Here is a 144,179-nt window from a genome sequence, read left to right on the forward strand (position 1 = left end):
TTAAAGGTTGGGTAGAACTCACAGTATATTTCTCTTGGTTGCAGGGTATTAAGAATCACTTGCTGACTGCAGCACAACATTACTCAAAGAAAATTTATTGAGTGATTGGCATGACTTACAGTACAGTCAGCAGGGGTGGCAGGTAACATTTAATTACATATTTAAATGCCTATACATTTTGCTATGAACATTCAAACAAGAAAAAAAGTCACGTTTTGTTAATAACAGTAATGTCCTGTCTAGCTACTATTCCTCATTCAGGTAGTACTTCTTGGATCACAAAGCTATAATGAAAACGGTGTTCAGTCCAGACTGATGAGTTTCTAATCTTTCCTCCCTCCCTCCCTCCCTTCCTTCCTTCCTTCTCTCTTTTCCCCTTCCCTCCTTCTTTCTATAAACAGTACACAATAAACTCAAGCTTAGTTAACTGAAATAATTACATGATAAAATTACCAAATTTGTGATTAAGGCACATTGATGATGACATTCATCCAGTGCACCAGCTCAGAGAGCTGATTCAGATTTTTTTTTTTTTTTGGTTAGTTTTCATCAAGAAATTTCCACGGTCCACATCACTGCATGAACACGTAAATGTTAATACCAACACAAGTGAAGCAGAAGAAATTAATCTCTGCTACAGTGATAACAAAGATATTGGAACTTGGCTTTCTGGATGAAGCTCAGACTCTCTTAAGTCAAAGTGACAACATTACCAAACCTCATTACCTTCAAGAAATTAAGTTAAGCATGCACACACAAGTTTTGCTGAATTTCAGTCATAAACAACTCTTTCTGAGATTTAGAGAACAACTCCAGCCTCTAGACAGACTCAGTTCCATTAAACCAAAACCAGATGAACACCTACGTTAATCTGTTTTCAGCTTCTGATGAGTTGCCTTCACAGCTTCCAGGTTTTGGAGGCTTTTACTTCTACAATACTTGTTTATATCTTTAAAATTATACTTTTAATCCAAACACTTTTTAATCTCAACACCTTGATGCTTTATATATTCTGTATATAAACAGCCAATTGCTGCTTCTTACTCACTGCTGAACAGTTCTTGCAAGTGGTCTTTCTGGGTTAAGTTGTTTCCTGTCTCAACAAACTGCAGAGATAATGTTTTTAAGCTCACTTATAGTACTTAATGTGCATAAACAAAAAAAAATATTTTGAAAAATGAAGAACTATAGCACAATCTTTTCTTTATGCTCTGGAAACTATCTCTGTTTACTTGATCAAAACAAAATTAATCCAGAGTTGCTTAAAACATTGAGAGCAGAACTAAATTAAATGCTGTCTTCTCTATCACACTGCCAGTGCTGCTAAAAAATACAACTTTAGAAATAAGATGCCACAGTAACTCTCTTACACTTTAATTCCTGCAGGGCTTTTGTATTTGCTCCTCTGCAGGCTAGGATTTCTTTAGCACAGTAAGAAGTACAGAGAAGATTTTGGAGAAGGGAAAGGATAATTTATAACAGGCTACTTGACCCATTCCTCAACTAATAGGATCGATCCTACCCTCTGTGATACCTAAATGTCATGGGGAGTTAATCATCACAGCTTTTGGTCTTCACACAGTTCTCACCAGGCTTACTTCACAACAGGTTCCCTCAAAATAAAATCTTTTCTCAAATTTATGTCCCCCATCCCCTCCCTGTTTTCCTGCTGAATTAGTTCTTTAGGCTTTGTAGTGATGCATTGGGTAATTTAGCATATCAGCAGTCTACAGAAAATCAGATTTTCAAAAATGATTTTGAATATCAATTTTTCTCCCAAGACCCATTAATGTGATTGAGACTTGTGTAATCAGCTAGACTAGACAGCTTCCAAATAAGTAAATGTCTCACCTTGTTGTTTTAAATTTTCTGAACCCAGAATAGGCAGTTCTGTGTCACTTAAAAAAAAAAAAAAACTCACAAAACTTGTGAATGATATTCATAAGGTATTTAATGGCATTACATCTCTGATATCTGATGCTTTCCCTGAGTGCTCCTCAGTTTAGCTTTTTCCAGCATATTTTATTGGTTCCACATGAGTGAGCACTGGCCAATGCCAATGTTGTTCCACTGAGCAAGGTCACTACAAGGACAGTAGATGTGATCAGGGCTTGCAAATCACCTGCTGTACACAGGTTGGAAATGTAGTTGCTTGAAATTCAACTGTTCTTTCCAGAGGAATGCTTATGAGTGAGATTTGTTCTTCATCCGTTTGGGAAAATATCTACAGAATATAAATATTTGAGGGGAGGCTATCAGGGTATAAGGTTTACTTTATTATTTGTTAAGCTTACCTTTCTTAAATTCAAGATAAAATGTAAAATGATCAGTAGGACTACAGAAAAAAAGAATAGTTATTTCTTTCTTGACCAGAACCAGTTAACTTGTGGATGGAACCAAAACTAAGAAAGGTGTGAAATGAAATCTTGCTTCTGAACATTTCCTGATTTGGGGAAGCCGAAATATGGATTGAAACAATTGTGTTGGATTTTGCTCAGTTAGGAATACCAACCAAGCTGTGAGCTGTGAATCCAAACTAAGCTTGAGAGCTGGGATTTTGCCAGAGAATGATCTTTAGAAAGAGTGCGTTGTAATGATCTGTTCTAGAAACGGCATGATGCATGACGCTTTGTGCCGGAAAAGAATGAGTACTCTGCAGGTGTGATAAATCCATCTGCCATCCGTTCCAGAGGAAAGAGGAATTCTTATAGTGACCTCTATGTTGCTCCATCCTTTTAAGTTGAATTCCAAAGAGCATTCAGGCTTGGTAAGTGTCTCCACCACATTTACATTCTCTTGTAATAATTCTTTTATGGGAATTTAATCTTCCTCTTACTAGTTGGAATATATTTTAGAACCGCCTATTGCTTCGGACTGTCTTAACAGTTTAGCATTAGTAGACAGGAAGTTTATCTTTTCCACAGTTTTCTTCGCTTTTTTGTTATATTGCATCCTGCCATTCAGTAGTCACTGGCAAGTGAACAGAGAATATTGTTTGCCAATAGACATGGGGAGAGGATTTTGTAGTAATCTGTCATTTATTTTTAGCTTCATAAGGCTCTAGCTTTAAGTAACTGATTATGTAATCATCACAATCAGTATAGTTAACAAACACTGTCTTGGAATAGGTGGTGTGATTAAATAGCATTGTATTGGTCACTTTTTCAGTGAGGAAAATGATTTATTTCCAATATAATAGTGTGCTTGTGCTTAAATTTACCTTGTCAGCTACAAAACATGCCAATATCTCTGCCTTCTGGCCTTATAAATGATATGTGTACACCATAGTTAGCATATATAACCATATTTACTGCCATATTTAAGTTCAAATCTATATATAACTATACTGTGTTAAAATACTGTGTCAGACAGAAGGAGGAGGTGGGGAATCTTTACATAATTAAGTAGAACAGTAAGTCTAGATGACCTTTTTCCTAAGCGAAGGGAATGGTGTGTTTAGTTACCTGTGATTCTTCAGCCCAGATATTCAGCTTTCCATTTACAAATGAGTCTACTGGGGCCAGTCTTCAACCTGCAACCAAAGCAAGACTTAAACTAACCCTTCTGTATTACCTTGTATGAGCTGCTCTCCCTGTGCACCACTAATCCCTACTCCTCATGGTGCCACTGGCCAGTTAGTTGCAGGTATTAGGAACTGAACCTGGGACTTGTCAGCTGTGACACTTGTTCTGAAATGACCTATTGCCTGATCTTGGCAAGGGAATGCTTGTGCTTCTCTTCATTTGTCTTTCCTGGCCTAGTTCAGACTTATGTGTTAGGGTGAGAGGAGCTGTGGCCTACATGGACCTATTTCTCTCCACTGACTATCAAGGAAGGTAGGCTGAGCCAAAGAGATGTGCACTTAGTGAGAGAAATCCCCCATCTTATCTGATCTCTTAACATTGCTAAGTCTCAGGATCAAAGACTCACTGAAAGTTTATTTTCTAGCATCAGCAGTAAGTAACTGATGCACAATCACAATATCAAACTGAAGCAAAGATTCTTGAAGCCAGACTAACATTTTTGCTGCTTTTACAGGAAAGAAGGCTCATATTCATCATTCATCTTCTGTGTAAGTCTCTTTTCCCATTCTGTCAAGAGAAGGCTGATGTATTATACATGGGATAGCAGTTTTGGTTTCCTCTCTGCCCATTTTGTCACCCTGTGATCACAGAACTTGTTACTGACTTAGATGAAAATGCAAGTGCTGGAAGAGTTTCAGCAAGCTACTGCTCAAGGGATTGCCTTTGTGCAAGTGAAATGAGGTAAGGAGGACGTCTGGGCTTTCACACAGTTCACCAGTTCCCTAAGAGCTTCACTAGGATCCAGGCTTCTGCGTTCTTCTAGTAGATGTCCGAGATCAGCAGCAATGCTTCATTTGAAGACCTGGCCACAGGTAGAAGTAATATTTCCCCTTTTCTTATACACTGAGTTTTTCCATCAAAGGAATGTTTTTGATGTCTTATAGATTTAAAAACCCAAAAAACAAATCATGGCTATTAGTGGTCTCCCAAGACTTGGGGAGAAGAAGCAAAACTGTAATGTTCATGAGAAGAAATTCAGCTGAAGAGTTTCCATTAACTACGACTAACAACCTACAGTAACTGTCATAGCACTGAGTAGACATCAAAATTTTCTGTGAAAGTAATGCAAGCCTGGAAGAGGAAGACTGTGAGAGGAATGGGTGGGTCATGCATGGTACTTGTACTAAAAGCCTTTAGTGATTTTCAAGGAAAGACTGAAAATTCAGCCGGCTGAAAATTCATAGTGTAAGAATGAAATTTCTGTTTGCTTATTGATCTATTTTATCTTGATAGAGTACGATTTAAGCTTTGTCCTGTTGTTTTTGAACTTGTATGTGTGTGTGTGTATACATATTTATAAAATGTATATATAAAAATATAAATTATATATGTAAATGGGTATATCTATACATAAATACATTAACCAAATGCATTTGACCAGAAAATTACATCATTGTTGATCAAATGGAGAAGGAGTAACTGTTTGAAACCAAATGTAGATATAGAAATTGCTCAGAAACCTTTCTGAGATTGGGGGAAAAAAAAACAAATTGCAGTGTAATGTATCATATACACTATAAAATAGATGATTATTCTAACTACCACTGTATAGCAAATTTCTCAGTTATTTAGTAACATATCAGATATTCTGCACTCATGGGAAAATTCAAAACATCCTTCGTAGTCTCCAATGACCTTCCAGATACTCGGTTTTACTGGAGCATGCATCTTCCACATTTTTTTTCCAAGTTACAAGGTTTAGCATGATATTTGAAATTTCCAGCACACATTTATACATAGGCAGCTTTTGCCTATTTCATCTTGTGCCCACCTAGTCCTTCAGCTTACGAAGCTTTTATAGAGAGCAAGCAACCATGTTGTGTGTCAGCCTTTTTTGATAAGCTAAACAAGATACTATATCAGGTTACTTCTTTGGTCAAACCAGTCATAGAGTGTCTATTTATTTGTCCCTGAAGGCCAGTGCCAGAGACTATCAAACCTTGTGTAGTTTGAAGGGTCATACTTCAGTGGAAAAGATGGGGGGGGGGGAGGAGGAGTGGGAATAACAGTTATTTTAGCAGATGCATCACAAACATAGCTTTTAGGTGGGTTATCACTTTGCCAGCTATTGATAAGTACAGAACACAGTCGCGCATAAATACATAACACTGTATTTCAAAGTCTAGAAGCTAATTGCTGTCTTTAAACACATGCCAACAACAAACTCCTGCAGCGTATATGCAAACCACTCTAAACATGTTTTCTTTTTGTTTTAATTAAGACATTTGCATGTCCATGTTAACTCTGTTCTACGTGTACTCTTTAGTCTCTGTTCTCAATAGGCACTGTTGTGAAGGGCAAAGAATAGCAGTTGTGTTATTTGGTAAAAGTTGTTTTTGCATACCTTGTTAAAATGCCAAATACACAACACTTATATGACAAATACTTATATGATCAGATAAGATAAAAAGATCTTGATGCTGTCCAGAACCAAGTGACAATCAGCTGGTGATATCAAAATGCAGGGACTAGTTTTCATTTGCTCCTTGAATTAGCTTTATGTCAAAAGACCTTTTAAGGGACACTTCCATTTCAATTACTAAAGTTGCTGACTTAGCCCACATTGTTCAGGCCTGAAGATTTCAGGTATGCACTAACTGCTTTTCTCAGTGAAACTAATTTGCTTACCTTTTCTTGTCAAGGTTTTAATTTGGACCCAAGTGTCTTCAATTTAATTGAAAAAAAAAAATCAGTCTTTCATGGAAGCCTACTGGCTTATCTTCATTTAATAATCAGATGTGTAATTGATGTTCAGATATAGCTTAACTGGGAAAATTGCAGCATTTTGCCTATGTGTTGTTATTTGAATACTGAAATTGCAGCTTCTTTACTATATATATAGCAACTGATTCCTTGAGGGCACACAAATCCTTGCTTGACCTTTTGAAGTGAATTAGCGACAGACTCCAACGGTTGGTGTTTTGATGTAAAGGTTGCAATGAATGCCATCTGTCGGACAGCAGAATGGTTTAATGTAGGTCTCTTTTATATCAGGTACTCTCCAAGTTGTGGAGGATATTCTGGGGGTTGTGCTGCAGCCCAGTCTGTGTATTCCAGTGGAAGGAAGACAATTTGCCTTCTTATGACTTGATGAGAAAATCCATCCAAAAGCTGAGAAATACTACATTCTCCACTCTTTTCACAATTTGCAAGAGATTCCCTTATGACGCCTGGCTGCGCTGTGTGAGGGGTTGCTGAATCCTGCAGCCCAATCGAGGTGAGGCTGCTGCAGCTCCATATGCTCACGTCCCACCAACAGTGAGGCTGAGCGCATATTCCTGACTGGCACAGGCACACACACAGACTCTACATACACATGTACATATGTGGCTACCACACGGACAGACAACACAACGCTCACACAAACACAAACTGCACCAATGGCCTCATCCTGGTCTCCTCTCTGGCTGATCAAGATGAAAGCCTAGGAGTGTAAACAGCATATACATATATACAGTGTTGATCCCTCCAGCAGCTGGCAGTAGACTCAGTCTATCCAGTAGCCGGCCCCTGGATCCCCAGTCTCCCCAGCTGCTGGCACTTGGACGCATGAACCCCGGGGCCCCACTCCAGTTGTACTCAGATGCCCTGCCACATGTGCACACACGTGCCCTATGGATCCCTCCAGTAGCTGCTGTTAGACACCCAGTCCACCCACTGCCTCCACCCTGGATCCCCTGGTCTCCCCTCGCCTTGCCCACAGACACACTCACACAGGTGTGCCCGTTAGCTGGTCCAGACCTGTGGCCCCACCAGCTGACCCCAGCAGACCCCCAGGGTCTCTCTACCGTCCAGGCCAGACTTATTACAGCTGCTTCAATACCTGGATCCCAATCTGTTATCCAACTTGCTGGCTAGTCCAGCCTGATATTTGCTAGCAATCACATGCTGATGTGTGTACCCATGACATGCGTGTGCTCCAGCCCCTCTGGCCCCTCTGCTCACCAGAGCCCACAGTAGAAGTCCAAGACATCGTCAGCCTTTTCTCTGTCTCCTGTTTCCAGGACCCACTTAGTCAACGCAAACAACTCCCTCCCCTTTGCTTCTCAGTGTTGAAACACTACCTAAAGTCTAGTAATAAGAATTCAGCAAAGCAAAAAAGTGTATTTGATACAGAACTGGGAGAAGAACAAGAATATTTGCAGAGTACGGCACAGGAGCTGGATTACCTTCCCTCACAGAATGCTTCCCTAAGAGGCTCGTGTTGGTCTGCAACCTTTTTTTATCAAGCAGTCACCTCACAAGGGGGTTTCCCACTGCTGTTGGATGGTACCTGATAGCTCCTCATGTTTAAAGGTGGAATCCTCATTCTTCACACACTAGGTTGGAGTAGAAATACCATATTACCAAACCAAACTGATTTGGGTTTCTTTGTTTGCTTGTTTTTGCCCTGTGTTGAAATAAAGTGGTAAAAGGCCATGACTATGCCAGTGGATAGAGAGAGTCTTTCTTTAACAAAATCATAATGATACAAATAATAGTTCTCTGAATCATCTACATCTCAGAGAGGGTGTCATGCTGTCATGCTATGAAGGTTCGATAGCAACGACTGAGACAGTAATATAATAATAATAAAAAAGATGTTTATTTCCTCACATAAGTTCTTGGATTAGTAACATCCATTAAAATAATGCGATTACTAATTTAGGAAGGATAACACAAAACCATCAGTTACTAATTTAGAAAGGATAACCTGAAACCATCGATTACTGCGTTATTAATTGGAAGGACTGCTTATCCCTACTTGAAAGCTTTCTTGTTCACTCTCCTAGTGAGAGGGCTCTCAACCTCGAGGAGTTACCTTAACCCAGCGTCCCAGGAAAAGGGGAGGGGGGGGATACTCACGGTCCAGCCGGAGAGGATGGTCAGGTCACGTTCCGTCCCTGCTCAAACTCTCCTAGCTGCCAAGTCTCTTTTTATACGGCTGGGGCTCTGGGCAAACACTGCTTTTGCTGACTTTTAGCAAGTTTCACAATCACAGGACTGTTTGTTTGTCTGCTTGGGAGGACCCTGCTAGCGAGGCAAGACCACAACACCTCCGTACTGCTTCTTCCCTCCCCGGGGGGGGCCGGGCAGATTCCAGGTGGCAGACTTCACTTCTCCAGTCTTGTTAATCATTCCGCAACCTTGCGCGTATCAGTCCTTGCGCCTATCGGTTGGTAGACTTAAGTCCTCTGTTCAACAGCTTTGTGCATGTCAGCTCTTGTGCTATCAGTTCTTCTGCATATCAATTGACAAACTTCAGTCCTGTTAACTCTTCACTCGCCCGTCAGAGGGTAAACTGATTTCAAACTGGACTAAAAATGTTCATCTGAGTGCACCAGCTATTGACGATGACACCCTCCGAACTCAAACACAGAGCAAAAGGGTTAAGATGTTTGCTCTCATTATTTATCTAATGCATTTAGATTCATCTAATGCATTAAAATTTAATGTTTTTTTGTTGTGTCAGCAGCCCTTAAATCCAAATATATGAAAGAAGCACATGGTACCAACCTCTTTTTATCCTCTTCTCTTCATACTGGTCCTGAAACTGAAATTATTTCAGGTGAAGGAGAAATCCTGTGTTGACTTCAAATTGGAGCATATACTGCGTTAACTGTTATTATGTAACTAGTTCTATTTTTACTAAAGCATGTCTGTGCTACAGTAGCTTTCTACAAGCAATGTGTATAAATGAAGTGTTTTTGAAAAACTCAGTTTTGAAATATAATTTTTGCCATCTATAAATGAATTTCAGAAAAGGTCTTAAGTAAAATCAGTTTTAGAAGGTAGTGTAAAACCTAAAATACTTCTTTTCTACTATTTATGCCAGAATATTTTCTGGTTTGGATATTCACTTTTTGAAGAAATATTTGAAAGCAAATGCAGAATCTAATTTGCACTTTAAACACTTAAGGCAGATATTCAAAGCATGGCAATGCACAACCAAATAAATTAAGGAGGTTATGTATTTCAGCATATTTGGTCAAGATTATCAATAAACAAAGTTATAGTTCCTGGAATGAGAGACCAGAATACTAATTTCTGAATTTTCATTAACTGCTGTCCTGAGAGAATAAGAACAAATTGGACATCTGTTGAATTAGCATTAGAGCGGTATGACTGGGTAATGCACTCCAGAAAAGAGTAAGGGAAATCTTAAATGAATTTTCAGGAAAGTATTTTTACCATGCTTGCAGATCATAAAATCAACTGGAAGATTTTGTCTTCTAAAATGAAAAAAGAATATTTAAAAAAATATATTATCTTAAGAAATGAAAATGGGTCACTGAGTGAACGCAGGAACCACATGCTTTTTCAGCTGAAGAGACATAGAGCTGCTTTTCATGCTGCAGTTTTATAAAAGCTGTCACTCACGTAAAAGCACAAGGACAATCTGACAATGTTAGCAAGCCATTAGTTGTGTAGTTACATAACAATGCTGGATTGGAGGAGCTTTATGCCACCGTTGGACACTTGGCAGCAATTGCTCAGCTGCTGTCTACACAGTGTCTTCAGTGCATTTCTGAAGGGCAAAAGATGTCTCCTTCACCTAATAAATATGTCTTTGTTCACTGTAGACAAGAGAACCATTTCCTCTGTTAGGCAAATTCCCCCCCCCCCAAAAAAAAAGAAAAAAATCTTTCTTTGAACAAGGAGGACTGAAATGAAGAGGTTAAAAACACTCGTCTGAATAGTTTACCCTGCCGATCATTGGCATTACCCTTGTAAGTAAGGCATATATGTGTGAGGGAGGGCTGCAAAGCTGGGTACACAGACTGTAGGCTGGCTGCAGTTTCCCTTATCAGACAGGATCTAGCTAGTGCAGAATTAATTTGGAAACAGTTTGATGTCCTTATTCAGTGCCAGATCCAATGAAGGCCTAATGCAGGCTTTAGCTTGAAAAGAGGACCTTCAAATGAAAGTCGTGATCTAGATAGCTCCTGTTCTGCTGTCACCCAACATGGGGAAGATGCCTGGCCCAGGGTAAGTTAAAGTTTCCCAGAGAGATAGACATAGCTTCCTACAGCTGCCCTGCACTCTGCAAGCGGATGCTTATCTCCTGCCCTGGTTCATGTGATACGCAGAGCTGTGGCAGGAGGCCTCCTTTGCCATCAGGGAGCAGCTTCAGCAAGTCGAGCAGGGTGCAGCAGCCAGGGCAGCTCTCCAGGATCCAAGCCCGCTGAGGCTGAGATTGGCTTGGAGCGTCCTAATCAGGGTGGGCAGAGGGGGATCAGGACCATTGCGCTACTGTCACCACTGCTGCTTCTTCACAAGAAACCTGCCAGTTCCTCCTGGGTTGCGGTTCACACTGGATTGTCCTGAAATAGCACTTCTGAATTTCCTTGATGTACAGACAGCTCCAAAGTAATTCATGGGAGGTGCTGCTAAAAAACACAAGGATACCTAGCATGGATGGTGTCATGTTGTGGAAATGTCCTCATATCATAATTTTAGTTCATCTGAATTCTGAATAATCACTCAGAGTATCTTCTTTCAAAAGCAGTATTTATTTTTTCATCAAGATAAGACACATATTACATATGGCATAGAGTAAAAAATACTGCTAGAAAAGTTGCATTTAACTGAGATAACAAAAAATATATATATATAAATTGCACTTGAGGAAGTAGGCTCTATCCCAGAAGAATATACTGAATAAAAAGCTAGTGAGTGGCTTTGAAATAAGAAATCTATTTGAGTTTCCGTTGAAAATTATATTTATTTGGGGCGGGGGGGGGGGGGTGTCCATTCCACCAATAAAGATGAAACAGATTAGCTTTTTTAACAACATTGTTTCTTAAGTTAAAACAATACATAAACAACATAGCAATTATTACAAAGACAAAGAGAAAATAAAGGTGTGGAAAAACATCTCTGCAATTTCTGTCAATAAATAAAAAAACAACAAGTTTTGCTGATATTTGATTTCATCAGGGACACTGCAGCCTGATGCTTGGGATCTGAAAGCTTTATTTATTTCACATGTATATTATATCCCCCACACTGCAACACAAAGTCCATACTTGAACCCTTTTCTGCGTTGGCCTGGAGCACAGAAGTCACTGTCTTTGCAGGAGATGGCAGCAAGAAGCAGTGACTTCTAGTCAGGGGTTCCCATTCATTGCTATGTATCCTGGGAGAAAGACTTTAAATTTTCTGACAGGTTTAGCTTATATTTAAGAAAATTAACCCCAAATTAAGCAAGAGGACAATCCCTATTATACCAGTCTCTTTTTTCTTTACAGCTGAATTTCTCTGCTGGGCTCTGGCATCCACTGCTGCCTGTATCTAATTCAGTTAGTTGGTTAGTCTCTAAAATGGGCATTCATACCATCTACTTTTGGGTATCTGCCAGAGAGAGAGAAGCTCCCACACCGGGTGACTTGAACCTGGGGGTCTACAGAATGCTTTGGAAGAGCCTCTCGCTCTCTCCATTGTCTGTAGAGGTAACTTAGGCCCCTAGCCACAGCTGTACCCCTAAAATTAGGTGGGTAAATACCCTCCAGAAATACGCCGCAGATATTCACACTGGAAACTGGATGAACATGTATAAATGCATGGGAGATGCGAGGCACAGTGGATGCCTGGTACACATTTTCCCCTGAGGGGTGGGAATCAATGGACCACCCTAAGCAAAAAGTCATACAGAATTGATGTGTCCTACAACCAATGACAAATATTAGGCCAGAGGGCTTTGCGGACCACATTGGCGCACCATTCAGTCAGGAATAGCTATTAGAGAGAGTGTATTGTCTCAAAAACAATCACTAGTGTCAGGGTCTCAAATGCAAACTTTTTCCAAAATTAGCTAAAAGTTATGGAAGGGCTGGGTCAATCTTGCTATTAAGCTAGAGACAGGAAAAGAATGAAGTCTTTTTAAACAGCTCTGAAATAAGAAATGAAGCTGGCAATCTTTGGTTACAGGGCTGTTCTTTTAACGTGAATTGCTTTGAAAAATGATGAATCACTTCCCAACTCAGCATTCAAGTGCATTTTTAAATAGACATCTGGGAGCCAGAGAGAAAAAAATAATATAAATAACAAAAAACCCACACATTTTGAATCTCAAATGTTAAAGTACAGGAAATAAAGTAATACAACATTTCTAAGGGATGCTTCAGGAAAGTTTTGCTAAAATTATAAAAGATAGAGCACTCATAAAATACTTGAGTTGATAAAGAGACTAAGTTATAACATTAGGGCACTTTTATTACTAAATTGTAGATTACTGAGACAGAATGGCTTAAAGGCTCTCAATATTATAGCATATGCCAGATTCCACTAATTATGACACACTATTGTCAAACTACTTCGCTCTTTCCGAGAGGCAGAAACACAAGAGGCAACACACACAAAATGAACTGGTGCAGCCTGTGCCTGCTATTAAGTATAAAACCTCAGCCATTAAATGTGCCACGCCATTCTATCTATTACATTCATGACCAAAAGTCTAATTCTATTCCAGACTTAAAACTGCCTGTAATTTACACCAAACAACTTTTGGAGCAGTATTTTAAAACCTTTAAAGCTAGTTTGGAAGGACCTCTTTTTCCTTTTTCAGCTAGAGCACTTTCATAATATTTTAATAGATATAGGAAGCTATGCTGTAGCTTTTAAAGTGCTTGTTTATTACGAGGTGGTGTTTAATCATATTCTTTTTGTGGAAGTTAATAAATGATGCACATTTTCCATGACAGACAGACATGGCTTAATGAGCTAATATGCCTCAGCAAAATGCAATCAAAAAGAAATTCACTGTCAACAGTTTAACCATGGCAATACACATAGCTGAAATCAGACAACTAACCTCAGATAACTAAGATTAATGGATATATGAAGAAGTTATAATATTCCTTATTTGAAACAAACAAACAAACAAACCCCAAACCAAATAGTGCTAATTAAATCTCAAGCACAGTTTTGTTTCCCAGTAACTCAACTGCAAAACGAACCAATATTTTCAACAAAGTGCCCTATCCCCATTGCCTGCTCGGGGAAACACGGTACTCCTTGAACTACAGTGAGGAAAAGAACGTGTGAGAACTGTCTCTCACTTTTCATATTGAGGGGGCTCATCCTGGGAAACTGTGGGCAACTGCAGGCAAATAGCCAGAGACCAGTCCAGGGGTAAGGTGACCAGAATAAGCTCCAGCACACGTGGATTTATCTGGGGCCTTGGCAGGAGCCCTCCTGTTACCATTCTCAAAGAAACCTGGATGATGGTTCCTGCAGTATCAGAGCATCAGTGCAGAAGTACCGTCCTCCGCACCCCCCTGCAACTGTCAGTGCCCTAGCTCATGCAAAGCATTTACGAATTTCAGCACTTGATTTGCCTGAGCACAAACAGTGAGTTTTGATTTTACTGGTGCTCTATTTCATGTAGTCCTGGATTTTCCTCATTATATCTCACTGTATTGGAAAGGAACACTGGAAAGTTCCTTTTGGGAGCTGGATTAAGCATCGTGTATTTTTATGGGACCAAATTCTGTCTTCATTTACACCCTCAAAACTCTACTGACAACGGAGTTGAGCAGGTAGAAATGATAGCAGAATTTGAGTGTAGGGACCTGTTGAGTGAGAGATGTGCAGAAACACCATGTTATTTCCTTGCCAGCTACCACAATTAGCTACACAACTTTTGATTAATTTTATTAAGCATTGTGAGGTTAAGGCCAATAAGTGAGCTTTGAAAATCTCAACACTCAGAATCTAGCTATAGCTAAACATAATCCTATATTCTTGGATGCTGATATATAATTCTATGATATACCTGTTTAGCTGCCATGGCACTAACCAGCACAGCTATGCTGAAACACAGCGATCATTTTTGCTAATTGCAAAGGCAGGCTAGTAGCAAAGTTCAAATGATTAGTGAGTAAAGGTCCTCAGAGCAATCCTGCTTAAAAGTAAATGTCCGGTAAATTGCAATTAGCATGTCTTGTTGTATCCTCTTTTTTATCGGGGTGGTCTTGAACTGCAGATACAATCACAACGCTCATGGTGATCCAGCTGTATATCTATTAAGGCCATGTTGTTCCTGGTTCTGCCTTTCCTTCTGGGATGCCCAGGCTCCGGAATGAATTTCAGCACCTGAGAGGATGAAGGAAAATGTGCCTTTTAGAAAACTCTGTTAGTGATTTCAGGATGAAAGTATCAGGGCCCTGAGGGCACTAACAGGCCGTAATTGTCCTGACCAGCCTCACCAGAGGCCTCCACTCGCATCCCCTGCCCATTGGCCCATACTCCTTGGACTGCTTCTCTGAGTTTCCTTTCCTCCTTTCCCAGTTCAAATATTCCTCCTCCTTTCCTGCCCCATCTCCCAGAGACATCAGGCTGTGTTAATTCATCCCTTTCCCCTCTACTTCTTCATCCAACAGGCCGGACTGGAAATGCAGCTTTGTACATGTCACTGACACAATGAGTTTGCTGCTTCCCTACTTCTCCCACACCATTTGTTATATTTCTATGAATTCAGCTGTCCAGTTTATTGGGGCAGGGTCTGTTTACTCTTGTCCATACCTGGAAAAATGGGGTCCAATTCTAACAAGGTCCTTGGACTCCTGAAACATTGATAAAAATTTTCTAGCTAAAACAATGGAAAGCACTGTTCACAGACAAAGCAGAGTTAAGAGTGAGTCCACTCGGTCATACTACTAGTGCTCTTATCGTTGTCATGCTGGAGGCCAAAGCTGCTCATATACACCTGTACACTCTCAAGATAGAGTAATCTGTCTTTGCATTATATGTTTTGGGGGGCCTTTGATGCTATCTTGGAGGCCAGACTTTATTTTCTGTTAATTTGGACAAATTTTTGTTATACTTCCAGCATTTTTTTTCACTCTGTGAAACCCTTCTGCATTGTTTGTCCTGGAGCTTTGACAGATTGGCTTATTGCCTACATCAGGTATCTTTACCTCATGCAATTCCCTAATCGTGTTCAGAATTGCCCCTTTGCATGCTAATTATCAAGCATGTTTCTTTTGGTTTGTCTTTGCAGCCCCATGCATATTTGAATGGCTCAGCCCCTTCCCTCAGTTGTATAATGTTTCTGCTCTAAAGAACAAGGAATATTTTTTAAAATGCAGTTTGAAATTTCTGAAGCACATATCATTAGAAGTGGTCCAAAAATAAAATGCCTGTGGGAGGTGGAAGGAGATGAACGAAACTTTGGGATCTCAGTATGCAACTTTTGTTGGCTTCCCTTAAAAAATCTGTGCCTTAATTCAAACAATTTCTTAAGACAGGTTACTGTGAGAGGAAAAAGAAACAAAGCAACAATGACATCCTCGGGAATGTGGTTATAGTAAAAGAGGCTTCTGAAAAAAATGCTTTCTAGTCAAGAGAATCCACAGACCCCTGCAAAGGAGGGTTGGGGGATATAGGTTATAAAAAAGATGAACAAGAGGCAACAAACACAAGTTGCAACAAGGGAAATACAATTTGGGCACATGGATGAAAATTCTTCATGACAAGAGTGGTTAAACACTGGAACAGGTTGCCCAGAGAAGTTATGGAATCTACATCCATGGAGGCAGTCAAAACTTAACAGGACAAGGCCCTAAGCAACCTCCTCTAACTTTGAAATTCTCTCTGCTTAGAATGGGAGATTGGATTAGATGACCCCCAGAGGTACCTTCCAACCCAAACCATTATATGATTCTACGCTGTGGATATGTGGAAAACAACTATAATTTCAAGTCCTATCTCATCTTCTGTGATAGTGTAAATATGTAAATCATGAACTGGAAAAAATTGGGAAGGACTAGGAATCTGCATATGGGCACGCTTCATGAACCCACTGTTGGAAGCTGAGTCTCTGCATAAGAACTCATATCCCCATCAGCACGGTAGCTCAGAATGAGGGGAGAGAATTCACTATTTTGTTTCATTAGTTTGTTCTCTTCTACAAGTTTAAATTTGTAAAGTTGTGGGAAGAAGAGTTATCCTTTATATGCCTACAGTAGTTAAGCAGAAGAGGTAATAATTTCAAACTTCTGTCCTGAAACTCAAGTATTAATTTTGATTAAGTACAACAAATGAGTTAAGACTAACAACACTTTAACTTTCTTAAAGCATTTTTCTTCCTGACTCTCACAGTACATTGCAAAGCAGGTTTTACCTCATTGTCCATCTTCTATAGCTACAGGTCCAAAACTGATTTGCTCAAGGCTCCACAACAGAACACTATAAAAATTGCCAGTGGCATTATCTGCCCTTTCCACTCTACCTCAGCACCTTGATATCACTTATTTACAGATGGGGAACAGGACACAGAGAAAGCAAGACTGCAGATCCACAGGTGGGTGCAGATAGTTGCGCTGATTCTGGTGATTGTGGCCTAAGTCACTTCAGTCCACACACTGATAATGTACTTGAACTAACATGTCTCATCTCTTGGCAGGCTATTGAGAATTGTGCTAACTTGGCCTAGCAGCTTCTAGATCATTTAGAATTGTCTTGCTTCTGATTCAAAGGATGGAGAAAAGTCTGCCTTGTCTATGACCTGCCACTCTGGTCAAGTAAGGAATGGGATCTAAATCACCTTTATTTATTTATCTCAGCCACATCTTTTGCCTTGAACAAGACGCCTCCTCATTCACAGATCATGCTGTCACTCAAGTAAAAATCCCCTTTTTTTTAACAAAGTAATTTTTGTTCTTCGACCTCAAAACATCATACAAGAACTGAGATAGTCTTGGGAAGGAGAGGAAGAATAAGGGGCTGGATACCAGATACACAGAGTATTGGCAACTTCAACAGAATTAGAAAGTCCCAAAAAGTAAGTCTCAATGACTTGCCAAAGGCTAACCAGGAATTCTGTGCAAAGCTGGAAGTGGAAAGGAAGGCAGGTGAGTTGCCTTCATTACAAGACCATTCTTTCACCACTGTAATGCCTGGAGCGTAGAAAGGCCATGGGACGTAACAAAAGTGATGGGCACTGAACACAGTCTATTATATTTTCCTCCATTTTGTGACAAAATTCATGTTCAATCTATGTAACACTGAAAGGAAGGATGGTGCAAGGTACAGATGCAGTGGTTTAGCCTGTGGGGAAGATGTGATTATTTTTCCCTGTTAAAAATGCAGGGATATGCCAATTTTGTAAAAAAACAACAACATTATAATGTGTTTGAATTGATTTCAAACACTGACTGCCTCAGTATATGCAATAAATCCTGACGGACATGACGACAACTCACTGGACTACACTGACATCCAAAAAAAAGGAACTGAACCCAATTGGACTGCTGAGATTATTTCAGAGCTCAAAATAAACTGCATCTTCAAAGGCACTTTTTTCAAGAAAACATAGTTTTAAAATCAAGTACAGCTGCTGGAGCTGAACCTATGATAAAATTCTTTATTTAAAGAAGCCTTTCATCAAAATCTGACAATTTCAGATGACTGGCACTTTGCAAGATCATGGGTAGGTAGATCTGCTTTTTTCAATTGAGAGGAAATAAAAGTATATGCAATGTGATGAGAGCAAAGATGTGGGCTGTATTTAAGCTAACAGACCTCCTGACAGCTTTGGGACTTTCCCTGTGTTTTATATTAAGAAACATGAGAACAGTATATGGGCTTTTCTGATAAGAGTAGAAAAATGAATTGGCAGACACTTCCCCAGACAAGACAGGAAAGCAGTGTTTGAACACAGCTGAAACTGGGCTGCTTTAATAGCTGATCACAGAACTGATGTTCAAAGCTTTCAGTCTAGCTTCCATCTAATAGTTTTAGTTTCAGCTAAATACAAGAGTATTGAAAAGAATCAGGAAGTGAGGCCATTTCTGGTGACCACAGTAGTTGAAAGAAAACTTTTACTCTGGAAATAGTGTTGTTTATTCATTACATGGTCAGTCCTTAAAGGTGAAGAACTGCTGAATTAATGAAAACAGTTCAAGAAACTGTGCTCAGGACAAATTTATTGCTTCTTGTTTTGATAAGATCAGTAGCATTGCTGCTGTAAGAAAATATGGATATGAGAAAGAACTGGAATGTTCAAAAGGTTTGGTTTTGGTGTGAGAAAAATAAAGGAATGGGCTTGCAGTTTTCAAATTAAAGGATCAATGCCCATCTGTATTAATCAAAATCTGGTGCCTCAGATGTTCAGATCATTTCCTTACAAAGAGTATATAACTACAGCCATATCCCCTTCATCAAATGCTGAATTAATTATGGTCATATAACCATTGAACTAAAGAAAAAAAACAAGCCAGAAGACGCAACATCAGAGCTGGATTTGGTGCTTATAAGCAGTACAAAGAAAAAAGGTACTGTGGCCTAGTAACATTTCTCCTGCAGATGACTCCATAGAAGAACACTAATATGCTATATGTCATTTTTCTTTGTAGATATGCCTGAACATCAGAGAAGTTTCAAGGTCAGGTGACTGTGGCAACTGCATACTTTTCCTTGGGGGTGGTGGTGAATGAAATAGAAAGAAAATGCTTAGATATTTTTCCCTGCCAGTAATCTTGCTCTTCGATTATGCATTGAATTTGGATGCCAGATTCTGAAGGACTCTAAACTAGAGGACAAAAACATAACGACCAGCATCTGGAAGCTGAAGCCAAAACAACTCAAACTGAAATAAGGCACAAGTGTTTAAGTCAGGCTGATTTATCACTTGAACAGCCTTCCAAGGAACTGTGGGGTTTTCAGTCTCAGCCTGAGGACATGAAAAAATTAACGCCTTTCCAGAAGGTATATAACGCAAGTTTTGGGCTTGTTTTAGGGGCAACAGGCTGCTCACTAATGCCTGTGGAGCACAGGAGGTGACGGCGAATGGCCCAGTAGTTCCCTCTAATCTCAGCCATCTATAAAAGCACTCTAATTTGGTATGAGTGGGGGAGGAGAGCAGAGCAGAGCGGTGATTGCTGTTGGGGAAAGGACACACCTGCAGATGGCATGTTCACCCCAACCTGTACCTCAGCATTTCTCCAGCAGAAGCAGCAACAAAGGGGCAACTCCAGAGAACGATTCACCTGAAACACCCACCTCTGAATGTGGTGGTGGTGCCTAGCTTTTTCTGTTACCTAGGAAAGCAGCCCAAAGGCTGGACTCTCAGCTTTAGATGGTTAGACCCAGATGAGGTGAACTACTCCCTCCAGCATCCCCTGAGGTTCTTGACATATATTTTTTACCTTTGAAGTCAAGCGTACATTTAGCCATGAAAATCTGTGATGGCTGATTTTTGTTCTAATAAAAAGCAAAGAATAAAATGGAACCTGGCTAACAGTTCTAACAAAAAGGTGTAGCTAGTTGCTAATACCCATTTTTTATTTATCTTTTATTTTATTTATTACTATTTATTAGTACCAACCCTAGTAATATTCTTTGTTAGATTATTGATCAGTACTTTAAATGCAAATAAAAATGTGAAGCCCAGTTCAAAACAGCTCATTTTGCCTTCTCATAAGCCTAAGAAGATCAAAAATGATCAATAACATAAGTGCAGTTTACCAAATATTTGCTTAGCTGTACATTCCAGTGACTGAGGACAGAGAGCAAATCTGTATGCAATTTTAGGTAGGTAAATTTGTACTTTGCAGAACTTGTTTTAACCTACAGCTGTGCAGCATTATCTAATCTCCCTCTGCTCATCTAAAAATACCATCATTCTAGCATGCAAACCAAATTGTATTTGCCTGAGATTCATGAAAGAGGAAGCATCAAAAGTGCAAAACACTTAACACAGATTCAAGTTCTGATACGGATGGGAAATCTCACTCTACAGTTTTTGAAAGTTATCTAATCCAAAGTTCACACATAGTTCAGCTGTGCCCTTAGCATAAGAAATAAAGCATGGTGGGAATGTGGTTCATAACTTAGGATAAGGACCTTTATTCTAGTAGGAAAATAGCCTAAAATAACAACACAGACCCAAAGCTGTATTCTTTCTTAATAGAAAGGAACAAATAGAAAGGATCATTTTGCTAATCAGGGATAGCATTCCAACTACGGGATTATTAAATGTAGATGGGACTATTGATTCTATTTTTTTGATCTATATGAATAAGAAATGGTTGTATGAATAAGAAATAACAAGAAATTGTAACACAGCAAACATGGGAAGAATGTTAGTTAGTTTAAAACGCAGGCATCTGAAACAGTCACTAAAACTACAGTGTTTCTTACATACATGACACCAGCAAGGCCCTCACTTTTGGTGATCTTCTAAAGAATTATGGCTCCAGTTATTGCCTTTTCTCTGACAAGGTACAGATGTTCCCCCTTCCAGAACTGCCTCATTCTGCCCAGGTCTGTATCACCTGCTGTCTCATTAGCTTAACTCCTGGATGTCATCCCAACGACTTCCATTTTAATCTAGCCAAAAATGAACCTTTATTCTCACACCATACCTTTTTGCTCTCTCTGCTTACCCTGTAACTTAGCAGTCACTTTTGACTCATTCTGTTTGCTTTTACTGGCATACAAAATGTTTATAAATCCCACCACTTATTCTGGTATAACATTTCTATGCATTAACTCTTTTGTCAGACTATTTTCTGTGCCTTTATTACCATAACAACCTTTCTGTCTCCTTGGCACATGTACTATCAACTCCAGGACACACAAAAATTAGACTATATTCCTTGCACACTGATTTGATGATGCTAGCTCTTTTTAATCCCTTAATGAATTTCCTTCATTGCATCAGCAGCCTATGTATCATTTTCAACCAGTTATCTTATGTTTCCTTGTGTTAAGACAAACAAGAATTATAGTTTATTCTCTCAGGTGCCTACTTAGGGTTTGCTTCCTATTCTGAAAAAAAAAATGGGTGGGGGGAAGAAAAAGCAGAGACAACACCAAATTGTATTAGTTACACTTCTTTACCCCATGACAACAACACCTCTGTCTTACTGAAGTCTCGTATCATTTCTTTATCTTCTCACCTGTCCTTTCTTCCACAATAACATTCCCTACTGTCTTGTTTTCCATTTAGAATGATGGAACCAGTTAAGTTTGTTTCTATGCACCAAGAACTTGGGGAAAAACTCAGCATTGTTTAGCTACTCTGAGGTGCCTGCTACCCCTCTCAGTGCAGCAAGAGGTTATAAAGTAGCATGCCTAACGCTAATCAAAGCCTTGTAGTTCAAAACTGCATACATGGCTTGTGAAGCCACAAGACGAGCTCCAGTTAACATGAAACTTGAATAAAGGTGTAATACTGTGAAAAGGAGGGAAAAAAAGCTACTGTTAACATACACACAGTGATAAATGCATCAGTCTTTACAAGAGACACAAGTAAGTATGCAAAAGGTGCAATCGGCTTCAACCACTCTGCTCTTTTGCTTACATGCCTTTAAGCTGTGTTGTACAGTACAGTGTTTGTGGAGGTTTATACACTATGACAAATTCTGGTTGCTACCTTAAGATTATTTATTCCTCATGGAAACTCATTTCACATCTCATCAGTTAAAGCAATGAGATGGGGAAACCGATTTCTTGTTTCTCTGAGGTATGAACATGCTGGTGGATGACACAGCCTCAGTCCTAGCTGAATTAAGTCTTGGATTAAGTTCTCCCATGCCTCCTTTGGCCTACATTATCTCCAGTTTTAGGACCCCTCTCTCTTTAACAAGAAGCTCCAGGCATTTCCATAGAAATGCACTGCAATGGCAAACATGCTTTAATTTCAGCTCCCTCTTAGGAAGTTAGACAGCAGAAGACACGAGCATTTGATTAAGGTGTGCTGTGTTCATTTTCATGAATTGCTCTGCCTTTCCTTTGTACAGAGCCCTGTGATATATCTTTCAGAACCACTGTGGCCATTTGAGATAATACTAACACTTGGACTGCTTGGTTGCAGGGTGCATGACATTATGTGGTAAGTCATGAGTATCTGTCCACGATTCTGGCCTCAAGCAAACCCAGAAGCTATGAAAAAACACAGAGCATCACAAGACTTCTGCTGAAAAACACCATAAAGCTAGCTGTTTACTCAGGTTATTAACCCATTTATTTATGGAAACTGATGAGTATTTTGGTAAAGTTATGGCATGTTTCCAGGTAATAAGAAAGCCCCAAGGTCTCATTAGCAGCATTTCCCAGGGCAATAAAGAAAAAGATCCCCCATACTGTGGCATTCTCATTTTCTCATTTCGCCTGCTGTTGCACTATTTCATATAATAGGACATGATAGGAAAGAACAATATAGTCTGTTCAGAGAACTGGAGCAGGACTCACAGCTTGAGGAAATTAAAGGCTACATCTGATAGCTATTAGTACTATGATACTAGTAGAGAGTGTTCTGAAACCTTGGTGATGAGTACAATGTAAGACTTTGAATAGGAACTAAGGGGGAACTAAAAAGCATTAAAAGAATAAAGAAAAGATAACCTTGAAATCTCTCTGTAATATAACCGTCTCTCTCAACAAACACTCAGGGCATTAGTGTCACCCGAGCAGAGGACTGCGAGACATTGGCCACAAAGCTGAAAAGGAGAGTATTGCTTCTGGAACATTTTTCTGCCGGTCTTTCTCACCCAGGAATACTAGGTAGCTCAAAAACACTAAACAACTTGCACATGATTTCCAGTCAGATTTGCACTGTTGAGGACAAACATATCCATGTACAGGACTAGTAGCTATGGCAGTTCCAGGACTTCTGCAGCTGAAGCTCTAGACAGTGATTAGGCAAAATGAGCATGGAAGGAAGAGAGACCTGGAGTTTGTATGATTCAGTTTCAGCTACTACAAATGTTTTCTTTGCTCCACTATCTTATACTTTCTTCTGGTTTCTTTTGCAAGTAAATCAAAGTAATTTGAATCTGGTCTACATTCTCCTGAAAAAAAAAAGGCAGGGATTTTTAACAAAATTAACAGCTGTGAGGACTTCATAAAGTGTGAAAACTCTGTCCTTCCATATGCAACTAAAAGCTTTTTGATTAAAGTTAGTGGGTTTCAAATTGTCTCCCAAAAGAGTAAACCAGCTACATGGATCTAAAATGGCATGTTGAGAAACCCCTCCTCAGTGATTTCACTGCTAGACATTTCTTAATAAAATTGTAGTTAAGTGCAGAAGGAGGATAAAGAATAAAAATGATTAGTTGTGTGTAGCCAATAATAATAATGAAAGATTTAAAAGTGGAAAATATTTTCAACTAAAATTAATGGACACATCTTTAGTATGTCATATGTGAATTTATCTGCATGACTTCCACTCATGTTAATGGAAGCCGCTTGACTAAATTTCTGCTCAGTGAGCTGTTAATTCATCCCTAAGGGATTAAGTTTAAATTTAAACTTACAGAGGCCATTTAATGTTAAAGCTGGAACACCATCTTTAATTCAAATGGTTTTCAGAGAACAAAGGAGCAGTGAAATAAATTAGCTGTGATGTGTTATTGAGAATATTGAATTTTCTGAATTTAGTGACTAATTTTGGGGGGAATGTATGTCAAGCCATCCTGATTCTGACTAATACCCTGTTAGTATGAGAATCCATTGTCCCAGATGCTCCCAAACACTTGATAATAAATAAATACTTGATAACATGTTTGTAAACAGCATTTCTTTCTAGCTACTGCCAATATTTGGTACTGATGTGACCCAGGAGACTTTAGTCTCCGAATCCTTCTAAATTATTCACTAATTTAAGTGTTGAAATTCCATATAGGTTTGTTGTGCAAAAAATAAAACAAATTCCTTTTCATCATTTTAAGATAGCTCCTTTTTATTCTCACTCAGATTCCCCTTGTTCTTTCCTTAAAGAAAAGATTAAATAGGGTGACCTGATTTTCCTTAAGGTACTATTCACTATTTTGTATCTTTCACTGTGTCCTGTCTTATTCACAGTTTTTCTAAATGAAATGATCCTAAACTTTTGAGCCTCTTTCCTTACAGATGTTTTGTTATGTATCTTCTGCTGTATCTCCTTTAATGTATATTTTCCACTTCTATTTATCTTTTCTGCCTGTATTTTGAGCACTAATGGTCTAAACCAAATGTAAGCACCTCGCATATTTATCTAAGGCCATGATAAATATTTGGTGTGTTATTCTCTATCCACCTCTATTCTTGCAGAATACTATCACTTGCTTTTTTTTCACCACCACTGCACTAAACAAATGTTTTCCTTTAGCTCTTCACAGTGATTCACTACCTGACCTTCAGTCAAACTTCTGTCCCCTGTTTCTCCCTGTTCCCCTCCCCCCATTCAATATTAATAGGAATAAATGGTTGAGACTGTGCCTCCTAATGCTTGGTGCTTTTCTACAATGCATTTATAAGTAGTTACACAGGCCCTCTGAAATCCCTTGCAGTCTTCCCTACTGTTAAAGAACATTACATCTTGTGTTATCTGTCATTTTTGCCACCTCACTGTTCATCTCTTTCCAGATTGATAATACATCAAATATCACTTAATCAGAATGCTTGGGGCACCCATAGATAGCCACTTTCTATGTAGAAAATTGCCCATCTATTCCACCTCTTTGCTCTTTATCTCTGAACCAGCTTCTAATCCATGACTGATCTTGTCTGGTAGATTGCTAGCTCTCTGAAGGGAGTACCAGGCCTTTTAGCATTTTTGTACAATGTTGTGGTGATGTATAAATATTTATTCATATATAAGGCATTCTGGTTTCATTTTATCAGTTCATACACATCTAGGTGTTTTATAACCCTATTAATTTTTTTCCAATTAACTTTTCTACCATTGAGATAAGGCTTTCTGCTCTGTAATTACCAGGGTCATCCCTTGAATCTTCCCTAAAATTAGATAAAATATTAACTACTCTCCAGTGCTAGCTGATGTGCAGTATGCTGTGTTCTGCAATTAATTGTGAGAAAAATCTCTTACCTTGGAAAAGAGTAACCACTCTGCTCACAGTAAGGCAAAGTTCTGACCTTCAACTGCCTCCTGCTATTTAAAACCACCGTTTAAATCTATTGCTATTTCAGCTACCATTAGACCCTCTCCTGAGCTAAAGCCTTTATGGCATGAGCGCAAATCACCTCCAGATTAAAAGTCCATATAGTTCATTTTCTTTTGAGACTTAAGCCAAGTGGCAAAGCAGATTCTTAAAAGAGATGTGTGTCAGAAATTAAATCAGCATGGCATATAGCTACCTACTTTCAGTCACTAAAAAGGATAATGCCAAGTAACTTTCCTAGATATCTGGTATCCTGGGGTGCATTAGGAAGAGTGTTGCCAGCAGGTCGAGGGAGGTGATCCTCCCCCTCTACTCAGCCCTGGTGAGGCCACATCTGGAGTACTGCGTCCAATTCTGGGCTCCCCAGTAGAGGAGAGACATGGCACTCATGGAGAGAGTCTGGTGGAGGGCTACGAAGATGATTAGGGGACTGGAGCATCTCTCTTATGAGGAAAGGCTGAGAGAGCTGGGCCTGTTTAGCCTAGAGAAGAGAAGGCTGAGAGGAGATCTTATCAATGTGTACAAGTATCTGAAGGCAGGGTGTCGAGAGGATGGGACCAGACTCTTTTCAGTGGTGCCCAGTGACATTGCGAGGCAATGGGCACAAACTGAAACACAGGAAGCTCCATCTGAATATGAGGAAAAACTTCTTTACTGTGAGGGTGACAGAGCACTGGAACAGGTTGCCCAGAGAGGTTGTGGAGTCTCCTTCTCTGGAGATATTCAAAACCTGCCTGGACGTGATCCTGTGCAACGTGCTCTAGCTGACCCTGCTTGATCAGGGGTGCTGGACTAGATGATCTCCAGAGGTCCCTTCCACCCTCAGCCATTCTGTGATTCTGTGATATGTTCACAGTTTGGTGCTGAAAATGCTGTTTTAGAGGCAAGAAAATAAAATGTTCTTTCCTTGTTGATTTATTCCCCAGTGTGGTTTGAATGGATTAAAAAATAAATACAATGGACATTATACTATAATGTTCTTACGCACAAATTTTGCTTTCCTAAAAATTTCTGAGTGGGAAAAAAGTTAAGGCAAAAAGATTCAGCAGCTTCCTACAAGTAATAAATCTGGAAAGGAAGAGAGTTTACAAGTGACTTAATTGTCTTTTTCAAGTGTGATCAGAAGCTTGAAAGACATAGTGTAAACAAGGGGAAAAGCAGTTAAATACCTCAAGATGAAAATGTCACTGCACTCCTATTTCCACTGGTGTAAACATTCATGTTGCATCAGTCCTTCATTGGGAAAGTCATCCAACTTAAGCCTCATTCTTGCAATAAGGTTCACTAGGTTGCCATAAGCACCCACATTGAGCAGTGGCAGAAGCTCTCCCCTCCAATTTCTTCTAAATGTACTTGGAAATACCTGTTAACATCCCTTTCTAACACATTTATAACCTCCTTTTACTCTACTCATTCACTTCCAAGTGTAATTCACTGAACCTTCATTTGTATATGCTATATCCCAAAGGCAGAAGTCAATCAAGAAAGTAATAGAAATTCTGAGAAAACAGAAACTACAGTATCTTGAAGCTATGCACTACGTATGTCTTCTAATGTGGTACTTTAAGCCATTAATATTAAACTTAGATAAAATTAGGCTCTTTTGCAGGCTGCTTGTGTGGGTGTGTGTCTCTCTGCTGCTCTGCTGTAGTTGGAGATGTGAATGCTGCACCAAAGAGATACCAACCTAGTATCTAGTGTAGCCAGCAAGAGTGATGCCATTGCGTAAGTCTAGGCTTCACACTCAGGCTACCTGAATCTGCCTAGAAGCCTAGGCAGATCCTCCTTTCCCACTCAGAATGGTGATCACAGTGGGCACCCACCTAAATGCTTTGGTCAACATCTGCCTCTCTCAATAGCATCTTTGGCCATGAGATTTTACTGTGATCAGTGATTTCTACCTATCTTCACATTGCAGATGCAACATGATAATCAATACGGCAGCACACAGCTCTGAGAAAAGCATTCAGAATTCATGTAAGCGATGAATTACCAAAAGAAGTACCAAAGAATGAAAATACCTCATGATATTTTTTCACTGTTTTCCCTGACATGCATGTGCAGGATTTCCAGTTCGAAGTCCCACAGCCACAATTTCCTCCACAGCGCTGGACAAGGAGGCAGCGAGGGAAGAAAACTACATTTGTTAGCTTCAGTTCCTCCCTTAAATTGACAGAGTAGTTTCTTGGAGTGCAGCTATAACGTTTCACATCATCATTCAATCTGTCCAGGTCAACTGCAATGCAAAAAAGGTTTTATTAGTAAGGTCTGAGAGGGACATTCCCATGGTTTATACTGTTCCCCAGGCAGCCAATAACACAAAGTGATGTGGCACTGATTGGAAAATATATGAAGTATAGAAGTGATTTCTGAAAAGATAAACCCACCAATTTTAAATCATTACAGGTGGCCATCCAGGCTCTCCTGCTCCCACTGAATCCCGTAGCAGAATTCCCACTGACTATAAAGCTGAAGGACAGGTTTGCAGCAAAATATTGTCCTGAAAGCTGAAGACTGGTTATTTTATCTTCTTTGTCACTGATTTGGTGGATCCTTGGGTGAGGTATTCCACCTCTGCTACTCTCTCCCCTCCCTGCTTATATCTTACCTATTTAGATGATAAGCTATTGTTTCTTATAATGGGCAGAATTCCATTTGGCTAACTATAGGCTTATAACAGGCAAACAGTTAACCAATGCACTTCTGTGGTCAACACAGAGATGCCTTTCATTGCTATTTCAGACAGTTAAGACAAGTGACATAACTTACCTTCTTGAATTGCCTGTCCGTATCGTTTACAGATTGAGTCTAGACACGTATCTTGCTAAAGCAATATTAATTTTGGCCTGCAAATGCTACCACTATAGGCATACAAATATATCCAATTAAAATTAATTAATTAAAATTAATGAGCTGCATTGAATGCCAGGAGTTGGTTGATGTTTAAATGCCTAGTATCTTTGTGAGATGTGTCATTTAAACTAGTAGTAAAGCCAAGCATAAAAATAATGTATAGACTGTTGACTGTGAGTTTAAGTGCTGTTTCTAGGTTTAGCTTATAAAGCTAAAAGAAAACAAAAAAAATATTTTCCACAATTGTGATAAGGATAAAAGTAACAGATTTAAAGAATTTTATTTCTTTAGAAGTTTTCTGATTTTGTTTCCTCTTCTTTCCTACTTTATTCTTTTCTTTTGGATGCTGTCAACGGCTAACTGTTCAAAAGTTTAATAATTTATTCAGAATTGGAGGAAATGTGATCCTGTGTTAAGCAGTGAGGTCCTCTGAATTGAAACTCAGAACCAGAAACAAAATTAAAATGCATTTTAAGCTACGGAGCTTGAGAACTTGGAGAGTTCATTTTCCTTTGATTCAAATCTTCAAATTTCAGAAAAAAATGAAAAACTGGAAACCAGAAACACCGTGTCTCACTGACAAATCATTAAATGCATGGATTTTTTTTTAAAGAAAAGTAAATTTCACTCAAAAGGTAATTTAAGCTGAACAGCAAAATACAGAAGATGACTGGAGGGTACAAGAGATAAATAATAATCTCCTTCCACCCCATCCAATATTTACTAATAGATATATCAACAGAAAAACACGGATGGTTCAAATGAGAACTGAGATAACAGTAGAGTGTTTGTGAACACATCAGATTTCCACAGAAATGTTTAATACCTCAACTCCATCTCTAGTCCTGAGTTATGCTTATGCTTTACTATAAATACGTGAAAACCTCCAATAAAGTCAGGAGCACTACAACATTTTATACCATCTGTGGCTCAGCCCTTATTAATATCAAAAAGTAAGTTGAATATTGAAAATGATTTACAGAAATTGTGGAAAAAGTTGTAATTTGTTCAATATCATGCACCTTTACATTGCGGCTTTGAGATATTCTTCGGTTCAAGGTAGATATGCAACAGGTAAGGGTATGTAAATGCTGTAAGTACTATTATACAAAGTCATAACAGCTTCACTCTTCTGGAAAGGTGTTATCTCAGTCAAAGGGAATATAGCAGATAAATTGGGATTTTATAGCAATTGTGATACATCTTGCCATGAAATCTCTGTGGTTCTCCCCAGAGAGCAAGCATCTCTACAAAAGAGTTATATATCATCCTCTTGATATAAGCGCAAAATCAATGGAGTTGCTGGTATAGTCATGCAATGAAAGAAAAATATGCCCAGAATGGCCACAGTCAGGACCTAGAAGACCAGCAAATATTGATTTCTTTGTTTTAACAGATGATATTTTGTTCTCTGTTGTCATTCCTCAAGGCCACTCCTTCTCATTCCAGTTTCTCAGGCTAATTCATTTGCAGGGAAGTGTTTCCCACTCCTCTGAACATTCCCATCAGGACCTTCACCATCAGCTTTGCTCACAGATCATGAGAAGTATCTGGCTACTATTCATCTGAGCCAATTGACAAGAAGGAAAAACTAAACAATAGAAAGGGCAGAAAATATTCTGCCTTCATGATTAATAAGATTTCTGGAGGGGAAGGCCCAGAATATCTATACACTGCACCACAGCAATCCAGGGGTAAGGATACTGAAATTAGCAGGTTCCTATCAGGACAGAGTGACTTAGGATGGCAGTTGAGAATAGTGCATCTCTAGACCAGGTCAGAATAAAATGCTCAAAGGTTTAATTCAGCCCTTAATTACAACACCTGCTGCTTTGTAACAATGAAAACAAGGCTTCCAGCAACAGACTGGTCATTAAATAGGGCCCACACCCAAGTCACATGAACTGGCATCTATGTCCAAGGGAAGATCAGAGAGTAAACCAAATTTGTTCTATCATGGGTGAAATCTCCCCTCAGGCTCAACAGTTCTCATTGCTGCACTGAGCTGGTATCTGTTATCACTGCTGTGCTGTCAACACAGAAATAAGTCTTCTTAACGAGTCTGTCAGAGAGGGAAAGTGCCTGCATTTTAAGGGGGGTGGGAGGGGAGGGGAGTTCTGCAGACAGCATATTATATCCATTGCAGTGTTACACAAATTGGCTTCAATACTTAAGCTGCTCGGTTTAAATGGCAAGGGACACCCTGGTAAAGGGCTGTCACTGGAGGAAAGGCTTTGCTCACTAGTCTTCTAAAGTCTGGTTTTGATGACTTTCAAAAGTCTTTGGCAGGGTCTCTTCTCAAGCTGTATCTGACTCAGGACTGTGGAGAGCTGTTGACTTGCTCAAAGAATAGGAGAGAATAATTAGATAATTAGGGTAATTTTCGCTTTATGCAGTATGAAGGAATCAGCTATTTTCAGTGAGTGCTCAAAGCTTTGGATGTATGCATTTTTCAGGAATTCTAAAATCAGTCAATGACACAATACATTTTATTTAGTGTATTTTTCTATGATGAACTACTTTGAAAAAAAAGAGGGAATTTTTCTAATGGAAGTGCATGAATTTGCTGTTTGGTTTTATATTCAAGGCACTCTCATCCTGATTTATTAGCAGTTCTCAGGACCCCTAAATCCCAGAGATTTCATTTAAGTTATGAATTCTCAGCACTTGAGCATATCACATCTCCAATATCAGAGTCCATGTTTAAATGAACAAATTCAGTAGTGGAAATCCTGAAATCCTGAAAATAACTGCAAGCAGAGCAGGAAAGATTAAGTAAAGGGATTAAGAGATACACAAGTTATCCTCTACAAAACTCATCCGGAGGTAAACATTTATGTTCTTTTTGACTCTGCACTATAGCATTCCAGTGCTTGGTGGGACAAAGTAAGCAAGCAACATCTTCTGTGAATAGCATATACTGTATTCTGACAGGATCACACTGCCAACCAAGAACAACTTCCATTGCCTAATTAACTTAAGAACATGGTTTGCAATCCCCTAACAAAATAACACATTTTTCTCTGAACAACTCTCTCTGCTGAAAGCTGCGATAGGAGGTTTTTTCTCTGTCTTAGGTTTGTTTTACTGTCTGGAGTGAGTCCATTTCCTCATCCATATAACAATGAGATTATACAGTACAGTCAGTTTCATGCATCACTTCACTGCTGTGACTAAAACGTAATCGAGCCTTGGCGTGATTGGTGTGAAATCCTGCTGCTTTACTTATCAAGGACTCAAACCACTGGAGTCCTTAATTTAAAACTAGAACTAAAAGGTTCTGTAGACTGGATGCAAATAACTTCAAAGTATTATTACAGAGTGTCTGTTTCAAAGATTCAATTTATAGGCAAGGTAGACATAAAAAGATGCACTGGAGCAGTAAGCTGGATATTTGGGGTACAGCATTTGTCCCTTCCTCCCCCTTACAGCCTGTGCTTAAATCCATCCTTATTTCAGATAGTGCTAAGGTATGTGCTTATCTTGAAGCATTGATCTTAACCAGATTTAAGCACTGAAATAAGGGACTGCAGCTAATATCACATTTTATTTAGAAGGGACATTATTTATGAGAGGATTGGAGAGGAGAGAAATCCTGTTCTGCTGGTCACTGACTAATTTTAAAAAGACAGACAGTCTGTTAGGGTTTCTTTTAAAACTTTGTCTCTTCCAAATTCATACATGGCCCCTAACATTGTTATATCTGAGCATTTTACACTTTTTTAGTGCATTAGCCACAGATTCAAGCTGGGTGATAAGAAATGGTTGCTACATTGCCACAGTATTCCTATATGGTATATCATGGCCATCTACAAGCAGGGCAAGGAGGATCCAGGGAGCTGCAGAACAGCCAGCCTAACCTCAGTCCTTGGAAAAATTAAGGCATAAATCCATATGGAAGCAATGTCTAAGCACATGAAAGACAAAAGGGTGACTGGGAACAGCCAACATGGATTTACCCAGGGCAAACTGTTACTAACCAACCTGATAGCCTTTTATGATGAGACAACTGTTTTTCTGGATGAGGGGAGAGCAGAGGATGTTGTTTACCTTGACTTTAGTAAGATTTTTGACAGAGTGTCCCCATAGGAACCTTGTAGCCAGATTGCTGAGGTATAAATGGGACAGGTGAACTACAGGTTAGAAAACTGGTAAGACCAAGGCACTCTGACAGTAGTGGTCAGCAATTCCAAGTACAGCAGTGGCTGGTTACTAGTGGTGCTCCTCAGGGGGTAATACTGGGGCCAATACTGCTAAACATCTTCACTAATGACCTGAACATTGGAATGGTGTGAATCCTTGGCAAGTTTGCAGACGACAAGTTTGCTGACGATACCAAACTGGGAGGAGTGGCGGATACACCAGAGGGCTGTGCTGCCATTCAGAGAGACCTGGACAGGCTGGAGAGGTGGGCGGAGAGGAACCTCCTGAAGTTCAACAAAGACAAGTGCAGGGTCCTGCACCTAGGGAGGAATAACCCCATGCAGCAGTACAGGTTGAGAGTTGACCTGCTGGAAAGCAGCTCTGCKGAGAAGGACCTGGGAGTGCTGGTGGACACCAAGTTGACCATGAGGCAGCAATGTGCCCTTGCGGCCAAGAAGGCCAATGGTATCCTGGGGTGCATTAGGAAGAGTGTTGCCAGCAGGTCGAGGGAGGTGATCCTCCCCCTCTCCTCAGCCCTGGTGAGGCCCCATCTGGAGTACTGCGTCCAGTTCTGGGCTCCCCAGTACAAGAGGGATGTGGCACTACTGGAGCAAGTCCAGCGAAGGGCTACAAAGATGATTAGGGGACTGGAACATCTCTCTTATGAGGAAAGACTGAGAGAGCTGGGCCTGTTTAGCTTGGAGAAGAGAAGGCTGAGAGGAGATCTTATCAATGTGTACAAGTTCTGAAGGCAGGGTGTCGAGAGGATGGGACCAGACTCTTTTCAGTGGTGCCCAGTGACAGGTTGCGAGGCAATGGGCACAAACTGAAACACAGACGCTTCCATCTGAACATGAGGAAAAACTTCTTTACTGTGAGGGTGACAGAGCACTGGAACAGGCTGCCCAGAGAGGTTGTGGAGTCTCCTTCTCTGGAGATATTCCAAACCCGCCTGGACGTGATTCTGTGCAACGTGCTCTAGGTGACCCTGCTTGATCAGGGGTGTTGGACTAGATGATCTCCAGAGGTCCCTTCCAACCTCAGCAATTCTGTGATTCTGTGATTCTGTGACATCAAATTGTGGAAAGTTGCCCATAGAATGGAGGGCAGGGCTGCCTTTCAGAAGGACCTCAACAAGCTGAAGAAATGAACTGGCAAGAACCTCACAAAGTTCAGCAGAGACAAATGGAAATGCCAGCGCCTGACATGGAATAATCCCAGGTATTAGTACAGATAGGGGAGAGACAGGCTAGGGAGCAGCTTTGAGTAAAAACTCTTGGGGTCCTGACAGACAGCAAGTTGAACATAAGGCAGCTATGTGCTCTTGCAGTGATAAAAGCTAGCTGCATACTGAGCTGCATTAGGAAGACTGCAGGCAGCAGTTTTAGGGAAGTGACTACTTCCTCTTTTCAGCTCTTGTGAGGCTGTATCTGGAGTACTGTGTTCAGTTTTGAGCCACCCCGGCAGGATCAACAAAGTGGGAGTCTAGTGGAGGGTGACCAGGATCGTTAGGGGACTGGTCCACATCAGCCATGGCTAGCTTGAGAGAAATGGATTTTTTTAGTTTGGAGAGAAGACTAAAGGGGGCTCTAATTACTGCCTACAACTGTCTAAAAGGAGTTATGGATAGGAAGGAGCCAGACTCTTTTTTGAGTTGCACAGCAAAAAGACAAGGGGCAAGAGTCAGAAGTTGCAGCAAGAGAGATTCCAGTGAGCTATAAAGAAAGCTCTTCACCATTAGAGTGGTCAAACACTGGGATGAGTTCTCTGGAGAGGCTCTGGAACCTCCATCCTTGGAAATATTCAAACTTAACTAGAGAAGGACCTAGGCAACCTGATCTAACTTTGAAGTTGGCCCTGCTCTGAGCAGCAGTTTGGATGAGATGATCCACAGAGTGCCCTTGTAAGCAAAAGTATTCTATGAATCTATGACTGATACTAAAGTGGCAAGGTGCCTAGATGCCTGCTGTCCTTCCTGAAAGGGCATTGACATCACCAGCCATATGGACAGATAAGGTTTAAAAACAGTCTGACTTCAGTATGTTACGAAGGTAATATGGATATGTGGAACTGGATTTCAGGACCATACTCAGCACCAGACTACTTTGAGGACAGACCACATTAAGTACCATATGTATGCAGAGACACTAAGGCCTGAATCCTCAAAAATGCTAAAATACCTAACTCTCATTTGAAGGGGCTTAACCACATTATACAGGGAATGTATAATGGTGTAGAGACTCCCCAGCCACTGACCATCCTTTCCTTGATGTCAAGCAAAGCGAGCTACATCTGCTTGGGCCTCCTGCTGAAGGCATGCAAAGTAGGGGCAGTTTCTGCTAGAACTTCTAACTCTCACACTCTTTTTGGCAGCTAAAAAGAGATTTACATATGCAAGGGGCCCGCACTTGTTCACTGCAGGTTCAAATTTTGTGCATGAACAAGTGATGGGACTGAAATGTGGTGGGAATATGGTGTGTTATGCACAGGTCCAGAGATAATTCTAGTCTGATTCTCTTCCTTCTTTATGTGTGGCTTACCATTTGTAACAAAGGCTGTATTGCTGTTTTGATTTTGACTCTCAGCTGTAAAAAAATCCTCCTATACAGCCTGAAATTTCTCAGAGACCTACAAATGTTTTTGATCTTCTATCCCCAGTATTCATGCTCCACTAGCATAAAGGTGTGTGTCAAAGCTGTCTCAGGTAGAGGAGAAGCATCACACAAGCTGTCAAAGAAATTCAGAGCAGTGCTGTAGCTGACTGAAGTTATGGCGTGACTGAACCTGAGTTCGAAGATTCAGTCCCATACGTATAGTAAACAATCAAATCTTCCACTGCTTAAATCAACTAAATGCACTAATACTGATGAAATTATTATTCTCCACAGTAAGTGTTGATCAAACCCTGTGGCTTTAAGTCTTCAAGGCATATGGCTAATAGCAATTAGTGTTTCCCTGCACATACCTAATGATGTTGTAATAAACACTTTGTTAAATTTACCTGAAAACTTTGAGAACTGTCCAAGTCTTCTTCTACTGGCAGCTGGGGAAAAGATGCTGTGGTTTGGATTTACTTTTGAATCACAATGCCAAGATAAACCTCCTCAATACTGCAACTATTATTTTAGAAGAATGAGAGATCATAATTTCAGTGGGATTATAACTGTCTGCATGAAACAAAGTTCACAATGTACGGGCCTATTATAGACTGGCAAACCAATTATCAGCTGTAGTATAGGTCAGGAAGCAAAAGCAGGCCAACCCATCAATGTCATAAGCAGACATAGTTGCACTGAAATCAGTGGAATTGAACCAGCTTATTCCAGTGATAAATAATATGCTGTAAATTTCCCTAGCTTTTTAAAAAAGGGCTTAAGAAAAACTTTCACTGCAGTAGAGCATGCTCTGAGTGACTGACAATAGAATCATGTAAAACATCAGGAAAAATCTCATTTGTCACAGTGGGGAAAGAGTATTAGGTAGATCTGAATTAGATTGTGAAATGAATGTGTGCAATATGCATGTAACATGGAACTTGGTTGCCAACTGAAGAGAGGAGGAAGAAGTATAGTGCTTTTTAAGAGCAGACATTACTTTATATTAGCAGCTATTTGAGAAGGTATTCCTTCTGCTCATGATATTCGTATTTACCATGAATGAGGGGGTATTCTGCATTTGTGGTGCCTGCATTCCTTGTGTTGTGCAATGAAATTTGCTGGCACTCATCCCAGAACCTTTCAAGGAAGAGTACATGGACGTCTGCGGTAATTTATTGGCCCCTGTTTGCAAACCCCTGAGAAATGACATTCTTGAGTTCAAATTTTGTTTAACTTTTTGCTAGATCTTTGTAAGTAGTGATAATTAAAAGCTGTTGTTAATGGCATGGTGAAACTTGCATGACTTTGGGAACCTATTTGGCAATAGCAGTTAGAAACATTCCACAAAGACTTGTGGTCTCTGTGCTTGCCTCTCATCTCACTACTCCCCTTCTAGAGAGCAGTTTGGCTATACCAGCAAATGTTTATTTATTTAACTTCTAAAGCTGTCATTGCAGACAGAGACTATTGCAAGAATGTCCCACCTGATTAATTTCTTCTGATAGCCAAAGCTTCTTGCAAACTGTTTCCCCAAAAGAAAATGAGCTAAGAAAAAAAATGGAGGCACAGAGGCCTGTGTAGTCTTGTTCATTACCAGAATGTATCCACGTGTGTTCCCATTTCCTAGGTCTGTTTGTGAAAAAGCATTTCTTTTTAAAGATGATCCTTTCTTTAGGTACCATCCCCTAGACCTTTGGATCTACCTATATTCTGAGAAACAGTGAACTTTTTCTTCCTCCTTTCCTTCTTCCTAGATCTTTGCACATAGGCTAATTCAAAGGCAGAGGGTTTTTGTTTGTTTGGTTGGTTGGTTGGTTGGTTTTTTTTTGAAGCCTTTTTCAAGAGGATGAAAAAATTGGGAGTGAAGAATAAAAGACACATACCAACAAGGACATGGGAAAAGTTAAATGATGTGTGGCTGATCATTGAAACTTTTTACAGATCCTCTGCATATCAGAGAAGTTCTAATATTATCAAACAGGTACATTGATGCTTTCAAAAATGCATGATGAACAGCTTTCCTTCAGGCCCTTATAAACATTTATTATGACTACCCATAAAAATAAAAACCTATTTGTCTAGAAGTTCAAGATAACTGCAAAGAATGGCTGTTTTCTTCTTTCAATCTACTTGTGTTCTTGCTAAAACAGTATTAAATAACCCAACTGGCTCTGATATCCCTTTAGAGAAACCTTACATTTGTAATAGTTAAATTATTATGACACTGAGGTCAGCTACAACACATTACATCAGTGCAAAAAGATTTATTTTAAGGAATATACTTTATTTCATATGACCTGCTTTTTCCTAACAGTCTAGAAGAGCCTAAGGCTGAATATTCATACTTTGAGAGTTTCTGAAATGCAGCAATGGCTAGCAAACCTTTTTGAGTATATTTATACCTGCTGCAAATGATTTGGAAACACCTACTTGTCCTATTTTCATGTAGGAGGAACAAACCATATTTTATAGATAGATCTCTCATTTAAGGATTTTGAAATTATGTATGCCTGTGCTTTGCATTATAATGCAAATTATATCACACCCTTTCTTTTCAGTCCTCTTTTTCCAGTCTGGGTTTCATAGAGAATATATAGTTAACTTACAATTAACTAAGTTAACTTATACTGGAGTATTTAATGGCAAACCTCAGTGCACATATGTAGAATTAAATTTCAAATGTCAAACACACCTGATAGCAATTTCTCACTTCAGTAATGTAAATAGGAAGAAATGCATTTAACTCAATAGAGTTGCATCAGTGTTGTAAACGTGTGAGATCAGATTTTGTAGACGGAATGGACTTATCATATATACAGATTTAATCAACACAGTCTTCATCTTTAAGTTTATTGCAGGAGGGATCCAAGGGGATCTTATAAATGTGTATAAATATCTGATGGGAGGGAGTAAAGAAGATGGAGCCAGACTTTTCTCTGAAAGGACAAGAGGCAATGGGCACAAATTGAAAATTCCATTTAAACATAAGAAAAGACTATTTTACTGTGAGGGTGGTTGAACTTTGAAACAGGCTGCCTAGTTGTGGAGTCTCCATCCTTGGAGAAGAAAAAGTACAATTTAAATTCCATTTATCATGTGTCCTGTTATCAGAATTGATATTTAGCAACACCACCTCTTAAACTCAATTTTCTGGGACCATTTGGTATGGGCAGAGAGTTGGATAGAAGTGAAATCATTAGGTATTCATTTATATCATTTAGATGACATGGTCTGAAAATGCTGAGAAAGATAGCCAGAGATTACAACAAATTGTGCCAATCAGCCTCAGGGCTATTCTTAGGGATAAAGAATAAATCCGAACTGGAAGCAGAAACAGACAGATATCTGAAATAAATGACGATAAGATCTATTGCTCTCTTTCCTGCAAGGTTATTTCTCTCCTCAGAGATCCAGAGTGTCTATATTTAAAAGCCACAGAGCATTTCTAATTTAAGGACTTGTTAAAGCCATTCCCTACTCCTGACATCATCCAAGAACAAGCCTTTAATCTCACCAAAACTTTATGACAAAAAAAAAAAAAAAATTAACTGAATTCTGTAAAGATTTGATTTTGGTGAGGTACTTTTGTCCAGAAGGTTGCCAACAGTCAGCATTTCTGGCTTTTAGTTTGAAGACAAAAGGAAGCAAAATGGTTGTAAAAGTGTTTTTGCTTGCTCCTGTAGCTGAAACAAAAAATCCTGATAAAATAAATCATAAGTGTTAAAATAATAAACTGGAAAACTCTTTATGTTTTTATAGTATTTTGTTAGGCAAGAAGCTGAATTACATTTATACTAAATTCAGAAACCTCTATGCATCTAAACTTTCTGAAACCTGCCAGAAAAGGTCAGACTGATTTCTGCAGCCTATATGATCAGCACAGATAAAAGAGCAAGTGCTGTTTTACATATATGTGGTTTTGCACAAGGCTAAGTATAATCTGAGAATTAAATGAAATGTGGAGAGCAGAACTGGTCCAGGATCCAGATTTCTCATCAGTTTCTATTAAAATCAAAACAGCTTCTTTATGTCTTTTTTATACATAACCATCAGTCTGGGAATAAGAGACACACAGCTGATTATGTCTCACAAGCCCCTAAATGAGATCAAACTGATCTTGGAAATGATGCAATCTCTGTGGAAGATGTTAGGTGACATTTTCACAAAACATTGACTGTTGTGGTTGCCTGAATTTTTGACATGCCAAAATGGAGCAAAGTAAAGAGGCCTGATTTTTCAGTGGATGAGTGCTGAGACCTTTCATACAGATTCTTTTCAGGTGCTGAGCCCCAAAATGGAGACAACCAACCTATTTTGAAAAATGTAGGCCAAGCTGGTCATGCATCTGTCAATACATTGTCAGTGCCTGAGATCAGTCTCCTATACTAAGGTCTACAGGCCACCTCTCTATCAACAAACTCTCTTACCCTCCAGAACTGGATGGGCACATTCAGACTTCGTACTGAGAATGGCAGCTGGTCTTTGCTAACTCCTGATTCGTGCTCAGCAATGATCTGGGAGAATGACTGTTGACCTGGTCCAAAAGTAAGCAGAGATCAGGCTGACAATTTAGCAATATGATGATTGGATTTCAGGGCTTGGGAACATTCTTGGAACTGTATTTCTCCTAATATAAATGCAACATATATGTCCTTTATCAGATCAAAGTACATTAAGGACTCATAAACTGAGTAAGTGTAAACAAGAAATCCTCTTTCCATGCTTAGCACATGTTTAGCATAGCGGGGATGGGATTTGGGAAGCAAATAAATTGAAGACTTCACAGAATCAAAATTGTGATTGGACATTATATTTTTTAAATTATACAGCAGAATGCATACAAATGCATATCTAGGAAGATATATTAAAAAGAGAATTCAATTTAAATGAAACCTTTCACTACAGATCTTCAATGAAAACTGTAGTAACTGTCATCTTGAAGAATCCTAACAGACCTCCTAACAGAATCCTAAGAGACCTGTATTTGCACATAAAAAACAATTTCATCAGGCCCTCCAGTGTGTGGTTAGTCCAGAGCATGACTGTCTCTTCTAAATAGTGTTTCTTTATCCTTATGGGTTTGTACTGCTAGCTTAACATTCCTTTGCTTTACCATTTGGTGGACGATTTGAACGGAAGGAAACAAGACACACAACCCAGAAATGTGTACTTTGTTCAATTACAGACAAAGATGTTAAACCATAATAATGTTTCCCGCCAACATAATGAAAAACAGTGAGATGTTCACATCCTAAAAAAACAGCTGCACATACAGGTGTCTGCACCAGATGCTTCCCTAAGCACAATGTGATAAAAGTGATTATTTCCCACTCAGCTGAGAACAATCCCAAAGCAGGGTATTTAAAGGAGGATGATAGCGCAGGTAATTAGGAGCCCCACGCCTTACACACAAAATAATGTTTAAGAGAGTGAAGCTGAGAACCATCTGCCCTTTACACAGGGGCCTATGTTTTTATTTGTGCATTTATCATAATGATGGGCAGTTTTCAGCCTGCTTTCCCAGGCGAGATCCTACTCAGAAAATGATTAAGGATTAAATGTCTTATTCCTGGTGGTAACAGGTGGTAGTGTGCCTTATGTTTCCAAAAGGAACAAGGGCACCAGAATATGTTACTTGACCAAAGGATATTTCTGTGAGGCATGTAAGACAATTCTGGCTTTGCCCCAGGTATGTGCGCTGTGGCTTTTCCTACCTTTGGACTTCCTGTCGTGGTAGCTCCGGCCTCGGTAATGGTGGCCACTGTCCGTGTACAAATTTTCAAGATCCTCTTGCCAGGAGTCTGGGTTAAAGTGTTTGAGTAGATCCTCCACTGTGTCAAATGCAGCAATGGTCTGATCCAGAGCTTCCGCCGTGAGAGTAGGGTCAGTCACTGATGGAGAGGGATAGGATACCCCCTAAGAGTGACATACATCTCAGTGTACTTGGAATAAATTACAGCACTGCTCAAAACATTTGACAATAGTTACTGAGAATCTTGTCTCATTGCTGACTGAAATAGCTGCTTTGGGCCATCTTTTGAAGTCCTTAGCTGGGCCAGTCTGTGGCATGCCCATGTTATATTTTTCAAGGCAGAGAGACACCAAGGCAACTCCCAAGCAAACCCCAGAGGAGGGTGCAGGGAGCGGCAGGATTACTACTGCTGGAAGTGCAGGCTATTTCAAAAAAGGTCAGATAAGGTTGGAAAAATGCAAAGCTTTACCCCTGTCTTCCGCAGGAATTGTCATTGTACACCAATCCCTCAAAAGGGATGTCAGTTTGCACACATGCAAAGATATAATGGAAATATCTTTTGAAACCTCTGTGATGGCCATTACCACAGAATGGAGGTGTCTTGTGCTGGGATGGTGCCTTCACAGTGCCTCCAGCTCTATTTGATAAATCCCAAATATGCAGATCAGAAACCACAGCAGAGAAAGATAAAGGCAACAATCCCACTAGACTTACTCTCTCTAGGTGGTCGTTTGGACTACAAATTTGGCTTGGTTAAGGACTTGAAAATATGGCCCTTTTCTACTAAGAATTAAATCTGTTATGAAACACTGATGAATACAAATTCCCCCATCCATTTACCAAAAATAAAAGTTACTAAAGCAAATGAGAAAAAATGTGATATTTGGACCTCCGCAATGTAACAGTGAAAACTGGGATTACCAACATAGTACTATCCTCACAATAATATATATAATTTACATACCTAATATACATAATACCAAATGGAATATTATTTCCAAGCAAGAAAGGCCAAGTGTCACTGTCTGAGCATATTTGACTGCCACTGAATTTGTGACATAACTAGACATAAATAAAATAGAGCGCTGGTTTCATTTTTATTAGAATGAACTTTAAACATTTTTCATAATCCTTATTTAAAATCACAAATATTCAGTACCCTAATATCACATTTTTCCTTGTCCAAGCACAAAACCTCCTAATATCTGGGTAAAATATGCACAGGAAAAACAATTAATGCAGATCTGTTACTTTCTAAAGAACCAAAATCGAAATACCTGATTTGTTCAATAAGAAGCATAATATAGCAGAAAAGTTTTGAATTTTTCTTTTTTAAGTTAAAACATGGTGGGGGTGGGAACTGGAAAATGAAAGAACCCCATTTCCCCTGAAAACCAAGCTCTAAAGTCATGTAGCAGAAACATGTCATTTAAAATTAATGTCCCAATAAAATAATTTTTTGCCTGATCTCCCAAGTAAGTACACATATTAAAATATTAATCTTTGTGATTAACTTTACTCAGCTGGGCAGTAATGGAAAGGACTACTCACCTGAGTAAAGCTACTCACTTGCTTTCAGGCTTGTGTCCTTCAATAGTTACAAAAATAGTTTTACAGTATATATGTCTTTTAAAACAAAACTTTGTCAGCTAATCATATCATAGAATTTACAGTCCTTGGCATTTTACTGCATATGTTTGCTGAAAGTATGGACAGTCCAAATTATTAAACACAAGAAAGAAAAGAAATGAAAACATTACAATAGTGTGGTCAAGAAAGCATAACTGCACTTTCCTACTTATCACCAGCAGCGCAAGAAATTTCAGAGGGCCCACTTGTGACTCTAAGGCTTCTACAATGCAGTGCTAACTAAAACACAGTGCAGATGGCTCTAAAAATTCATGACCCACTAAAAAGGAAGGCATACAACAAAGAATCTCTGCTAAGTGATTTGGAATAAAGAGATGGGAGCCCCATGAGATGAAAAGCTCATGTCAGTAAAGTGAAAAGTGTTGCTATCTAAAACAATGCTGCCGGAGAGATGGTGTTGCAGTCGGTCATCACACAGTATACTAACATAGTCTTTGAGGTTACAAAAGAAAAACGCACCCACATGCTACTTGCTTATTGAAGAAAGCTCAGTGGAGCTAATGACCTGTCTGTGATCACAGCCCAAGAGGAAAACTTCAGTCCCTGAGTCCCTTCCAAAAGCGAGAGAGGGAGGGAGAAGATGCAAGGATGCTGACAAAATAGCAGCATTAAAAATGTTCTGCTCTGGTAACACAGTGGTAGTGAGAAAATTCAAACACGTATGAGCATACTGTTGTACAGAGACTGCCCCACAGCATGTATACAACCCCCTTCTCAGAGATGCAAGTAAAGCCCATGTTTTTGGCACAGGAAGGAGGGGAGTGCTAGCCAGCAGGCTAGAGGTGTGTGACTTAGACTATGGCAGAGATTTTTTTCATGTGTTCGACTATGCATTTCATTACAGAACTGCAGGTCGGACTGTGAATTTGCAGGGCATGTCAAACTAATACAAGCAGCAGGGATTCCCCACTTTTTCATATTAAAGCTCCTACTCAAGAGATTTCTGCAACCTAGTTCACACACAGAAGAAAGCTTAACTTTTTTCTCAGTGACAGCCAAGTCAATAGGAATTATTACAACAGCTCAGATAACCTATTGGCAGCTACATCATGTGACAAACCCAAAAGTAGCTTCAAAGCTGCCAACCCAGCTGCTTCTCTTTTGTCCTGCCAAGAATGAAATGCTAGGTTTAGAAGAGCTTGTGCTAGTTGTAATCTGGCTTCTGTGACTGCATCCAAAGAAACGGCAAGAGGAATAGTGAAATGCAAGAAACAGTGACTAGCATGTTTTTTCCATATTATGCACCTCTTCTAGGTTTCTTAAAAGCATTGAACACATTTTTAATTTCATGGGACACAATGGTATTTTTCTTTCTTGTCAGTGATCCTTCCCTTAATTTCTACTGCGTTTCCCCCTGTTCTATTATGATATTCTGGCTGATGCTATCTTTCTGTATTGTTGTGGAGCCGACAGGCACTTCAGTGTGTATCTTAGTATCATCATAACATTACTTTGCAAATAATGGAAACTGACCTAATAAGGAGGGAATTTTGTTAACCTTTCTTTGTGTTTGTCATGCCGGGTTAAGGGCAGAAGTATTGTTATTACCCTTGTGAAGAAAAACAAGAAATACGGTTTTGTGATATGATCCCCAGCAAGCAAGAATCTATTTGCTTGCCCTCAAATTTTCTTTCTGAGAGTTGTAATGTACTCAGATCTTAAAATGAGTCTTTGGGCTGCCTGCAGGTTTGAGGGAGAAAACTTAAAACTGTCATGCTAACATAGTATCAGCAGAAAAATATGTCAATTTGCCAGTGATTGACAGGTCCAAGTTTGTCCTTCCTACCATGGAGGACCACAATCCCCAAACTTTTCCTTCCTGAAGAATTTGGATGTTCTCAGATTTTTTCCTTGGTGGCTTTGGCAAAATTACTCAACCTCTCTACCTTATTTTCCTTAACGATAAAAAAAAGGACTAGTGATGCTTACTACTTGGCTGCAATGAATACTGGCTAGAAGGAAGGATTTCTTTATTAGATAGAGGATGGTGTGAGAAAAACAAAGAAACTGGGGTTCTGCTTCTGATTTAGCTGTAGGCTTCTGTGTGACCTTCAGCATCAACTTTCTACTTGTAATACTGGTATTGAACTTCCCTACCTCTAATACATTAACAACTTTTCAGGAATGAGTAGATGTAAAAGATAAAACAAATCAAGTTCTTCTAATATGAAAAGAATAATGGATTATTGTTTGTTGTACTGGGCTCCTTATGATGTTAAGGATAATTAAATATGGCGTTTTACACTTCATCTCATTTTCATAGCTACCTGATGAGGGAGCCCTCAGCTTGCACTTTCAAACATCAGTGTACCATATTTTTAAATAAAATATTCTATCAGACAAAAAATGCACTCACTTTGTTAAAACACGTTAGAATGAAAAATGAGTTTATGTCTTTCAGCAAGACAGTCTCTTAGTATCTGCTGCTTGGCACATTGAGTAGATCTCAGCCCTGCCAACACTACTACTCAGAACTTTCAGCTCAATTAATTCAAGGCCGTCAACAAATTGTATCATGAAGAGCAAGTGTCAGCTGCAAAGTCAAGGTAAGATTGGCTTAACCTCTTCTGATTTCAGCAATCCAGAATTTTCTCTCTACTCGCTGCCTGGCCTGGAACACCAATCAGAAGAATTTATCCATATTTTATTTACTGCTACTCCACTGGCAACTACTGTAACAAAGGTGCCATCACTAAATCATCTTCCATGAATGCTCAAAACATCAGTCTTCCTTGTCAAGGCTGCTTTCAGCATTTATCCTCCTTCTATATGTTAGAAGAGGAGCAATCAGCCGTGAGCATGGTGCTGACCAGCCAGCAGGGCACACATTAGAGGACTGCTTATTATTACTAAGTCTGATGCTGCATTGCCATTCCCCACAATGTGGACCTAGAATTTAACTTTACTTGAGAAATGTAGTGACGGACAGATTTTTGGTCAATGACAGATCAAATGTAATGAAGAGAAAGAAAAGATTATATACTAACTTCCCTGTGTTTTTTTTTTTTTGAGTCACATTTCATTGCTCAATATAGAGATTTAAAATGCAATGTTTCATTACAAATACTAAAAAAACCTTCAGTATTGACAATGAAAAGGCATATCCATTCTCCTACCAGCTTGCTATAGTCTTCCATTTAGGTCAAGACATTTTATAATTTAAAATCTTAAGGAGTTCGTATCTTGTATTTTCTTCTTGGCAAGATGAGTCTGAAAGCAAGAAATGTTTCCCAATGGCTATCTCATATGGCTACAACAGTTGCTGGCATATCCTGAATCTTTTGTCCTTCAAAAACTCCTGCCTAAGCCTAGGATGAGTTTGATAAACACTTATTTCATCCTCTGCCTGAAGTTGAATACATGGTTCCTCTGTGCAGGTTCCATTACAGTGAAGTGAATTGAAGCCAGCTCATCAATTCATTTATGGGCAAAATAGTAACAAACCACTTACTGAGACAGAGCTTGTGACTGACTCCCAGTTGGTTTCTGAGGCTGCATGCTGGAAATCATCCTAAGAGGAAAAACCCACAGGAAAAATCACCATTAAGGCAATGTCCTAAATTAACTATAGAACCTAAAAAATGTCTCAGCATTCTACAACTTTCACCTTTTCTAACCCTCTTCCATAAAAGAGGCCTTTGCCATGTGCCATTCCTAAATCTTTTCATAGGATAATGCTAATCTTCAGTTTCCTCCCTTTTCATTCTTTATAAACTAGGTCCTTGTAAGCTTGTTGGAGCAAGGATAGGTGTTATTAGTATTTTTAATAAGCTGTATGGTGCTTTGCATAACATTACATTACGTTCATCTTCTAACACAAATATTAAACACCACCTCTGTATGTCTACAATCAGAGTGCAATGTTCTGTGAGGTTACCCAAGTTGACTCACTCTAGACACAATGTAGGCATATTAGTAGCCTGGGACTATTTAGCCATGGTGAGGAGCAGGGTAATCTAATCTGTTTGAAATGTAGTCCTAACATGACTATGCTGCTTTTGGTGTTTGTGATGTATTGAACTCGCTCATCTGTGCAGAGCACTGAATGGTGCCATCTCCTTTACGTCAAAAACCACAGCCACAGTACATTCGTATTAGAAGTCTGAGAAGCGCGCACACACACACACACACACACACACACACACAAAGAGCATTTATCATTAATTTCATAGAATCACAGAATCACAGAACAGTTGGGGTTATAAGGGAGCCCTGGAGATCATCTGGTCCACTCCCCCTGCTCAAGCAGGGTCACCTAGATCAGGTTTCCCAGGACTGTGTCCACTTGGGTTTTGAATATCTCCAAGGTTGGAGACTCCACCACCTCTCTGGGCAACCCGTTTCAGTGTTCAACTACCCTCACAGTGAAAAAGTGTTCTCTTACGTTCAAACAAAATCTCTTGTGCTACAGTTTGTGCCCATTGCTTCTTATCCTGTCACCAAGCACCACTGAGAAGAGTCTGGCCCCATCCTCTTTACACCATCCCATCAGATATTTATGCACATTTATAAGATCTCCCTCATGAGCCTTCTCTTCTCCAGACTGAACTGCCTCAGATCTCTCAGCCTCTCCTCATATGGGAGATGCTCCAATCACTTTGTGGCCCTTCACTGGACTTGCATCAGTAAATCCATATTTTTCTTGTACTGGGGAGCCCAGCACTTGACACAGCACTCCAGATGTGGCCTCAGCAGTGCTGAGTATAGGGGAGGATCACCTCCCTCAACCTGCTGGTAATGTTTTTTAAATACAGGGATGGAATTCATCTCATCTACCTTCAGACATCTACAAGGCAGACATCTAATCTAGTCAGCCTTGTTTCCATTTACAGTCAACTGAAACTAGCATTTTTAGGGTTGAATTCATCTGATCAATTTTAGAGGCCTAATTTTGGTTAACATGAATTGCATCCTAAAAATGCTTTTTCCTTTCCATTGGTTATAAAGGGAGCCTGAGGTGACTAGTTTACATACAGATATCAAAATTGTAGATATTGACAGTTGGTCAGCTGAATCCAAGGCTACTTCTCTAATCACTGTAGGGCAATCATTACTTAAATAATGAATGAAACTTTTTTTTCAGTTTTGCTGATTTCCAGCTGGAACAATTAAACTATGAAAAAACAGAAAAAAAAAGGCAGCATTACAGGATGATCAACATGAATAGGCAGGTCATAAAATTGGATGGAAAAGACAGCATACCAAGATTTTCATTTCTTATAACTGAATTTCGTAATTAAAAGATTTAAAGAAGACAGGGCTCAATGCCTGGGCTCACCATTTTACACTGAGTTAGTATCTGCTGTGCATTTTTTAATCTGGCAACCTAAAAGGGAAAATGGAAGGCTAGCTGCTCAGCTGATGCTCTCTGGAGTCAGTACTATGTTGGATCGAACACATATGCACATGTTCAATTACTTCTTACTAATGCAAATGATAAAACTGATGACATAATCTGCTAGTCCATGAATAAATTTTTCCCTTAGTCAAGAAGAAACAGAGCTGGTTTCAAATTTAAACTTCATATAAATGGTTACTTTAATAATCTTCATTTCCTATAGAAAACTATATAAATGTCCTAAAAATCACAAGATTGTTTATTCAATATTGTTACTATTTCTTCTTCCTTAAAATGCTATTTTTCTTCAAATGTGAGACATCAAAGCTTTAGTGATTTCTTAAGTACTTATGGGTAGCATAAGTTAGCCCATCAAACTATAGTGTCACTAACTGAGTGACGAAACTGCAGAGCTATTAAACTGTTATTAATTAGAGTGGCCATTTTCTTCTAAGAATACAGATGCAAAATGTTATCAGTTGGCTACGTTGGCCCCATTCTCTGTAAATTTCATTGCCCAGCTCTACATAAGTCACACTTTAAAGTACATACAAATGGATTTAAAATGCTCATGGATCCTCTGGTAACAGTTGTCAGTTGCAAAACCTGGAAATCATTTCCTCTCTATCATTATTTTCCATTTAGCACTTCCAGAAAAAAAGTGGCATTGAGTTCTGAAGCATTATTTTATAACAGGGACAATCTGCCTCATTGAATGTCTGGAGAAGACTGCAGACAAGGAATAATTTTGTGTTTGAAGTGATGGTCCCCTTGTGTTATCTAATTGTAGACATCAAAACTGTTTCTTTAGTCTATGATTCTTTGAGATGGCTGGTGCCAGGGAACCACTCCAAAACCCTGAGATAGATATGTGTACCACCTGCTTCTTGGATCTCAAACCTGATGACTGCACATTTTGACTCTGTGATTATATTTCATCTGCATAAACTATTCATGACTAGATGGCTTTGTTCCACCATCACTTAAGGCAGCTGCAATCATTCTTAGCTTCTCAGAGCTTTCAACCTCTACAGTTTGAAGATTATTATTATTTATGGCTTCTGCTCGCAGCTATTTCAAGTAACGATATCAAAGTGGTTCTCATCATTTCAAAACCCTCTTCTCCTTTCTTACCATTGTCCCTAACAGAACCTGAAGGACAAATCTATTTTCAGTACTATCTATTGAATTCATACTGCCTTGTTTATGCAGACTTGCACATGACCACTTGGCTATTGTTTTCTTCATTACTTAAAATGGCGTTAAAACATTTAGTTAAAACACAAACATTTTACATTCTTTTCAACTGCGTACTAGAAAAATAGAGTGGCAATAATTTGGCTACATCACTCTGACAACAGTGCTTTTATTTTTGTATGAGTGTCACGGTAACAATACCTTACTTGAGACTTCAGCAAAGCATCACATTAGCTGTTCTACAAGCACCAAAAATACAGGTAAAGCCACAGGACTACCAATCATCTTCTGATAGCTGCTACTTTTACTGAGGAAAAACTATTTCCATATCTCAGCTTTCAAAATTATAGCTCAGGGAGACAAACCCTGAATCAGTCCTCAGGGTTAAATATATATGGGCATTGATGTATTGTTGGTGGCCTTGTTTCAGACAAAGATAAGCTATTCTTTCCTTCACAGACTGACTTTGTCCACACCCTGTCTGTGACCAATGACATCAGATAAGCGAGAGGGAGTCATATGGAATATTCTTTGTTTCACCAAGGGCTTTCACAAGTGGAGATCATGAGGCATAATCTCTGCTCTCAAGGATATATGAAACTTGAAAAATAGAGATAGAGCTGGCTGCAGAGGGAGATGGTTTACAGCCCGCAGCTCCACAACCTGTAGCAGTGCAGTCTCTTCCAGGGCCAAGCCACCCTGTGGTTTGGCAGTGTCAGTGGGAACAGGGAGAGCAGCTGGTGCTGGAGTTGTTGGGAAGACACCAGGGATGAGGGTGTGACCTGTAAAACCCCAGTTTGAGGAAGATGTCTATGACTCACTCTACTGTATCATGAATCCAGCAAAGTATATGAGTCCCTTTCAGCCAAGCTGAATTACTGCCTGGTCCTCAAATTAAGAACAAGAAACACTTTCTAACATTTCTGTGATTCTTGCTTTTTTGCACACTCTATCACTGTAATCTATTTTTTCGTCATCTCTGTGCTTGACATCTACCAGGCCTGATGCCTAGGATAGGCAATAACTGCCACAGGGTAGTTACAACATACCTGCAACTCTCCATTGAGTGAAAAAAAAGCCCTAAGCTCTGCATACGCTTCTCTCAACTCTTTCTCCTAATCTACAGGTCTCAAAGGTAACTGCATTAGGTTAGGTAAAAATTATCTATCTGCCAAAACAACTATAAACTACAACTAATAAAAGCCGAGGTGATGCTCTCAGCTTCAAGAAGTAGGTAAGGTGCACAAAGGGGTTGTGATCAAGGAGAGCTCAGATAGCATCCTAGACTGATGGTCATGGCTTGCCTGTTTAATGAGGTCCTCTCCTGAAGGAGCTGCCTTCTCCACAGGGCATTGTAATGGAAGGAGAAAAGAAGTGAGGGGAAAAAAGGTAAAAATGCAGATGTACTTTGGCCAACTGAAAAAGAACATGAGAAAGAAGAAGAAAAAAAAAAACCCAAGGAAAAATAAGCATAGAGAAACTGAAAGTGTTGAGCTTTGTCTATGCACATTAACTTTGTGATATTTAGATGCTCTAGCTACAAATTGTACAACAGAGCAGCAGCTTTAGAAGTTTGCAGAGGTACAGGACAAAGGGGATATGCTAAGGCAATCTGTACTGAGAGGCAACAAAGATTCTGCAAAATAAAATCAGAGGTGAAATGGGGCGTGTCCAAAGACATCCAGTGCAGAAATAAAAAGAAGTTGGATCTCTCACTAGAACATAGGATTTAAAGACTAGGACAACGGAAGATCTGTAAGGTAAACCTGAGGTAAATTATAACTTGAAAAAAAGGAGATGAGATTATCCTAACATTTAATTTAATAAAAGAAAACTCACAAACATTTTTGAAAAATAGGGAACATGCATCTATTGCATTCAGAGCAAGGCAATCACCTGCAGACAGACAGGTGATAAGCAGATAAACTTATAATTGTAGTTGGTATATCAAGTTACTCTAATCTGGGCATGAGATCTTTCTTTTTCTTTTTCCCTGTAACAAGCCTTAGTATCAATACTTTCTCTGAACGTTGAATTTACAGATATTATATTTTATATATAAAATGACAGCTATTTTAAGCAAATAAAACCCAAGCTCAAAACACACTGCATAGCAGTAACAGTGTTAAGTCAAGTAATAGACAAAAGTCATTCCATTCAAAAACAAGCTGTGATAAGTACTCAAGTAGGTATACTTCTACTGGTTCATTGTAATTTCTCATGCAACTTTTTAGTATACTCCTATTTATGTTCTTAAAGATAAATAAAAAAATAGAGATGTATCCTCTGAAATACTTTTCTTTTACCTTACTTTCAATCCATTACATTGCTAGGTTTCACTTTCTTGTCAGTGTGATATTTATTACCAGTTATTATAAGGATGTTGAAAGATAGCTGCTTTCCTACAGCAGGCTTCTGACTAGGAATTGAGAGGTTGCATTTTTCTTATCTACAGTAGTGGTAATATGGTCATTTCTGGTGATCAGGCTTTAAAATAAAAGATGATAAATTTGGAAAACATACAACAATGATTACCTGTAATCTGGAAATCATGCCTTGCAATGAAAAAATAAATGGAGGCCAGTATCTTTCAAAAGAGCTAGAGGTAACTTAACCTTGTCTCTCCAGATAATAATCTGCAGTTAGCTACAAGAGGCTATTACCAATGCTAACCTGCTCTTTTATCTAGCAACGCAAGCATTTAACAAAATCAGGTGGCTGTAATCTGAAGGCAGTAATATTCAAACTGGAAGTAAGATAATATTTTACCACTGATGGCAACTATTACTGGAACAGATAAGAAGTGAACAAATAACTTTAACCATATTGAATGTTTCTTTCTATTTTTAGTGTAGTCTTATAAAGGCAGACCATCTAAGACACCACTACTCTGCAGTCAGTAACAAAAGGTCAGACAGGCACTAAAGAGTGCCCGAACCCAAATGTGATAGCATGATTCTTGCTCTGTCGAAAAAGATATAAATTGAGTTTCTGAAGCCCAGTTGACGCTACATATCAGTAGCTACAACCTTATTATCAGTTATAACTAAGTTAATACTAGTGCAAAATGACATATAAAATCACTCTTGATCTGTTCTGACATATTTACTGGTTATAGTTGAAAAGGAAACACAGAGTACTTAAAATTTCCAAAGTTTAAAGTTGTAATAATAACTTAGGTTAACTGCGGTTTAATATAATTATTTATGAAATGTCAAAGTAAAATTGAAGAAAAAAATATAAAGAACAGTTGTGTTTGGTCAATACTTCTCTTCCTCCTTCACCTAGTTTTGGAAGCAGGCATTGCTGGGTGCATATTATGAAAGAAGCAAAGACACTGACATTTAAATGATCTCTCTAAAAGGTCAGAGCATATTTGCCCAAATAAGACAATAGCTGTGCCTTTGAAAAATCAGATGTCATCCAACATTAAACTGCGTGTGAGTTCCCCATCTGATGCACAAGCCCATGAGAGAGTGCACAGGACTTCACCAGCATGCTGTGCAAAGTGTTCATTAGCTTTAATTTTTCTGTTTATCATGGAGGCCTGTTCTTAGCTCTCCATGTACAAGGGATTTTGTTTTCTAATAGCTACTCTGGTGTGTACTGGAGTTAAGCAATTGTAAACAAAATATAAATCAACTAAAATTCATTGTACATACTCTGCAATCCTTCCTCTGCCATTTTTACCTGAATGGAGAGTTTCAGCTCTGAATTTAAACACAGGGACACACAGCTTGAAAGGATCTTCCACGTCATCAGTTCCAGCACCCTGATTATTTCAGGCAACGCCATCATCATAAACAGCTCACTGTCCATTTTGAACCTAGTTAGGTTTTCTTTGCTCCTCAAAATTCCTCAGATTGGATGACTGTTTCCAGGCTAAATTTATCTTTATGCACTTACGTAAGTGCCAGCCTTGTCCTTTTCTTCCTCTCTTGGGTTTGCTTCTTGCAGTACTTGTGAAGAGATGCTATACCTCCTCTCAACTTCTGTTTTATTACACTAAGCAAGCCAAGTTGTCTTAGTCCTCAGTAAGAAATATTCTCTTTTCCCCCACCATCCAGTAGTTGTTCCCTGAACCCAGTCCAAGAAAGATGCAGTTGCACTGTACTGTGGGGACCAAAACTGTACATAGTATTCCTGAAAAGATATAACTAGTGCCTCATTGATAATTTCTATGTCTAGTACATCCAGGAGCTTTCTTCTCCCCTCTTTGCTAACTGGTGAGATCCACTTCACAGCAAATGTTTTTGTTATTAAGCTCTACGTGAGTGACCTCTCTCTTTGGGCTGTTGCATTTAATTCTAAACCAGTTCTCTGGTTTTCAAGGTCATCCAGTTCTTCTTCTGTGATATTCTGACTGTCCCATTCACGGATGATGCACTTCAGCTCTGTGTGCACCGCAAAATTCATTAAAATACTACCCTGACAGGTTTTGCCATGGTCCCTAAGAAAGACTGGAAATAAAATGAGCCATGAGACTGACCCTTGAGGAACTCCCATTGGCGAGCTCTCTCTGGTTTGATACTCCCTCTCACTACAGCATGCTGTCACTCCTTTGATTGCCCTGTGGTTCTTTTATTAATTGCCATCTCCTCCAGAATAAGCAATTGTTTCCTGTGTAGCACTGCAGGAGATGCTCCTCTGAAGTCCAGTTAGATTTGCTATACAGAATTTTCCTTTCAGGCTATCACTCCAGTCTGGCATGAGCACCTTTGATAAACGATGTGGAATTTTTTATATTTTCCTGTACCTTTCTATTTCCTGCTTATATCTTCCTGTTCCTTCTCTCATGACAAGTACCATATAAGCTTTCTAGGTCAGACTAATGAGCGCGCAGTTGCCCTGGCCACTCTCCCCATGTCTGTGTTATAGGCCATTATTGCATTAGGTATTTCCACAGGAGCCCTGGTTCACCTTATCTCACTTAAGGGATGTAACTGAGATATGTTAAGCTAAGATTGTGGCTACTCACTGCTCCCTTTATATGATTATTATAGAGAAAAAGACCCTTGCTTGCTGAGGTGACTCTTCCCACCTAGGGCCTCTGGTCTGCAGTGCCTATCTCCCAGCAGCAACAGATGGTGCTGAAGCAATCCTTGGTCACCTTGGGGTGGTGTCTAAGAGTCCCCAGCCATGGTCCTGCCCCACTGGAGCTGCTTGCTTGCAAGCCTGCGAATCCCTGTGCTGGCTCTGCCAGGTGGTGGGAGCGGGCCTCGGGGAGGGGTGTTATGCTGAAGATCAGAGCAGCGTACGGGAACAGCAAGGCAGAAAAGCTCTCAGACCAGCCTCATGACTCAGTAATTCGCCCTGCTTGAAAGGAGTGACCCCGGAGCCTGAAACTCATCCTCAGTTCAGAATCCAATGCCCTTGAGAGGACTTTGGTGAACTTCTGTCATGCTGACTGACAGGTTTTTGGAAGCAGCCTCCCTGGCAATAGGCGAATCTGCCCTGAGCAAAATTGAAAGAAGCTGACACTTCACTTGCCCTGTAGTGTCCAGGCGGGCAAAAAAGTCCTTCAGAATTAACAGAAGGCAGTGACAGCTGGTTATTTCGGGTCCTGCTTGTTGACATGACTCATTCTAAAAAGGAATGTACTGAGTGGTCCTAATATGAGGGCTAGAAGGAAAAAAATATTAATGGAAGGAAACCTCCTATGAGACAGCTTTTTATTTTCTGTCTTCCTACTGCTTGGATTTCTACCTTTGTTTATACATGTAAGCACATTCTATAGTCAGCGGAAAATATTCATTTACAAATACAGCCTAATTTAATTTAATATTCCAAGTTTTCTGTGGCTCTGTTATGATGATATGCTAAGTGCTCTGATACGCACATTCACATTTTCAGATGAGATTTGGGAGAAACAAGAAGGAATAATAACAACGAAACACTCTAATGGAAGCTAAGCAAATTTAATTCTAAAGCTGAGGACACAATATAAAAAGGTACCGGTAAGGGACATTAGCTGTCCTAGCAGCAATCCCAGCCTATTGATTTCTTGTGAAGGTTCCATTTGTTTTTCAGCTCTCTCCCAGAGGATGCTGTTTAATTCTGCAGTAAGCATGCAGCAGAAGCATGTGTCGTGTTTCACAGATAATGCAAAGCAAAACAATTTGTTCGCCCTCCTGCTTTGACTGGAAGGTATTGAGTTTTTAAGGAAAACTAAAAAAGACTGCTATATAACTTTCTAAGATGCTAATCATAAAAAATAACAAGAAAATATAATCTTTGAAGTATACAAGTACCATCTTCTACTAGCTTTTTTAGTTTTCTGATGGGATCAAAAGCTGTTGATTTACTGCAAACAGCAAAGGATACTGCTTATTTGGAATTTCTTTTAACTTGAGTTTAGTCTAACAGTTAGAGTAAGGAAAACTATTCAGATTGAACTGCCAGCACGAGTTCTGATCCCACAAAATGCCATTACTGTTCAAGCTAAATATAAGTACCTTAGAAAGAGTCACACCTCTAATTTCTTTTATGTGCTATTCTTACAACTATCGGTTATAGGTAACATTAAGAATGAAGACTAGATAAAAAGAAAACATTTTACATTTGCCACATTTTTGTGGACAATATAACTAAACCGCCTTACCAATTGTTGCATCAACTTACCAAAAGCCAATCTGGGAAATCCTTCTAAACACTGAACTGCAATCATGATCTCAGGGACAGCAAGGTATATACTGGATCAGAATTAGTGCATGATACATTTTATTTAAACTCAGATTAAATACAAGCATAACCAAATAGACTGAGGATGGCTATAGAACTACAATAGGCTAAGTATTTTCAAAGGGATGGAAATCAAGAGGAACTATTTATTTCAGATTTATACTAATGACCTGGAAAATGTCACAGCAGTTGAAGTTGGAAAACAAAATAAATTAGAAGTTGTAAATTCTATTTTATACAAAGAAATATGCTGGGAATACCAGACGTCAGAAGCAGAGGCAGGAAAGAAAAATAAGCCTTCATTTAGAAGAATGTAAATGGAGAAAAAAAGAATCAGAACCAGATAGTGCATTTGATAGCACACACAAATTTGAAAGGCCAAGAGCCTGGGCTAAGGAAAGAGGAAAAATGTGAAGCTAATCCACAATGTGATGTGGTGGCATGACACACAAGGTGACTGGACTGCACACCCGAGGACGTCACACTGGGGTGACAGGAGGAGGTTCTCCCTATAACAAGAGGGATACGACACCATCACACATCACAAGACCTCACAGTGCTCCCAGGGGAGGTAGACAGAGGTGGGGGGACAGTTTCTCACTGGTGGTGGGGGAACACCTGAGTGTCTTTACCGGGTTCTTACGGCTGTAGAAGAGGGTTGTGCTTGGAAGAGTCTTATCTAGAAACCAAAGACAGATAGTCCCCAGACAACAGGCACATCTAGTCACTTTTAATCTGTCTAGTTGTGATACCAGTATCAATGAAATTGCAAGAGGTAGCTTTATACCCTGTTTATTTAGGTGCCAAGGTGGCACCAAACTCATGCCGTAATAGCTTCGCAGTACTATTCTGAGCAGGCTAGGCTGTCTCACAGGTACTTTCCATGTCTGTCAGCAATGAAGACTTATGGACAGAAAACATGAAAAGTGCTCTTGTACCCTCAGGAGGAAAGACTTTGCTCTGTGGTTCAAAAACTCAGCGAGTCTTTCCTGAACACCAGACATCATTTTTTCATCAAAACTACAGTCTGTTGATATTTTACTGCTAGTTTTAATACAGCCTTCCTGGCCACTCTGTCCATCTTTGTTCAGGATGACAAACTCTCTTGAACAGACACTGCAGCATCAGAAAACCAGCATCTGTGCAGCCTCCAGATTTCAGCTGCTGGCATTATAAGCACTTTCTTTGCTTTTAATCTATTTCTTAATGCACCTGGAAAATGTACATGAACCAGCACTGTGCTAACAATGCCAGTGCAGAAGGTTGCTGCTAAGATGGGAAAGCAGAGTGTTTACTTTCACTATTTGTGATGGAGATAAATTACTTATAAAAGGAGCAGTGTCCTATTTTCTGCTCTCTTCAATTATGTGTCCCGACTGCTTTTTTTTTTTTCTTCTTCCACCAAAGCTTAATAATACCAACTTTTCTGCATAAACTCATGTGTATGCAGAAAAGGGATGTAAGGCCTGAATAAGAACATGATTGATATATCCAGGCCCTCTGATTGTTAATCATGAGCATAAGATAAGCTCAGAGGGCCTTGTTTTCATCATGCATGTCTAGAGGACAGGAGGCTCAGAACTAATATGGGAGTATATTACACTGAACATTTGGAGGGCTCCTGAATTGAGAATCTCATTTTCACTCAGGTGCAAAAGTTTCACCTCATCTGTAAAAACAGCAATTGTTTTCTATTTGGTGTAGGTACCAATACTTACACAGCATCCACAATTTTTGTTTACTGCTAGAGATAGCAAAGTTTTCAGCAGCATATTTCCATCATTAGCATTTTTCAGCGTGTAACACGATGCATATGAAGCAATCAGACCACCTGTCCTCCTAGCTGAAGCAATCAGACCACATGTCTGAGTTTTTTTAATACTTTTTTTGTTTCAAGTTTACCTGCCAGACCTTGATATAAGAAATATTTCTGTGGTCCAAAAGCCATTGTTTTACCCTGTCTTATACTTGTTGAAAACTTAGGCAAATAGCTAGAAGGAATGAGGCTAAGTTTAAAGATTTGTTTGTTCCTTTGATCTTTTTCCAAAGATAGGATGCTCTTTTAAAAATACCCATAGGTCTGCAAACATTGAACTCCCCATGGCTCTCAGACGGTATTAGCTATCACTCATGGTGCTGTCAGTGAGTATAGAGAAAGTGAAAGAAAAGACTGTTCTCTGTGTGAGAACTTTTGGGCTACATCTGTATTAGTAAATAAAATGAGGTAGAGATGAATCAGACATGGCATACTTCGTGTCCTAGGACACAACTATCATACTTCAAAACAGAGTGGCCCCAACAAAATGCATACTGGAAATGGCCCCAGGCCCACGCTCACCCTCACCAGTCAAAACCATGGCAGGGATGTGCTAAAAACCTAAGAGTGCAAACAACCACGTGCCTGTGCTTTGGCATTTAGTCATTATATGACCAACAGCTGGGCTTCAAAAGTTCCTGGAATCAAGAACATGCAATCAAGACCTTCAGTTTTAGAGAAACTCCCACTGCAGAAGCAGTTTTTTACCATATATAATCTGAGAAATACATCAGAACATCAATATTGATTAAAAATAAGCATTTTTATAGTTAACAAGATAAGAAGTATTATTAAACAAAAGGCATCTGCAGCTTAAGAGCACAAAGGAACCTGGAAAATAAGTTTTGCCTGCCACAAAATGTCAGTTTGTATGTTTCAAATATTTCCCCAAACAAAAATTACGAAAATGAAATAATCTTGTTTTCAAGGATCACACAAAAATTGAATGGCATTTGATTCTACTGAAAATGAGCTGACAAGAAGATACAAAAAGTCCAGAGATCTAAAAAATATTTTTAGCTTCCAGTGTTGCAGTTACAAATTCTGGTCCTGTGTAGCTACAGGATCAGAACATCTCTAATTAAGCATTGACTGGGCACCAAACTGACCATCAAAAAAAACCCAGCACTGCATTTTTCTTGGTATTACAGAAGATAGGAAATGCAATAGATCTGTTTTTTTGGCATGGCATATATAAAGCTTATGTTCAAAATCAGTTCAGCCTGGAGAGAATATGTGGGTTCAAAAACGGACAAGGGATTGTAGGCAGAGAACTATGACAAAAAACCAAGGCACTGGGTCTGAGGAGGGGTTTAGTCCAGTAGAACAGACCAGACAGGGGCTTATTTTATATAAGAACAATGTCATGTAGCCAAAAATTTTATAATAAGATTTATCCTATCAAGTCTAAAGTGACAGGAGCCCTGCCACTAATAAAAGATGGGTGTGAATATGCCTGTGTAAGGGGAAAAGAGAAACACTCCATAACATATCTGTCATCTGTGTTATTATGATAACACGTATGGACTGTATACAAAACAGAAGCTGTAAATTTAAGAAAGAATTATGCATAGAAAATACAAACCAGATTTATACAGCACTGCGACTGTATTTGGAAATACGGTGTACAGCATGAAGGTCATTTAAGTTAGAAGCAAAGAGCTGAGTAAAGAACAGCACAAGCTTGCAAGCGTACAGGCTTCTCTAGCGCGGAGGAAGGACCTTCTTTGATTACATAAGCCTGGAATAGCAGTGAGTCAGATTAAGAATAAAAACTGGTAAAAGGAAGTGCAGGCATCCTGAGAGCTTCAGTTACAATGCAGCCCGAGGCGGTAGAAAGGGATGAGAATAGCTACAGGCCTTTTCCCACCCACCAGACTAGCTGAGAGGAGTAAAGAGAAATTCAGTGGCTCAGCACGATCTAGAACTGAGGTTTGCTATTTCACCTTCCTGCTTTGTAATGCTGTTTTCCATCTTGTATTCATAAAATTTCTTAAACTAGAGGGAATCTCAGGTAAGTCTGGCAAGCACAGAAAAAAAATGCATCCAAATAAAGCAGTGAGGCAGACAAACCCCTTTGTTTAGCAATCTCAGTTTGGCAACACAGTCCACATACCAGTACAGAATCCCAGATGGCAAGTGCTAACAAGACAGGGCACCTCTACAGCTCCTTTTACAAGTTAATACTGTGGCACGTTATGAAGGATTGTTGTGCTTCTCAGAGATGGGAAAACCCGAGGCCATGAGAAGGCATCACAGCAGGCCTCACTGCTGTCTTCACTGAGGACATGGAAACACCACAAATATTATCAGACTCCAATAAGGAGAAGGTTGCACTGGAAAAATGCAACTGAATGTGTTCCAAATTTACATGTTGAATAGAAGGAGGAACCTAGGAAACTTTGGAGCTTAAAAGCAGACTGAGCTGACAGAGGAAAACAAATTAAAAGACAAATTTATGGTGTTATGGCAACCAAACTTGCCACTGTCATATAGACCTGCCCAAGCATGGTACCATGAACAGGTAGGCAATTCTCTCCCCACATACAGTCCCAGTGACACTTGAATCACCAGATTCGGTTCCCTTCGCTGCTACAAAGACATTGTACAAAGCTGAGAAACTGTGTGAGAGTTTTGTAAAGAACATCAAAAACTGTGTGGGGACTGGATAGCCTGAATTTTTTGGAATGATTAAAAGCTAAATGTGGACATTATTGCTTGACTAAAGCACTCTACAAATATCTGAAGGAGATAAACACCCACAACAAAAAGAACAGATTTCCTTATCATAAATTAGGAGGAAATATAATTGCATGCAATGGTACAGCATTAAAAAAGGGAAAATTAAGACTAACTACTAAAGAAAAAAAACACCTTTCTGATAGTGATTTATTAGTCTATGGTTTAATCTCCCAGGAGACATGTTCCTATGCTTGTCATGTTTAAAAATGATGCTAGATGAACAGCCAGTAAATTAAAATACAGAAAATTCCTGCAGTTGGAGAAAAATGGACTAAATGACCTCACATCTTCTTTAAATTCTCACATTCTATATTTGGCTGCATTACACATTATTGATCAAAAAAGCCTACGATCCTCCCTAAATTTAGACTTGGAAATCTTCAAACAACCAGGATCATTTGTTCCAGGGCTGTATTTTCCAGTGGTTACAGCTGTTGCAACAAACAAGGCAAAGATTCATTCTGTAAGAAATTAAACACACATTGTACATAATGCATTGTTTTTTATGGCTTGCCAAGAATGACAAAAACATACTGCACAGTTCTACATTTGAAATAGACCCTGCAATGCAAACCTGGGCTACAATAGTACAAGATTATGACAGGCTTTATAAGATCATGTTGATACAAGGTCAAATAAATAATAATGGTGTAATAAAAAACTGAAAGTTGAGCCTAGAAGCCCACCTCTCTACAAGACTGAAGCATTCTTGTTTTGATGTAAAAGACAACTGAAAACAATACTTGCTGTGAAGGTTTTCACAAGTTCTTCAGTGTGGTTTTAAGGGTAGGTTGGAGGTCTAGCATGTTTCAATTCACAGTCACTTTCTCTGGATCTCAGACAAAAGAAAAACTTGAAAGCATGACTGACTTCCTACTCTCCTCCAGAACAGTCAGTACACGTTGAAGTTAGTAGAGAATTAAACCTTCTTTTTTTTGGGGGGGGGCATATTTGTTATCTTGGAAAACAGCAATGAACCAGAAATTGCACCTTCTGCTTTTGTGGAAAATCTAGAGGAAGGACTGCTCAATTGGAAATGCAGTCTGGGAAGAATAAACCATTTTCTCTTCCATTATGGCATCGGTGGAAGGAGCAACCAACCTTACCACACTAAAGCAGCCACCAGGAGTTACTTAATGCTTTTTTGTAGTTTTCTAACACAACCTTAGCACCTAACTAACCTGTTTACAGAATCAAACATGTAATCTCCAGCCACCCTCCCAATTTGTCAGCTAGTACTACATTTTCTGTAAAACACCCTGGAGTGCTATCAAAGAGAATAAGAGATCAACTCTTAGTATATTTTTATCATTCCACATGCTAACATTCTTCATCTGCTGTTAAAGTAGAATTAAAAGACAGAACAAGGATTTACAGGCCCAGCATTATGTCCCCAAGGTAACAATCTGAAAAAATGCCACTTTTCAGCCAAACAGGTAATGTGATGGACAGTTTAATGACTACTGTTAAACAAAGTTTGACAGTGTAAAATCACCTCATGTTTATACATATTGAGGTACAGCTTGCAGGTAAACTTAAGTGAGAATGGTTGGATTTAACCTTTCTTTTTAGTGTAGGCACAGAGAGGTCCATGCATCTACTAGCAGCACCAATGGGACGGTTGTGGCATGTTCAATCTACTACTGCATATCCCTCCTGTCCTTGTGGTATCCTCATAATGATCAACTCTAAACAGAAAAATTACCTACGAGGTCTTTCCTAGATCCTTGAAGATTCTTGATATCTCATAATAGAAAAGCAGACAAGAGCTGTATCCAGAATTCAGTTGGGCTGTCCCTATTACAGTGTTGAAATACCATTTTCAAGCTTTCAATATTTTCTGTATGGTCACACAGACATGGGAAGCCAGGTCAGGGAACATGATGGCCTTTACCCTCTCCCAGGTATTCTCATTATGGCACAGTAAATGTAGCCTTTCATTTCATGCATTACAATTTTCAATGACAAATCTTGCCTAACTTTCTGCTAGCTATACATGCTTCATCTTAATTAAGAATATTGCTTTATGAATATACTGAAAAAGCTGTCCAACATACAGGGTAAGTAACTTCACTGACTTTAAGACTGGCAAGCTCTATAAAAACCTGAAACCATAAAAGCTTTTGAAAACTAATCAATTTGCCCAGAGTAGGTTTAGTACAAAAATATCTAGAATATCCTTCATCCATTTTTTTAACCACCACTCAGCCACAAGACTTCTGTATCATTAGGAATCATTGATTTATTTTTCCTACTATCAATGGTTATTTAGGATCTTTCCAACAAGTTTTGGGATGGGTTTCATCTCCTATTCATTGAAGAGGAAATTTTGCCACTGACCAGTAATTCATAAACTCTGGCTAACTGGAAGTCTATTGTGGAGTGTACTCCTTTGTATTTTTATTTAACAGAGCCTGCTTGACTCTAACTGACATTTGAAGAACAGGGAAAATATTAGCTTTCACACAGAAAAAAAATTGAAGCATCCAGCTATGTGAGGACTATGAATTGATTACAAGCTGGGAAGCAGCATGAACACTGAAGCTTAAGGGAAAAACAACACACCATGAATCTTCACACATTCCCTCACACAGCCAAGTACAGTGGCAAGATCATGGCTAGGTGCTATGAGACTGGGGTTCGCTTTATTCATTTAATAAAAAAAACAAACCCACCATTCTGCTGGTGTTATGCACTTGCCAACAACTACAGCATTCCTGCAGCCCTTATTCTCTATCCTTACATTCTACACAGTTGTTTACGGGGCTTTTGAGAACTACCACAAAACTAAAATAAGACCTTTTTTTGCATATCATAGGTAACCCTCTTGTACAGCACACAATGGTCTTTTTTTCTGTTTTCATCTTTATATCTCTACCTTACCTTGGAAAAGGTAGGAATTTCCTCTTTGGATCACTGACTTCCTCAAGAATTCTTAAAACAGGTAAGCACTGCCAGCAGGAAATGCAGATCTTCAAAATCTAAAGCTGTCCTAAATGAATAATGCTTTGAAAGTCTTGTTAGAGTCTATTATCTGGGACAGGATACTGGTTTTCAAAATAACATGCATGTGCTTGTGTAATCCTTTGAAGATGTAAAGCAGTACATTTTCATGTCCTTGAGCCTCCATTGCTGCAAGTTGAGGCAAATTCTCCAACAGCACATAACACTATTTGATTAAAGATGTAGCTTTTTCAACAGGAATTGGACATCAACAGAATTTTTGTTATGCTAAGACAGATCTATGACAATGTCCTGCAAGGGAGCCACACTTTAACTGAGCTGTCAACAATCAGAGAAGGAGGAGAACAAATGGCCAATTCTCCACCGTGCTGTTCAAACAAAAAAATTGCCAGGCACACACACTTGCAGCTGGGAAAACAGAGACAGTAAGGTCTGTTTTCTTTTCTGATTAAAACAATTGTTTTATCAGTTGAAGTCTGACAGATTCCAGGAACTACTGTGTACTTATGGGCCTCTCTTCTAGCTTTGGTATCTTCCTTGCCAGAAGGTCTGTATTTCCCTGGCCTGAACCAAATTCCTCAGACATGCTTCCCACTGCCTTCTTCATCTCTGATGCATCCCAAAACCCAGCCCTACTGCTTCTTGGGTCCACAGTCAGGGGTCTTGCCAACAGAGACTGATGTTGTGAAAATGACCTTTTGCTCTGCTTCCTTTCTGATTCACACCTGCCTTCCATTCCTCTCTTAGACTTTACTCCCTTTCGTTACTATTTTCATGACCACTGTCTGTTTAAATCTCTGATTCATCTGCCTTCTTTCTTTCCTGTTCATGCTGCCATAGCTCTTCTGGTTTGCACAAATCCTTCCCTTTGTTTCCTTGTTAATGACATTTCCTTATTTGCCATTCTCCCTTTCTCAGTCCAACTGAAATTGCTTTCACTTCACTATAATAAAAAAGTGACACTTAGACATCTTCCTGGTGAAGTTGGGAAGGCTACTTCTTCTTCCTCATCTTTCACAATGTATCATGTCAATCACACACTCTCCATCCCTTCCCCCCCCCCATCAGCTTTCAAGAATCTTTACTTGTTTGGTTCTTCTGCCTCTCTGACCACTACCTTTTGGCTTCACTGAAGCATACTGCCGCCTTCTCTCTCTCTCTCTCTCTCTGTGGACCTGCCTCTTTCACTTTATGTGCTTGCTGTATCTACAGTTATTTTTATTTCTATACTTGGACTATATTCCCTGCATTAACTCTCCTGCCTTGTTTTTACCACTGCTACTGTTTCATTACCATTCCTGGATGTTCCATTTTTGGCTCAACATGGCAAACCCAGACCTAACTTGATCTTCTCCTTTAAGTACTCGTAGCATCCTCTAACTCCAAGCTGGTAGGTGGATTCTTCTTCACCCTGTAACCTTCTTTTCTTCACCACTCCCATATCAGTGTCATTTCTGACTTACAAGTGGCTTTAGAAATTACAACAAAACATAGGGAGACTGCCAATGAAACATAAACTCCAGAGAGTCTCATACTACAAGTACTGGGACTGCCTTATTAGTAACCTGTCTGGCACCAAAGGAGTAAACATAGAGAGCGCATCAGACATTCAGAAGAGACCTGGCTGCTTTCCTTGAAACCATCCTTCCCAAGCATCTTAACTCTACAATCTACTACTGCCTTTCCTACCAGCCTAATCCTATCTTTCAGGGTTACATCAGGTTTCTGACAGGAGAATGACTACACTAGACTACAATCTAGGGAAGACCTGGGAAGCAGATGCAGCCTGGGACAACTGACTGTTAAGAGTTGGGCCAGGAAAGATCATACCCTTCACTGCTGCTTCCCAGACTTCCTCTGACTCAAACACCAGATTCAGCTGGCTGGTGGATCACTATCCTGAAAACACACAAGGCTTTTCACCTGAGGATGTTGGTTAAATGCAAATATTGGAATGAATCCTTTAATAAGGAATGTTAACTACCCCTGGAGCAGATGATCCCAAAGACTGCTGCATCCTGTCAGTGAAATTGCTCATCCAGACATGCCTTCTCATGTGGAGTAAGTCAGCATCCTTATCACCTAGTTATCTAACTCCCAGATTTGCATCTTATGTACCTTTCATGATCGTTTGTGCTACTCTGAATACTGGGAGAAGGGAAATGTTCTTGCCCTTGCCTGTCATACAACTTACCTTGTTTACCATACAACCTTCCTTTCCTCATCAAACTCTGGTGAAGTACAGGTTTTCTCTGTGAGATGAATTAAGCAGCAGATTAAGGATTGCTGGGTTCTCAGCAATCTTCATTAAATGGAAAGCACTCCTCTCCATATGACAGCTACTCTAAGATGCTCCATGTCTCAAGATGCACTGAGGGACAGTATTGCTCTTTTAACATGCCATCTACTTTTTTTTTTTTTTAATATTATAAAAGTAAAAAATAAATAAATAAAATTGGGGAAGGGATGTTAAAGATTTTGGGTAAGTTTTATCTAATTAGAAAGGAGTTAATTGCTTCTCTCCTGAAAGACAAGCCTCTAGCTGATAATTTTATGAGGATATGCCCTGAGCAAAACACAGAAAATAGTTTCATGCCAGAACTTAAGAAAAGTTTCATCATATAAATTATTAAGTTTTGCATATGGGTAGTATTTATAAAAATATCTTTGTTGTTTAGTATATACAAGTAATCAAAACTTAAATCAGAGAAAGAATATCAGGAGAACAACTGATAAAGTTTCCAGATGTACATTTTCTTTCTTCTTTATTATGAGTTCTATTTCATGTTCAACCACTTTATTAACTAAGACATACCTTCCTCTTGTTCCTCCCCTTTCGTTACCCCAGCAATTTACTGGGATTCCTTCTGTGGATTATCTAAAAGCACAGAAGGTATTCATGCACCATTATTGTGTCTGTTGTCACATGAAATATATTATATGGGTTTTCAGGCAGCATATTTTGTCTTGGAGACAGAAATGAAATTCTACCACACCAAGTTAAAACAAAAGCATAGCGGCAAAGACCCATGCAACTACTGAACTGGATTCAGTTCTATGGCTGGTGATATATATGTACAAGATCAGACTAGAATTAATTGTCCTTTATAGTGCTTACAAATCTGTATTCATTCTGGTAGCTGAATCATTTTGCTATCATGTTAACTCTTACAAAGAAGTGTCCACAGATAATATTTATTGACTTATTTAAAAATTGCATTCTGATGTTGCATTACTTGTGCAAACAGATCTGCAAAAAAAAGAGGGAGTCAGTCACTGAAAACAAAACCTCACCTATGAGTATGAGTATCGGGATCATTCTTACTCTGAATGCTTTAATTTTCTGATCGTGCTTTTAATTTTTAGTGTTTCTTTGTGAGCTTACAGGCAAGTATCAGTTTAGGTCTAGTGTTTGAACTATGTTTCTCTGCTCAACATTTTTTTGTGTGGAAAGCAATTACATTTTATTAGATTGTTTGTGGTGTGTTTCCCATTTTGTGACCAATGTTCTTTTCGAAAAGACGAGTGGTGGTAACCCAAAGTCTGGATGTTTAGCAAAAACTAATTCACCATAAAATTCCACATGATGAATCAAAACGCAAAGTTTTCATTTCTTTAAGACTCCTGCATACGAGGAATGTCATTTCAAACAAGCAAAAATTACTTAGGAACTGATCATTCCGACACACAAGTTTATCCTGGGACAACTGCACTTATTATGGAGCTCTCCTGCTTAGCACCACATGTACATCATTTTTGGTTTACAATACCAAGACAAGCAAAGATTATTGTTAAAGCCATGTGATGCTTCCTCATCATGAAGTATATTAAAAAGAAAATAAAGGTAAAAACATATATATGGGTGTGTATGTATATATAAAAAGATGTAAAAATAAATACATTTACATATGTTTTTACCTTACACCTTTGTATGTATATCTTTGTACATATACATATTTTCTAGTGCCTTACTCTTTGTGATTACACACTTCCAAGTTTTCTTGAAACACTTCATTCCAACAATGATTTGTTCCTAAATATGGATTTCACTTAGGGTTAAGAAAACAATTAGTAAGGCAGTAACAATTTACTATTATAAATATATAGCAAATATGCGCCTTCTACAATAAACTTAATAGTTTTAATTATCAAATGGGACTCAACATTTTCCAGTTGTCTCATTAAATTGGAATTAGATGCAGGGCTGGGGATTTTAATTGGAAACATTCACCTTTATTGTTGGAACATGTTCCTGAGCTACCTCCTTGATTATTGTAGTATATATCTATGATAACATACTTGTAAAATGTGGGGTTCAATCTTGTTAACACTCAATTCTAGAAAGAATCCTAAAGAATTTCATGTCAGAAAAAAAAGGGATTGTACAAAATGACTTCAGGCAAGAGAAGATTATTTCCATGTGTAACAGTGTAGCTTAATTTACCTCACTAAACCTCAAAGTAATTGATGCTGTATTCCCAATACGTACTGAATACTTACTTGCTACAAGCCTTAGTATAGTATCTACTACAAACAAGATCTCTCAGTTGAAGTAACTGCATTGAAAGCAGTAGTGGAATGAAATTATATATTAGTGGAGATTTGGCCCGTTTGGAGTATTCACATTATCTACTTCAAGGTCTGCAACTCAGGGGCCTCCCTCCTGACAGTGCCTGCCTTCCCTCTCACAACTGTGTAAGAAACTTAAGATAACTTATTTTCTCCTGCATCAAATATTTCTGAAATGTTCATTGTGAAACACTATGTATAAATTGTATAAAATGTGAGGGGAAAAAAAGACTGGGATACCTCAGTTCCTTTTATACTTGAAACTAATGTTTCTAAGGTAACTCAATGAAGAAAGGTAAAAAATATTTGTTTGAGAAATAAGCACTTTAAGTGATAATGGCAGGGAGGCATTTCAAACAAATTTGCAGCTAAGTGAGGCTCATGCATAATAGCTGTCCTGGGCTTCCTACAGACCAGTTTTGCTCTAGGTCTGTGAAGCTTGAAGGAAAAGACAATTTTAAAAGATGTTCGAGGGAGACATTTCTCTGTATGGATATTTGGGGAAAGCTGACAAACCACACAGCTACAGCTCTGGGTTTTGAATGTGAACTCTGGGTTTTGAATGTGAAATGTCCATAGACTAGATGCAAGCTTCTAGCTGTGCATACTTACCTATTTGTGCACCGTGACGGAGAGTGACAGAGTATGACTGTCTTTTTTCAGTGAGGTTAGGACACTACTGACTCCTATTCAGCTTTGTGAGGCACACTCAGTAATAAGCAGTAATAAGAAGCAGCACTAGTAAGTGCCAGCTCCACCTTGGAGCTTCCAGCCCCAGGAAGTCATTCTGCTTCATGGAGAAAGAGGGTATCAGAAACAGGCAATGAGGTATGTTGGCTCTCTTTCCCCATAAACTCCCCACTGCTCCCCTTCAGCCTTCCTTGTCCCTTGATCCACAGAGGGGAGGGTCAGAGGCCAGAGGTGCCAAGAGGTGGGGAGAGGAGGAGTAAGGAAAAGGGCAGACGGAACCAGGCTTGGCAAGCAAAAGATGCTAAATACTGCATTTAGATGCTCAGATTTTTCACCACAGATCTGCTCCCTTGCCTGTCGTCCCTTATCTTGTATTTGGGCAGTTAATTATTTCCACGCATCTGTACAACTTTGAGCTCTGTACAGTTAAAAAACATCAACAAAAACATCAACATGTTTTTGCAGTCAATTTTCCAGGGTCATTCTGAATTCTAATTCCCCCTTCGTGAGTGACTGAACATCTTTGTCTTACATTGGCACTTTACATGCCTTCTTTTACAGGGGCAAATGTGAGTTTCATGGACACAGATGTAATTTATGTTCTCTTTAAAAAAATGAGTCTCTTTTTGTTTAAGTGATATTGCAATGTGAAGTTAATGCAAACACATAAGTACCTGAAGATAATGAAGTATGTTTCTGCTAAGCTCTGTGGTACCTCACTTGTGCCTCATGCAGAGTGCTGAAATAAGTAAAAACCTTATCTGCATCAAAGTAAGTGAACTTAACTAACTTCAGTGAAGATTCATAAATGGGAGGGCTGACAACCAACATTGTGATGCTATTTGGCTGCATGCATAATGTAGAAAAATTCACCCAGTCATTCTGGCACCAAGCTCAAAAAATGCAGTTGATCAATAAATCCAAGTGAACTGCTTGCTTCAGTTTTCTTTGGAAAATTATCAGTCAGAGCCTGGTATACAAACAAACCACAGCCATGCAGAGCCAAACTTCAAATATAAGAAAAAAAAACAGGGAGTTAAATAAAGATTTGCATACATGTTGTACAAAATTTTCCAAGCAAGCCCCCAAAGTAACCTTGTCATGGAGAAGGTTACAAAGGAAAGAAAAAAAACAATTTAAAGGTCTTTCATTTCATCTGATACAAAATACCATATGTTTTTGCTTGCTTCATTAATGTTCCCTGGTTTGCCGCCTACAAATGCACAATGAGTTCAACCTTCAGGGGTCAGCAGTGCTCAGCATATCTCCTATGTGAACTGAGTTCTAAGAGACTGAGGGGACTATCAAATAAGGGCTGACTGTCTTGAATATTAGTCCTGCAGATTTTAGGTTGGACCATTTGGAACCTGAAAACCAGCTAAGTACATTCCGCACCTTCACTGTGACATACAAATGCCACTAATCACCTGTACGGTTCTCTTCTGAGAGAGAGAGAGAAAAAAAAAAGGATATTTCATTTAGAAGCTGCACTTGGAGAATATTCTTGTGAATACATTTGCTAGACTGTAAAATTCTCTGTTTGCTCATAGTTTTGAAATCAGATAGATACAGTAGCTTTTTTTGAGCTTTCTAGTGCAGAGAACGCTCTGTTTTGAATGACAACGTTCATTTTTGGAAAGCCTAATACTATCAGACTAGCTGTATGTTGTCTTGAATAAAGCTTGCTAAATGCAGCAGAGGTTTTGTGGCAGCACTGAAATATAAGCAATGTAAAGAGAGGCTTTTTCACTGTTTCATTTTTATGCCCAGTGGTCTTTTGTAGACTGTTCCGCCTAATTTTAGTCTTAGTAGATTACCTTCAAATTAGAGTAAATAGAATTTGGGATTTACTCACAGTGCAATGCCTTACTTCACTAGAAGCCTAACAAATGCGATGGAGCACAATCTTTACAGCTTTAGACTTGTCTTGACAATGTGCTTTTTATGGACTCTGTTTAGCATACATAGGCATACATGCACACAAAGTCAAGAGGCTGAAGTGAAATGACTCAAACAGCAGACTTCTCCTGTTACAACATTAACATTATTGCTATTCCAGGCTTTCTTATTCATGTTAAATAACAGTGGACTAAATAAAAATGGAACAAGAATTGTGATGGATATGAAAACATAATGATGACAGTATAATAAATTACTGCTTACCATTTCCTGAGTGTTTGCAAAATCTGCCTCTTTTGAGCTACACTGCACCAAAAGCATTATAATATTATTCAGGACAATACAAGGAATACATATTGTATCAAAATCTACTTAGAGTAATGAGTATTCCTGCTTCCTAAAGACAAAATCAAAATAAAAACCCAGGAGGTTTTTCATCTCATTGAAACTGTACACGATGCACCGGTAATGCAACTGCATATACAGAGACATATTTATACAAGGTTAAAAATACAGTCTTAGTCTTAGCACAGTGTCTTGCATGTAGAATTTTATTGCATGTAGAATAAACTACTCTGTATCTAACTTAGAATCACAGCCATAACCCCTGAAGGTATTTTTATTTGACCTCAAATTAAAATAAAAAAGTTTATAACGCAGCCATTTCTTTGCTATTTCTGCAGCATCTGTCAAAGCACTGGAAGTGCAGCCTCAGTGCAGAAAGTGTTAGTGCTTCTGAAACATGTTATTAGTGTAAATCTTGGCCTGGACTTGACTTTATTTTATATTTAATGACAGGATGTCAGAACTACTTTGATCTCTATTAATGTAGTTGCTGGAATGAAAATACTTTCAGTCAATTAGTATTTTGCTCTAATGCAGTTAGCTACACCATCCAGTCTTCAAGTACTGATGTTCTTTTACACTACAATCTGTCCTTCATCCATTACATAGCTAGGTGACTTACCACAAGGGAATAACAAATCTTGAATCCGGGTTTAGCCACAAAATAGTCATCAGATTTGAAGGTAATCTTTATCTGATTTGTTTTCGATGTTATTCTTGGAGGTACTTCCTTGTGTCCACACCATCGTCCTCGTATAACTGTGCTGGTCTCCGATATATCTTCCACTTCCACAAAGTCATACCTGTGAAGCAGTTTGATGGATTAATTTTTGCTAACTCTGGTTACATACAGTTGTTGCAAATAGACAGGAACACAGTTTGAGATATAAAGACGACTGTCCACTGTTCTCCACTACAAATGGTGGACGTGCTTCCTTAGCACAAAATACGATAAACTGCAAGTTACTGTCTGAGTACTCAAATGGCTCCTTTTTTACTCTTGGAACATGACAGAATATTTTCTGCCATGTTGAAATAGTGATGTGAGGCACTTAAATGTAGTAAATATACTCATTGTGTTTCACATGGCGAATAAATAATTTAGAGATTTGACAAAATATTATTTAAGGCATGTTGCCCAAACTCAGCAGCCACAAGCATTTGTGGACTTTCTGGTGGTCCTCAATTCCCCTGTAGCAGCCGCCATTGGCTTTCTCCTCTCGTGCCTGCCACATGGAGCTGAAGCCGGGCTGCTGCTGCTGCTGCTGCAAAGGGAGGGGGATGGGGGACAAGGGACAGTAGATGCTCCTGAAAGGTGGTTTTTAGGACCCCCAGAAGCAGTCACTGCCCTCTGCCTCTCACATCCCTTGCTGACAAAAAGCCCTGCCATGATGGCCAGGAGCTGAGCACCTGCCAGAGGAGGTGCTGGGTTGCTGAGGCTCCATGTGCTCCTCACTGTCCCCCCACAGGCGCACCAGTGGGCTGGAGGGAAATGTCATGTGTCCTGGGGCCAGCCCATATGCTGCCCTTTGGACCATGCTGACTTAGAGAAAGAAGAGGCTTATGGTCTGCCTACTCAGAACTTTATTGAGAAAGGGCTTCCTGTGACAAGACATTTTAAGAAGCTAGTAACCAGAATATATTTTGTAGGTGGCATGATGCTCCAGTTCGATCATTTGGAAAGACTTGTTTCAGGCTTTCAAATAGAAAATCACTGGCCTGTGCTCTGTAAGCTGAAGCAGGGATGCCTGCACTCTGTTTGCTTGGGTGCTAGCACCAAAGGAAAGACAACAGGTCTGGCACACCGTGGTGGCAGAGGCAGCAGCATTTCCTTCCCTGTGCAAGGTCACACCTTTGCTTGCTGTCAGGTATATATATCACAGCACTGGAGTCCCTGAGCCTAAACACCAGCTCTGTTAGGAGTAGTTGACTTTAGTCACCAGATACGAGAGGACCTGAAGGGCCACACAATGACGGTGTTCATTACCACTATATATTCACTGGTTTGTGTCATTTATTGAATTTTCCTTGGTGTTGCTGGTGAATAACAAGGAAGCCGGAAAATAAAGTCCTGATGTTACTAAGTCTATGGGAAATAGTCCCTCAGTGTCAGTGGAGTGAGAATTAGGCCCCACATATTGCAGCTGGCGAGGGAGAGCTGATGACAAGACGGGCAGGTGGAGTGCAGAGATAGGAGAATAAGAAACGGAAAGAGTTACTATCTCCACAGTACAGTTAAGCCTTAAAACTTTGGAGGTCTTTACTCAGGAAAGGTTGTTATTATCAAAGCATGTGCTCCCTCCAAAAAGGGCGTTTAATATTGTTAACTGATTCTTACTAGAAATGCATTATCAAAGAGTTCCCCTATCCCCTTGGGTGTGCGGATCAAATGCATGCCTCTCTACCCAGCTTGTGGGAGCTGAAGAACTCTATAAATAATAGACCTGGTTTTCTTTTTCTGCTGAGAGGCCATGTGAAAAAAATGTAAAGTACCTTACAGCTTGAAAATATCAGCATTACTGCTTTTATGTTCACAAACCCCAAATTACACAGAACAGAAAATAACAGATTTACCATAACCAAATCACTGAATCTGTCTAAACTCTGCTGAAACAAACATTTTTCATGCCATGAGAATGTTTCGTTCCACACAAAGGTAAACTTGCCTCGGGCTTGCTCTGCCGTTTTCCAGCCAGGCCCCAAGGCTCCTGTGCCCGGACAGGGCTCCCCAGCTGCCTGCGCTGTCCCCTCTTGGGCTACCCCCATGGCAGCGCGACAGCCCTCCCCTTGGTCTGGTGGGGACAAGTTCAAGTGTGCACAGCTTTTAGGCTGTGCTCGAAGGTGATCTTTGCTCAGAGACACTTAGGCTGTCTAAAGCCAGTGTTCATAACTCCTGCCCTACGGCTGTGTATGTCCAGCTTCTCGCTCTGCAACGCAGATGCTGAACAGGCCCGGTCTTTTGGCTGTCCAGTTAACACTTACCATAAGACAAGAACTTGCAAAAATTTCAGCGGAAGATTAAATATGACCTTGTATGCTTTAGTGAAAATTACCTGTCTGGCCCACACTTCCTGAGGTCAGGAGACAGACTACCTGCCAGCAAAAACTGGTGCAAATCCACTGACTTTAGAGGAAGCACTTCTGTTTTCAACAGCAGTGGCTTTGCTGCAAGGATCATGAAAGTACGTGCAATCTCAGTTGTTTCCGTGTATCCAAAGAGCCTCAGAAGCTGGGTAATTTAATTGCTTTTCAGAATCATCTCTTATCAAGTGCCTTTGGAAGTGCTAATAGCACATCTAGAAAATTTTGTAAAACCTTGAATATTTCCCATCCTTCTGAAACAGCCCTGGTAAAATTTACTTTTTCATTCCTCAGCCTGACTGAATTTCAATCAGTTCAGTCCTAAGAGTATGCAAATTGCAATAATTAGCATTAATGAAAAATTGAAAGAAAACACTAGGACGTTTCTGGAAGAAAATATAAGGTCAAAAGCAAGTACGAAAAGAAGCAAAGGTGCAGAGACCCTGTCTCTCTAAAGCAGCACCAGAAAGATCATCAGGGTATAAAGTTAAAGAAGGGACCTACTTTTGAAAAACATATCAACATATCATACTTAAAAAAAAAAATCTAACTATGTATACAGTACTTAACAAGCTTAAAAACATTACAAGCTGTGTCCATGAGAAATTCCTCACTCTGGAAATAATACTATGTAAATAAAAGTCTTCCAGTAACTCCAGGGAAAGTTCTATTTCAGAAAAGAATGTGATATTTTTCCAGCTTTTATAGACACTATAGATTATGGAAGGTCTTTGCTTCTCTCTGCATCATAAATTAGTTGTGCTGGAAAAAGCAGGCAGACTGTTTTCCAAGATAGTCAAAATCCAGAATGTCGATAATGACTTGACTTCCCCTTGCCATGTCACCACCTTTAATGGCTTTTAAAAGAGCATACTTCATCTTTTTTCCACAGTAAATTAGCCCTATGTTTCAAGGTTGAAATGGTTTAAGGTCAGCCACAGTTTATTCTCTATGTAAATATGAACAGGCTGCTTCTGTATGCATTAGATTCTCAATCTGGGAAAGTGTTTGTGGTGCTAGAAGGTAACTGTCATTACTTACACTGCTGTTGATCTCAGACCAGCAGCACCAGAGCAGAGCAGAAGCTGCCAAGACAATAAACATGCAGGGAAGGAGAGCCAGTTTCAGTCTGCAGTCTTTTATTATTAAATGGAAAAGAAACCTGAAGAAATGGTTGTCTCTCTTTATTGGTAATGCAGAAAATTAAAAAAAAAAAACTCCAAAAACTTCCCTATAAAGCCCTGCAGAGTTGCCAGACCCTATAAATGCAAATTAATCAACAAAGACGATAAGATAAGCTGAGGCTGGGTGTGCAGAAATCCTAATGACCTAGTTCTCTGCATAGATAAGGCAGTAAGTAATAACATGATCAGGCAGAGTGCTGGAAGCTGAGACCTGAGCTGTTCACGTAAGCAGCATTGCAGCAATCTGGCTCTCGGAGCACACGTGAATTGTGAGCCTGCTCTCCCCCACAGACCAGATAATTGAGTAAGAGAAATGTAAACAAAAAAACGTGGATTTATACTCTTAGTGAATGCTGGCAAGGTTCAGCTCCGGGCTGCTAATGCAAAGCAGCTATCCACTTGGGTTCATCAGCCAGCTTGACTGAGCTTATGGCTGCTTTTGCTTAAAAGGGGAAGCCAAAACAGCCAGATGATACTAGCGTCTATTAGTACGCAGAGTATACCAGTGTTTGTGGACCTATATTTAAAGGTTTTAAAGGAAACTGTGCCAGTGAAGAATAACATTAAAGACAAACAACTAATTTGAAGAGCTGAATACATACATATTCACACACGCCTATCTCCCAGATCCTTACACCTACTGAAAAAGATGTTTTTCTGCCTGGCTGAAACCTGACAGAGGTGACAAAGGACAAAACCTTATTTAAGTAATACCTGAGTTGTTAGGCAGCTGGTTTTGAGGGAAGAAGTGTACAAGTGCTTTGTACTTAAAATAGTACAGAAGGACTGAAACCCACCAAAACTGCTTCAAGTCTAGCACAGCTAGGTTTATTTAAAGACTCATAGGCAAATTCAGGCTGCACATCCAGCCCAGCCCGCCATGCAAAGCAGGGCCCTCCTAGACCCGGCCACAGTTACGGGCCGTTTGCAGTCGCAGGCGGGTGGCCATTTTGTTAAATGAAAATGGGCCCCTGAGGGGAGCCCTTTGCGAGTTGCCGCACAAGATGGAGGTCCACTCACCGGCAGATATCGTTTTCGGGCTCCTCCAGTCCGAACTGGTTATCGAAAGCCAGCTGGATCCTTGTGCTCTCGGGGGACTGCAGCCGCCAGGTCAGCAGCAGGTTCCGGGGGTAGCTGCTCGGGAAGCGCGGACTGTGGAGGCAGCCGTTTCCTGCCACGCCGATGGTCTCTTCTTTCCGGTACAAGTCTGTGAGGTGATTGCTCTCTGTTAGTAGTCACAACTTGTAAAAATTAGTATGTTGTTCCAGTTACAGGAAGGCAAAAAACACAACAGTTTATAACATAGCATGAATTATTTGCATTTAAAGTCTATAAAAAGTAGGGTCTAGGAGCAGTTATTGTTAAATAGGAAGTACAGTGTTTTTTTTCCCATTAATTCAACCCCCTTTTAAACAATAAGAACAACAGTACGCTTTGTATATATTCTTTATTTTATGATAAATATATCATTACTTTTACATTTCTCTTAATTATATAATTTCCCCCTCATCATTTTAGTTTTAAGACAGAATTTAAACCGTAATGGAAGCTGAAAACATGAAAACAATGATGTGAGACAGAGTAAAGTAAAAAGGTAAACGACCCTGCTTCCCAAATTTGGTGCTCTGGGGAGAGATACCCTCTGAAAGAAAGCAACAATAACAAGGCTACAGGAGTGTATGTGCAGATCTAAGTGTGTTTACTGTGCTTAAGTATTTCCTCCCACAAGCATGGTGTTAGTCCACACTTCAATTTCATTTATACAATATGAATCTTTTACTGTCAACAGATCAATACAAATAGTTAATCTGTACTTGCACCAATGTAACTGAAATCAGAATCTGGCCCACCAACCATTTTATTGAGTAATAACTCCAAGAGAAATACCAAAGTCCGTCCTTAATTAGAATTCCACAACTTCTGCCTGAGCAAATACTCAATTGTTCCCAAAGTTTACTTGTACGGAGGTAAAGCCTCAGCTGCTGTAAATCCCGAGCTCCAAGGATAACAGCAACTGTGGCAATTCTCCTAGTGAAGACCTAGCTCTCTGAAAGTCAAAATGTTTTCTCAGTTGCACCACGCACTTGGATTTTTCAGCTGTTACTGAAAGTGGAATTTGGCACCCAGCACCAAATAACTGCAAAAAAACTAGTTTTTAGCATATTGACAATTTTAGCGTAGTGAAATTTTGAAGATCAAAAGGATTCAAGGCAACATGCAGCTCCTGGTGGGATTCAGCTCCCAGTTAAGACATTCAAATGTAAGGCTCCATAGGTGAGATAGCTACTTAGATGGCTACCAAGTTCCCCTTGCAACACGTGGAGACCTATGGCTCCGTTCAGCTGCTTACAGGGTGATAAATGTCTAATATCATTTAAGAAACTCAGCTGTTTCCTGCCTTGTCTCCAGCTGCCCCTCCAGAAGAGAAAAGGGAGGTCCAGCAGCACACTCTCCAACACCGGCAGAAGTCCTGTCTTGGCTGTGCTGTCTCAGGTGGTCACCTATGTGTGGTCATACTGAGCTCCTCCTCAACACAGCCACTGCAGCCCACACTGCGAGAGAGGTCTTGACTCAGCTACCCAACTGTATTGACTGAATCTCTACTGACTAATGGGAACTTAGATGCTAGCTTTCATGCAAACACCTAAACTCTGGTGTTTTGATCTTAAACGGAACATCACCCTGAGTGCTGCGTTGAAGGTCAGGTCAACCTTCAGTTCCACTGCAATCAACAGAAATTTAAAACTGGTGCCTTCTCCTGAATTGGCTATCAAGGAAGAGAAGCATAAAGAGCAGAAAATGCAGAATTTCAATGCCATTTTCCTAAGCAATTATGAATGAAAACCTCTCTCCCCAAAACATCCCACAAAACTTCAGAAAGATGGCCTAGTAATATGTCAGAAGTACAAAACAATGAGAAAATGAAGTAAGCGACCAGCCACAACCATCTGTCACACACACTGATCAAAGTCCTGTCTTTTAAATAAAATCTAATGTTTCACTGAAGCCTTCTAAGCTCTTTAAATAAAAGCAATTTATTTATTTATTAAATGTTCATGGAAAACAGGTACTAAGAGAAATGGTACAAACTTCATGGAAAGTGTATTTATTTTTCAGGTTGCTTTTCACTGATTCCTGGCTGTAAATAATTCTCTGCACCAAGCTGTAAGCACAGCATGGTAGTGTGTCAACAGTTCATTGTACTCTTCTGACAAGGTAATAATTCTAGTTTCCAAACACCCTGAAACTTAGAAGATAAAAGTCTGGGTTCCCTGTAAAAACTATCTCCAAAGATCTATTTGTGACATCTTTTTAAGATCCTTTCTTTCAAGATGAAATGTTCTCAACCACATCCCTTGACACACCCTTTCCAAGCAAATACGGTCTTGACTCTGCAGATCACAAAGCACAGAACTAGTCAGTTTTGTTTTGTTATGTTCTTTTTTGACCAAGCAAATTTACATTGGAAAAGTGACAATTCAGTGAAAATAGAGACCACCCACCAATCAGTTTGGTTGCAGTTTTCATCAGGAGCATCTACACTCAATTCTGTTTTCTATTTTATTTTAATTATTTTTTTCTTAGAAAATAATAAGAAGGCCTCTCTGTTTTTTTCCCCTAATCTGGAATGAAACAAAATGTCCAGCCGATCCTACTGAGTTGCTGCTGAAATGCTGAGGACCTTTGAACTCTGAAAGTACCTAGCAAACCCAAGGGGACAGAGTATTTCATAGGACTGATTCCAAAATATCTGCGAAAAGGGATAAAAATAAAACAGTTTTGATGGAAGCAAATTCGTAACTTCTGAATGAAGCAACCATGCCTTAATTCAGAGAAAAAGTTACTGCACTAAAACATGGCAGAATTCATCCTATACGTAGGATGAACCTTATACATACTTTGCTCTTCCTTCTTGGACAGCAAACTCTTACAGTTCTCCCATTATCAGCACACATTTCACTCTGTGGTTCAAAACGATTCATACTTCTGATTGAAAGGTTCCCCGTTTCTAGCCAGTCTTAGTATAGGTCTTACTCTGGAGTTCTCAGCTGCTGAGAGAGTGCTAGAAACAGTATCTTTTAAATGTCCTCATTTATACACCTCAAAACAAAAAGTCTGTGTGCTTTACTCAGCACATCAGTAGAGAAAGTATGTTACTAGCATGCTTGTAACCCAAGAAGATAGGCTCCACTGCAGTTTTTCATTAACTTAAAATCTGAGTCACTCAGATTGGGATGTTCTGCCAGCAAGTCAATCACAGTTGACTAGATCAGCACTGAAATCTAATGCCTGGCAGAGCTCTGCAGTATCCAAGTTGAACAGGTAAATGGAGAAATAAAACTGCACATGTTAAAAAGCTTAATCTCTATCATGACAAATATGGTAATTTTGCAGTAATTCATCATAGAGGGAAGGCTTGAAAGAAGCAAGGGGACAGAATTCTCAATATAGTAAAATAGGAGATATAAAAATATTACAGTATGAAGATTTCCCTTTTCCATACAAGAAGAAACTCCGATTGATGAGAATGGCCATAAATACTGTTTCTGTAACTCTTCACATAGGATAAAATGCAAAGTCATTATTCAGAGCCCTCACCTGACACTGGAATAGACTTTTCAAGAGCTTTGAAACAGTCCAATTCCCTCTTACCTCTCTCTCCACACACATTACATTCAATCTTCATTCAATCATACATTACAATCTGAAGTGGTGTGTTACTGAATGGGTGCTGCCAGGTCTGGAACCAAGAGCACTAGAGTTTTCTAACGGGATTTTCAGTGCAGTTTTGGAGAGCTAACTGAGTTAGATAGACACAGGCCCACAGTCAGCACAAACTCAGCATCTGGAGATTGGCTCCTTATGAATCACCAAGCACCTGAGAAACAGCTTGAGGTGATCTGAGCAACTCCTGTACTTCTTATAGCAACTGAGATGTGAAACTAAAATGACAAGACCTTTCCAAGCAGACAAGCACTGTCCTCATCAGATACTCTGAGGGAACTCATGGAAACCAAACAGTGGCCATGGAGAAAGACAGGCAAAAAGCACTTGAGAAAAGATATAAGCAAAGGAAGAGGCTGAAACACCCTCTTTCAAAGCATTGAACTGTCCCATCTTGTAATTCAATATGATGCAGTATTACATGGTGTCCTGAATGTCATGTACTAACCGTATTCCAAAATGTTTTATGGGAGTAAATAAAAGATGACAGTGGGTAATACACTGCCTGTCACATTTACTAAAAAGCATATAAAATCATTTCACCATGAATAAAACAAAGCGTTAAGTCATAAGGCAAAAACAGAGGCCATTTAAGCAATACAAACAAGGAAGATATTCTGGATGGCAGAAGCTACAAAGATATCCTTGCACATGCGGGGTGGGGGGGAGACCATCTAATAAGAAAGATGAGTGGGAAGGAGGCTGGGAGACATCCTTCTCAATGAGGCAATTCCCAGCAGAGAGACTAAGCTGACTGGGAAGCAGCTTGCTCTATATTTTATTTATCTGAACTAATCTCTCATTCTTCCCCTCTTAATTTTCACCCAAACACTAATTTTAAACATAATGTTATACATGATAGTCCAGCTGTCCAAGGCAGAGGAGCTCCCACTTAAGTGCTCAAAGCAGATGGATTTTTAGAAGTGCTTGCCTCCCTCCCCCCGATGCAGAGCAGCTGGGTGTGAAACACAGAGGGAAGTTCAGTTCAGTATTCAGAAAATAGTCTTGTCTGAAGACTTTCCCTAATGTGGGTGCCCAGCACATCCGATGTTTCACCTTCCCAGCAAGGGCACACTTTCCTAATGTCACCCTGCACGAGCAGTAAGATTTAGAAACACAAATTTTGTCCTTTATTTGCTCTGGATGCCTGCATTTCCTTGTAAGCTTTTGCAATGTATTGACGCTTTCTTGTTAAAGCAGCTCCCAGTCACGACATATCAGCTACAGAAAGAAGTTTGCTTTTATTACCATCCTTCAACAGACAATGAATTCCTTCACTTAAAATCAAAACAAAACCAAAATGCAATTACTGCTTGATAACAGCTAATCCGCCATCTGTTCTTGGACATCCACAGAGCAAAGAGAGGCTGTAAGTGTCAATTACTTTCTTAAGAAGAATAATTCAGAGAATGACCTTAAGGACCAGCCCAATACTGTGAAATATTTATTTCACTTTTCTAAGGTTTCTGGAATTTTTTGCCTCACTTTCTAAGCTATTGTTCTGCGTATGTGTTTGCTTCTGTTTTTCTTCCCCACATACTTGTAGAAGCTGTTGGACAACTTCAACCAAATTTGACACGAAGGTAGAGGTTGAAGAATACTATATTCTGACACATTTCATGACAAGAAATAGACCCTCTTAAACCCCACAGAAGGTAACCTGATGACCTATTCCTCTGTTATAGCTCAGGAGACGGATGCTGGAAAGCACATGAAGTTCATTTCACTGCTCATTAGATGATGTTTTCTTTCAGGAAAGAAACTTGGGAGTTTGCATGTGGGAGTTTCCCAGATACAATCTCCTCCCCCACTGCTGCTCTCTTTGAAACAAATACAGTGGTCAATGGTTTGTCACCAGTTTTTAAACAAATGAGATAACCTTCAGGGAGAATAATAGCTCTTCAGTTCCTTCAGTTGAAAATTAGCTTTATCTAAATAGCTGAATCCACAGAGTAAGAAGCAAATAACAGTAAAACATTTTTGAATCCAGGCCACAAATCAGTTCATCTTGGGGACAAGCATGCCAAGCAAGCTGTATTTACAGCAGCCTGCTCAGATATTCATTTGCTTTTTTATTCTCCCACCCTTCTGCAAAAAGGAGAAACTTTATTTGTGATCCATAAGGTTCTGTGTAAATCAGAGGAAAAGATGATGGACTTCATGGTTGAAATAGCGTGTTTCATAGTTGGTCACAGCTTGCTGGGCAGATATAAAATTGTAAGGCCATGCACCTTGTTAAAAAATATATTTTTTAGTTAATATAAACAATAAAATGAATCCTAACCAATCCTAACACAACATTACATTTCTCCTCCCTAAGGAAGAAAATAATACTATATGGTAGTACCTGTCTTAGACATCTTTGTCCTTAAAAGGATCAAGGCCTAACACACAGCAGCTCCTACTAAAATTCAACAACAGATCTCCAAGAATGCAGAACTGCCCTACATAAATGTGTGAGCAGCTCAGGAAAGAAAGGATTAGAATCACCATAAATGAGACAGGAAGAGCACACCCTTGGCCAGGCTAAAAACTGTAAATTGTCTCTTATGGCAGCATTAAGCTGAGAAAACAGCCATTTTCATATAAGAATGCATACCTAAGAGTGTATCAGGCCAATAGAGACAATCCAAAATATTACTTCAGGTTGTGTTCAGCTTTATACACTTCAGTAGTCCAGCTGACTTCAAGGAGACCACACACCCACTTAGAGCTAAGTACATACTTCAGGAGTTTGCTGGATCAGGACCTAAATATGGTAGCAGCATTTGAACACCACCCCACGCATTACTTGTCACCTAGCAACTGAGCAATTAAGAAGTGGACCAAAAGCCCACTGTAGCTGATGAAAGACTCTTAGTCCGGTTGGTTTGCCACTGAACCTCAAATAAGCAGCTCAAGGTATCTGCTCCTTCTCTTGTCAGTTGTCCCTTTCTTTTTATGAGCAGCAAAAAAGAAACTCCAGAGATCATCAAAGTTTTCATCCAGAGCATGACCTGTGCTATCACTGTCTCAAAAGATGCTCTGTGCATGTTAGGCCAAATTCAGTTCTTACATGCACACACTCAGCTCCCTCTGAATTTCAGAGCTGTGTGGTGATCTTCGCAAGAATACACTTCATCATGTATAGGGTATATCAAAACAATGAAAAATTGAGCTGTAGTTGAAAGAAGCAAAACTATTATAGAATACCAGTGCAAAAAGTAGCAGAGAATAAAAAAAAAAATCTAAAATTCAGTTCAAAGACATCATCCATTTTGTAACAGAATGGTTAGTAATCTGTGTGTGTTCCTGTGCAGAGAAACCCCGTGAGTCTTGGCATTACAAATTCAATCTACTGTTAAACAGTACCTCAGCAAAGTCCACTCCTGAGAATATTAAGTGGGCAATTCATAAGGAAGTCCAGACATATAATTCATAGAGACAGCCTGTTACAATGCTTCTCACTATAACAAGTATTGTTTTATCCTAATTTAATAATATTATTTCTACTGCGGAATAGTCACCATATTAACAACATTTTGAATACAGTACTAACAGAAATAGTATCCCCAAAAGAACAAGCTGGTCTGGAATTCAGTGGGATGAAGACTGTGACCCTTCTGTGTCATCCTCGGTGGGTATCCTGCTCAGACTTGAACAGTGTTCTGCAGGTGAACACCTAGAAAACAATTTCTTACTTATTTTTTAAGGAGATACTGAACTTTGTGACATGTTTGCTTTTTGTGTGAATTGTATTATTTGCCTTTATTTGACTTCTTGACAGAGATTTTGCTGTACATGAAAGAACATGCTGAATGTCTCATATTAAAGAAAAAGTGTCTATAGAAAAATAACACACGTATATCCTAGTTAGGTCAACATATAAAAAACTTTGTTAAATGCCAATTCTTTCTAGGGTTGTAATGTTGCAATGCATCTCTCTGCTGGACTCTTACACCAACAGCAAATTGAATGTATTTTTCTCTTGGGATTCTATAATTAAGTATGAAAAGGAAATGTGTATATCAGGAATGTGTAGCTCTGGTGATGTGGAATAAGACCAATGCAAATAACCCCATCATCATGAGAACAAAAATCCACAAAACCTTGTGAAAGTGTGAGAAAAAATAAAGAAGGAAATGACTTTCCTGGTGCTGCAGAGAACATAATGGAAACCTGATAACTGAAGCAGAAGTTTGCACTGAGTGCTGACACCTCCATGAACAGAGTGGCACATACTAAATTTATTCTGATGCTGAACAGCGCATGTGGAGTCCCTCTGACATGATGATACCAATTATAGATGCAACTGCTATTCAGCATTAATATCAATACCAGACTTTGGCTCATATTTTTTTGCTAGGGAAGGAATGACAGCATGTGGACTTAGGCACTCCAAATTTTCCTGTTTAAACAATGGCATTAAGTAAGCAGGTCTTTGTGGGCAGTTTCCTTCGTGTCCTCCTGGTGCAAAGACAACATTTTCCTTTTTTATTTTTGTCTCATTATTTTACAGATTTTTATGATCCGAGGACACCTTTGCCTCAGAAGTGTGGCATGGCCAAAATATAATCCTAAAATATAATTTGTTTTTAGATATTATATTAGAAACAATTTCAGAGTCAAGCACTCCTAAGAATCAACAAGATCAGGAATTTCTTTAAAGAAAGAAAAGAGAAAATCAGGTCAAAGGGGGAAAGACTTCTTACGTTAAATAAATTGTAGCAGATAGACAAGTAATTACTTAGTGTAATGTCGTAAGTTAGAACATTTGGCTGTAAAAGAAGAGGCTGTTTCAAAAGACAGATCAAGACAATTTTCTCTTGTAACTTGAGTTTCTTTACTCTTTATGTCAGTATTGAAGCACCAAATCCAAAATACCCAGAAGAGAATGAAAGGTTTCTTCTTATAATGGAAAGACTGGTAATAGTATCCTAGCAGACCTTGTTTCCCTGTCCTGAGTTTGTCATTGGCATACTTCGAGGCCTCAGAGTACTCACTTAGGGTCAGCATATCAGCTAATCACACAAAACCAAAAAGGATCCAAGTGCCCACAAGTTAAGTACCTGGTACCTGGAATGAGACCCAGAGCACTAAGTCAGGTGCCAGACTCTCTGTAAAATATCTGGGGAGAACAGGATCAGCCAGCCCTGGATGCACTCTTTTCCAGACAAAACAGGCAGATCTCAATGTATCAAAATATGATAATTGGTAATGCTTTCCTTTTTCTACAGTAACTTAGCAGCTAAATTTCTTGCAATGAGATGGGAGCCTGTGTTGTAATTCTTTTGTTTGACACAGAATTCAGACCCATATCCGTCTCCTCAGAGTGGACCCATGGATTCTGAAGCATGCTTCCAAGACAGTTTGTACATTTTGCATGAAGCAGGTACAGAACAAAATGCTTAAGCAGTTCTTGGAGCAGAGACCAGAAGTCAGCCGTTTTTGTACTTTCTGGTTCCAAGGTGCCCTGTTGTTCTGGGTTTCTGGGAGGTTAGACCAGAGCACACTATGGCTCCCATTCTTCCCCCACACCTGAGTTTTCTTCTAATGGAAGCCACAGGCCTGGGGCAACATACAGCTACGTACACAAGCAGGGTACCCCTCTGGACTTGGAGAATGCATTCTCTCATTTAGACAAAACCTCTGTGCCCTTGTCTTGGGAAACAACATTTTCCCAGTCTGGAAAGCAATTTAAGTTCTACATACTGAAAGTACTGAGTACTTTAAGTGCAGAGGATCATTCCTGTAAGTGCCTAGGATTTTCTCTAGAGGTTTGCCATCAGAAAGCTGCAGAGCTGTCATGTAGATAGATACTGCAATTTAACAAAGTTTCCAGGCACATTCATAAAATTCTTGGCTGCAGCCTTCTTTTATTATTATGTTCTTGCACCAAAGGATCATCTAGGGATTTCCTTAGACCTTCACCAAAGAATGAAACTGTCTGTGGTCAAAATACCTGGTGGGAGAGCTCATTCACCACCAATATATATGAGCCACAATGGCTGGGAAGAGGATGCTGGTGTACATCAACATGGCCCTCAAGCTGGTGACTGGCTGTGCCACATGCAAGCAGCTATCTTTCTAGCTGGCACAGCCACATACTCATCATGGAAAGCTGAAACAAAAATTGGAGTGGTATTGGCTCCAGAAGTTCAATTTACACATCCCAGCTTCCCAAGTCCTTTCTGGAAAATTGGCTGTTTGGGTAGTTACCAAGAGGAAGTGATCTAAAACATTCCTTCAAGGCTACGTGGGGGTGTTTGAACCAAAAAATAAGAGCCTGAGAAGTCAGAGAGCTAAGCTACCAATCATACTTAACTGGTACTGCTCCCCCATGCAGTCCTTGCTATATCCATCGCATCTGCATTCAGCTCCATTAGTACAGTGCTTCGTATCTAGGAAGTTGGTTGGTCACAGCTCTAAAATGAGGGTAAGAATGGTGAGTAATGTGAATCATGTGTTTTTTATTACAGACTGTGGAATTTATTTAGTGATACTTATTGCATGAATCAAGCCATTTAGTTCAAAACTTTGTTATCTTACTGCTTCCTAATTGTAGTGCATGAAGCTGGAGAGGCAATGGAAGCATACAAAGACATGTATAGGTAAAGGTAACGCTGAGGTCAGAGGGTTATTGCATTACAGTTCTATGTATTCAGCAGTGGATGTCTCATTGCTATTGCTCTCTGCCTGTGTGAACTTAACAATTTCATTACTCATTTTGGGGCAGTTGGGGATCCTGAACAACGCTATGTTCTGTGCTATGGAAACATAGTGAGAGAAAACCTCTCCTCTGAAAAGCTTACAGTTTACACAATAAAGAATGGAAGAATTAAAAGTCCAGGGAGGCATGGTTAGTATCATTCAACAAACCAGTGATGGAACAAGGAATTAGACATAGCTTTCTGGATTTCTACTCCAAAGCCCTAACTGGGCAATGTCCTTAGAAAGCCAGTTTTCTTCTCTACCCAGAAGCTGCTTAAACTGTTGGGGTGACTACACATAATAACAATATGATAATAATAATAAAATCAGTGAGTAACTGAGGGAGAAGGCAGAACCCTTTTCTAGCAAAGTAAGTCCCAATAAAACAAAGATGTACATAGAGGTTTTCTTCCTGAGGGAAAGGTTTTCTGCCCATTTCACCCATTAAATATACCTCATATATTTTCAACTGAGAAACATGTGATCAGAATGGAACTGGAACTGTCTGTTGCACATGTTCTCAAACCTATCATAATATTTTTGCATACTTTTAACTTTGTTGGCAAGAAGTTAGAGCCACAAAAGATATTTCATGAGAAGATGAAAACACATTGAAATCTATGTGGAGAAAACCATATTTAGGACTCTGCTAAGGCTCTATGGGGAATAGACAATATATGTCTTTATGTTCTGAACAGAGCTGAGTACACTGTTGGCAAATCAAGAAGTAATTAAATAATCCTTCACTTTCTTCAATGAACTTTCACTTTTAAATGGAAAACAGGAGTCTCCAATGTAATTGCACTGGAAGTAAAACCAAGCTTCAAAGTTGTCCTTTGACTGCAGATTCAGTGAAACGTTTGACAGAAAAAGAATTGAGCCGTTACAATGATAAATTCAGCCAGCTTTGTCTCCAGATCTTGCAAGCAGGATCACGAGCAGCACACTTCTCTCTTAAAGATTTCAGAACACACGATAACACTAAGAGCAGACACTGTTAGCACCTCCTCACATTAAAACTTACAGAGAAACACGGTGAACAAAGCAAACTCAATTTGCCCCTTTCTTGCTGAAAGCCTAAGTCTAAGGAGAAATGCCAGTATATTTCAGGGCTGAGGATTTAAGAGAGAAATCTCAGACTGTCCTTTACTCCTCTTGACCTAAATTACAGACCAAAAAAGCAGAGAAGCGAACAATGGTGGTATCCACTCTGCTGAGCAAGGACCAAGGCCACCAGACAGGAGGTTTGAGTTTGGCTCAGGCATGACCAGAGCAGGTCTCCTGCAGCATGTGGGACCTGCGTGCAGGGCACCCGGGTCACTCAGAGCCATGCCAGGCGCATCGTGGCATGCAGCCTCCAGGCTGCTCTTGAAGCAGCCCTATGGGTGGGAAGTTAATGCTCTACATTGGCTGCGGAAGCCAAAGGGGACTATTTCATTACTGTCTCACCCCAGCTCTGTACTAGTATTGATACTACAGATCTAGATCGACATCACACACTCAGGTCCTGTCTATTAGAGAGGCACAGCTACATGTTCACTACTATTTAAGACAGCACTGAGCAGCTGTTTGGCCAGGAGAGGAGCCTGATAAGAGGGCTGTATGACTGCGATAAAAAGGGTGAGAAAGTCCAATAAACACAATATTCTCACATCATTTCATTTTGTGGCCACTTTGTATCTGTGCTATTGAACAGAGACAGGGACATACTGCACCATTTCCACAGCAGACTTTCTTTGAAGATAATGTTTTAAACACAGAAGGTTACCTTTACACTCTTTGGACTACCCAAAGAACTGACTTCCCCTATTATCTGTGCAAATTTGATAGCATCTAGGATTATGGTTCAGCAAGACAAAAAATTTAGCATAAGTCCACCTCTATTTATAACACAGTTTACTATCATTCCAGATTTTTTTATTAACCTCAGCAACCACCACAGCACTGCCTAAAACTATACTTTGGTCAGTTTCCAGCAAAAAATAGGAGGAATAAGAAATGTTCCTTTATTGCATTTAAGGCTAGGAAAATGGCAGTTACAAGCCACTTTATTCTTGCCAGGTTGAATCCTTGCCCAAAGGAGAAAAATATGTTAAAATTCACGTGTTTGACACAAGAAAGGAGAGCAACAGACTCAGCTTGGCAGAACAGATATGAAAACAGGATTTTTGACAGATTTCATGTCAAAACTGTATTTTTCTGTTTTTTATTTGCTGAAAAGAATTCTAAAGAATGTTTTTTTGTTTTGTTTGTTTGCACTTCCAACCTGCTTCAGTCATTCCTGCAAATTTTACCTCAATTCATTCCAAGGAAACTACAGAAGAACAGTCCATCAAAGAAGAAAAGCTTAAACCTTTCTTGATTTAGAGACCTCAGAAGTCCAACTTCACAGCAGACATCCAGGAGTAATCACTTAACAACATGAAATGGCAACAACCATTTCTGGGTTTCCTATGGTAAAATGTTCTTGTTTTTTTATAGCTTCGGCTGTAATTAAGAAAGTACCACAACTATGGCCTTGAATATCTTCTAGTATAAGCTATAATTAAATAACTGACATCTTTGGTAAGTAACAGCTGCACTATGTGCTACTAAAATCAGTTTTAAGTAGCATAAATAGTGTTTTTTATATAGCTCTGCACTACTGTTCTATCAGTTGCTGGCCTGTGTATTGATTTACTTGATTTAAAGTGGTTAATTTTTATATTCTCAGGGTGCTCCTCATCTTGCAACCGTTCCATCTTTCTCAAACCTTCACTTTTGATTTGTTATTAAAACAAACTTCCTACATCATAAACCTCACCTACCTTTATGAAGATTGATTCATTGCATGCTCCGCCATTTCTCTACTATCTGCTAGTCCTAGTAGTTGAGCTGGGAAGCTACAGCCAGTACGATGCTAGACTCAGGTACAGGGGACTAGAATATACACGGGCACAGGGAATTGCCTGAGCACTGGGGGAATTGTACCAAGAAGTTTCACCCAACCTCTCTTCCACATACCAGATTTGCAAAACCAGTCTTTGTCCTTTCAGTGCACAAGACGCAGGACACCATTATAGAGCTGTCTCCCTTGCTACGCTCCCTGAGTGCATTGTGGGCTACGGAAGTGATGGAGTGATGGATGCTATTACACAGGCTGTCCACTCCACCTTCCCTGAGCAATGTAGAAGCACTGTGCTGGGTTCAGACACAGGCTCTGAAAGAAGTGACATACGGCCCCAAGGCCCCCACGAGCACAGGACTGTATCTCTCAGAACTACAGGTCCTTAAATACTTTTGAAATCTACAGTGACACATGCAAACATTGTCAAGATTTGTGCAACAAATGTTTGGCAAGGAGAAGGCTCCCTTCCCTCCCCATGTGCCAGGTGCAGCAGGGTCACTGCTAGCACACACTGGCAGAATGCGTTCCTAGAACACAAGAAGAATACCTGAAATTCCAGCAGACCCGCAGGTCACATGCCTGCTAAGGGTGGGCAGCACCAATGGTATGTTTCGTCTGATGTACAGCAGTGAGGTAAAGGCCATCAGTCTTTCTGATTCATTTGCTTTAATTAAGGGACTGACAATCCCCTATCTGCCAATTGTGCTCTACCCATAAGCACATTTACTTGGTTATTTCATACATAAAGCTTTAAATAAAATGTTTTTCTTTTTTGTTCCCACTTTTTAACAGATATAGAGAAATATTCTGTCAAGAAAGAAACAAATGCTCCCCTAAACCCGTCTCAATGGACAATTTGTTTCTTAAATACAGCATTTAAGTAATAAAGAAAGAATAAACATAAAATTCTCCTAAGAAATAAAATGAAAACACCATTAAAAAACACTTGTCTAAGACATATTAGGATGCTAATAAACTCAGATCAGACATTAACAGCGAGAGCTCACTCACCAAATCCATTTTCATAAAGCAGTAAGACAGTCTGGGAGCAGAGCATTTGCTTGTGCAAATCAGCAGCATCCTTCTATTGATTATAATGGCGTTCCAGCTACTTACAGCAGCTGAGGATCTGACCCAAAGCAGCAGAAGACTGCCAAAGCAGAAAACTGTAAGAGCACGATGCAGAATCTGAGAGACAGCAGGAGCAGTAAATGCCCAACACAGTGACACATTGAACTCATGATAAATTGAACTAATTCAGTTCCTACAGATATGAGGAAAAATTCAAACTGTGCCTCTCTGACCTAAGAGTAGAGTTGAGCAAGTAACGGATGCTTTTTCATTCACAGGTTGAATTGGGGAGAGGAAGATACTTTTTTATATCAAACACTTGTTTGATCCAAAGTAAAACATTTCATTTTCAGGTCACTTAACCTTGAAAAAGCATCTCTAAGCAAATATTAGAAGTTAACATACAAAACAAGTTTTGTTGTTTCTGAATTATTTTATGGCCTTGAAAGTACTTGCTGAATTCAGCTAAATTTCTGAATGTTATTCACTACATTTCACATTTTTAGTAGGGTTATAATTTGCAAAAAATAAAACAAAAGAGAGACAGAAAGGAAAAAAAAAAAAAAAGCACTGAGCTCTTTGCAGAAGCCTACTAAATTCCATTTTCAAAACATTTACCTAGATGTGTTTAGGCACCCTTGAAAGTTTCATCCACCTGCACTGAGGATTCTCCTATGATGTACAAAAACATCGGGTCATCAGCTGGTGCATATCAGTATCCAATTGACTAAAGTGGAGCTGCTCTGATTTATGGGCCTGGATTTGGGGCCCAACCCTGAGAGTGCAGTGAAGACAGTTGTTCTTTAGCTGGCACTAACAAAAATTTTGAGCTCCCTGCCATTATTGTAAAGCAAAAGAAAACATTCAGCCCTTTACCAGAGTTACCAATGCATTAACCAAGGCAACATAATTTCTATTATTCTTCTCTTTCCTTCTGAACAAAGTTTCTGCTACTGTACGCAGAGGTAGAACTCAGATGTTGAACTAGGAGTTTCACATTAAAAAGGCATAGTCTATCATTTATAAAATTACTAAGAGGCCATATCACTTGTGAATTTTTTTAAGCTAGAGTTATGCCATTAACACCATGTTACTGACATGTAGATAGTTCAAGGCTCTTAATTCAAAATTCACCTAAAATCTTGCCAATAGGAGGTTACTGGACAAGGTGTTGAAGTTTTTTTTTTTTTTTTTTCCTCCTTGAATCGTCTGAAAGGTTTCCATATGGTCATAAAAACAATGCTTTTAAGAAGCTAGTCTTGAAAGAAATTATAACTAGTCATTAAAAGCCTATGAATCAATTAGATATGTGCTGAGTTCTTCACATTCTCCAAATACAGGTTGCTGTTTACGTCACAGTGCAAAATTATCAGTCTTCATGTACTACAACAATTTGTTAAGAAATCCAAGGGCAGAAGGAGTCAGTTCAAAAAAACTGAGTTTAGATGAGCTGGTTCCAAAAAAGCACACTGGCAACAGCCCATTGTTAAAAGGCATATTAAAGAAGGACAAAAAGTCAAGCCAACTGCAGGCTCAAAACAAAATAAACAATGAAAGGAGAAATTAAAAGAAATGGGATTATTTCCTTAATAAGAAAACAGTGAGAGTGTACAGCATGGCTGCAGGGGTTCCTTTTTTTCTCCCCCAAAAGATAAAAACTCAAAAGTTGAACTAACTGTTAGAGAGGAAAAAAGTGTACAAGGAATGATTTTGTATCAGAATATAATGCATGGTTGATTACAACGAAGCCTGCAGACTGTATTTTCCCTCAGGAACTACAGGAGTAAGAGGCAAAGACTGTCAAAGCATTTGACATTACCATATATATCTAACCTTAGTGGAAGGATAACATTAAAGGTATTATTACTTTCCAAATGCAACAGTGGCAGAAAAAAGAAGGGACATTTCTTGGCTTCTAGAAAAAATGTGAGACATGTTAGAGCTATAAATTATTCGCATAGTCATAGTAGCAGCAGTAGTTTTAATATCACAGTAACTTCCAGCAGACTAAGACTGAGGCTCTGTTATGGCATGTGCTGACAAATATAATGGAAAACAGATTTTTGTCCTAAGAGGCAAAATATTGAATAGATATCACCAGTGAGAACCTAGATTATCTTGGGATTAAGACAAATTCTTACAATTCAGAGGAATCGGACACTGGATGATTTTAGCAGGAGAATCAATGCATTCATCATTACTCATATTCTTTGTACCCCAAACTGTGGGCTAGATCCAAAAAATTTTCTTAGGTGCCTGACAGTCTGAAAGCACCTTACTTTTTTGCAAGAGTTTATCCCTCCAAGCTTGGTCGCAACCCACATCCAAGAGATACCACAGAGTGACTGAGCACAAACTATACCTGATCCCAAGTTTATAAGACCTAATAGGTATTATCCGGCAAGCTGTAACAGTTTTTGGTCAAGCATACCATGGAGCACTGGATATAGTGCTAAAAGTAAAAATGTTGACAGTTTGAATTTCTGTGCACAGAAGAACTACACATTCACAGCCATTATTTGACAATCTGCATACACAGGTAAGACATTTGTTTATCTACGTCTATGATGACTTTTTTTCTTTTTTTTTTAAATGTGCATGTCTATGATTAAATTAGAATAGCTTTGTACAGGTTTATCAGTTTATACTGATTGACAGAATAATATTTTTTACTTCCATTACTTAAAAAGTCCTCTTATTGGAAGTAAATACTAATTATAGTAGCCATAAACATTACTTATACTAGAATTAATGCTATTTCAACTATGTCTGTCATAGAAACTACAAAAATACTGAGGCAGACAGAACATAGTTATTGCAGCAAAATCTGGTCAGGGCACAAGTTTTTTTTTAAGTGCCTTCACATTTTCACAGGAATTAATACAATTATCAGAATAGGCCTGGCTCTCAAAATGTTTTTATTATCCACTTCACTGCCATTGCCAGCATGAATAGAAGAAACCAAACAGACAGGAACTGGCAAAACTCAAACCACAATCAAGTTGCAATTAGTTATTATGAAAGGCTCTCTTGTTATAATATCCTTTATTCTAGATCCTCCTTGTCATTAAAAAGGAAATTGATTATTACAGAAGATACTCAGGGGCTTAAGCCCACTCAGAAAGAAAGAAAAACATCTGATGAGAAAAGCCCCACTGTTCTTGCCAAATATATTTAGCAGCAGATGGTATTTGTGAATGTTCATGCAGCCTCTCTCTTAGGACATTATCTTATTCTCTTTGAAGTTGCATTAGTTTCAGCAGTAACGGGATTGGGTTCCACTTATTCACTCATGCTGGATTTTGTTTCTGTGCTTCTCTTCTCCCCCATCTCATTTTCATGGTTGGGAAAGATATAAACCATATAAACAGATGGGATTTTGCTACAATAGTTAACATGTTGATCAATCACATCATCTGCTGTGTGATTTTTCCTTCCCTTCCTTCCCTTCTTTCCGCAAACACACAAAGAAAACTACCAGATTGTTTGTATATCTGTGGTCACAGAGATAGGCAACACATTTCTCATTTCCCACCCTTGGAACATATAAAGGTCCAGACAAGATTTTTGCACCTAACTTAACCATAAATACACAATGCCTAGAAAATAAACTGGTGCTGGTGTCTGCTGCACAGTGTAAGATTGGGGACATACATGCCCACAGCTTCTTGGAAATCTTCCCCCGTGGTTGGCAAAGGAGCTCACCATAATTGCCTGGGGACACCATCAGTGCAGAGATGCCTGTTTATCACATGACTGTTGCCTTAAAATGTATCATGGAAGTGCCTTAAAGTCCTCACGAAACAAGCTCTTTCTTGTGCTAGGCCCCTTATGCTTATACAAAGCCCTTCTGCAAAAGCTGCCATGATGACAAGAGGCAGGAGAGGGAAAGTGGAGACGGAGCATGAAAAGGAGATCACTGAAACTATGACATGACGTAAGAGCATATACAAAAAGCAACAGTCACAGCACACTCACTATTAATTAGACGTCCAGTGTTTGCCCAAGGTAAAAATGCTGTAACCATAATGGTCTGAGGATGTAAGAGAAGGTTTGTAAGGAATGGTAAGATTTTTTAATTAGACTATCTGAAATGGCTGAAAAAAGCAAAATGCTTTTGGGCACCAAGTATTTTCATCAGGCCTCTCTCATTTGTTGCAAAGTCACATTGGTGCATCTTAGAAGTGAATTTTTAGTGGCCTCACTCATTGTCATGAGAGATCCATCAGTGCATGAAGGGCAGAGTGAAATAAATGCCCAAGAATCCTGGAATCAAAACTCCTCCATGGAAGTGAACACCAGCATCTTGGGAAAAATGGAGAAAGGTTAAAACACTCCTGACTTAAACAGCAGGCTTCCTTCCAGCATGCAAATTAGATGTCAGGTCTGGACCCCATTTTTTAATGAAAGCCATAAATAGAATCATACATATTTTATTCTGAGTACTTTTCAGCACTAATTAACAAATACAGATTGCAAAGCTCCTCTGGCAGCTGTGATGCTGCTGCTCAATAAAGATGCTTTGGAAAGATATGACACTCTTCTCTGTCTTAAAGCTGTCTTCTAATAAAAGCAGACACTAATTCCAAATTGTATTCAGAACACACAGGGGAGCAAAATCAATATTTGGCCAAACAAATGAAGGAAAATAACTGCTTGGCAAAGTAATTGTGTTTTTCAGACTCCTGTGTGCCTAATCCAAATCCTACTGAAGTCAATGGAAAGATTCCCTTGGGTTTTGTATAACATAAAAAAAAAAAAAACTATGTGGAAGAATATTAAATACAAAACCAAAACTTTGACTGTGGATCATGTATAAACTGAAAGCAATATATATTTCAATCTCAGAACTCAAAGTTTTAGTGTCCGAACCAGGCAGAGGTGCACAAGTTCCCCTCAGTGGGCATACACACTAGTGAGAGAATTTTGCCAAGCACCAAGATGTGAACTGAAGTATCACTTCTGTTTAATGGTGTCTGAAACAGCTATAACATCTAATATTTAAACATCAAAGGAGTTGAACATATCCCAACAAAAGTATTCAGCTTTAAAGTCAGAAGAAAGCTAGTATTTTCAATACACTGAGAGATTTAAGATTTGCCTGTATTATCTTACTATTGTTCAATAATCTGTGTCCATTCAGAGGTAGCAGCACATGCTTAAAATGTTTTTAAAAAATAACATTCCAGCAGTGGTATCATTACTGATGCAACTTACTTTTGATTGACTTTGATTCCTTTGAAGGAAAAAGGCTGAAAAATGGGACTCTGTTTATGGCAAAATCAGTGCAAAAATAGCAGTAGGAAGAGAGGAAAAAGCAATACTAAAACATGGCAACTTAACTATGAAGACTCAATTATTACTTACAAATTTGTGTGTGTTCTTAATAGACCTTTTCATCAAACCCAGAAGGGAACAAAAATAACAGCATTTAACATTAATCACTTTTTAATTTTATTTTGCATCTTTTTTCTACTAGGAAGTGTTTGTGAAAAACTATATTAATCTCTGAAACTGCTTTTCTTTCAAAAAATTCCAAAGGTTTAAAAAAATAATACATAAAATACAGGAATAAAAAGGAAAGAAAAGAGAAGCAGTTGACAGAGCTCATATTATCAAAAATTATTGACTTTGTAGAAGCATTACACAGAATCAAAAAGCAAGGCCTTGCCGCTCTTCAGGATGTGATGTTTCTTGTAGTACTCACACTCCTGCTAAGGGAGAAACCATGGGCAATGGTAATTTGGTCTATTTAGCTCCATGCACCAAAATGTGAAAATACTTGCTGTTGATGCGTATTGTTGCCTTAGGGCTTTTACATCCAGTGGCTGGATTCAAATTCATATATTTTCCATTTGGTTCACAGCAATCATGCTCTGTTGCAACATTTTTCATGACCTTTTCCACCCCCTACCTGTGTAGCATCCCCATGAGGCTGGTCAGCGCACACCTGCATTTGTAAACATGAGGTTTACATGCAGCATTCCCTCAAACTTCCCATATGAGACTGCTCTGCTCTGCTGCAGCAAGCAAAGTCTGGATACTCTGATAATGAACTCTATTGCAATTCTGGTAGAGAAACAGACCCCAAATTGGCTAGGGGCTAAGACCTCAGCATCTGAAAACGAATTCACTCTATTCCACATGGTTTGCTTCAGCACCCTTGCACACTAACTTGCACACAAAGGCCTTGTACTACTTAATTCCTGTACATAAAAGCTAACGGTTGCATTTGAAACTCATTTTTGTAACAATCAAACAGCTTTCTGGAATACTAAGATAAATAATTTCCCAAAGAGAAATTCTCTCTGCAGAGAATCTAGTAGCAAGCAAAACTAAGGCCAGTATTAAGTCATTTACCAGTGTTTTATGTGCATCATTGAGGCAACAGCTGCTGAATATCACTGTGAAAAAGAAACTGGATGAGGGAGGGAGAAAAAATAGGACTTACTGTTCATGTCTCTTAGTTGTTCTTAAATGTGCTAACACAAGCTACAGTAATACCCTGAAAGGTGCCTGGGCGGAGGCAGAACGATCCTGATGCAGAAGGACTATCTATGGCTGAAGAAGTGATAGAAGGTCTTGAGAAGAAGAAATAAAGCTTGGGCTCTCCTCTTCTCAAAGCCTCACCGAAGATTTTTAAGAGCAATTTTGAGACAACCAGCAGCATTTAACTGCCTGTGTTCTTGCATTCCCGTGAGAGGACCGAGGATCGAGAACAATAAATGGCCAAATGCTAAGCTTCCTGCTTCTCCACTCTCCAAATTCCTCTTGAAAACTGGTATTGGAAATAATGTCTTTCTGCTTCAGCCTCCTAGCAACAGAGTAAACACTTTTACTAGAGGTGGTCAAGATGACCCAATTCTTTATTGCAGCATGAGCTACAGCAGTAATACAGCCAAATACTTGGGTTTCTAGAATGTGTCCAGCTCTACACATAACTAACCCCATAGCATCCATACAGTACAGGAGAAAAACTGACCAACTAAATCAAACCAAACCCAAATCACTGTCTAAATACATGATCAACAGGTCATATTCACAGTCTCAACCCTCCCCCCCACCCCCCAGATGGGGAGAAGAGATAGATCTTGATATGTATCCAAAGAATCAATAGACACATTTTTGTCAGACAAACAGTTCACAGATGCTAAAACCAGAAATGAGCATCATGAACATCTACTATAACTTGTGGCAGGATACAGGCCATAGCCCCAAACTAAAGTGTATTAGGTTTGAAACAACAGTTCTGTGAACAGCAGAACAAATTAAGTTTGGTTTCCTGCGGTCTCTCTCTTGTTTACACAACTTCTCAGCTAACTTATACTGAGCTATTCTGTTATCTCTGCCTTTCCCCTTGCAAACATCATCCCTCAGAGTACTTGGTACTGGCATGTAGACCACTCCAGCAAACAGAATCAGAAGGTATTATGACTGCAGCATTTAAGTGACTTATTCAAGATCATATAGTAAGACAGCAGCAAAACTGGGAGAATAATCTTAAAAAAAAAAAAAAAAAAAAAAAAAACAGCAAGCACATGGCTTTTACTCAGTGCAATAGTTCATGGTGATAAATCATCAAGGCCAGCTCCACTCTTGGTGTCATATTCAGACTGAATGTTGTAATGATTGTGTGGAAACCACATGATGCCAAAACTGCCTTTTTTTACCTGAAATGTGAAGAGCAGAGATCAGGAGATAAATGAAGAAATGTATATATGTGTGTGTGTGTGTGCATGTGTGTGCATGTATATATATATAATTATTATATATTACATTCAAATATTGATTTATAAGAATACTATTTATTTGATTATATTAATTATATATTATATATTATATATGAGTGTATACACATATATATGTGTATGTGTGTGTATATCTATATCTATATCTAATCTTTGTGATATCCAATACTGATGTATGGGAAAGAGGTATGGCTCTTTGGCTTTTTATAGGGAAATATTCATAACTTAAACACAGAAATTTCTCCTGGCTGGACTTTATCAGCAGTATAGAGCACATTTTTATGAATGAGATTTCTTCTAGATGCCCCTAGGGATAATGAACAAAATTAGTTAAAATGCCCCCCCAAAAAGGTGATGGCATTCTTTCTCCACTAGATTCAGGCATGAATCTAATTCTCCAATTGCTGTGGTAAAACAGCAGTCTGAGGAAGACTGGCAGGGGAGGTATTCTGTAGCAGCTCTTGTTGCCTGTATAAGATATAAAAAGATATCAGGGACTGTACATAGTATTTAATATAGCCATCTTTCACAGCAGCAAAAAAACTGAATGGCAAAGGAATGAAGTGAAAGGAGTTCACAGCTGAATTATTTCTAGGAATCCCATCTTTTCCCAGAAATTACTGTATAGCTAAGTGATCAGCTTCTCTCCTTCAATTTTATCCAGGGTGACAGTGTATGTGTGTGCTTGACAGATATATTGCAATGACTACCTGCCACTATTCATTATGGATCCCAACAACATTTCCCGCAGCCTGCATTGAAAGTACACATATATACAAAAAGCAGAAAATGGATGAGCAACTATAACAATTTATTCTCCTCTGAATCCTAAGCACTGGAAAGAAGACATGTTTATCAATGCTCATTTGGTTGATGGAAAAGGTCCATGTGTACAGGAGAAAGAGCTGATAACATTATGTAATCTAATCCTTTTGTTACGAGTAATTTTAATGTACTTGTCACATGGAACCTACATTTAGAAAAATAGTAGGGTCAACTTAATGTAGCAAGAAAATTGCAATAATAAGTAAGAAAGGAGGGTTAGAACTAATTAATTATCAGTTTGATGGCAGCATTGTAAAGGTTTGTGTTATCTAGAAAATGTCTTAAAACAACAGTACTAGCAGCAAACATGCAATAAAGCTATCACTGTAAAAGGGACGAGTTAATTTTTTGCAAAAAATCCATCTTAAATTAAAGGTAAAAGTTAAAGGTAAAATGAAGCAAAAATTTTCAATTTAGAAACCAGGTATGTGCAGTTTAATTATAGGGGAGACAATTTTCTCTTATCCCATAAAAGAAGAATGCCAGAATCTTTCCAAGACTTTTCATTTGCAGCAGGACCTTGGCTTTATAATGTAAGTCACAAAAACTTGCTATGGGACCAAGGCAGTTACTCCTTGAGATTCTGAACACATTCAAATCACATGTAGTCAGGAATACAGTACAGAATACATTTTTATTTTAAATAGGTGTTTTCACAAGTTCATATTTAATAACCAGTATTTTTGACCTTGAGAGCCAGCTATTCATAGTTATTCATATATTCTCTGAGAAAGACTGAGGTGAGGAGACTTCTTGCCATTTTCATAAGGGATCTGAAGTCTCTCAACAGCACTTGTAACAACTGCTTTTGCCCTTAATGTTAAATATAAACCTAAATGTCTAGAAGAACAGAAGTTTCACTGCATTCTCCTTGTTTTCTAACACACATAAATAATATATGCAAAATTCTCTCCCTCCCCTTTCAGAATTAACCTGACCTAGCAGAGATCAGGTTGTGTGCATTTGATTATCAAAAATTAAAGTAATGGGCTTACTATGATTGTCCTATGTGCCCTGCATAGGGGGCTGCAGGTAGCTCTGCCAGCGCTGTGATGGACCAAGGGATGACTGAACTCTTTCAGTCACAACTCATCTGGTTTGTTCTGGGTCCTGAGGTCCAGAGCCCAGGTCAGGACACTAATCTGACAAAGCTGTCTTGATGGGCATAAGCAATGGTGCACATGCGTGCCCACAGGCACACACACACACACAAACCAAAGCAGACTTAATTGCAGAACTGGACAGTGCACTGGCTTCTAGTCCTGGAGCCTTACTAATGCTATAGTCAGTGACAGAGAGCACATTTAAAACAGCCATACTGCATTACAACACAAAAAAAATCTCTTCCCATGGCAAGAAATACCCTTAAGAAGGTGATTCAGTTTTCTGATTTCAGGAATGAATATGACCTTTATGGAACCCTTGCTTTGTTCTAATAAAAATGAGTTTAAGTTTTATCACCCATGTAAGGCCCTCAGAGGTGCCTTAAAACCAAACATATGACAGTCATTTATTTTAAAAGGGCATGCTCATGGTTGTCAGGGATAAGAGTCAGAAACTCCACATTTGCCTGCTTTCCCTTATTCAAGGCTAAGTTGCAGAGTCAACACTAACCTTGACCAAAGGCATGGTAGGGTTGTTCAAGGATCAGAACGGAGCAGTCACAGGCAGGAATCCACCCTGCTCTAAGAGGGGAGAGACAGAAAGGCAAACTACCCCTGCTCTGTTTGGCTTCCTCGATACACCTGTCACTTACAGGAGTGATGTACACTTACAAGAGTGACTGCTACACCAGTAGTCTGTGCAAGAGACTAAGCAAAAATATTTCATACCCTCTTGCTGCTCTGGCGAGCAGGCAATGTTCTGATAATTATGCATGTAAGCCTCTGTCTATGGGCATGCACATACACACAAAGAAGAAGGAACACTAACTTCAGTAGTGCGAGGCACTCAGCCAAAACACACAAACATCCACACACAAACACAAAGCAACTCCAAAAGCAGCCCCATTGCAGCTCACACTGAAATCCCAAGCAAATGCAAGACTCACAGCACTCAGTGACTTTAGACCGAGGAAAACAAAATATTGCCTGTGTATATCTTCAGTGATTAAAGCTTTGTTTCCAATGGGAGTTCATTTTATTATTAGGGTGAAGATTTTATTAGCTCCAAACATATGGTGCTAGCCATAAATATTTAATTATGTATGAACACAGTAACACAGGTTATCATTATTAAGTGGCTGTTGGGTCAGTTTGGATATATGACATTACTGAGGAAACATGCTTGTTAACAGTGTGCCAAGCTGTTTACCTATGCACCACTCACAAAGCATGTACAAGTGTCACATATTTGAGGATTGAAAAAAAAAAATTCTGCAATACTAAGCAGGAAAAAACTGGAAGAAATTATAAAATCTGACCTTGTCACAATGCTCAATGCAGTCTTCATATACTTTTCCAAGTAACACAACAGAGGACATCAGGAATTGCATATTTGCCACTGTCAAGGAGTGAGGCATCACAGCATTCCTGAATATTTCAAATGCACGATAATTCATTTCAATTAATAGTTGAAAAATGCTGATCTTCACTGTATCTATTAAAGTTAGATATCTATAACAAAAGACTTACTGATTTGGAGAAAAATAAACAAGTAGTCCCATCTTTTTCATTTATTGTCATCTTGCTATCATGTTTCTGGCCTGTAGTGTTGGCAGCATCTTCACACCAGCTCTTATTCTAGATCCTATATTTGTTATGCCATGCATAAGTCATATCGATTCTTTCTAGATAATAGGATATATACTTTCTCAATCCTCTCCACAGCTAAAATGAAGCCTACGCTGTCATCTCTACTCATACCATGTGGACTCAAGCACCATTCATACCCATTCAGAAACCTGCTGCAGAAATCATTTCACAGACCTATGACTTTGACCATATCATCCCTGTCTATAATTCATTTACTGACCGTCTCTGTTCCATTATATCAAACATCAGTTACTTGTTCTAACTTCCAAAGCCCTGTATAGTTTATTGTGGCTCAGTCATAACTTCTTACATGCTATCAAAATGTTGACAACCGCAGTGGTTAGCTATGACCTATGATTTATTATCTAAGACCACCATAGATAGTTTACTAATTAATGTTCAAAAAGGCACCTTCCCTTCAACCCCAGAGGAACTCCTTTATACTTCCTTACACTGTCCTGCATGTAATACCTATGAAAACTTTACAATTTTGACAAGTATGGTCAGTCACTCTAGCCGCTCTTTATTATACTAACTTGTTTTAACCTGCCATTACTTGTCCTGGACTCCAGTTTTTCCTTTCCTTTCCTTTCCTTTCCTTTCCTTTCCTTTCCTTTCCTTTCCTTTCCTTTCCTTTCCTTTCCTTTCCTTTCCTTTCCTTTCCTTTCCNTTTCCTTTCCTTTCCTTTCCTTTCCTTTCCTTTCCTTTCCTTTCCTTTCCTTTCCTTTCCTTTCCTTTCCTTTCCTTTCCTTTCCTTTCCTTTCCCTTCCCTTCCCTTCCCTTCCCTTTTCCCTTTTCCCTTTTCCCTTTTCCCTTTTCCCTTTTCCCTTTTCCTTTTTCACAGCTCTTAGGACAATGAACATCCCTGACCTTACTGACGGCACAGGACACTACTGATTTTTCTTTGGAGGATGTGACCTAAACAAATTCAGGACTGAGAAACAAACACACTGCATAGGGCCACGTCTCTTTATCTTTATGTCTCTAAAAGTAAGGTGTCTCACTAAACTTATCGCCTACACTCCATTTACATTCAGCGGATTAAGGATTAATTAAGATGCTTATCTGTCTCTGCTGGCAGGGAGAACTGAATTGCCTCACTTCCAGATGACTGTGCTTTGGTACAGTAATGATCACCTTCAAGCAGGAGGTAGTAGGTGAGGGCAGAGGGTTGCAGGTTTCCCCTTGCCCCTCTCAGGAGACTCTGACCTACCTGCCCTGTCCACTGCAGACCTGGTAGCACCAGGGCAAGATTCAACACGCTATGCTAACTTCTGAATTGCAATCCTCCTTGCTTCAGCCACGTACCTCAGGTGAGACTGTGGCAGTACCTCACCTCACTGGAAGGGCTGACAATCTCCAGGACTGCTCCCGCAAGTTTTAACCAGCTACTGTTGGGTAATTCAACACCACCTCTATAATGAGAGCTGCTCTGATTTAGGAGAAGGAGATTAGCTTCCTATCTGGTCTGCCTGCAGAGCAGTCAATAAACTGTCCATTCTGGAATAAAGATGGCTTCTCATACATGTTTTGAAGCGAATGGTTTGCATTGAGTTGTATTAAGTTTTAGTCAGAAAGCCAGAATAAACCAGCTCAGGAATACTTTGGTCCTTCCTAGCTGTGGAGAGAAAAAGAGAAAAAAGGATTCATAATTCTTCCTCTTATTCTGGACAATACCACATTTTTGCATTTTTTTTCCCTACACTAACTCAAAATCAAAGGCATAGATCTTATGTGCTTCCAATAGACTTGACATTAGCTTTTACAATGGTGCAAGATTTGACAACACTGACAGCTTCACTAGATTTTGTAGGAATGGATTGTTTCTGCCTCCATTTTCAAAGAACATGAGCTGTGAAAGGTTTGACTGCTTGTTCTAAGTCATTAACACAACTTTGGATTTTGCAAGTATTTCTTTCTCCTTTCTCGTTACCAAATAAAAAAAAAACAACAAAAAAGACCCCACCCTTGCACAAACTAGCAGAGCTTAAGAAGAATAAAGAGGTTAACAGGAGTAAGGCCTGAACACTTTTTTCCATGCCACCATTTGGTGTTGCTGTGGAACGACAGCAAACCTTAGCTCTTTATTCCATTTTTAATAAGGATAAATGTGACTGCCAGTCCCACGCTGTGTGATCAGCCTTTATGTAAGAAAAAATGCCATCTGCATACATTTCAATTTCACAAGACAGAGAGTCTAGTTCATCTGAAATCTCTCCAGAGTTACATATCAGAGCTACCCAGCCCTCAAATGTGCAGTCATGCTCTGGGTAATGTAGGACATGTTGAGATACATCTTGAGAGGTGACTGCTACACTTCTAGGAGTGTAACACACTTATCCTTTTAGAGGCAGGCACTGGTGGGAGATTACTAAGGGGCATGAGGCCGGGAGGAAGAATGGGCTGTGCTCCTTCCTGTCAGCACCAAGACAACCTCAGCTCCAGATCACGTGAAACACAAGCAGCCACAGCTGCCCCCATCCCACAAAGATCACGGCTGCATCCTCGGCTGATGCACAGAAACACACGGAGATAACTACATATGTATGTATCCGTACCGACATATCTATCTTACTCACGTGCACATATGCACACACTCATTTAGTGACAGGAACAACAAGTTGCTAAGTTGAGGACTAAAGAGCTAGAAAATGTCAGAATGGAGTTGCCGGTTGAATCTCACTTCTGTTCCCTTTCTTCCTGTCTGTTATAACGCCGTCGTAAATTCTCTGGCCACATGCTATATTCCCCTGTCTCATTCAGTGTGCAGAATGGGCAGGGTTCATGTACTAAGCAGCTATTCAACATTTTGTTTCATCCTCAGTGTTCACTGTGTGGCCCCGTGCCTCATTTACCACATGCTGCTCAAATCTGCTGTGAAAACAGAATTCTTTATTTCCTTGTGGGCTTTTCAATTGTTCTTATTGCTGCAGTGTCTGAAGGCAAACCGGGACCCACAGAGACTGTGGCCAAATGTATCCACTCATTCCATGTGCCCAGTCACTCACTCCTGCGACCTTGTTTTTCAGAGCCTCTAGCTTTATACAGTATTTTCTATGCTCAAAGCACAGCTAACGGCTGCAAAGGAAGTCAGTGGGACCACTAAGCACTTCCACAGATCAAAAACAGTCTTAGACTAGGCACACACGAAAAGAGGAACCATGCCGTTAGTGACCACTGCTGGCTGGGTTTCATGGCAGGAGTCTGATTTCCAACTTAATGCCTTCAATTTGGGTATTCTGAGGTCTAAACATCAGATTTCTGCCCCTGTACTATGATTTAGGAAGCCTAGTCTCCCTAGACAGTCAGCAGAGGGAGTCAGGAGTCTCTGAGGGATGAACCTGAGAGCCTAAACGCTGCAGCAGCCGACCACATAGGGGCACATACTCGAGCCCTTGCATCTCTCTGGAGACTACACACCTGATGCAAGGCTGTGTACATCACCCCCTGCTTTGAGACAGAGGACGCAGAGTGTAGGGCTCCTAGCAGAGACCCTTCTTCCCGATACCCGCTGGTAGAAGTGGTGCCTCCTGTCTGCAGCTCAGCAGCCCTCTTACTCCATGCTGCAAGTGAGTCAGCAGGAATACAAATACAAAAAAGTATAAAATGAAATGAATGAAAGTACAAAATGCCCTATTTTCAATTGCTAGGTCTGGTCCATGGAAGCCCTGGTGCAGCTGCAGGGAAAATCTTCTTTAGGCTTGACTGGGATATGCTCCGTGTGGCTGGACTCGTGAGAGTGCCAGGGAGTGTCCACTGAGCATGGACAAGCGCACATCTTTTAACTCAGACAAGTGTAGGAGGGAGGCATCAAAAAGCACTTTCTTAACAGAAATTCAGCCTCTCATCCCCTCACCAACCATCCTCTGACAAATTTCAAGTCTCAATGAAAATACAGAGGAGTTAGAGCTACTCGAAGTCACCACATCTATCATGATCAAAAAAAAAAAAAAAAAGAAAGAAAACACTTTCTTACCCAGTTTTATTCCCAGAAATGCCTGAAATTTTCTGGTCACCATTTCCCAAACAAAACAATTAAAATATGACCTAAGGCAGATACTCATCTTGGAAAAACTCATCCCAAGCTGCCACAGTGTAGCACAGTCGTAAATCTTAAAAAAGAGAGGGAAATGAACAAGATCTTCATAACAGATGTTATTCCGGAGGGTGCTCAATGGGAGTGTGAGTGGAGCTGAGCTGAGCTGAGCTGAGCTGAGCCAACCTTTCCTTCCCGGGCCAGTCCCGGGTTTATCCCCGTGCCAGGCGGGTGCTGAATAGGCGAGCACCCTCGCGAGGGTGGAGGGGTGCCGCAGGGTGGCTCCCATGCACTCCTCCCCCGGGGGCATGGCGGCCAGCACGCGACCTGTCAATCCAAGCACAAAATTAAAAGGATAAAACCCAGGCCGTGGTAATGAATGGAACCTAGTTTTAAAGGCAGATAGATATGATGAAGAATCCTCAACAATTTTTAAAAAGCACTATAAATGCCTCTGAAATAGTTTCCCTGAACCATCTCTACCACGTACCGTCTCTACTTTAGTGGGTTATACAGGTTTATCAGCACTCCTCTGGGAAAGTGCATAACTGTGCCATGGCTCATCTCAAGTAATATAACCAGATCTTGTAGGATTCAAAATAAAACCCATATCTCACACTACTTTTTTTTTCCCTCACCCTTCCTTGCTCCCCCTCAACCTACTCTCCACCCATAACCAGATAGACTTTAAGATCATTTCCATGTATTCGTAAGTGTAATCTTGTATAAAATGTACATGCTGTATTAATTACACCTGAAAAAAACAATCTCACCAAACAAAGTACCTGAGAACTTTTGTATGTAAAAAATAAGACAAATATGAAATGCTTAGCACATTATGCCATTCAGACTTCTCAATATACCGAAAAATGTGCAAACATTCATACACACACACACGCACATACACACACACACAGAAAAGAGGTGATCACAGATAATTTCAAAGAAGATATCTTTAACTAAAAACTATCTTAATATTTTGCTTCTTGCATAATATAGTTCTAAATGCAGTAAGCAGAAAAATCTGCATTACTAAATAAACTACATAAGACTCAACTTATTCTATGTATTTGAAACACTTCAGTTGCTGATGCCTTCGCCCTAAAAGGTCAATCATTTAAGAAGACAACATTTTGCCTTTTTAGAGCACTATATATCACTAGAAGTGTTGAAGACAGAACTTCACTGAAAGCCCTTGATGAAACATTCCTCTGAAAAAACAAAAATCAATAAAATCTTTGAAGTGTTGTTCTAAGTACAACTGGTCTCATTTTCTGATGTGCCAGCATAAAACTGACTTCTGAGCAATTTTTATAGAAAGAAATAGGTAGGAATTGTCTTATCTGAAATGAAGGCCATGATAAAATCAACAGAAAACTTATACCTTCTTTTAGATTTGATAAATGCTTTCAGAAGCTAACAGAAAAAAATAAATGCAGTAAACATTTTAAAAATTAATGACAGAACCAAATGCTTTGAATTTAGTAATAATCATCTAAAGCAAAGTGGGCCTATGTCAGACGACTGAGAGAGGATTTTTTATGCTTTACTTAAAAGATGGTACTAAATTTCTAACTTTACTAATTAATCAACAAGGAATTAACCTATGCACAGATATATATCCTTCAGATATGTGCTAAACATCTACCTAGGATTTTGGATGGGGGAAACGGGGATCTGAGCTGCCAGTTCCAATGATCTTGCTGATTTTCTTGGAGAGAGAGTTAAAGAGGCTGGCCGGTGTTCCCTGCAGCTTTCCAGAGTCCCACTGACTCTTATGTGACTCAGTCAAGTTACAAGAATCCCGGAGGAAAAGACACACCCAAGCCCACAAGTCTGCTGCAGTGAGTTTAATTAATTTCAGTTTTTAATAGTATGCATCATTCTTCTTTATTATACTTAGCCCAAGCAGGGCCCATGCCCACACAGCACTTATCACTCTGTACAAAATGCAAACAGCCTTTAGCTTCCACCACCGCGAATGCAGGCGTATCTGCCACAGACCCACTGTGCAGCAATGGCCTCTTTATGTATCTGTTTTAACCTCCTCTTGAATGCTATGATATCTATGGAATGTTGTAATCCTAATTAATCCTAATCAATGATTAATAATCACAAAGTATCGCAGAGCCCACACAGAGCACTAGAGCAATTTTAAACCACTGAATGGATAATACAACAAAACAGCGTTACAAAAGTATTTGCTATCCTTTATTAAATAAAAATTTCTCAGATATAAGCTACAATGAAAGGTGCACAGCTTGCCATTGATCTTCAGAGTTCAGAAAATTTTCCCTTGTTTTGGGGCACTCATAATACTTATGGGGTGTTCATAAGCACGAAAGTAACATTTTAGCTCCTTTAAATATCATCACATTTTAATGTTACACTGGTAAAATGTTTTTGACTTAACATGTTATTTTTTATGCATGTTACTAACTTCTGCTTTAATATGTTTTCACACCATTGTTTTTCTTCTTGTTCATACCATAATTTTTGATGTGCTAAGGCAACATTATGAGATCACTATTCAAAATGCATTCACTTGGTGGGAAGACTAAAAGTAGGCAGAAGAGGAGGTTGTGCCAACTTTTTTGCTGGCATACTTCAAGAGGGGTGCAAAACAAATATTCAGAACACTTCCAGAAAGAATATGGGAAATGGTCACAACACTTCTGGGAAGTATATAGCACTGTCCGGTCCTTGTTTCATAGCTCACACTTCTGAAGTTGCTTTCTTAAGAGTTACTTCCACTCCCCCTTTTATGTTTCACATTTGGTTTCATTTTGAAACATAATTCAGCATCACTCCCACCCTGCAAAGCTTTATGTCATCTTAGAATGAAATTCTTAGAGGTACACGAATGTGTCTCCAGCACGATCATGCCTGTGCCACAATACGCATTTGGCAAAATATAAAACATGTCCCTCTCACAACCTTCGCACCTCATGTCACTGTGACCTTCAGCCAAATATTAATAATGTCAGGAAGTATCATCTTTTGTACATTCATTATGTATTGAGCGTTTTTCTTAAAAATATTCCCATTTGTAACCTTGTCTGGCATAATTTTATACTCAGTATTATATGATTTTCATAATGCTCTGGAATCTAACTTTGAATAACATTCCTACAAAAATGGAACAGACTATATTTGTTTCCTTAATTTTGAGACAAATAATTGCATATAATAGAAAAGAAACAGATGGGCAATTGCGGTAAACAGAAGCAGATATAGACTCTATTTAAACTGCTGCTGATTCTGGTCACCAGACCACCACTTAAGTAAAAAAGATAACATCCCAGTATTCTATGAGGTACAGGATTTTATGTAACTAGATGCAGTGATATGAATTATGCTAATATTAACATGCAATGCCAATGAATTAAATCACAGACAGAATATTTTCATGACTACTGAATCAGTACAGGACTAATTTGTAAAGCAGTAGAAGTGTCCACATATGCGGTTACAGGCCTGGCAAGATTTTCAGGGTGCCTACCTAGATCTTTAAATGCCTTTTAAAACCATCTGCAATACTGGAGGGTTCCTGCATGGTTAATGTGCAACAGCTACTTTAAAGTAATGTGAAAGACCTCTCAGCATCTCTGTCACAGCTCATTCCTAAAAACAGGCTCCAGACTATTTTAACTTTTTTTTTTTTTTTTTTGCCTCAGAACAGCTCTTAAAATATTCAGAATAATCAGTGTGATTACTCTTCAGTTGTACATATGTGTGACTGACATATGGAATCTCAGGGGCTTTCACCCTTTTTCATATTCCTGCAAGGAAAAAAATGGCTTGATTTCTTCTTCAAAATTCTGCAGGTCACTAATACACACTATGAAATGCAGCCTCAAGTGTGAGGGGAATCAATAAACTTTCTGAGCCAAGAGCAATTAATTTGAAAGGTTATGGAGACCTAGTGGGCTTCCAGAGAAACAGAAAAAGAAAAATGTGGCCTCCGTCTTTCACACAATAAAGAGAACAATTACCAGCAAGGCTAAATAACATGATACAGACCCTTTCACTGACCCTGAGGGTCAGCGCACAGACCAGAGGAGTCCTGCAGCGTGGTGGAAGAGATCATTGCCCGATTTGGACAGCCTGACATCCTGGGCCCAGAGTTCCCCATAGGCTTTAGGAGGCCAGCAGAGGCATGTTACCAAGAGCAAACACTAGACTTGAAAATTTTCCAGTGGGATTAGGTGGACTAAATCTAGAGTTTGATAATGAGCCTTCCCGTCTCTGCCATGCACAACTCTGCCAGCGGCAGCACAAAGCCTACCGTGTTCCTAACCCCATTCCTAGGCTACGAGCCTCCCGCATAGATGGGACCAGTGTCCTCAGCAGCTCCATTATCCTCCTGCCAAACCGCTTCCTCATGGCCAGCCTGAGAACTGCCCCAGCGTGTGGAACATGTGGAGTGGGCAGTAATGTGACGCATCTTCTTCAGGAACAGCATCCCATCCCCTTCCCCTTAGCTGCTTGTTTACATGTATGCTGCTTTCTGATTGTGCCAGTGCAAATCTTTTGCGGGACTACATGCACTGTGGCATGAAAGAATAGCAGCTTTCTGTATCACAATTGCTTCCAGGAAAAACAAAAAAGAAGCTAAAAGTTCATTTACAGCATAGAAAATCACGTCCCAGCGGACATTTCTTCACGAGCTAAGGGCTCCACCTGACATGCTTCTTTTTTTAACCCAATTAGTCCTTTATAAAGAAAGCCTACTCAAAATATGCCTACTCTGAAGAACGCACATCCTAAATTCTAAAGAATTTTACTTTAGCTGTTGAAGGAATCTGGAAAGTCTATCACTGTGAACCACATGTTAGACATAACAGGCAACACTTCTGCTTATAAATCTGATTCTGGATTTTATGAGCACTTGCTGAAGTCATGGTGATGAGGTTCTTACTTCATAACTGAATAATGTGGTTTTATGGCTTGTAAATTCACTGCTGAACGGTTTGATGTAAGCTCCCACAAAACAGATGGAGACAGAATGCTTGTAGAGGAAGACAGCTACAGAAATCTGCAATCCTCACTGCCCAAAGGCAATTCTACTGTCTCTTATTAGAGGCTGAGTCTGTAACTTCAGAAGGCCCTAGAGATTTATAAAATATTTCATGGTGCTTGACAAAAATGGTGAAATGTGTTTTGCTTCTGTTTTCTGCATTGGTTTCAGAGCAGGAAGAGAGCATACAGAGGTTGTGCTGACCACGTTTATGTGTTATAGCTCAGCAAATAACATTTTGCATTCCAGAGTTACTTCAATAGACCTGAAGTAGCTGCAAGTCAGATTGGTGCCTCTGGAATTTCTTGGGTGCCAAAGGGACTCTATTCCACAGAGTTTATGTTCATAATGTGAGACAAGGGTCCTGTAAAACATACTAGCAGAGAAACTGAAATAATTTTTAAAAGTTCTCAAGTCTTTATTGAGAAAGAGAAGAGAGAGAGAATTTGTATAGAAATGCATGAAATTGGAGGAGAATATACAGTGAAACACAGCAAGGAAGACTATAAAATATCAAAAATTAAACTGTATTTCTATGCTCCATGCTAATCCCCAGGGTATTTCAGGGCATACATATTCTCATATATTGTGCCTAGACACGAATCTGGAGAAAGCTATTTCTGTCAATTAAAGGCAGATTTTTCTGTTACCAGTGCTGAAGTGGCCATTTTATTCCCTGCCAAAATACAGATTCCTTTGAAAAGGTTTCTTTTTTTATTATGGTGATTCTAAACTATTTACAGCTGTCTAACGAAACAGATGTGGGACTGCAGATGTGGAGCAAAGTTCACTGGATCAGCTCTAAAAGGCCTGCAAGACAATATGCTATTCTGGAATCCTGAGTCAGTGTACAAACGCGAACAGCTTTAATGTGGGCTTGGCCCTTCCCTCCCAGCTGCAAGAGCTGCTAGCAAATCGAGGCATTGGTTGAGTTATATTTGCTTGCTCCTAGAATGCATCAGCTCCATGCACACTGTTGTGATGCTCAGAATTTGAATGCTACCATATCACAAGAAGAAACAAATGCTGTGATTCCTATCATGATGATGCCCTGACCCTCCCTCCCATAATTTTCCTCACCTTTTTCATTTCCAGCAGTCAAACTGAATACCAACAAAATGAAGAAAAGCAGTCTTCCTTTTCCATTTTCCATTATCTTCTTGGGTATACCCCATATATTATACAGAATACTTATTCACCGTGTAATCAGAGTACTTATTCACAGTCAACACTCTAGTCACTAGAACTCAAGAGAACATATTTGAGCTATCTTTAAATTAGCTATCTCAGTATTAATAACAGTGCAGCTATCACAACACAGAGCACAGCATGGCATGCTGACTACTGCACTAGTTGAAAGTTACCGCAGGTATTTCTAGGAGAGCTGCAGTCTCTGCAGTGATCGCAATGTAGGGATTTTTGCATATTTATTGCAAATGTCACCAGTTCAGAAATGAAGACGGGAGGATAATGAAACAGAGAAAGAGGAAGAAGGGAAAAATCCCAACATGAATCAGCTGAAGAAGACAAAAAACTAGACTCACCTCCTTCATCTCTTTGGTTATTAAGGTTATTCTGGTTATTATGTAGCAGTATTTTCCTAGAGACCATATAAGAAAATCTTTATGGCCCAGATCGACTCATATTAAAGTCAAGGGTAAAAAAAATATCAAAATGAACGGGATGAGGCTATCAGTTACAGAGAGTTCCCAAGGCTTAGAACTGCATATAATTGCTATGGCAGACACCAGGAATTTTGGAAAGCCACTACTTTGACCAAATTGTAGGACTCCAAAAGAAGCTAAATTTGCAGTTGTGTAATAGACTGTTACACAATGTTCGCTAAAGTTTTCTCATGGGAAAAAAAGAAAGTGTACACTTAATTCCGGGTGAGGAAGGGGTATAGGCACAGTCAGTAGGACAGATATGGTGTGGTCCTTAGGTATGATGTACAAGCTAAGCCTACCATTTCTCCTTTTTCTTCAAGATAAGGACATTTTCAAATAATTGGTGATGAGAAACTGCCAATGTTTGCAAAGTCACCGTAGGCATCATGTACACATGGGAACAAAGATCAACAAAAGGACAACACAACTTACAAAACAAACTTTATGGTTTTACTGGTCAGTCTTGGCTTACTTAAACCATTATCTGGGCAACCCAATGTTCTGGATCAGAGAACTTGATGCAAGGGAGTATATATATAGATAGATGAGCAGTCAATTCCTCCTCCCAGTGTTTTGAGATTTATGATCTATATACACAGCTTAAAGAAACATTCCTGCTGAAACATTTTCAACATTTCATGTATTTAATCTTCATTTTCACCCCGATTGTTTGCTTAGTTGGTTAATTTATATTATCAAAATACTTTGAAGCCATGAACTACTAAATTACATTATGAAAGATCTGGAAGACTCAAATAATAATGATACTAAAAAAACCCTGTTCAAATTATATCCTAAAACTTGCATAAACCTAAAGTAAACTGAACCCTCTTCTCTCATTCCAGTGGATTACTGCATGTCAGAGGTCTTGACTACCCAAGTAGAGATACAGAATAAAAATGAGCCCAAAAGCCAAAGTCTATCAAAAAAGATTTAGTTTACAAAAGAAATAATGCTATAAATACCCAATGAAAGCATTTCTGGCAAGTACTCACCAGAGGGAGTGCTGCTGATGTAGAAAGAGATACTAAAGATGAATGCGGGAGCTTAATTTTCTAAGAGATATCAGATTTTCTAGTCTCTGTAGCTTCTAGAGACAGAGTGAATTTGATCATGGAAAAGGACAGTACTCAAAAGCTTGGACTGTCATAAAAATGCTCTTAGGGAAGAGGATGATGTTGAATAAGACAAAGATATAGCACTACGGGCTGCACAGCTTCTTATCAATAAAGAATTTACTTACTTGAACATACCCAAGGGCAAATGCCGTCCCTGCTCACCAAGGCTCACCAGCTAAGGTCCACGGGTTCAGGCAGATGCAGAAAAAGGTAGGATTAGGTTACTTAGTGTAACCTATCATTTACGAACCATGCTAATAGCCCCCCTTTTCCTAAAAATAGCAGCTAAATAGGCTGCTACTGGTTAACTTCTTATACAAAATTATCTTTCCCTTTTGGAGAAATTATTCTTTTTAAACTAATGCAGCATATTCATGGGTGACTATCTATGTCCTCAGAGAACAGTAACATTAGAAATAATTATGAACCATCTTAATTAATTAAAGCTGTTTTTCCACCCACTTAAGTTTTTAATCTATTCCTGCGCTAGCCAACTGAGAATTGACACACTGACAGTAAGGAACTGATTATATCACCACTGGCATTTTCTGAAAAAGCTAAGAGCCAAACACTGACTTGTCCTTGGGAAAGAATGCAGTTCTAGGAAAGACAGTGGAACTAAACCTGGTAAAAGCAACATCAGATGCAGGATTTGAGGCATTTCTGTATTAATGTGTCTTGCCAAAGCCAAATTGCAGGAAGACATATGCCCACACTGGTATTGGTAACAGGTCAGAATGAGATCAGTGTGATAACCACAAACAAATGTCAACAGGATCAATCCAACCTCCCTGCAATGTGAGGAAATAAAAATATTATTTTCATTATGTCCTTAATTTTGGCATATCTTTAAAAAGGCTTTTCAGAAAGCACTGTGCCTGCATGCTTTATATCCAAAGTCCCACTGTCTCCAAATGATCATCCAGAAACAGAATTCCTAAAAATACCAATCTGTTGAAAACTCTGGCTAGGAATAATTATATTGTGGCTCTGTTATTGTAGATGACATTGCAAAGAATTATAAGATAATACTGAGTGGATCAGTTAAGAAGCGTTCATGAAATGTCACGTACAATAACATTTGTAACAATATAAACCACATGGACCAAGATTTGCAAGGAATAGTGATTTCTAGGTAACCAACTGGAGAAAAAGAAGCTTGAAATGTGGAACAGACATGTATGGTGTTTTCTAAGCCTTCCTTAAAACTTTAGGTCTCAAAAATGGAGGCCTGAGAGATTACAAAACCCTTTTGAAAACCTTGTTATTCAAACCTTTGTAGTGTCATGCAGGTGCCTGCTAAAACAGCCTTTCATTCAAGAGAGAAAAAAGTGAATGTAATAAATAAAAGCTACCAATGGCTCAAGAAAGTTCAACTCATTTCAAAAGTAAGTTTTAAAACTCCCATTCTAGGCAGTTTTTCAGTTGTGTCCAGTTCTGCTGGATCTAATATGGCTCTGCTGGCCCTGATAATCACAAACAAGGAAGAACTGGTCAGGGATGCGAAGGTCAGGGGCAGCTTTGTCTGCAGTGACCACAAGTTGGTTGAGTTCAGGATCCTGAGAGGAGGGAACAAGGCAAATAGCAGAATCACAACCTTGGACTTCAGGAGAGCAGACTTCAGCCTGTTCAGGGACCTGCTTGGAAGAATCCCATGGGATAGGGTCCTAGAAGAAAGAGGGCTCCAACAAAAGGAAGATGAGGGAAAGTGTGGGCCCACTGATGAATGGGAGCAGGGAGCTGGTCACAAAGGACATAGAAAAGGCAGAGGTACTGAATGCTTTCTTTGCCTCAGTCTTTACTGGTAAGACCAGCCTTCAGCAATCCCAGGCCCCTGAGACTAGTGGGAAAGTCTGGAACAAAGAAGACTTAGCCTTAATGGAGGAGGATCAGGTTAGGGAACACTTAAACATACTGGACATACACAAGTCCATGGGACTTGATGGGATGCACATGTGAGTACTGAGGGAACTGGCCAATATCATTGCAAGGACACTCTCAATTATCTTTGAAAGGGCATGGTGATCAGGAGAGGTTCCTGAGGACTGGAAGAAAGCAAATGTCACTTCTATCTTCAGGAAGAGCAAGAAGGAGGATCCGGGAAACTACAGGCCACTCAGCCTCACCCCTGGGACAGTGATGGAGGAACTAATCCTGGATACGATTTCCAGACATGAGAAGGGCAGGAAGGTGATTGGGAGTAGTCAGCATGGATTTACGAAGTGGAACTCATGCTTAAACAATCTGATAGCCTTCTATGAAGAGATGATTAGCTCAGTGGATGAGCAGAGAGTAGTGGATGTTGTTTATCTTGACTTTAGCAAGGCTTTCAACACTGTCTCCCATAACATGAGGATGGGACAGACAATTGACAAAGTACAAATGAGGTAAGTGGTCAGAATTTGACCGAAAACTGTCTGAACTGCCAGACTCAAAGGGTTGTGATCAGCAGTACAAAGTCCATCTGGAGGCCAGCCATCAGTGGTGCACCCCAGGGGCCAAAACTGGGGCCAGTACTGTTTAACATCTTCATTAATGACCTGAGTGGTGGGACAGAGTGCACCCTCAGCAAGTTTGCAGATGATACAAAACTGAGAGGAGTGGTTGATACCCCAGAGGACTGTGCTGCCATTCAGAGGGACCTGGACAGGCTGGAGAGGTGGGCAGAGAGGAACCTCATGAAGTTCAACAAAGGGAAATGTTACAGCCTGCACCTGGAGAGGAATAACCCCATGCACCAGGACAGGCTGGGGGCCAACTGGTTGGAGAGTAGCTTTGCAGAAAAGGCCCTGGGGGTCCTTGTACACAACAAACTGACCATGACCCAGCAAAGCGCCCTCATGGCAAAGAAGGCCAATGGTATGCTGGGCTGCCTTAGGAAGAGCAATGCTGGCAGGATGAGGGAGGTGATCCTTCCCCTCTACTCAGCACTGGTGAGGCCAGATCTGGAATGCTGTGTCCAGTGCTGGGCTCCCCGCTAGAAGAGAAACATAGACTTCTGGAGCAAGTCCAGTGACGGGCCAGATAGATGACTAAGGGCTTGGAGAACCTCTCATATGAGGGGAAGCAGAGAGAGCTGGAACTGTTCAGTCTGGAGAAGAAAAGGCTCAGGGGGATCTTATCAATGTGTATAAATACCTGATGGGGGGAGTAAAGAAGATGGAGGCAGACTCTTCTTAGTGGTATCCAGTGAAGGGGCAAGAGGCAATGGGTGCAAACTGGAATACAGGAAATTTTATTTAAATGGAAGAAAAAGCTTTCTACTTTGAGGGTAGTCAAATATTGGAACCTGTTACCCAGAGAGGTTGAGGAGTCTCCATCCTTGGAGTCATTTAAAAACCTGACTGGACATGGTCTTGGGCAACCTGCTCTAGCTGACACTGCTTTGAGCAGGGGATTGGACCAGATGATCTCCAGAGGCCCCTTCCAACCCCAGCTATTCTGTGATTCTGTGTTTTCTAGTATCCTGATACCTTTTCTTCCTAAAGTATGAAGACCCATGACTTTCCAGCAAGCAGTCAGTAGAACAGCAGATGCCTTCATAGGCATACATTACTGTGCATTTAGAATTGCATGGAAGTTATACCAGAACCTCTGCTCTTTGGTCAACAGAGAGAATTGACCCAAGCCTCTACACAGCAAAAAAGCAGTTAATCCTTATGCAATAATTTTTAATTAAAGAAAAAGAATAAAAGAGTGATATGCATACAGCATGTATCAAGAATGTTGGAAAACAAAGAGCCAGTGAGCAAACCACATCTGTATTCCTGACATATCAATTTACACTTTTCACAACTGGAATGTGCTAGAGCAGCATGGCCCAACTGGCAGTCTGCGGGTAAAATCCAGCACTTCCATTCGGCCTGCTGCCTCTTCCCTGTGGAGCATAAGAACGGCTGTTTGCCTCCTCCAGTGCTGGCTCACAGAGCTATGGGCCATGCTGGCTGTCTCCGAGGGAGTGAGTGGGAGGAGGCTGCTATTTCTGGGGGACAGAAGGAGTAATCTGTTGTTGCCAAAGGAGCGAGATACCTACTTAAGTAGGGAAAAGTGGGAGTAGGCTGTCATTGCCCTGAGGCGCAGCAGTGGGGAAAGCAGCTGCTTGTATAGGAAGGGGGAAGATAGTCCAATGCTGTTAGAAGAGCAGATGGTCTTTAAGATGGAGGGATGGGAAACTGAAGGAAGCCCTCTATAGGATACCACAGAATGAACCCAGCTGCCAGGTCACTCTATGCAAGTGCATATCCATGAGCTCTTCCTGAACAGCACCAGTGGCTAAATGACTTGTTCCTAACGTCATAGTCCTACGCTCTGTAATTCACCACCTGCTCCTTCTGGGTTTCAGCATGCAGTACCTCTGCCCAGGTGGACGTGTGCACAGGCGAAGCCACCAACTCAGTGCAATCATGCATTAAGGGAAATTGCATAGATGGAGCTACAAATCTGGCAAGCCTCTTCATACATATATTTCCACACCTGCATCTTCCTTTGCTACATACTCCCTTCTTTGAACACATGGTATTGTTTAAGCACCACCAGCATTTGAACTAAATCCTATTAGTGGGAAGAAGAGGTATTAACTTGGTGTCTGCCAAAAAATTTTTAGTAACTTTCACTGGCAGTCTCCTGTCCTCCCAAGTTCATTTTTACAAGTTATTGTTATTTTTATTTTAAATTGTGTATTTTTAAAACTGTGTTGTTTATCTATGCAAAATTATGACATGCACAACATACAGAAGAGACATAATTTCAGTATTTATATTAAAATGTAGTTTTTAACTTGAATGACCCAAGAGAAATGTGTTGAAAGCTCATAGTCAGAGGAAAAATGTATTTGAGGCACAGAACCTATGTACTCACTGTACAATAACAGTACACACATACAGAAACTACTGTGCAAGACTTACAGCTTCTACAAAGCATAGTACTCTGGCTGAATTCATAATATCATTTCAAAGACAGGAAAATTACGGATCCTAAATCCAGCTTGCTCATACAATAGGCTCACAAACCTAATTCCCCTGCTGCGTCTGAAGTGAGTTGCCCATATGCTCTTCTCAACTGGAGATACATTTCCATGATGATAAAAAGCCGCTTGAAAAACTTGGAGGTACAACAACTTAAAAAAATATAGATGAAGACAAGCCACAACAGAAAACTCACCTCAAAATTTGTGTATTTCTGATAATAAACCAAAAGCCCTGCTTTAGATGTAAATATCCTGTCTAGCTAGTGGCCCCATATTAACACCACTAATCCCCTGGGATCTGCAGATGCAGTGAGGATTTTCTATCCTGCAGAGAAATTATACATTTGTAACAGCTGCAAGATGCTAGACAGATGGAGAATTAATGCCACACACTAAAGATGTTGAGCACTTTGCAGCCATCAGTCTTCTTTCACAGGACAAACAGAATGACAGAAAGGATGAAGTGGCCTCAGCTGTCAGAAAGGGGAGAGTCCTCTCAGAAGGTGTCTGAAAACAGCTGGGAAACCTCCCCACACTTTTTATCCCATGATAAGCCAGCAATAAAACAATACTTACTAAAACATGTAAGTACCCATATTAAGTATGGACTTTCCTTCCAGTGACCCCTGCAGTACTGTACAATGATGGGAAGGTGTCACGATATTCACTTTACATGTGGGGAACTGACAGCAAATTAACGACCATGATGGAAATAAAATCCAAAGTTGCAATCCTGGCTTCATTGTAATCAAATCAAGTCTTACCACTAGCCTCATGAGACAAATTTCACTCAGGTCTTCTCACTGCTCTACATCCCTCTGTACATTCCTTTTTGCCTGTCTCTTTGTTACAAACATGGTCACTATGTGCTAGGGAAACAAACACAAATTCTGCAGTTTTGAATTCAGGAGTCCTAAAGTGGATATAGAGAAAGCTGGGCACTGTGAGAAACTGAGAGGAGAAAATAACCTGGAATGTAAAACAATAATCTGCAAAAATTGATTAAAGTCTGCAAAAAATTGATTGGTTTGTATTTAAGCTGACAAAGTGCAATGGTAACAATGCAAGTTTTCTCCACAATATCCTCCTAACACACTATCTCCTGGATCCATTGGGATCAATTCCAGGACCACAAAGTTAATTCAGTGCCAACAGTTATTCAGGTCTAGGCCTCTAAGGTGAGGCAGCCAATAAACATGGTAACGTCAATGTGACTATGCCATGAGCATGATGAAGCACCACTCCTATTATCTTCAATCTTATAAAATATTCATTACTTTTTTTCTATCCTACCACTAACTTCTATTGGAAGTTCTCTCTCATGATTGTCTCTCTGACCTTGTCTTTGACTCTTCTCAAAATTCACTCACGGCTTTCTGTTCCCTGACTCCATCACACTAATTATTCGGTCTTCAGATTTCCTTATAACTTAGTCACAAGTCACAGCACAACTCCAAGCAAACCCTTTTGCTTTCTTCAGCTTTGTGGGTCCCTCTGCCTGCCCACTGGCACTCTGATCTTTCCTGGAATCATTACCCTGTTTTAACACAACTTTATTTGGGCAAAATGTTCACAGAAAAGTAATGGAACTTTTGCTTTAATAAGGACTTTGCAAAAAGACCCAGATTTGGCCTAATGAGCTTAGAGACCTCAGAAGGAGAGCAGTTCCTGACTAACTGACCCAAGACACTAAACGTTATATACAATTAATAAGGTAACTCTTAGTTCTACAGAGGGACACTGACCTCTCTTCTCACCATGATCATCCAGCACCAGCTCTCTCCTTACTCCAAACATAAAAAAGTCCCAAGAACCTCCCCCCMCCCCCCCCCCCAAAAAAAAGAAAATACAGGTCAGATACTGTTCTGCTCTGTAGCTGACCAGTGCTGGGGCAGGGCCATGATTTCTCTCTGCTGGTAAAAGGAGCAGCATTCACCATCATCTCTCATCAAGGGCAGAGGAGTGGAGCAACTTAGTTTGGCTGATGCAAGAATGCACATATGATGATGGCTTTATCTGGTCAGCCTGGACTCAACATTATACACCACCAAATACAGTGTGCATGCTACTGACTGTTTAAAAGACACAATAAAGAGACAACATGCACTTCAGTGATGGATGGCTGCTAAACAAGCTCATGCATAAAATTAGGAGCAATGTGTATAGCTGTAATTTCCAGTGTCTCAACAACAGAAAGGAGGATGATTATTATAGCAGCAATTGCTAATGCTGCTATATCAAAAGGTCAACTTGCAATTTCGTTGCCTCCGCCCCTCAACACATACACACATAACAAAGACAAAACCATTCACATTTCAGGAGCTTATAACTCCTCCAGACATGTCATGTAGTATACAAATCAGCCCAGAAGCATTCACTTGCCACAGTAAAACTAGAAGGTCTGTTTGTGAATATATTTGAAGTTGAGGAAGACTAATAAAACCTGGGTACATTTTCATGTCAGCTTGTTTCACACACTCCGACAAAACAGCTTTTACTTTTTTTTATAGTGATTTTTTGCACCCTATTAACCTTCTCTCTATTGTATCAGAAACACAAGCACAGCAACATTATTCTACAGTGCAAGAACCAAAGACTGGACCTGTGACTGGGGACTGATCCTTTTCTTTTATTCTTTCAGACTGGTCTGTCTGAGTAGAACAGCAGAATGTAACAATTACTCTTTTAGGATTAAAAATACATGCTGTTACCAGCGTTAAAAGGTGAATCACCGTATTGAAACAGAGATTTTAAACTGGTATTGGACCTTTTAACATTGTGACAGCTTCTTCTTCTGAAATAAAGCAATGATATCTATTGGTTTCAATACATTTTTAAAAATTGCTAAGTGTTTTGTGATTGCATTCAGAGAAAACTGAATTATCTTCTTTTATATAATAATTTCACCTTTTAAAAAATACCAATGAAGAAATGATATAGTAGTTCAATATAATGCTCCACTACGATGTCCCACAAGACTATAAGTGAAATTTTGGTGATGAACACCGTAATATTGAACATTATATGAGACTGAAGAACAAAATGAGGGAATCTGCAGTGCATTAAAAGCAATTACCAACTAAACTAAGATCAATGACATGACAAACTACAAACACTGGAATGCTTTTGCTTGCTTGAACTGTTTCATCTTCTCTCGAGCTTCAAAAAGAAGCCTAACTTAGCGTTTCTGAATTTCATGACTTTCTACTATAATTTGCTTAGTTCACACCAAAACCTTGCAAATAAAAGTATCAGTTAAGTTACTTTCTCATGGCATAAAACTTGTCTGGACCTGTCACAGTGCATTCCATTAAACAGTAATAATAAGCCATATGTCTTGCACTGAAATTATCTCAACCTAAAATGTACATTTACTCTTGACACCAAACACAGTATTTTTTAAAATATAATTGCTAGATAGTATTGTGGTCCTTAGGTCACTATATAATACTACAGGAAAATAAATCTTGACCTTCTCTTTAGATGATTTGAAATCAAACAAAGTATTGAGACCTGGTAAAGAACCAAATTTCAGTGGCATTAGCAGATATTTGGGCAGAGAAAAAGGAGGAACAGGCCAGAAATTATTTGCTTCATCTGAGGCTCCCTACAAACCAAACTGGATGACATTTGCTATTAATGCAATCCTCACAAACTTATTCCTGATGAGGTTTTCTAAATGACTGGGTAAGGGTGGAGCATGGTCTGAGAATCTTCGCTCAACCTGCCTTTGTCTCAGCAGTGCCCCATATTTCCGTTGATGACAAATATCATTTGGCTCCAGGAGAGAAAAAACATATTAGTGGGCTTCATGGGAAGAGCCTTTTTGGATTTTCTGGGAGGAAAAAAAAAAACAACACAAACCCACTTTCAGGAAAAGTTGATCTATACAAAATCCTTTTTAGTAAATTAGGAATAAGCAAAAAGAAGAAAATCCTTACCAAGGGATATTACTGCCTCCAAGCTACTAGCTGTACAACCCAGATGGATTCAACTTCAGGACAGAATCCTATCATCTCCCAGTCCAGCACAAAGCTAAATAGCAAATTATGTATTTAATGCCTTTTGCAATGCTATCTGTGTAGGAGCATATTCCACAAAAAAAAACACAACTGAACAGAAATATTCAGAGTTTAAATTTCAGTCCCAATAGGTCAAAAGAGCTTATAAGAGGACGTATCCATGGTATTTTTGTGTTCAGCATTACCATAGTACATTAAGATTGTTATCACGTATCCTCACAAAACTGCTGTAAGGCAAGGAAGTATTATTGCAAGAGAAGATGCAGGTCTGTGCTAGAAAAAGGGATGTTACTGCATCATATGGCATTGTTTTGTACTAATGAGAGAAGAAAATCCTCCAGTAATCCTCAAAATCAATACCTGCTACCTAGCATTGTACAGAGAACTGAGATGCAGAAAGATTATATGATCACTAAGGATCCCAGTCGAAGTTTTAGGAACAACAGGGGTTTTAAACGTTCTTTCCCAAGTTAGCAGCCACCAGATTCCTCTCTTCATCTCTTCTTGTTCAGACCTAATATTTAGTGCCTTCAAACCTCCTCTGGGCTTTATCTGCCATCTATGCAGGATCTACAGTGAGCTACTATTACAAAACTAATACAGGTCAGGTTCCCTCTTATTTATCAGTTTAACACGAGAAAAAAGAACCCACAACAGAAATTCAAGTCTCTTGGTGTTTTTGGTGTGAAAGGAGAAAGAACTCATAGGCAATTAATACAGAACCATATTTTGATTTCCAGGGTATGTCTGGCATCTTTTGCCATATTATTACTGAATTTACACTATATGAGAAAAATAAGGCCTCACCTTAGTTACAGACATCTGCCTAAATACTGAGTGGGATGGATACTTTATTACAAGTGTCCTAATGGCAAAAGCTAGCTCATTTTTTAAAAATTATGTGCATATTTGAATAACATGTTTATATATTAAGGATAAAAAAGGAAAAATGTATTGTAGTTGAAGGCAGGCATGTGTTTGAGAATGTAAAACAGACCACTCTCTTGCAGAGAAGCTGGCAGAGTTTCAGTTATAAGCAAGTTAGTTCCACTATAATATAATGCAGATATTTCAAATATTTCAAACATTTGGAATTTTTTGCACAATCACAATGCCTTTGAAAATCCATTATATTAGCCAGATATCCAAGTTCTAGCACACATTTTTACATCTGGCTATAGAATTTCAGACTCTGATAGCAGAGTCAATTTTTACTACCCTATGTCTACTACAGATTTGCTTTCAAAAAAAGACCAATGTACACTTACAATTTATAACTTTTCCTTTCCTCATGATAAAAACAAGTTAGTTTTTATTTCTAATACATGGTAAATATTATTTTTTTAATGAAATATTATGTAAATAAACTGCTTTCTAAAACTGTAAATTCCACAAATTAGGTACTAAGTATCTGGGATTTTGCTTCAGAATAACAATTTTGCACAGTAGGTGTAATTTCTTCTTGAGCACAGCTAACCATTAAAGTAATACTAACTTTTACTACAAAAATAGTAAGGCATTTATGAACATTTCCTTATGTAAAACAGGGGCAAAACATCTTGCAGCAAACAAAACCTCAGTCATGGTGTTAACATCACTCCTTATCCCATCATTAACAAACTAAATTACAAATAAAACCATTTAAACACTAAATTCCTTAAACAATGAAAATCTTACCAGTGTTAAAAAAAAGGAAAGAAAACTAAATGTGTCTGACCTCCTTTCACTTAGCACTTGATGAAATCACAAGGAACCTTGTTTATCTATCTGTGGAACCAGCAGCACCACAGCGTTACAGTGCTTTATTTTCTTTCAGTGCAAAGAAGTATCTAAATCATTAACCTAAAACATCCATACAGTCACACTCTCACACCCTTGTTAGGAACAGAGCTTTATTCTTTCCATTTTACAGAGGAAGAATTAAGGCTTAGTGGGTAGAATCTCTTCTGCCCAACTTTAATCATATAAAATCAGGCATCAAGTTTAAGCTCCCTCTGTTGTCACCAAAGAGACAGACATATCATATCCAGAGGATGGTTCATACCATCTGCCTTAAATATCTCTTTTAGAATAGGATGAATTACCTTATAGAGATGGCTACCTATTTACATAGACTGTAGAGGAAATTTACTGAAATGCTCCAGCCTAGATACTTAACTTTAAAGTTTCTACAGCTAGATGCAATTCATTCTGACCGGGAGAGAGATCTGGCAGTTGTTACAGAGGAAACCTGAAGCAGAAGAACAAGAACAGGGCTAGGTCACTAGTGTCCTAGTGGGAATCACTGGCCAACCCTCCTAGGAGGGAATGGCCAAGCTTTACAGGAGCGTTCACAACCTTGACTTCTTAGAAACACAGGAGGCTGAGCGGCAGCTCTGTCATTTCAAAGGGAAACCCCTCAAAGGGAGGTAGGATACAACGGCCACTCGATAAAAAGGGTGTATGCCATCCTCAGAATGGACCCTTCCATCCCCAGGGTGTTTCCTCATTTTCTGCTTATGCAAAATGACTTTACTGTGTTCCCTCACTGCAGTCTATTTCCAGTTTTTGATGAGTTGCATGTGTGAGCAAAGGACTGTGACCTACCTGATCCACTCTACCATCTACACCAGTATTTTTGTATTCTGGGGACTGGGACTTGGTAAGGGGTGTACTGCTGGAACTAAATGGCAGTAATATAAACCTGCAGTTTCCTCTGTTCCTGAATACTTTTAATTTATATGATATCAGTGAGACCACTGCCTTACAGTAGGAGTTGTTCACATGAATAAAGGTCACTTACTTGACTCCAAGTGAGAAAGAAGAGGCCCATAAGACAAGCACAACCATTCTGGACTTTTCAGGCTGTGAGAGTTCTACGATCGGGTTATTAGAAGACTGCAAAATGCCTTGCATCAGTGCCAACTTTTTTATATCTGAATATATGTATATATATATATATATATATATATATATGGCTACATTTTTAAACAAAAAAAAACCAAGGACACTCTTTACTCCAACTATTAACTGAGATGTGAAGAATCTCTCACTTCATGAATGTAATGAAAAATAAACAGGAGTCATAAAATATATTTTTCTGAGAACAAACCGTGGTTGTTCATAAAGGTCTCAAAGGGCCTGGCAGTCCTTTCTGCCTCTCCAGGTCAGACTGTAATTGCTGCTTCTCAGCTGGAGTGAACCTCCAGTCTGCTGTCTGACCTCGTGGTCACCCCTACTTTCACCTTTTATATTGGTGTAGCAGACAAGAAGGCTTTATAAAATCTGTGCCTAACACATTTTGGCAAAGTACCACAACTTGATACTGTTTTGCTTTTGACAGACTCCCCATAACTCTGGCCACTTCTACAGTTTCTCTCGCTGCAACTATCCAGTATCATCCAGGGATCAGAATGAGCAAACGGTATGCTGCTTTTGAAAAATCCAAAAAAGCCTCCTTTGGACCAAAGGAAATTCACCCCCTACCCTTCAGCAATGCTCTCCTTATTCTTGGCCTCGCTGGGCTTCAGGCTGCAGACAGAGATTGGCTCCATGTGTCAGAGGAAAAGCTGCCAGCCCCAGTGTGGTTTTGGGTCTGGCACATGCTCCAGCAGAGTCCTGAGCAACAGGCACGACCGCTTAGAGATATGACAGAGATGGAAAGACTGGGGCTTTCAGAGCAACCAAGATAATAAATCTGGCATTTTCCCAGCTGAACAGATTTGACACAGATATTTTGGCCACTATTTGCTCATAGGTTTGGAAGCAGAAAGATCATCAATAAAGTTTCTCAACAAGGAAAGCCACAATGAAATGAACATAATGATACTGAGGAATGCAGGCCTACACAGAGATCCAAGATTTTTATGTTACAAATTCCAGAAAAAAAAGGGCAAAGCTAACACTTATTTGGTCACTGAAGTCTTCTGATCAGAAAGATTGAACTGTGTAACCTGTGTCATGTAACTACCCCTGACCTAAAATTCTCCCTCAGGGGAATGGAGCAGTCCTGAGGTGCCTGTTCTCTCCTCACACTTTGAGTTGTAAGATAGGCAGCAGCTCAAAACCACAAAGGGAGTTTTCTCTCCCTTTTCATCCAAAAAAGTCGGAAATAAAGATGTTAAGTTACCCAAGGTGGGTTTTTTCCAGGTCTAGTGACCGAAATGAGAGGTATCTTGTCAATGCCTGTCATCTCTAGGCTTTCTCTCAAGCCAATGGAGAAAGACAGGCTCCTCTGGAAAGTTGCTCCTCTGTGCATCTTAGAATGGGATGAATTTACTTTTAAATGGACGAAGTTGAGTGACATAAATTCCCATTTGCATGTGTCATTCTTCACATAGCGTCTTTCCTACAAGCTCAAGACAATCGCAAGGAGCAAAACAGCCACCAAAACAAGACTAGAATAAAAATGGTCTGCATCGGTTTGGGGCAACCTGTGGTTTCTGTTGAGATCCGGCATTCTTGTATCAGTACGGCAGCGAACGCAGACTTGCATTCTAAATTTTATGGTAGGATCTGTGGTGGGGATATGATGAAGTTACTGAATTCCTGGCCTCTGTCATTCTTGAGTCAGGGGATTTCTCTTCTTGTCCACATGCGATGGTGCTTCTATGCTGACAGAAGAGCATTTGCAGACTGTGTCAGGGATGAGAATCTGCCATTATAACTTGCTGTGTTCTAATGCTAGGAGGCAGCTGGCTTCAGCTCTTTTATATCAGACAAAGTGATGGAGAGGAGAGCCAGAGGGGAAATTCAGTACTTCAGGAGCTCCTTATAGCCCCTCTCCTCTGCTCCCTTGATCCTCATTAAATGTTCACTCAATCCATCAAATTTATTCAACTATTGTTTTCCCAGCTTAGCTGTTTCACATGGACTTTGACAATACAGCCATTCCTGATGAACATCTGGGATCCTCAGCAAAATATTGCGAAAGAAAGAGTACTACAGAGTAGGAAAGAATGATGAGTAAAGGAGGAAGAAATGGCAGAAGTCAAAAGGACACTCAGACAGTAGGACCTGAGACAGAAAAACTTTCTCTTCCATGCCCATGAATGAAGGAGAAAGGCCAAAAAACTACTTCGGAAGGGTACTACCAAGCTCACTGCTTTAGAGAATACATACACCTTAACAGGAGTAGTTTTTATGCACAATAAGAAAAAGTGAAATGGAGGTGGTACAGAATCCCAAAACAGAACAATTTAAAACAAAAGCCTCACAAAGGTAGGCTGAAGTTATTCGTGGATATTACAAATAATGTGAGAGATCACACAGGGGATATGCATGGGACACAGAGCCAAGAACACCTGATTTCCATCTACTGGCTCTCCTAATCTCTGCATAGGAAAGACTCCAAAAAAATCACACAGAATCACAGAATGGTTGAGGTTGGAAGGGACCTCTGAAGATCATCTAGTCTAACACCCCTGATCAAGCAGGGTCACCTAGCGCACCTTGCACAGGACTGTGTCCAGATGGCTTTTGAATACCTCCAAGGAAGAAGACTCCACAACATCTCTGGGCAACCTGTTCCATCTGTCACCCTCACAGTAAAGAAGTTTTTCTCATGTTCAGATGGAACTTGCTGTGTTTCAGTTTGTGCCTGTTGCGTCGCGTCCTGTTGCTGGGCACCACTAAGAAGAGGCTGGCCCTATCCTCCTTACATCCTCCCTTCAGATACTTACATGTTAATAAGATCCCCCCTCAGTCTTCTGTTTTCCAAGTTAAACAGGTCTAGCTCTCTCAGCCTCTCCTCATGCAAGAGCTGTTCCAGTCCCTTCATTATCTTCATGGTTTTTTGCTGGACTTGATCCAGTAACTCCATGTCTCTCTTGTATTGGGAGCCCAGAACTGGACACAGTACTCCAGATGGGGCCTCACCAGGGCTGAGGAGAGGGGGAGGATCACATCCCTCAACCTGCTGGCAACACTCTTCCTCATGCACCCCAGCATACCATTGGCCTTCTTGGCCACAAGGGCACATTGCTGCCTCATGCTTAACTTGGTGTCCACCAGCACTCCCAGGTCCTTCTCCGCAGAGCTGCTTTCCAGCAGGTCAACCCCCAACCTGTACTGGTACATGGGGTTATTCCTCCCCTAGGTGCAGGACCCTGCACTTGTCTTTGTTGAACTTCAGGAGGTTCCTCTCCGCCCACCTCTCCAGACTGTCCAGGTCTCTCTGAATGGCAGCACAGCCCTCTGGTGTATCCGCCACTCCTCCCAGTTTTGTATCGTCAGCAAACTTGCTGAGGGTGAACTCTATCCCTTCATCCAGGTCACTGATGTAGTTGAACAAGACTGGACCCAGTACTGRCCCCTGGGGGACACCGCTAGCTACAGGCCTCCAACTAGACTGCGCCTCTAATCACAACCCTCTGAGTTCTGCCATTCATCCAGTTCTCAATCTCACTGTCCACTCATCTAGCCTGCACTTCCTGAGCTTGCCTGTGAGGATGGATCTGGATAGAAAGGACCTCAGGATCATTGGCAACTGAATAGGTACTTAAGGTCTTGTCCTTCTGCACAAGCTTTAGCTGCCTTTGGTCTATGTATTAGAATCTGATGTAGTTAACTCTCAAAGATGTCATTTGACCAACTACAGGTGGGTAAGGATCAATTAAAAAAAGACCAAACAGAACCGAACCATTATTTACTTAAATTATGCTATTGTATTTGAATGCATCTGTCTCTAAATAAACCTATTGAAAATCATATTGAAAATGATGACATCTATTAAAACATAAAATATTAACACCATTTTACTTATACTGAATAATTCAAACAGTACATACTTGTACTGTTTCAAACAGTTTTAAATGGATTTTTTGCTTGTTTTAAAACAAGTCAAATAACTGAAGTGGTTTATTAGTAACAAGTTAAATGGGAGACAGTGGTTAAGTACCTGGAATTAGAAATGCTAAAACAGATTCTGACACCACTAGTCTCTTCTGCAAATACAGAGATATTATATCTTTCTTGACAGTTTATTTAAATATTTTTGGTTCACTGAATAATTCATTCCAAGTTGAAACCAACTAAGAGTTGAGAAAAAAGAAAAACAAACTTCAGAGATAGCTTGCTTTCTAATTTCAACTTCTGAATAAAGGCACAGGGTAAGAGGATGAGTTCTACAGTTCTAAAACCTTGAAGACATAGTTATCAGAAATAAACAGATTAAGTCATTAATTACAGACAATGTTCTTTTGTTTAATTAATCATTTTGTTTTAAATGAAAAAACTTAGGGAAAATAATTATCTAAAGCCAAAATATATACCATATATTTAAGGTAGTTCTGACTCTTAACAACATTTTAAGAATGCTGCCTTTGAACATTTTTAAGTTAGTCTGATGTTTTGTCCACATGCAAGTTGAGACATGAACAAGTAGGAGAAAATAACTGTCATCCAGTAAGAAAGAGATACATTATTCTTTTTTTGTACTGTGAATATGTATAGATCAAGAATCTGAGTGAACCTGGTGCTTCTGGGTCACAGAACAGATGCTAACTTCAAGTGGCTACTTGACAGCTTGCAGAAGGGGTGGACTTCGCTCTTGGAGCAAAACTGCTGTTGGGGAAGGTGCCTTGTAAGGAAGACACGGGGACCTGCAGTGCAACCCTACAGCCTCTCTCTTGTAGTCCTTGAGCATGGAGAGCTATGTCCAGAGATCACTGATCAAGTACTTTGACCAAAGGAGTCCTGGCAAGGGACAGAGGCCCCAGGACTGCACTGCAAATACATGAGATGCAAGCTTAGCTATTGGAAAGAGTCAGACAAGAGTCAGCTCAACAAACGAATGTAGTAATTCTGACGTCAAAACCCTGTTCTGCCACTGACTTGAACTTGAGCAAAGTCACAGCAGTCTTTTTAATACTTGCACTTTGGCCAGGAGCCTCTTTACTTTGATTTTCGTCTCTAAAGTGACAGGAGCAATGTTCTCCTACCTTCCTTGCAGACATGCAGGAAGAGCGAGCCACTTATGGTTTCATGAGTACTTTTGACTACAGAAAATGCCATATACTTAAGTGAAATTGACTGAAATGTTAGTACTAAAATCATCAGAAGAAAAGAGGCAGGAGGAGGCATTCAGGACTGTTTCACTGCTCTCCTAGAAGCAGGTTCAAATCTGTAAATGGTTGCTATGACTAAGGAAAAAAAAAACATGTTTAAAAAAAAGGCAAGTTAGTGTGAAAGATTCTTCTTTTACAGATCAGGCTAGTGTCATATTTGCTTTCTGTTAAAGCTCTCCAAGCAGTAAATTTAAAATATCACAGGCCCTTTATTAGTCTGAGAAGACAAATTTATGCTGCTTAATTTGTATCCAGAAGAAAAAAAAGATTCACCCGACACTCAACTGTGCAGTCATTTTTTAGCTCTGCTGTATTGCTGCACAAGAGAGATAAAGTACCATCACTGGGGAAGCCTTAAATGTTGTGATGAAGCTAACAGCCTCCAGGGTGTATATCCTCAAATAGATTCACATTTCTCTCACTACGCCAACATTTCTCTGTACATTGTGCTGGAAATGAAGGACAGGCAGACTCACCTGCAGAAGTACCTGCCCACTATCTGCAGCAATTCAATGTCAGAAATCACTCAAAGAAATTTCCTTTACAGACACTTCTTCATAAAAACTTCAGTACATCAGTGATGTTTGGTCATGTTAAAAATTGTTCGGTCATTAAGAAAAGGACCGCTTTTTGTGACAGACAGAAAGTCTGCTGGAATCACATGGTTCTGCACTAGAAAATCCATATACCTGCAGTACTACAGGAAAAGAAACATCAGTGAGAGTTACTATTATCAGCGGTGGAACACAAATGCTCAGGTGACACTGATGTGCTTTATTTCTACTAGTACAAAATGGAAAGTATTCAGGGCCTTACCTGTATAAACAACCATGTGTACTTCAATGCTTCATGCCAAAAAAGTAAAACAATAGGCTTTACTCCACAGCATATGAATACGGTGAGGCTTTCTTTTTTCCTGACCAACTGCAAAATAAAGGAATGGTGCCTACCCATTCCCCTGCTTCCCAGGGACTCAGGTGCCCACCAAGGCTGCTACAGCCAGGAAAAGACAAGTGGGGCATCGCACCCAGTCTCCCTTGCTCCCTATGCAGAGAAAGTCACCACTCAGAAACCAGGCACTTTGGACGCAGCCCAGATCCCTCCCTGCCGCTCTCCACCAGCTCTGCGCGGGGCCAACATCTAGCAGTGCTGGACACTGGACAAGGATTCACTCACTGCTCTCTGGAGCTCAGGCATCATGATTCCTTCTAGCCACATGCAGGAGGAGGTCTGAATTCAGGGCCTGAGCAATGCTCAGCTCCTTGCTGAGGAAACAGAAGCCACTGAAGTACGTTGGCTTCCCAAGGCAAAGTAGTTATCTTGTTTGCTTCTTCTAGGGTGGCCCTATGTATCTTGAGCGCAAAGAATATTACAAACACAAACAACATTCTAGTGACTTAGCTTCTATTTTTGGTGGGTGTGTGGCCATCCCTTGTGAACGTTCAGACTGCTTCTCTTGAGTGGAAGCTTGACACAGCAATCTCTCCTGAATTTGCCCACATCTATCCTGGGATAAGATCACTAATTATTTCAAAAAGAATCATTATCCTAAGGCAGAATTTAGTCTTTGGGGTGGTGAATGAGGTACTACTAACACTGGGGAAAATCAGTGAACCATTAGGAAAACACTACAAAGTAAGCCAGGTTCTAACAGATCAGTCCTACAGAACAGGAATTCTACATTTTGGATTTACAGAAATGTTAGGAGTTCAAGAGGAATTATTCTAAGAAGCCACAGGATTTACTGGACAGTGATAAACTTTGTATTAGTGTTCTGACCTATCACAGATAAAAATATAACACGTATGCAGCTTTTTAGTCTAGAGTATGTTCTAAATAAAGTATATTTTTGTCTATTTTCTATTAAAAGTTACATGAGTTTTCAGCAGACATTTTATGTCAGATAGAATTTATTTGAGATTCACATCTGTTAGCCCAATGGCAGTCTAAAAAGAATCGAAGGGTCTTGTTATGATATTTTTTCCTCCACTGTTAGATCCTTTCAAAAGGTGAAACATGTGGCCCCTGAATGGCTGGCTAGCTGCCCAGCACAGTGCAGAGATGAAGCACCTGCCACYTCCCCTACTATAAGGATGAGAGAAAGGGGAAGTCTTCTATCCTGAAAAGCATTAGCTGAGCTGCACGGACATGCCATTGTGTGCAGCTGCTGTGGGAAGGCATGGGGGAAGGTCTCCAACAAACAGTTAGAGGAATCAGGAAAAATGCCATCCTCATACAAAAGGGAACTCTGCCTAGAAAGTGACCAACAACCAAGGAGACATCTTGAAAACTTGCTCTTAGTGCTCTTGAGGAATCCAGGGCAATGCTCACAGAGCTGGGAAGACACTACTCAGCAGACAACATGCTGCTGGACTTGCATGTTCCACTTCCGGCACCAGGGATCCACTACAGAGCAAAGACTGCCTTACAGGATGAACCAATGGCACAGCTGAGTTTGACCAAGGAACTCAACCTTCTCCCCATTTCTTTCTCTCATGAAGGCTAAAGGAAATTAATCAGTCTAGCCTTAAAACACAGTACCAAATGTACATACAACATAATCTGGTATTAAAAAGAAACAATAGAAACCATTCAGATCTCCAAGGATAATAATCCTCACCTTGTGTACTATCACTATCCACCATAAAAAGTACAATTGCTTTTGTATTAAAGATTGTTTATACATAGCTTTAATTTTCTCTTTTTTAATTAGCAAGAGTAAGGAGGTTTAGGGGTTTAATTAAGACTAACTGAAATAACTGTCTCATGGTTTTAGGATTAAATGCTTTTTCATTCCTAGGCTGAAAAGGGTACAGCATGTTTGCAACACAGAGGTTGTGGGGAAGGTCAGACACTTCATTGAATAGTTTCTTTCCAGAAAGTCAGCAGAAGTGCCACTGATAGCTTTTTATGCCAAAGGAAATCAGGCCAAGAAATAGTTGGGTTGATGTTAAAATCAAGAGGATTATATTTCTTTACTTGCCTGTAGCCAGGAAATCTCCAGTAAAGAGGCAAGTCACTCCAACTGTGTGTTATTTGGCTCATGAGACAGAAGGATGGTAACTGTGTGCACAAGCATAGTCAAGTACTCAGAGCCTTACTCTCTGATACTTTATAACCTCTGCCATCCTCTGCACAGGGAAAAGTATGGAAGGAAGTCACATTTCAGTGAAGTGGATATTGTGCACACAAGCACAATACAAGCAGCAGGTTTAAAGCAAGCAAAATGAACTAGTTTCCATACAGCATGTAATTACCTTGTGGAGCTCACTGTTGCAGGATACGGAAGAGGCTAACAGTATAAATGAGTTCAAAGAAGGATTAGACATTTGTAGAGGATGGATTCATCACCAACTATTAAATATGAGGGTTTGAACGCAATCTACAGCCCAGCAATTCTCTATAGTATTAATTACTGAAAGTTGGAAGAGCGTAGCAGAGAAAATGTCTCTAGATTTGCTCTGATTTTTATAATCATTGGTCTGACCCTTGCATTATTGCAGCCATTGCACAAGTTAAAATAACCTCTGTACATGCAAGTGACTGCAGCATGAAAGCCAGGAATTACTTTGTAATATTCACTGACTCCTTTTATGATCCTGGACAGGTCATTTGGCCTCAATTCTCTTTCTGCAGTTACCAACTTGCAAGCAGTTTGAGACAACTAATTAGCTAATGTTAACTATGTTTTAAACATGGCATGTGCTAAGTATCATCAATTGGTCTCCTTTAACAAACCCAAAAGAAAAATACTTCTTCAGAGCACAGTTTCGTAGGAACTTGCACAAAGATGTAGCTATTACAGCTTCCAGCACAGCAACCTGACATTTTCAAAAAAGAATCCCTGTATTAAAATAACCTATTAAAACAGTACAGCCTTGAGGGTAAGATGGAATAACAGATGATATAGCCAGTTCTACTAAGCTTTTACGCTATACTAGCTTCAAAGACATGATATTAAGTTTACATGAATACAGGCCAGGTGTCACAGTCTCCCAAGATGAGATACTACATATGCAGTATCTTCCAGATGGATCCCACCTCAGAGACTGAGGAACACGGATATGACTATAGGACAGTCTGCAGCAACGGCAACCACTGAATTATTTTTAAACTACCTAATCTGCATAGCTGTAACAGTGCAGGTGCAGCAGCATAAAACTTAGCACAAACTAATTACCAAAGCATTTACCCAGCTTCTTGGGCAAGCTTCCTTGCCTGTCCCAAGCTCTATGCTTCCGCTACTGGCAACGCATGATCAAGCTAGTACAAAATTACATTGGGTGTATATGAATGCAGTCCCTGTAGTCAGGGAGAAACGAGTTCACTAAACAGGATAACTCATCTGAAGTTACTTATCCAGTCCAAATTAAATGCCTAGGTTTTCTCTATAGTCAATGAAAAGAAACAAGCAGCTACAGAGTATTTTTTTCTCCTAAAATATGTAGGTATTTCCTAGGCAAGTAGGAATGAATTGCTTTCTTAGATGTTTCTTTCTTTTCACCAACTAAAAAGATAGTCTAGATAGCTAAAGAGAGGAAAGTTGAGCCCACTCACCATGTCACAAATTAATAATAAATCTTTACGAGATGAGAAGAGATGGTTCAGTTCTAGTAGTACTGAAATGTTATAATCAATACTTACATGACACTAAGCATGCCACTGCTTAAACCTAGCTACTGAGGAAAAAGGCTACATCATAGTTTAAGGACAAAGAAAATCAAAGAACAGCAAACAATAATCAATTTCTCTTCTGAAGTGTGTCATGATGCAAAATGCAATTCTCCAGCTTTTATTTCTTACACATAAGATTATGTCTCCAGCAATGCCATGTCAGAACACTGATTAAGTATTACTTCAACAGTATTATGTTCTTCCTATAAAACCTAGTATCTTGGCAGTGGCAAAATACCAACCAGATCCAACTGTGCTTAAACAACAAAACCTGCAATGACCAAGCACTACTCTATATAAACCCAAAGCTGATGTTGTGCATAAGAATAAATATCCAGTTCCAGACACTAGATTTGCTGTGCATCAGATGTGAACTACATTTGTACCTCTGTCCTTCATGCAGCTTGTCTGCTGCTTTAATTGAATAAAGTAATAAAGTCATCACCGTGCTATGCAAAAAGCTTTAATGTGGCTGCCAACATGGCAAATTAAGAGACAAAAAGACCAGTAGTTTATCACATGGTTTATTGCTGAGAAAAACAGTGTGCTCAAGCTATTATCACTATTATGCTACAAGTTATAACAGGAAATCAATAAGGATAAGATAGAAATATTCACATTCAACCCGAGGCACTGAAACTCTCCCCTCCTTTATGCAAAAGGAAAAAAGAGAATTGAACAGCTGTAATGTCTCTGAATGATGTCAGAAGGCATGTCTATTACTCACAGGGCAAGTGTTGCTGCAGCAGCCATTTAGTGAACTTGAATATTTTAAACCAAACCCACCTATAGTGAATTTCTTAATGTACAGGTATCAGAATTCAGGAAACTGGGTGTAGAAGTAAATCCTCTATCTAGGATAGATAAAGGACAAACACCCAGCCCTGGCACTGACTGGTGCTGATATCTGAAACTGCCCATAGACAGGTCTAACTTGCATCTTCTGTGCACTTGCAGGTAAAGAAGCTCTCACTGTGCCCCTGACACTGCTTTTCTCTAGCTCAGAGAGGGAGCCATGCGGAGGCACAGAGTGTGCCTCCCTCACCAATTCATCACTTCTTGGCCTCTGGGATGTTTTACTGAATGTTGTCGCTTGCAGAGCCTACTATTTTCATTATTACTTGGAAAGAAATATGCATGCTACAGAATGGTAGCAGTAGATCAGCAGCTAAGAGGGACAACTTTAAATGGAAGGTCAGTTCATTCTCCTTGGGAAAAAAACATATTAAGAGTGACTTTTATGTAACTTTCTGTTTCATCCAATGATGTTTCAGTGCAGCTCTTGTGTAGGAATGAGAAGAAAAACATAGGAGTGAGGGAGAAATGGACAGAAGGAATAGATGAGGACAATGAGGACAAGGGCAAAGATAAACTAAATGGAGGAAGTGTAAAATGAACATCTAAATATGAGAGAGTTTAAAGAAAGAAAACCATGATGCTAGTAAGTGGGGAAAGGCTCCAGTTGCTGAACCTCCAGAGCTGAGAGTTACTCTTATGTTTCACCATAAGTTCTCAAAAAGCATTTCTGTTTATTTTCTTAGTTATTAATAGTGCCTTTTCTTTATGCTTCATCAATGAAAAGAGCCTTGAATGCATTTAGTATGACTCATAAATTAGTCCAACCTATTTATAGTGCACAAGAACACAGAAAATAGAAGTGGTTCATTTTTTTCTAAGACTTCTATAAAAATGTCTAAGATCAGTTTTCCTATAAATATGTAATATTTAAAAAAAATGTGATGTTGAAGTTTAAACATTATACTGGCAAGTGATTTGTCCATTGCTTCACTCTTATTTTATTTTTAGTATCTACAGGACAACGTTAGAACACAGTTCTAAAGACAACTGGCCAGATAACATTTCTCAACTGATGCATGTGATTAATGAAATGACATAATGGGTTATTGAAAAGTGATGTCTGGTGGGTTTTTTTTCCCCTTACATTGTTCATTCAGCTTAACGCTATTGTTTTTATAAGTAAGAAGACATAAAAAGTAATGCTGGAATTTTTTTAACTCTCACAAAATATTTCTATAATCATTTCTGTAATACATATGGCATATACAGAATCTTAATTTTATGATATTACAGAAAAAAATACATGATAGTAGTTCTTTGGGATGGACTCACTTTTGGTTTCACCTCCAGTAAGCAGTACACCAAATTCAATTGGACAAATTTTATTTGGCAATATCCCTCTCTTGTATCTTATCTACTGTCACCCAAAATACATTACCTATTTGAGGAAAGTTGCAGATTGTGCAACCATGAGCCAGAACTTTTGAACAGGAAGGGAAAAAGCAGTGAGGTCACTCAAGATCACACCTACTCTACTCCCTTCATTCCCATTTGCAGTCTCTACCACTCACATTAACACACTTTTACTGCATGATTTTCTCTGGCCTGTGCTGTGCAAGACATGAGGCACCAGGTTCCCTTCTGCTAAATTACAATGACAGGCAAGTTTAATACAGGCTGCTGAGCTTGCTTTTGGCGGGGAGGCAAGTCCTTAGTAAATATTTCAGATTCCCGTTTCTTTTTCATTCCTCTTGCATCCTCTACTCTCTGTCTTTTCACAGACTCTTCTGTCATAGATTAAATATGCTAACTTCTCTCTGGCAACAAAACACAAACACAGAAATTGGCATCTCATGGTAGCTTTCAGCTTTTCCATGCTGTCCTCCATCTTGGCCATTTTTGCTCCCAGTTGTGCAACATTTAGCATGTGCTACAAGCTCTTCAGAAAGACACATGGTCTAGCATGGTGATTTGCAAAGACACAGAAAAAAAGCAGAGAAGTAATATAAACTAACATTTTTCCCCAAGGGACTAGGACAACAAAATATGGAAAAGAAGGCAGAAGACAGGCTGTAGACAGAGGAAACCCACTAATCAAAATTTACCCTGCATGCTAGTACAAAGAGTCTGATTTTTAGGATGGGGCCCAGCATCAAATCTGCTGCTCTCCCATAGTACAGTATCCATTCTGCAGCACACACACTAGATGTGAGGAGTCAAAGCAGCACCTAGCACGGTAGCAGCTGGACGCTTTTTTATTTATAATTTTACTGTCATGCCATCTTTTTTCTTAAGAAAATTATCCTAATTATGGTAAATCAGGACAGGTGTTTATCATCAAGCTAGGAAATCAAAAATTGTTGATTGAACAGAAATTAAGAAACAGCTAATGTGTTCTGAAATGCTGAGGGATACAGAATTCTGATGCACAAAACGAGTCCCACAGAAAAAAACAGCAGTCAGAGGGTTAGCTGAAAGAACGAAAGAGCATTTTATGATTCAGAGGGGATTAATATCACCTTGTCTGAAATCAATCTTAGGTGGGTTAATGCCTTCTCAGGATGTGCAGGTCATTGTTCATTGGCTATGGAGATAAGTCAGATGATCAGCTTCAAATACACATTTCTTTAATGATTAATATTAAATAAGAGGAATCCCAAGATGTCACCAAGTCTGTTCCTTTTCAGTAGGACGGTTTTTTTCAACGAGGGCAAAAAAATAGCTGTAAGGCAGCTTCAGGGAACATCTGAGCATGTGCCTCCTCTGCAAGTCTGCATTCCATTCAGTGTCCATGTAAAGAAGATGATATCACTTTCTATTTTTCATCCTTTCTGGCACACTGTTTCATCAGCATTTCTCCTGTAATCACTAATTGACAACACATGCTAGCATTTTCCAGCACAACACTTCACATTGCCCACAGACAGACCTCTGCCAAAGTTTCACTGTGTCACTGGCATGTCAGGCAACACTGGAAATATTCTCCTGGCAGAAAGCTTGCCACCTCCACGATCTACTCTCTTTTTGAAAGACTCCCTATTTGAAACTCACTCTTTCCAGAATCTACAGAAGTCCTAAACTTTCTGGAGTATTTCTGATCTTTGAAAGCCTCAATAACAAATACAATTTCCAGTCATGTTCATGATGTTTCAGTCATGTTTCCAGAATGACAAACCATATTCTACCACAACAAAAAACTACTGTTAAGCAAGGGCATATGGTTCACAGAGTGGTTTAACATGATTTCAGGAGGGCCAGGCTGGAGAAAAGAAGTTCTAGGGTTCTATGCAGATATTCCCCAAATCAAACTTACAGAGCTCTGTTCATGCTAGGAGAAGAAAAAAACAAGCTCTACATATAAAATCACCCCCTCAGCAGCCTGGGGTTTGAACAGCTGTAGATCTGCCTCTGTCCTAGAACAATCCAGGTTTCTGGGCACTGACAAGTGTGAATCCCAAGGGTCCACCATTCACAAGTTTTATGTGAGACTTTCTTTGGCAGTGAGAAGGGCAGAGAGGAGCAGAAGTCGGAAGGGACGCAGCAGACCTTACCGGGTGGAAGACAGGAGAAATAGGTAATCTTTTACAAGTTGCAAAATAGCTAATTCCATTGTTCTCCCAAATGAAAAGGAACAGACCCAGAGAAATGGGCAGGGAGAAATTTTCTATATAACAACAAACTTCACTGGAGGGTCAAAGATATATGGCAAAGTATGTATTCCTGGCAAAGCAGCTGTGTTATGATCATGCTTATTGGTAGATCACAAGCTGCTTTGAGTCTGGAAATCATCCTAGTATATACCTCACATGCTGTATTTGATTTCATGTTATATCATGTTTTAAAGTTTTCTAATTAAGGGCACAGTTATCTTGAAAAATCTGAATTATAGTCAGTCACATAGCTGACAAAACTATACAACTGACATAAAAAACAAGTTTGTCTTGCTGCCTTAAAAAGATGGAAATAGTCTTTCACACTAGAGCAAATTCACATATTGAAAATTTTCTTAGACAATACACATTTTCTGTTCCTGTTGCCATTATTGCAAATATTTATATTTGAGGCATAACATGCTTCAACAGTTCAAAGAAAAGTTTAGACAAATTCAGACTGAAAATGAGACCAAATTTAACTCTGCACCACCGGAATAACTTAGCAATGAATTTTCCATCACTTCAAGTCTTTACATAAAAGTAAGATTTTTAAATATTAAAACAAAAATTTGCTTTAAACAAAAATGTGTTGCTGCAATGAAGTAATCATTTGGTGAAATATTATAGTCTGCTTAATGAAGAATGTCAGACTAAATCTAGTGGTTTCTTCTGGTCTAAAACTTGCTTCCAGGAACTCCTTCTGCAGAATAACTTCCCTGGCTGATAAATAAACCTATGTTTATAACAATATTGTAAGTCCGCTACAATGACATTATTTGATATGCCAATGTTAGCATGACAGGCTTAATTCATCAGGGCTTTCCTTTACAGCATGTTAGTTCTGCTGAAATTATTCAAATTACAGTGACATGAAACTAGAGGAAGGTCCTAGAGACTCAAACACAGAGCCTTTGTTCAGAGCTCAGAGCGAGATGGTGAGATAACGGTTTCAACTCAGCATACACACAGTGATTTGCAGCCACACTGAGAACAGTGCTAATAAACAGATGCAGTGTAAATAGGCTTAAATATAAGAGGAAGATACCTGAAAGCCTCTCCAACATTAAAAAAAAACAAAAAACAAAAAACAAACAAAAAAAACCCAAAACCAAAACCACTATACATGCTTCTTTTATTGTACAGTTTATGGCAGCCTTATTCATTCTTAGATCACAGTGCATTTCTCCTTAAAAAGCAAAGTTTAATAATACCAAATGCATTAGGTTATTCTGAACAAACGAATGAAAATATTGGTCACGTTTCACCCTGCAATGACATGAAACTTTCACCTAGAGCCTTCTTAGCTCTACTTGCTGGCACGTAGCAGCACACTGTGTGATCTGCTAAATATGAAGACTTGACAGTATATCCTGGAAACAGATTTTCACCTTTAGGCAACCGGTTCCCATAACGTTTGGGATCACACTCTTATTTACAATGTACATGCATGGACACAAAGAAGAAAAATCCCTGAATTGCACTGAATCAATTCTCCTTTTAGGTAATGAAAACAGTTAGATAAAGCAAGGGGCTTATGTAACATTGCCATTTATCCTCTGCCATATTGTGTCAGTGTTTTCAAAAAAAAATTAAAAACATTAAGGAGCATCCCTTTCTGGGACAGTATTTAAACATGAGCTTAATGCTATTGAAGCCAAAGGGATGGAAGTATGCACCTAAGAGCTGTCTTGATTCAGGGCCAAAAAGGAAGGTTCTTGATAAGATGATGTTCAAAATAGATCTTGGAAGGTGGTATATGCTCTGATGGAGAATTCTGCTAAGTATTTAATACCCAGGAAACCATGGGAGTCAATGGACAATGTTCTTACTCACTTTCTTCCTCTTTAAGCCAACAAAAATCAAAGGGCTGCAAAGCTTTAGAGCTCTTGCTTTCCAGTTCTGGTACTTAACCAGCTCAGTGGGTTGTATATGCCTGATATTTAAAGAATATCAACATTATCTCCACTTTCTGCAAAGTATCACAGGGAACAGAGAGATCTTCTCCTTTATAAAGGCATAAGACTTTAGAGTGTTCAAAGGCCTTTAAAGTGTTCGCACATATAGCCTTATTTTTACTCAAACTATCTTAGCATTTTTAAGCATACAAGACTTGCACCTGGTGAGCTATAATTTCATATAAAAACTATAATATGCTTGAAGCATGCACAGTAATATTCAGTATTCAAAGGGATTCTATATCGAGTCAGAGCATATTTACAGAGAAATTGAACTTTAAAGTTGGTTTTCTGTGTGAACACACAGTCTCTGTCTACATGTCTTCTTGTCAGTCCTCACTACTGGATTGTTAAATTTCTAGATAATTTGATCCAATCTAGCAAAGGAAGAGAGGGTTAAAGATTTTTTTAAATATTTATTTATTATTGCATTGTTATAATATTATAATATATATTATTATAAATATAAATATGTATACTATTTCTGTAAGATAAGAAGAAAGAAAAGCAAGTCAGTTAGGAAAAGAGACTCTGTTAATGATCCCACTCAGAAAAAGATTGCAGAACAGGATTAGCCTTTTCAGACATTTGGGAATCCATAATGGCTCTCACGGTAAAGATAAAACAATCCTTAAGAAACCAAGTTTCATTGGTGCACTGCTCACAGAACGCCTTACTGTTACTCAGAAAAGCATTTTAATAACTCAGCAACCCCAATCCTAATTTATCTGTCCTCTCTGCTATTAGTTTTCAACCACTCATACACTGTCCTTGCTTGTACAGCAGTATTAGTGTTCATGTACTAAAACTGGATACAAGAGTGCTAGTTTTGCATTCCGAAAGGGAACAGGAAACAAAGAAAATGACTAAGAACATCCTCCTCTTAGCAAGGGCCAGTTTATCAATACGTAGCATAATCATTTTCTATAAATGCACCAAGAAGTCAATTCCAAGGAGAGAGAACTATTTAAGCTAGAGGACAGAGTTCATCTGAGAACAAACAGACATCAACTCAGCACACCCAAATCACAGCCAGAACTAGAATAAGGTTACTAAGCAGTTTTGGTACAACTCCTAAGAAGTAGCAGCAGTAACACAGAATATATTAATTTTAAGGTGGAGCTCACTTGACTTGCATCTGGGGACTTGGACTGAGGCAGCCCTTCCAACTGCAGTATAAACTGAAAAAAGGACTGGGGTGAGTTAACAGCACACATTTTACATTGAACAAATCTAGTGAATTTTAGCAAAGGATTTCACAGGAAATGTCAAGAGGGGTGAAATATTGCCTAGCAGGAAGACAGATACAGCTCCCTTCATGGACAAAGATTCAGGCCCCAGAAAAAATGTTGATATGGCAGAATACAGCATAGGACAAAACCGTGTGAGAAGTGAAAGACAAGCTGTGGGTGGTATGAGGCACTGCTGACACCATGAAAGTTAGAGAACAGAAAGGCTACACAGTGAAATGAAGGACAAAAAATGGTTAGGAGGATGAATAAGGAAATTTATTTAATTGAAGAATGAACTGAGACAGCAAAAGACATTGAAGCTGAGAAGATACCAGCTACACAGGCCAAAACAAACAAACAAACAAAAAAAACCTTGAAAGTGGACCACAGCTTAAAGTGGAAAGACTACAGGCCTGTAAAATGTTAAGGACAGTGACTGCTGCAATCTACTCACAGGATTAAACACATGTTTACATGCTTTGCTATACCTGAGCCACAATTCTCAGTGTTTCTCAAGATCAAGCCACTAAGGATGACACAAAAGTCACCTAAAAGTTATGAACCTAATGAAGGCATCCACAGAAATGATGGAGAGATGCAGAAAGAGAAATGAGAACCTCAGCTTTATTTTTAATACCTGTTAAATGCTTTGAAGATGCAGACTAAAATCAACATAGAAAATACTGTAATTATCTTTAGTTTCTTCATTTTAAACTAGCCTTCCCCACAGTGGACTGATATTCAGACCAGAAGAAAATGGATGCTAAGATCCTTTGGTTCAGATTACATCAAAGTTTGTTTTTTTTTCAGTTGGGCAACAGATAATAATCAGAGCATGGGACAAACAGCCACTGTTCGTCCAAAGCATTATTTCCAACATATTCTACACATCTGTATTTGCTTTTTTGTTTAATCTAAGCTCAATAATAAGAGCCAAGAAGGAATTCTTGTTATTGTTGGTTTGTATGTCTTGCTAGGAACTGCTGGAACAGACCATTCAGTCATTCAGTTTGATATTCTGTCTTGTGATAGTACTAGTGCCAAGTTCTTCAGAGGACAACTTAAAACTGCCATATGTGTAAGTGATTTTGTAATATCAGATATCAAATGAAAACTCTTCTTGATTCTAGTTTTTTTTTATATATATATATATTCTATTTGGATTCATAGCATTAGAAAAGTAAATTGAATGATAGTTTCTAATCAACTTCATTCACAGCAAATTCTGCACACTAGAAACAATGGTAGTAATGTCATTATCTTCCAGGACATATGGTCAAATCCAGAAGTGTCTCAGCACTGCCTAAAACTTATTAAATCATTTGTCTTACATTAGATGC

General features: G+C 39.4%; 1 protein-coding gene across 1 annotated transcript; it reads right to left on the reverse strand.

Annotated features, from left to right (window-relative positions):
* Nucleotides 1–13,823: 13,823 nt before the first annotated feature.
* PDGFD (platelet derived growth factor D) lies at nt 13,824–76,811 on the reverse strand. The gene is made up of 8 exons (XM_026087945.1): nt 76,769–76,811; nt 75,975–76,179; nt 71,312–71,492; nt 70,609–70,650; nt 45,900–45,959; nt 40,761–40,962; nt 27,475–27,689; nt 13,824–14,660 (listed from the first exon to the last, which is right to left on the reverse strand). The coding sequence occupies exons 1-8, from the start codon at nt 76,809–76,811 to the stop codon at nt 14,526–14,528; spliced, it is 1,083 nt and encodes a 360-aa protein (XP_025943730.1). The 3' UTR covers nt 13,824–14,525.
* Between the last annotated feature and the right edge of the window lie 67,368 nt (nt 76,812–144,179).

Source organism: Apteryx rowi, unplaced genomic scaffold, assembly GCF_003343035.1.
Source record: "Apteryx rowi isolate R43461 unplaced genomic scaffold, aptRow1 scaffold_745, whole genome shotgun sequence".
NCBI lineage: Eukaryota > Metazoa > Chordata > Aves > Apterygiformes > Apterygidae > Apteryx > Apteryx rowi.

Coding starts and splice junctions, on each gene's coding strand:
- PDGFD (XM_026087945.1), bottom strand. CDS start 76,811: ATGGTTGGTGGGCCAGATTCTGATTTCAGTTACATTGGTGCAA. Junction 76,180..76,768: donor TTTCAGTTACATTGGTGCAA/GTACAGATTAAC, acceptor GACTACTAACAG/AGAGCAATCACCTCACAGAC. Junction 40,963..45,899: donor CAGTCACAAGCTCTGTCTCA/GTAAGTGGTTTG, acceptor TGTCACTCTTAG/GGGGTATCCTATCCCTCTCC.